Below are 144,179 nucleotides of genomic sequence, written 5' to 3' on the forward strand. Positions count from 1 at the left end.
GGTAGCACTGAGGGCAGCCATGGATGCACTGGGACATTCTGAATCACACGGTTCAGAATGTCCCAGGTTACTGGACAGTAACAACATTTATTTATATATATATATATATATATATATATATATATATATATATATATATATATATATATATATATATATACATATATATATATATATATATATATATAAATAAATGTTGTTACTGTCCAGTATGACCAACACTTTACGAGTTTAATCTTATTTTGGTTACCATTGTTGCAAAAGGTTTTCAAGTAATAAAATCTAGCCAGGAAAATGTAACTAAGTTAGTGTATTCACTGAATAAAAATGTAGAATTGCTAGGATTGTGATAGTAAATGTGTAAGGTACTGTATAAACCTTTTGAAAATGCTGAGGTTATTGAAAAAAAGGGGCACATGACCCCTTTTTTTTACTAAAACTGAGGATGCAAACATTGTGAGACAATTAAACAGTCCTTTATTTTCCACATTGCATAATAAACATACCCTTTGATAAACTCTTCATTTCCAATTCTTACCAATATTAATCAAAGTGAATACACCTTTTTCACAAGGATTGCTTTTATTGTTGAAATTAAGACTGAAAGAACTCCATTAATTCTCCAGGTTTTTCCCCGTAAACAATCCATATATTAACAATAAAACGGGCTGTATTAAAAAAACTGGCTGATGAAATGGATGAAGCCAAAAACAGGACTATGAAAAACAATTTCTGCATGTAAGACTGTCAGGAAATTTAGAACAATCTCAAACCTGGCCTTTTTTTTCCTAACTTTTTTTTTTTTTAGCCTAAAGGGCTCCACTAAGAGCTATGAAGGACATGCTGCAACAGTTACTGATCAAAGTAGTTAATACTGGGAACTAAAACGGTTACATATTAAGTTATTTTTTAACAAGCCCAACTCCTCATTCCATCAAATCCTGAATTGTTCAAGTCTTGGTAGTCTCGTGATGGAAGTCGACCTGGTAGACTACCAGAGTTTATGTAGGAGCCTTCCATCCAGCCCAGAACTTTGATGGCCTTCACCTCATCAGTGGGTGCTGGAAAACAGATATGTGTTATTGTTATGTAAAGGATAATGCTGTTAAAGAAAAAAATAAATCACCACTTCGATGAAAACAAACTTTTCAAGAAAATATCTGCTCATGTGGCTAATTCCAGCTGTGGTTTTTGCCATGGCCAAACCAATTTTATTAAGTGCACAACACATATTTGCAATTGGGCACAGATGACCTCATTTTTACTTTGAAGAAATTAAGGAGTTAGAAAGGTAGTGAGATATGATCTAGATCTGCTGCTATATGCTTTACTTGTAACATTCATATTTATGTTAGAAAACGCAATTTTTAATTAATTTCCTTACCAATTTTCATATAATCAATATCCACTCGTTGCAATTATTTTAAATTCATTAAGAATTCGTTTTGCACATAAGCATACATGCATTGGTTTGACAGTTTTAGGATAAATTACCAAATCCAAACACCAATTTAGATTTACACCAATAAGAACAATAGACAGTCATTTGAAAACAACACAAAAAACACATGATAATCTGTTAACAATGCATTTATCTGGGTATCCACTCAGGTACTATTTATTTGACACAGCACAGTAAAAGCAGAAGCCAACCACAGTAGCTGCATTACAAAGCAAAAGTTGTTTTAGCATGGCGTTCAACCTAAGGCAAGCTTTCATGTTATCTGCTCTAAAAAGTAACATGGTCCCTTACTGTAACATAGCAGGGCCTTTAACTGAAATCTTACATGATCTATCACCATAGTGAGCTATTACTTTTTCACCGGAAAAGCTTTGAAAGTTACCTGTGGGGTGCTAATGCTGTTAGCTGTGATATCACGTTTTTCTTCTTCAGCCAAACCGGCGCGTTTCAGTTTCTTTCGGGTGCGCCCCCTGCTGTCGGGAAGTCTGAACAACAACAACAACTGAATGCATCACGTGACTTTTGGCACAAATTTACCGCAGCGGTAGTGGGATTGTTTCGTACTCGAGCAGAGGGTGTTTTGTGCGAGCAGAGACCGTTTTGTGCTCGAGGAAAACTTATAAATGATATTTTGAGTGCAAGGTTGGCGAACAGTTTGCAAAACATTTTTTTGTGTGAAACAAATCTTTTTGTGTGCAAACAAGTTTTGTTTGTGTGCAAAACTTTTTTTTGTGTGCAACGTTTTGGCAGAAATTTGTCTCCATACTCCAGCTAACCATTGGATTAAAGGAAGGACCCCAAACCCAGGCCCAAACCAATAGTCAACTTTTACTTTGAGGGAGTTTCAGAGAAACTGAGATATTTATTTTTGAAACATGATGTCTCTGATGAAAACAGATGATTTGCTGAAAAGGAAAAGTCAAAAGAAGAAAAAGAAAATTAGGACATTTGCTATTTTTCCTCATCCTCACAATTATGCTATGCTTTATGTTGATATATCACATACAATCCCAATAGAATACAGTTACGTATGAGGTTGTAATTTGACAAAATGTTCAACCAATATAGATTTCACATAAACTTCAGTTGCACCTGTCATCTCTAAACAAGGCGCAAAAACAACCTGTATGTGCCAACATCAGCTGTGCTTGCACTGTGGAACTTAGTTTCCTGGATGCTGTCTGGAAATGTAACATGGTAGAGAACAGAGATGCAACAGATAGCAACACCAGATTGTCAAAACAAAAATCAAATGCCTGCACAGCAGAAGGTAGACAGCCCTTCCCTCAAATAGGCTCATCATTCAATGTTTGGGTTTCAGATTTTGGGGTAGTAACTTTGCCAAGAACACTATTGTGGATCTGAGTATGAGCAGTTACTTTACTAAGCTATGTGAAAACACTCCACAAACCCCCATATGACAGAGAAGCAAAGCATCAGTATATCTGTCCAGCTCACAAAGAAGCAGAGAAATCCCCACAGCGAATGCATTGCGCTAGTTGATCTGCCTCTAAATAATGGTGAATAATGACGCAGTAGGTAAATGTATATATATATATGTAAATATATATATATATATATATATATATATATATATATATATATATATATATGTATATATATATATATAGATAGATAGATAGATAGATAGATAGATAGATAGATAGATAGCTAGATAGATAGATAGATAGATAGATAGATAGATAGATAGATAGATAGATAGATAGATCGATAGCTAGATCGATCGCTAGATAGATCGATAGATAGATCGATCGCTCGCTAGATCGATCGATCGATAGATAGATCTAGATAGCTAGATAGATAGCTGTGTGTGTACTTAATATTGTCTGAAAAATTACAAATCTCAGCTGATTATAAGTTTAACAAGAATGTATGTGTTGGAGAGCTTTTTCCTCCGACTGTTCTTGTCTTACTCTTACTTATCAGAAGCAGGTGGTTGGAGCTACAGGAACAAACTACAGAGGTGTGAGTATCTCAGCTGATTACAGAGCAAAGCATGGTTAACAGCAAACTGGCTGGGGACAAAAGAAATGAAATGACTTAATCCTTTGTAGATGTGGAAAGCTGTAAAAAGAGTTGTGGAAGTAAGATGGCTTGTGGGATGACCCTCCCGGGAGCATACACCACCCTAGGCATACACATAAAATGTATGAAAAATGATTAGGCTGTGACTAATTGCCCGTTTAGTGTCGCTGAAAGTTGTTAAACAGACCATTGCCTTTTAATACCTAAAGTAAGGAAAGGAATTAATTAAGTAGAAATGTATTCTTCTATTCTGCCAAGCCTCTTTCTTACAGTCTCTAAAAACACTGTGTGATGGGGTTTGCACCTTTGGGAAATGGATGGTAATGGTCTGAGAAAAGGATCTCCTTTTCTCGATTCACACTCTTTTTGGGTGACTGAATGACTGAAGAACATGAGCAGCTGCTGCCGTAAAATGGAAGGCAGAAGTTAAATGAAAGTTTAGAAGGCAAAGGATTTATTACTGCACAACTGTTCTTCCAAATGCATGAACAGCAAATTGGAAATCTATATTTGATTTTTAGATGATTTGTACTTTTAAATAGAAATGCCACGGTTCCAACTTCTGCTGGGATAAGTTGATTTTCTTCGTCAGCTTAAACTTTTCCACTTGGGAAACTAAAGTCTATCAATTTTATAAGCAGTCAGTGACATTTGTAGTGCATACCAAGAGCAAAGACGTAAAATACATTCCCTCCATCATGCTTAAAGAAGGCAAATTATCTGGTGCCACGGCAACTTTTAAAATAAATGTACGTTGTTGAAGATCCAACTTTCTAGCAGGACATTATAGGTGCTCATGAAAAATTACACAATTCTGAACACTGCAAATCAAAAGGTTCATGGATATACTGTCAGAGCTGACCTAATTTAGCTAAAATCAGTACTGCCATGGGAAGAGTTACAGGGGGACATTTGCTGTAAATTGGACATTTCTAAGTTACTACTCTGTCCAGATGATCAGAATCAGCATTTTTTCTTTCCTGGACCAACTTTTACTGGGGACTGAATATGAGATGTCAGCTTCAGCCATATTATCGAACTCTGCTCTCTTCATTAATATTAAGGTCTGGACCTGAATCTGGATATACTGTTGCACTGAATCTCAGACAGTAATGCCTGATGGATCAAAATCTGACTGTACGTTGCAATATAGTGGAAGAATGTAATTAAATATTATTAGGACAATTGTAATTTCTACACACTTTAATCATTTTACTACCTGGTGACAAAATAGATAGTACCCTGCAAAAGTATAATAACATCCTCTGAACTTTTTCACCTTTAGTCACATTTGAAGGACAAACTTGGATGTGTATTTATTAGGATTGGATGTGATAGACCATCAGAAATAGCACACAAATGTGAAGTGGAACGGAAGACATTGATGATTTTCAGAATCTTTTACAACCACAAAATCCAAAAATGTGGCATGCATATGCAGTAAACTCACTTCACTCTAATAGCCCTAAATAAAATATGTTGCAGCCAATTGCCTTTAGACGTCACCTCATTAGTGATATAGAATCCACCAGTTGGATATTTAAACACAGTATCTAAACAGCTGGTTTGTGAAGGCCTCAGAACTTTATTGGAGTTTTAGTGGAAAACAAACTGCTTTATGATGAACAAAAAATGCAGTAGATGGGTCAAATGAGGAGACATTTAAAGCCAGGTTAAGTTATAAAACAATACCACACACATTGAACTTCTCACAGAGCTGTGATCCATCCATGATTCAAAATGGACAGAGTAAAACAAGAAACGAAACATCAAATCAACCAGGATGTTACGGCCCCTGGCCTATGGAGGCTGTGCTGGCTTGTTTGTTATGCAGATTCTGTTGTGACAGAACACCTACCTGATTGGCTGCTGGAGGGCTGCAGAGGAGCTGCGACCTCATTGGACCAGCAGAGGACTGCCATGCCAATCAGACACTGATAAGGCTCACCACACCACTATAAAAGACTCCTGAAGTCATTCCTTCTGTGGGGACAGCTAGTAGGAAGCAGTTTAGTGAAGCTGTTGTCACACCGTTGGTGGTTTCAATTGTTTTGGGCCATTCAAATTAGTTGTGTTTGCTGGTTTGGTTAAGTACTTTGAAACCGTGTTTAGATTGACTTTGTACAAGCTAGAAGCTTGTGTATGGGAAACTTGGTGCTCCCTTTTGTATGTGTGTTTCTTTCCCCTTTTGGGTTGGTTTGCGTTACTCTAAACTGACTTGTTTGAACACTTAGCAATTTAACTTGCACTTGGCATTCTTACAATTGTCAGTCACTTCTTTTGTTTTAAATTGGGTTATATTGTTTTGTGTTTGTAAAACCCTTTTTTGTTATAAATCACCTTTTCATTTCTCTGGACACATTTTTATGTTGCTGACCCTGAACCTCTAGACCTTGGGGGCGTAACACAGGACATGAAACATTAAACTGGCAGGCCTGCTGAGAGGGCATTATTAGAGAAACAGCCAAGAGGCCCGTGGTAACTCTGAAGAACCTGCGGTGTGCATCACTCCCTACTCTCTGTGCTGCACCTGCAATCAAGTCTGAATGGTTACACCTCCGGCAGCTCTAATTACTGGGAGCTGTAAAGCATGCAAGGACCACTATATATTCCTGGCTCTCCAAGTAGGTGACCACCAGATTCTTAAAAGCCATTGTATGGTTAGACCATCCGAAGTTTCTTGTATTGTCCCCCTCATCTTGACCTGTCTCATTCCTTTTTTCTTCTGCCTGCCTTGCCTCTCGACCAAGCCTGTCTGCCTCTGTCCCTTTCTGGATTCTCCAGCCTGCCGTGTATGACCCAAGCCTGGACCCAGGACCTGTCTCCTCTTTTTGTCCCCCTTGGAAACCTCTGATTGGTGTGTGCGCCTCCTGATACCGATTCTCTCGCCTGGATCCCGGATTCCCCTCTCGTCTAGCTCTTCTGGAAACCTCTTCCCTTTAGACTGTCTCCCTGTGCAAAACCTTCAACTGATGGCTTCCCCGGTAGCCTTTGCCCTGCCTAGTGCCAGCAAGATTCGGATCAGTCACCTAGTGTTCTGAATCATCCAGACGGAGCCGTTGGGATCAATCCCCAGAGCCAGTGCAACCTCCCGGCATCTGAGAAGGTTAGTGCCTTTCATTCAGTGCACTCACAATCACTGAGTTGTTCTTAGCCACTCATTTTGCTGTTCTCCCTGCAGTGATCCCATTATGTGCTCCAGTCAGTTCCAGTTCCAGCGACACCGGTTTATTGATGATAAACTATTAAATGTTCACTTCTGGAATCGGTTGAATTATCAAGTCTCCAGATTCTAATCAGGCATTACAATCTTAATGATCTTAAAGTGAATTACAGCACTTTTATTGTTTTTGAAATTGTCATAGCTTGGGTTTTTAGTTTTGGACTTTTCTGAACCAGTCAGTTCAGTTCACCTCTCAGCCACTAACCAATCAGTTCAGTCCACTTCTAGTCACCACCCTTCCTTAGATCAGTTCCACCTGTTACCAGTAATTAGTTTTAACTCCGGTCACCTGTTCACTTCCTTACATACTCACCTCAACCTACTTTTCTCTGCCAGATTATTTTGAGCCATTCGGGGAGTCTAGTCCAGCGTTTTCTGTTTGCCTGCCTACCTGTGATCTGACCCTATTTTGCCTCTGGATTATTTGAGCCAGCCTGATCCTTGTAGTACCTGATTACCTGCCTGTTACCTGACCTGTTTTCTGTCCCTGGATTCTCTGAGCCTGCTTTGTCCTTCTCGGTTCTGTTTTTGCCTGCCTGTTACCGGACCTGTATCTTTGCCCTGACTCTGCTCCAGGTTTCTGCTCTGGACGATTCCTGCAGTTCTGATCACCTGGTTTGACTTTGGACTGCTTTTTGAATATGTACTCTGATTATCCATTTTGCCATTCTGCCTGTTATCCCGGTTCTTGCGTCTGGCTGAATTCTGGGTCCTCTGCCTCTGTTCATGACAGAAATTTTCTATACAAATAAACTTGCCTTTGCAAAGAAAAACAGGCAGAAATTACAGGCACTAGATGTGCAAAGATAGTAAAGATGTACTACTAAAAAGATTTGGGATGACAGTGGAAGGTGTTTCTGAAAAAATATCAACTCACATCCACTGAATACAAATGTACATTTGACTTATATGCTAATTAATAAAATACTAACAAATCACATGTTCATTTCCATCCTCTTCACAACCATGTTTTTCTGTCTTAAAATCTCAATAAAATAGAGTGAAGTTTATTGTTGTCATGCAAAAAATTTTAATACTTTTGCTTGGCACTATATAATGTCTGATATTGCGAGCAATATATCATGATCAGCTCTGAACTCATACCAATATGGCTTACCCTGATAACTTCTATTTATCTGCCTATCAGACCAGTGCAATCTTCATTTTGGTTGTTTTCCTTCTTTCGTAACTGTTCCTGCATCAGATGAGAGCAGATAAATGTTACATATGGTGTTGTTTTTATTTTAAACAACTTCTTTGAAATTAACTACTGCATAAATTCTTTTCAGTATGCCAAGATATGCAATAGACAGCTATGGCAACACTGAGCCATGGCAGTCTGAACAGAGGATCAACATTAATGCATGTATCCCACTGAGTACGTGTCATCTGCCCCTCATTAAAAGTTAGTGAAACCTAAGCACCAGCTACACTCATTTTTTGCTGGTTTCTTCAACACCGCCTGGAGCATTGTATTTTAATTGCAGTACGAATAGACCAATAGCTGTGACAGACATGATGTGGCGTAACAATATCACCACACTAAATTGAGTGTCATGAAAATGCAGTAATTATAAGTCTGCTTTTAAAAACCATGAAAATAATAATAAAAAAAGCTTAAAACCATGTTCAGTCATCCATTTTCTCAAAATATCTACACTGCCCACATTGTAAGCTCAAGCTTTGTGGGATTACTTTTTCTAACACCACAAATAATGACCTCTCTACTACATTCTCTGCCTTGTAATGCTAACATTAAATTCATCTATTACACATGAAAAATTTTGGTACGCTGTGCTGGAGAAGGTTTTTCCACAAGGGGTATTTATTTGTGCAATTTTCAGTGGGTGTGAAATTATAGTGGAGCAAATTTTTGCACTGTGGGCCCATTTGTAGATAAACTGCCTGGTTGAGTTCAGGCTAACCTTTGTCCTTGTGATTCAAATGCTTAGGAAGCGGCCTCATATTTGATGGATTTGGCTGTCGAAGTGCAAGGTAAAAATAGTCTGAACTGTGCTCCGCTGCTGTTGTTTGTCAGTGCCTCCAGTCAATTGGGAAGACAAAGTGATCGCATGTTTATCAGAATACATCTGTACAAGAACCTCATTTTCATCCTGTCTCTACCCATTTGGTGTCATTGATAACAAGGAATTGATTAGAATGAAGAGCCATTACTGCTACTGGGAATGTCTTTAATCAGTCCTTTCCTAAGTTCTTTGTGATGTCAGAAAACATAATTATGCAGATAAGAAGCATTGAAGTCTAGAGTGACCTTCTGTCTGCAAGAGATATGTGACTTCCCATTTTGGTCCATGTAATTTATGTTTACACCCTCAAATTAATTTACATTCCCATTTTTTTTTCTATGGTTCATAAAGATATTCAAAACACTTAAACCTTAAGTACATATGTTTAATGTATAAAATGCATTGCTATAAAACTTTAAACTTATGTTTAATAAGTAAAAAAATAATTTCTGAATTCTGATGTTTATTTAACCAGCTAGTTTTGTTACAGAATAAAACAGCTTATCTGTTTCATGTAAGCATTGAAAAAGTATTTTTTAAAATAATGCATAAATCAAACAGGATGCTGCAACACCTAATGGGGTTTATCTGTCTCTGAATTTTGGCATAAAGGGTAAAAACACAGATTGGGTGTACAGCCTGGGCAAGTCACCATTCTATCACTATAATAGTTCAGAAGAAACTATTATAGTGAAGAAGAAACAGGAATGGTTTTAAAAGGTTTATTGAAATACTGGTGTTGCTGGAACAGGAACTGACTGGAGCGCACTCAGGAACCACTGCAGGGAGGACAACAAGGTTAGTGGCCAGGACCAACTCAGTGTGATGTACCGTGCACCGAATAAAAGCCAGTAACCTATTCAGAAGCTGGGAGGTTGCACTGGTTCTGACTGGTGGATCCAAGGGCTCTGCTTGAGTGATCTGAATTTCTGAATAAACAATCCGCTTCAGGCAGATTAAATGTGGAGCAGGTAGTGAGACTGTTCAGGTTTTCAGTGCCCAGAAACTGAAGCCAACAGGACACTTGGACAGGGGCAAGGTAAAAAAGGTAACAAGGCAAAAACTGGTCGATCACAGGCAGGCAACCAAAGAACACTGGATGGTCTACTCACACGGAGGTTTTCAAGGATATGGCACTTAAAACACTGGGAGAGTGGAGAATATATAGAGGTCTCCCCAGGTTCAGCAACTCCATTCAATTGGAGGTGTTGCAGCAGGTGTAGACGGGGTAAACATGAAAGCTCTGTGCAGAAAGTCCCCATGTCAGAAATTGAGCCCAAGGCTATTTTGCTGCCAGACAACTGTGCTAACAATTGTTCAACCATGCAGCCCATTTCCAAACCATGGTTCTCTAAAATATACTTAGATGTTTGGTGTTTGGCTGAGGTCAGTGTTTGACTGCAAACCAATGAAATAGTACTTGAGATGTTTCTGCTCTAGGATCTTTTCAGGAGCTATTAGCCCCTGTCTGACACCAGGGGAACCTGAAAGTCCTGCCAGAAGGCAAAGAATCCTTACAGTTTTACCGCATTTTGGTTTTCAGTGCATATGTTCAGTGAAATTACAGAAACATTGAATACACAGAAGACAAAAAATAAATAAAATCTAAACAAATGAGAACAATGGAAATTTGACAATTTGCAAATGAAAGTATGGACTATGTCATAAAAGGGATCTAAGTGTTCATTAAAGAAAAGTTTGAGGAAATCTATAAAAATGTTTATTCCATTCAAATTTAGCATATTCCTGTTACCTTTTGAAGCACAAACACAGATGGCTGTTTATTCAACTTTATAAATGGCTTCATTAAACAGCAGACGGTGTGGTGGTCATACTATGGAACAAAACCTCAGAGCACACTGCATGGATCAGTGGTACCAGCCACATTTTAGACAGGAATGTTGGAAGTTTTTTACTCATTTTCTTTGTTTATTACTATCATTTTATTTTATTTTATTTTTTTTACACAGCTCATTACGATTTTATGAGTCCTGTGAGTTGCACATTGAGTGCAACAATTTAATTAGCTTCTTTCAACCTATGAAACAAACTTTTTAAAGAAAAGTTTGAGCATTTATTTTTTTAAAAGCATGTTTTTACCTAACCTCATCACTTGGGCACAGAAAAAAATGGATGAAAGTCAATGGTGATTCGTGGTTTGAAAGGATTAAAATAACCACAATTAAATGTCAGCTTCTATTAACAAGATTAATAAATTTGGTAAAATAAATAATTCCTCCAATTTTCTTTATAAAATTTCTTCTAGAAAATGAGCAGAATAAAATCTGTAGCACGCTTTACACAGAATCAAACTCTTAGTCTAGCTGTACTCACAGGGCAATTACTTCCTGTCTGTTTTACAGGACCAGTGGATATTTGCCCTCACCTATTCTTGCCTTCTCTAAAGTTATTGAGTTGTTTAAATATTTTACACAACACAATGTTGGGCAAGCACACATTGCTTTTAGTTACCACCTAAAACAATTATTACCTAATTATTTAATGCAACTTGCCATTAAACAGATCTGGAAATATTTTATTGAACCTGACTGTATGGAGTATGGTATCACTTGCTGGTTTTGGTGACCAGATTGGGTCCAGATTCCTTATATGATGAAGACCGTGAACAAGATAATAAATACCCAAATCCTATTCATTTAACAACAGCTGTTTGAACAGGCCATTATTTAATGGGCTAACATAATTTGGTTGAATACAAAACATATGTAAATTGTCATCTGAGTAAGCATTTTATAAAGTAGGAGAGAAGGTAATGGATACCTTTTTGTAAGCAAAATTGTATTAGAAATATGTTTCTTTTTTTCTATTTCAATTAAACTGTTAAACAACAGTTTTGCAGATGAGCAAAGACGAAAATAAGTGATGGTTTAATAAGATTTTTAGCATGATATTTTTTATAATTACTCATTGTGGTAATTCATGTTGCTTGTTTTGTTATATTTATGTACTGCGTTCCTTTGGGAGACTAATAAGAAACATAGACCTGGACTCCCAAATACGTACCTGCTGTCTGCAATTCAGCATTGGTTTCCTCCTCATTCTGGTCGATGGTGCTGTAGGATTAATTATGTTAGCAAGGTCCAGTTTAATGGCACCAGCTGCAGCAAAGTGGTTCACTTTCATAATGAATAGTATGCAGTGAGTTGTATTTTTGAGCTAACTGTGTTGGTAGTAACGCCATCAGAAAATAACTCCATTGCCAACATTGCTATTTTTTCAGTAACTGATCACTCTCCTTATTTCGGCAACACTGTTATGTCACTTACTATACAATCTGGCACGTTACTACAACTCGTCAACCAAATACAACTTTTGTCATGTGAAGACCTGTGAATGGGATGGATAGGTGGGGATGGGGGGAATGAGATAGAGGCACATGTTGTAAAGCTTCTACAACCATGATCAATCTAGTTTTTTTTCACTGGCTGTGTTGCTCTCCTGTGCTCAGTTCCACTAATTGTTTAGGCAATTGTTTTGAAAACCATAGTGTGAGTAAACCACCCAGCGTTCTTTGATTGCGTACTTGATATCAACCAGCTCTTTTCTGTGGATTCCTGTTTGCCTTGCCCCTGTTGGATACTCCTGTTGGCCTCGGATTTCTGGACACTGAAAACCTGAACTGTCTCACGACCAAACCTGTCTTTCCTTTCCAGCTACTCCTTTTACCGGGTCTCCAGTTTCTTACCGGTTACATACGTAATGCTGATTGTCTGAGGAGGATTAAGGTGGGCTGATGTTCAGCCAGGCATTGTGCCAACAGACAGAGTAGACGAACACATTGCGATGCAGAAGGGCCTTGCAAATTCAAAGACACAATTGGAAGCTGGAAGTTAAGAAACTATTTTACGTTTGCTCAAGTCAAAGCCAAAAAGGATGGATAGGTAAATAAGTAAATGGAGAGTTAGTAATACACCTAAGTAATTTTGTTTGGGATTTTAAGAAAAGGTCAGAACTCAGCCGAAGATTATACTTTTAGGTTATTGCTTGTTTTCAATTGGGTTTCTTATAAATTTTTTTGGTTTTGCAAAAAATATTTAATATATACATATTATAGATAATAGTGCAGAAAGAGACAATAGCCATTGATTTTATATAGCGTCTTCAATATGTATATTGAATGTATATATATATATATATATATATATATATATATATATATATACATATATATATATCTATATATGTGCACGTGTGCAATACTTATGTTTTAAAATATCTAGTTTGTGCCTATCTACATAGCTATATTGCAATTGATGGTCATCTTGATGCTTGACTCGACTTGTCCCCACACACACACACACACTAAAATTGTATTGAGTGGTGTACAATGTTTTCAGATCATCTAAATTCCTTGGCAAAAAATAACTGCTTAGTTATTTTGCCTGGTAACAGTTACTTAACTGAATTATTATATCAGTTACTTTATGGGAGCAGTAACTATAACTAGTTACCTTTTTAAGTAACTTGCACAACATTGTTAACCATTTAGCAGTTTACCTGAAATGTGTTGTTTTTTCTGTTCTAATAATTACATACCTACAGATACATCCATAAAAAGCTTTGGGATGGCCTAAAATAATAACATTTGGCAATGTTCACTGCTGCAACTTTAATCACACGAAGCTTAACCTGATAGTGTGAGAGAAGGTCATACAATTTTAAAACAAGACAAAATGATTATGGACTGGACATTTGTAACGGGCCATATGTGTTGAATTTGCAATCATATCTTAATTCTGGAACAAAACAGAGATTAAAAACTAGGATTAAATAGAGCACCTGCTTTACAGTCCACTTAGTTCTTATCTGCTGAAGTCTCACTCTCTTCTGCTTTCTAGCAGCCTTAATGAACTGTAGACTTGAAATGCTTTTTTCTTTTCACTTCCTCTGGTTCAATTTTAAACAACTTACCGATACTGAGTAAAACTAACCTTCAGGTACGTTTTCAACACCAAAAGGTGTTGTTGTCACTTAGCAACACATGCATAAGGTGCTAAGAATGACTTTTAGTTTCTGACTAAATCTTCACTAATCAGAGCTGATCAAGCAGAAAATTAGCCAAATAACAGACAATGTGTATGACTATAATGTATTTTCAACTAAACCACCCGTATGTATCCTATAAATTCTACAATTTCAAGTAACCAGATAGTCCAAAGTTAGTGCTCTAAAGTACGATATGCCCCCTATTAGAAAACCCCACTGCAATTAATCTTTTGACATACCTCTAAGGTACGTTGTCAGCAAGCCACCATGAGTGCGCAAAGCCAAGCCTGACATTTGAATAATTGCAGCCATTTGAGACGGATCACTGCTATAATGTATTGGAAATGCACAGCGGCTTAAGCACCACATTGAGGCCCCCCACTATTTTGTACATCTGGTGACCCATTTTACAGCTGGAGCAAAGAGGTCCCTGTAAACACACTAGAAAGCTCAACTAATTGGAGCAAGGTAAGTACAGCGAAAAATAATTGTAATTAGAGCCTCAGTCAGACTTTTTTTTCTCTGATTTTTGCTAACAGAAAACTGGAAACCATCACTGGCACGATCCATCATTTCGAATTTTTAGCAAAGCTGGGCTCCAGTCATTCCTCTCTCTTCTGCTTCACAGAGCCCTGACAGAAGAATGACTCTTACCTGTCCTTGCCACCTTCCAAATGGCTGCATTTTTGATAAAGACCTCTGTCAAAAGGGGCCTGGGCTTAAAACAGAGCTATTTTCAGCAAGACGCATGCGTGGGCAGAAACAAGTAGAGGAACGGAAGGGGTGAGAAAGTGTGGGGCGTACAGTATGGTAAAAGCAGTAAATATGACCGATGGGGGAAACCCCTTTGTCGGGTGAAATAAGGGCCGCTTGGGGACGTATACATTGCACCTGTCTCATCGTCATTTAACTCTTAGTTGTTGGCTATACTAGACTGCCAGCAATTCCCTTCCTCCTTGGCCTTTACCTGTAAAGTAGCGGGGAAATGCTGACAGGCTGCCAGACCAGAACAGCCTAGGATTGACTGCTGATGTTTTTTCTTGGATTTTTTTTTCTCTCCTTTAAAATTGGACACACTCACGGAAAAGTGCACTTAGCAGCATTGGTATTCAGCTGACCATCTTTCACATGTAATTAATATGTTATTCCACTTACCAACTTCCTTAAATTATCTTTTCTTCTCAACACATTAGGAACTTTGCAATACTGTGTCGTTCGTCTGATAATTATGCCCTCCTATCCCTGAAGTCAGTTAGAGATGTTTCCTTGTAATTCCTGTCTTTCCCTGAACCAATTCAATTGTTTCGTGATGTATTCTTTGCTCAGCTGAGCATGTCATCAAACAGATTAGTTGTGCGCAATTTATTGGTTACATTTCTGCAGTAGTACAGTTTGAGGTCTTGTAGCACTTCTGCCATACTTATTTCTCCCCCTGGTTGATTTCTTTCTTTTTCTTTTTTTCTTTTACTGGCAATAAGAAATTGCTTCATCAGTGACTCCAGACTTCTCTCCCGTGCTCAGTCATGCCACATTTTGATTTCTCATTGCGAGTTGCTCCAGTTACTAATCACTTAATGTGATGAAAATGGTAACACTCTCCTTCTTTAACTCTGGTGAACCAATCAATGTTTCTAGAGCTCTGCATCATGAAATTATATAAATGTTACGTGATGGTGGTTTAACACATTTAGCAGCAAAGAAATATGCACATTTCCTAATTATTTTTTGGTGTTTGTACACTATAAAAAGGAATATTGGATGAATGAATACTATCCATTACAATCATTTAAAATCTACATTTATTTTGTTGGTAAATTTAGCATGGTTAAGTAACCATGAATAACATTTTAATTAAAATTTAAAGTGAACTGTTATCCCTCAATTATTGCGGGAAAGAACACAACATGTCATGCAGGACATGATTTTTACAGAAACCTTTCTTCATGGGGCTGGCATTATGATGAAATCCTGTTTAACCCAAAATCAATCATTGCCTATGCAGATTTAGCTAAAGTAAAGTTTTCAATTTTTCCAACACATTTCATGTCTCAGGTTTAGGAGCGGCAAGTCAAATTCCTGCCTTGAATCTGTGGAGGAAGCCAAAGATTAGGGTGAGGACAAGGAGACCTTTCACTCTCAAAGACTTAGAGCTCATTGATAAGATAAATTGTCAAAATACCAGGGCAACATGAAAACAGCTAGTCAGTACTCATTAGAAGGGTTTCTTGCTGTAATGCAAGACAATATTTTTGCATTGATTATTAAACGGGTATAAATCAATTACAACTGCCATTTTTACGGGGGTCAAACAAATATAGATCGGAATTAGCACTCATTTATGTTGTTTTATTGTAGTTAGACTGCTATTTACGAAAGGAGGCAGTTTCTTCCACCAAACTATCTTTCTGATGAACACTTAACAGGTCAGAGTGCCCATATTGATACCATGCATAGCTGAACCAATCCAGCCAAAATATCCTCCTTTGTACGAAAAAAATGCATGTGTAAATATTCACAAAAAAAACAACAGTTTTGCTTTTATATGAAAATATCGTCATTGAGAGCAAAGTGGAACCAAAGTCAAATTCCTTGTTTTTTTTGTGCAGAAACTGGGCGATTAAACCTGATTCATATTCTGAAATCTGCTAGAGGTATAAATAATTTAGGGATTAATTATAAAAACGTCTTTAGGCTTCTTCCAGCTTTAACTAAATTAGTGACAGTGCTAAAAGAGTGTCACCAACTTGCTGAGCTTCTTAACCCTGTGGCAGTTGTCGCCTGTGGTTGTCAGGGAAGCTTTTTATATGGCACCTTGGTAGAATACATTCGAAAGGTTTTACCAAACCTAATATTGCTAAATATCACTACCTTGACATTACAACCTAATCACAAACCGAGACTGTGACAGCCATGGTTTGTTCTGCATCAGTCAAGTTAATCTTGTATATCTTAACATGTGAAATTAAATACATGCTGCAATCCTGCTGTTTACAATCTTTTGAAAAAGAAAAAAAATTATCAATGAACATATTCTCTGTGTCCATAGCTTGAGCCAAAATAAAACAAATTAGAAATGTATTAATTTAGATTTTCTGATAAACACTTTGTTTTTAACTTTATTTTATATTTCACTTTATAATAAAAAAAGAAAGCATGGAATTTAGCTAAATTTATCTTGTAGCTGTCTGCAGACAGCTTCATGGGGGCACAACTGACCGCACAGCTTCCTTGCAGCAATGAGGTCCTAGGTTTGAATTTTGGCCCGGGGTCTTTCTGCATGGAGTTTGCATGTTCTCCCCGTGTATTAGTGGGTTCTCGCCGGGTATTCCAGCTTCCTCCCACGGTCCAAAAAAAATGACTATTAGGTGAATTGGTCTCTTTAAATTGCCCTCAGGTGTGAGTGTGTTTGTGAGCATGGATGTCTTTTCGGTGATGGACTGGTAACCTTTCCATGGTTTAACCTGCCTCTCGCTCAAAGACTGCTGGAGGAAAGTCCCCGCTCTCTCGTGACCCTGCACAGAAAAGCTAGTATAGACGATGAAGAGATGGATGGATAGCTGTGTACCTGATTAAAAAGATTCCTTAAAAATCCACTCAGATCAAATGACTGCAAATTATTGCACCAGTTTAATTGGTTCATTCTAACAGTTTCTCTGATCAGCACCCGGGAAGTTATTTATTTAAACAGAGCTTGAATAGACACTATATTAGCTTTTCTGACTCCATCAACCACTATCTGCCTTATCTAAGTTTGATGGCTTTATGCATCAAAACCTTAAAGAAACCTTTTGATTTGTCACTGAGTATTTATTTATTTATCTTCTGATGCATGTTTTAGTCAGAATATCATAAAAGTTTCCTTTACCTTACAGTGAAACAGGTCATCTGATGGCATTGTTTTTTTTTTCATGTCCCAAAAGCCACCACCTCCCACACATATCCACAGTCTATGCCCTTCATCACCTGTGAAGGTCTAATCTTATCTGCGGTGGTTGCATGGCTCGTCATTAATCACTCCACAAACCCAATCAAATGGTGACTGATGGTTAATCTGGCCTTGTCCGGCCATCCCTCAGTTCTGCGGGTGGCTATTTGCTCTGCTGGACCACTATATTGTACTGATCCTGTGGCTGATTATGACTGCTGATTGTGTGTGCATAAAAGTAGTTGTGTCTTTATCGGGCACGATGTGCTGGGTAACCCTGCACCAACTGTTTTGTAGACCTAAAACTCAGCACTTTGTTTGGCTGCTGCTGAAACTCACAGTTTGACTTTGTACTAGTTTAATTGGAAGCTAAACAGTACATTATTTTTCTGCTGGTCATAGGCAGTGCAGAATGCAGGTTGAACATAAAAGAGTGTGTGCATTTAGTGATAGGCGGGACATAAATGTCATATAGCTGTAACAACTAAAATTTAGGCACTCCAGCTGTTAGCCAATCCATACCAATCGATAAGACAGTGTTGACCTCCCCACTCCTTACTTCATGAACCTTTACCAGTAAGTACAGAACATAAAGATGTGTCATCTGTTCTACTCAACTCGAATTTCCAGATTGTAGACATGAGGAGCAGTAAATAACACATATGGGTGCAGATTTCTGTATTTTTCCATCACATCCGTCCACTTATGCTTGCCCGTGCAACGTCACGGTACTGTGGGTACACCCCAGACAAGCTATCTTGGTCATTGATTGAAGGACCTTTCGGTGATTAGAGAATTGATCAGTGATGAGCACCAATACATGCCCAGTGCTGATGTCAAAATACAGATGGCATTACTCATTTTGCAGCTTTCTGAAAGAGTTGTTTTGTTTAATCCCCTCCTATGGACTTGACCGGCCAAATGACTTCCAGAGGGATGTGCTGTGTCGGGTTGCATTGATCTCCATTAATTGCTGTGACAGGCACATATGAAATTAAATATGAGTCAGAAAACGCCACTTATCTCTATGCACAATGTGCAGGCACAATGGCAGTGATGGTATATTTGTAAAACACACACATCTGCAAATACAAACCACCTCTTTTTGTATTCAGTGTTATCAGAAAAAGGATCTTTCCGGTTGACGGATAATTCTGGCATCAGCCTGCTAAGGTTTTCATAACCTTTGGATGCCTCCTATCCCTGTCCTACAGAGAACTGAGAATACAGCTCTGCCCCGTTCAAGATGAATAATGAGCTGGTTGGCAAAAGAGACATTGTTAATATTTTGTCCAAATATCTCAAACATGTCCCCTACGGTAATATATTCTGTGTCATTGCCAAACAGCTCTATATTGAAGAGATTATTCCACTGCAGACTATGACTAATAAATTCTCTAGGTAGACAAGAAGACAATAACTATCTCTAATTGTGCACCTGCATGGCCAATGCAAGACGAGCTTTGTTTTACTGTAATTTATGTACCAGTGGTATTGAGGCATATCTTTGTTTGTTTATACTAATGTCTATGATGGCCCGTTGGTCTGTCAAGCAGGGAAATGGCAGCTGATGCTTCAGGGAGAGGGCCATCAATCTCTCCTCTGTGCTTTTCTTCACAGGTACCTGACATCGTCTGAGCCAGCTCAGGACTAAAGAAAACACATAAAAATCGGGGAAGAAAACACATGACAAACTCCCTCCTGCCAAATTCCTGCATAGTACATCAACCTCGAGTTAATTATTGCTTGTGTGGCGTCTACCAAGCTGCCTGCCTTAAATGTGCACTGTCCGCTGTCCTTATATTGGGGTCTTGAGGCTTAATGCTGCCTAAACAGCAAAGCTGTAATTCCCTCAAGCTGCGCACTATGCAATAACTGTTACACAAGAGTAAACAAAGAAAAACAGAAGTGGTCCATCTTGGATGAAATTCTCCACAGCCCCTAATAATCTTCAGTGTTGCAGTAGTCATTTGCACTTATTGAACACCTTACACATCACAAAGTAAGAACAAGAGCAGCTTACCTCAAACAAATCTAGCTTGAATGGTTGAGCCTTTTTCGAACAGGCATTACCTGGCAATTTTTGCAATTCAGAAAGTGTCTCTTGTGGTTTACCAAAGTGTTAATACCCCTTTATATTTTTCACATTTAGTCACAGTACCACAATAAACTTCAATGTATTTTTTGTTGTTGGAATAGGCCAAAAGAAAATAAAGCATTTTTTTTAAATGAAAGGGCAATTGTATATTATTTCTTTAAATACAAAAAATAATCTGAAAACCATGTCATGCATTTGTATTCAGGCACCAATTATTTTGGTGTATGTCTCTTCTAGCTTTATACAAACTAAAAACTGAAATGTATGCCCTTTCTTATTCAGACTGGCTGGAGAGGATATGTGAATGTCGGTGGTTATGTCTTGCTATATACTTAATTGAGCTAAGGTCTTGACTTTGACTGGGCCATTTTAAATTATTCTTTCTGGCTCTGGTTATATTTTTGGTATTGCTGTCCAGCTGAAAGGTCAAATGGATTGGTAGGATTGTCCTATATTTTGCACCATACTTTCCCATTAACTTCAACCATCTAGCTTGTATGATTAAATAAATTCCTCCCGACAGTATGACGCTGCCACTGTTTAACAGTATGGGCATGCAATGTTCATAAGGGTGTGCTTTTTCTTTCCCCACACAGATAGTGTTTTGCATGCTGGACAAAAAACTCAACTTTGGTCTCACCTGACCAGAACAACTTGTTACACGTTTGCTTAATGTCTCCCTAATTGCTTGTGTCATACGTCTCAAAGCTTTCCTTCAACAATAGCTTTCATCTTGGCAATGTCTCATATGGGCTAAATCTGTAGAATGCAAAAACAATAGCTGTCCCGTCAACAGATTCTTTCCCCTGAGCTAGCTGTAGGTCTCTGCAGCTCCTCCAGAGTTAACTTGGGTCTCTGGGCTGCTTCTGACATTAATTCTGTCTTTGCCCAACCTTGGCAAGAATAGCCATATCTGATAAATTTGCAGCTATCCCATACTCATATTTTACAGATGATAGTCTGAACAGCGATTTCCGAGATGTCCAATGTTGAGATATTGTTTCAGAACCTAACCCTGCTTTTAACTTAACTTTATTCAGGACTGGTGTGGAATGTTTTTGGACCCTATTATGCTGTCTGTTTTTTACTATTCTCTAAGAAACCTGAAGCCTTGACAATTACACAGGGATCAGATTACACACATGTGGACTCAGTTTCATAATCATGGGGCTTTTAAAGGCAAGCGACTGGGTTTCACATAGTGGTATCACAGTACAGGAGGCTGAATACAAATGCACTCCAAACTTTTCAGATTTCAATTTGTAAAAAAAAAAAAAAAAAAAACATTTCCATGCTGTACAATTAGGCACTACATTACATTGGCCAGTCAAATATAATCCCCAAAATTGCAGTGAATGTTGGTTGTAATATGAAAAAAAGAAAAAGCTTAAGTGGTATGAATTCTTGTGTAATGCACTTTATATAGCAAAAACGGAGCCTCCATAATCCCTGCCTCTTATAAAAGGCTAGGTACCCACTGGGTGATCCGAGGCAGAAAGGTCGGCATCACCGGAGTCAGCGAGGATTTCTCAGTTAGTAGATTTCAACATTTTACTTTTCTTTTCAACACTGAAAGCACAAGGGTGTGAGGACCACGCTCACAAAGCTGATTCCCAGGGTAGAATATTGGTGCGTGGGGAAAACAAATAAATAAGCAAAAAAATAAAGAGAAATCGTTGCGCAAGAACACTGTCTTCTGTCGCCACTGGCTTCCACTCCTGGCTCCACACTTTTTGAAATGTCACTTCTTTAGGGCTACAATTCTAATTTTTGTTCTGCTCAGTGTAAGTAAATATATCTGACTGTGAGTTTTTGTTCACAGATCCCAGGAGAGTGGCTTGCACGCTCAGCAAAGAGACCTCTCACTGCAACCTCCCTCTAACATATTGATCAGGAATGGCTATTGGCGCTGGCCCTGTGAATAAAATGCTGCTCTACCGAGTTCAATTCCCCGCTGGGCGACTGAATGAAGAGACAAAACCTTTAGCGCTTGTACCCCCGCACCACCACCCCTCCACCCAATTGCTATTTAGCTCCACTTCTCCATCGAGTGTCACCGCTAGCAGGCACATCGACGGACAAAAATTAAATGTCATTTTTGTGGAGCGCGACTTCCAAAATGCCCGTGTATCTGTTTTGCTGCCTGTCACTCATACATTTCAGGCTCTGCAGCAGACCAAGGAGCGATCGCATTGAGATGGTTTTTGAAACCAAAGGTAAATTGTGTTGTTTTCTGACTCTTTTCTCAGAGTCGTTTGTTGACATCAAAGGGAGGAGGAAGCGCCTTGACACATGCATCTAGAGACATTTCCTTCCTGGAAGCAATAATCCCCCTGACATTTGAAATTACCAGAACACAAAAAAAGCCAATGTTTATACAGATTTAGGCTGTAGAATGAGTGGCGTTTTGTATCCACATGATAGAGACAAACCTTCTCTTTTCTTTCCTTGTGTCTTTTATTGTGTGACAAAGGGAAAATGTGTTTTTACCCACTTCCATTTCAACATTTTTTAAGGTTCTGGTAATGATTGTTTGTGAAATCTCTCTCACACCTTATAATGTTTCAATTTAATACAGAGGGGGAAACAATTATTTGGTACTCTGCTATATTTGTCAGTTCGCCCCCTCACAAAGAAATGGTTGGTTTGGACTAGTGCTGTATTTAAAATACGGCAAATTCAAATCTGCTGAATCCTCACCACCACCATGGAAAAGACCAAAGAGCAGTCAAAAGATTTGCTTAGGATGTTTCAGGGAGTCAAAAGGTCTCCCTAGTCTAGAATGTCAAACAAGGCCATCAGCATGAAGCTTGGTGAAGAAGAGAACCACTGCTGACCAGAACATATGAAATTGGATTAAAAAGTTCAAAGTCAGTTGCCATCATTTCAGAGCTCCATTCTTCTCAAACATTGGAGTAAGGATATGAGCAAGGTGAGAAATCAGCCTAGAAATACATGGAAGAAGCTTGTTAATAATCTCAAGGGAGCTGAGAAAACAGAGCCTAAGATAACAGTAAAATACTTTGCAATGACGGGTTGAGATCCTGCAGTCCTGGTTCCCTTGTTCAAGAAGGCACATGCAGAGGCTCCTCTGAAGTTTGCCATTGCAAGCCTAACAAATTCTTAGAAAGTGTTGGAGAAAATAATGTAATCCGATGGGACAAAAATTAAGCATTTGGCAACAACTTGACTTGCCCTCTTTGGAGACTAAATAAATGCTAATTATGAACCCATGAATTGTCTGCAAATAATTGCCATTTAACAGCGACCCCTGTCAGATATTTGGAACAGACAGATGGCAAAAAAGGCCAAAACCATCCTAGACAGTAAAGATCACCCACTTTTAGGGGAGTTTGTTGTCCATCTTGCAAGTCAAAGGTACATGTTGCCAAATATAAGGTGTAATTGGTACAGCTATTCTTTTGTCCCAAGTGCAATTAAAACTCTTAGTCAACTTTGACCAAACCTAGCACGTTTTACAATGTTACCATTTATTTATTTTTTATTTTTTGAGGGGAAGCATCTTTCTTCATGTGTTTGAATGTTTGTAAGCGTGTAAATTGTGTTGATATGTGCCGATTATGCTTTGACTGCTACTACACACCAGATTTACCCTTGTGGGAAAATAACTAACTGGACTGAACATGAAGGGGGAAAAGTGTTTTTGGGCTGTTTCTCACCTAAAGATACAGAAAGACTTTCCTGCATTGAATGTATGATATGGGGCCAAGTACCATAGAAACTTTGATAAGAACCTTTTCATTCAGAACACTGAAGATCAGGCAGGTATGTTGCTTCCAGCATGACCATGACCCAAACCCTAAGGTGAAGGAAACAGGAGAGTGGCTCCAAAAGAAACACATGAATGTCCTGCAGAGGTCCAGTCAGTGCCTGGATCTTAATCCTATAATAAGTCTTGGGAAGGAGTGGACATATTGAGCTGTCAAACAACAGACTCAAAACCTTCAGGATTTGCAGAGTATTTTGGGAGGAGTGGACAGAAAACTCCCCTGGTGTATGTGCAAACCTGGTTACCAACCCTAAGGAATGTCTGAACTTTGCCTATGAATTAGAGCTTTACCACCAAGTTTTGCTTGGGAATCATATACATATTTTACTGACTTTAATACAAATGACTTTAAAATTCAGTAAACAATCAGATGGTCATTTCCCTCTCTTCAAGTTCCTTTATTATGTTTTAACCTGAGTACGAATAGATTTTTTTATTGACCTGCAACCTTTGCTTTATTGTTGGATTTTGTTCGATTGCTTTTGGATTTCCCTGAGCCACAGAATGAGTTTGGATAGTCAAGAGATTTTCCATATATCATTTATTTATTTAGTAATTTATTTATTTGTGTATTAATCTATGAGCTATGTATTTAATATTAAATAATGCACAGTTCTCTTCATGAGATTTGTCTGCTTCCTCAGTGGTCCTTTGCTTTCTGTTTGGTTGGAATATAGGGCAGTACAGTTTGAGTGCTCTTGTCAGAGACAGTTTGTGTGCTGCTATTTCGTAACAGTTTTTTGCGGCAGCCGGGGTTTAAGAGACCTTTCCTGGGTAGTGTGTGAGCTCCTGTCATCGCCTTTGCTGGCAAGGAGCTGTAGGAAGGTTCCAGACAGTTATGCAGGAGCGAGTGCTCGGAGGAAGAACGCTTAGGAGCGATCGAGCCTGGCTCTGTATCGCTGTCCGGCGTAGCGCAGCCACTCTTGTCCTCCCGTAGGTCCTCCTGCTCCTCCTCTTCGTCATCGTCGCAGCACAACGCATGGTAGAGAATTTTGTCACTGAAACGGACTCTTTCCCGTGTGCCAGACGTACGGGAGGTCTTTTGGCTGTACGTGGAGCTACTGGCCTCCTCGCTGGAGGAGTCTGGAGTAATAATGCGAGGCCCATTGGGGATAGGAAGCCCACCATTCATCTGAGAGTAGACCGAGGCAGTGGTGGGGGGTGGGGTGGGGGTCTGTGTCTGGGTTGGGATAGATCCCTGGCTCAGCTCCTGTTGTAGATCCCCCGGTTGTTCGCTAGATCTGCGGGCAGCTGCACCAGCAGCCTCTAGGTAACTGCAGAACTCCCAGCTGTCCGAAAGCACATCTGCATTGAGAAAGTCCAGCCTGAAGGCTTCTCCCAAACCCCGCTCACTGCTGGATGTGCTGCTCGCTGTGGCCACCGTCCAGTCATCTGGCTCCAGGTCGAAGTCAAAGTCAGAAGTTAATTTATCAATTTGACCCACCACCTAGAGATAGAAAAACACACAAGAGAATAACCAATGAGATATTTCAGAGAAGCCGATAAAGTAGAGAAGGACCTGTCTGATGTATTTACGTTGATCAAATCGAAGGCTGAAAGTAAATGTTTGGAAAAGGTGTGGTGTTTGAACGCACAACCGCTGTTCAAACGCTAACGTTTAAAGTCTCCTGCAAGGTCGGTCGAATTTAAAACAATGTTGTATTTCTTATCCACGAGCAGTCCGTCTATACAGCTGCTGTCAACGTGCGATTTTGCCGGATGAAGAGAAAGCTAACATTGTAAACTCCCAATGATAAGGTGAGTGCATTAACCTTGACACTTTTTATGTGCCGACTCTTATTTTGAAGTAATAAAGGAAATAGCGCTTTGTGTTGTGCTGATGGATTTAGCTGATAAAGATGCCATCGGGCTAGCTGGCAAAGTACCATTACAAAAGCCTCTGCTCCGTTTAAATCAGCTGTGTGGCAGCATTTAGGGTACCAGGTAGAAAAAAATAGATGGTGGTGGAGTGACAGATAACATGAATTATTTGTGAGCACTGTAAGGATCCTGTGTCCTGCTAACCATTAGTCACTAACGCTGTGTGTTGATGTGTGCTTCAGAGCATCCTATGGCACTGAAGTAAGAGGCTACCTAATTGGACTACGTTCAAATCTAAAAATTACTTAGATACAAGGTTTCCAACTTTGGTTTTCCAGAGCCAGTATCTTGCATATTTTAGATGTTCCCCTGGTTGAACACACCTGAATCCAATAAAGGCAGAACTTGAAGACACAATGATGCAATGCCTCCATTAATACAGATGTGCAGTAGAGTATAGAGACACCTCTACGTCCTCCAGGAAACCAACTCTTGAGGACTACAGTTGATCGTTCCTGACCAAGAGTGATCAAATTTGAACTGAATCATTTTACAGTGAAAGAAGATTGTTTAAAATGAATGAAAACCCTTTAAGAAACCATTCTATGCTTTTTGACACTAGGACCACCTTAGAATGAATTAGAAAACACAGTGTAGGCTACTGACTAATCAAACCTTGACTGGAATATTCTACACTATATGTACATTCCTTAAAATACAGTTCATGATTTGAGCAACAGTGACTATGTGAAAAAAGAAAGCTAGCAAACAAGGTTTTTCTTAGTTTTTCCAAAAAAATGCAGTCAAATTCCGATGCAGCTTGTTTATCAGATTAAAAGTATCTTTTGAAAGTAACAACCTTTAAACAGCTATTAAACTTTTTATTAAGCCCACATTTTTGTAAACATTTTATTTTGATCTGAGGTAATATGTTCATTTTAAATGTCATGTCTTCATAAGCTGTAAACACAAAATCATCAGTCTGTGTAATTAATCTATACAATGTGTTTCACTTAGTGAATTGATTTACACAAATACAGGACCATTACAATGATATTGTAGTTTATATGAATTGGGTTTGCTTTTTTAAAATCTGGACTTGTATTCTTAAACCTAATTTTACGTTTTTTCATACGCTAAATCAAGAAGACTCAAGAATCTTTATTGTCATTATGTAACCATAATGAAATATGGTACCAGTGTCCAACAAAACACAAGCCACAATTGTTATGGGATAATCTTTAGCCCACAGTGCTTTAGTCATGCTTGTTGATGTTAGCACCACCTGCTAAGCAGCATAGGTATTACAGGATTTTTCAGACTGGAATTCCACAGACTCTATCAACACAGATGTCTATGAATAGCTTGCAAAAACATCAGTTTTAAAAAAACATTGAAAAGTATGAGGCATCTTAACTACAGGTAGAGTGCAATACAAGTGTGAGTCCTATAATTTGTTAACTATGTGTCACTTTTTCCATGACCACACAAATACAGTAATGGTGCACTATTCTAGTTATATACATAGAAACAATTAACTGTGGAAACAATTCAAAAAGAAACGTCTGGCTCAACACTGCTTTGTGCCTTGCTGGATAGTATCAAAAAAACAATGCTGCTTTACATTTAAAAGTAAAATGTCAAAGAGCACGACTAGTATTATATCGAGTATTGCCTCTGTTTCTTTCATTTTCACTAGTAGGACTTTAACAGCAGAGGATATTTGTGTCCCTCTTTTGGATGAATTGTAACAACATAAGTGACGTTCCTCTACATTCCATCCATAACATCCATAAATGTAGCTCATTTTTTGTTCATCCACACCTTTCCAACAAATGACATACCTTTCAGCCTCTGCAGGAGTCTGGATATTTCGCAAATAAGAGCAAGCAAGCAAGCAGTATCAAAACTGTTTCAAACGCATCTGGAACCATGTGAATACCAAGCAAAGCTCATCAAAGTACTTTTGAAAATTTTAACACATGCTCCTTTAGTGTCATCTTTCATAGCTAAAATCAAAAGGGCTTTTGCACCAATTCCACACTGTACTCAGGTAGTTCATAATTATTCATATGCACTCAAAACTATGTTTTTTCATTAAGTCCAGACAGCCACTCAGCAAACAATAGAACAAGAAAATATTCAAAAAGAAAGCCTGTGAGCTCACTTTAAAGTAAGTCTCAGTGAGATTTTTTTTTTTTTTGCACAGCGTAACATGACATTTCCAGATGCTTTCTATGCTTGACATCCCACTGATGTACACTCCCCCACTGTCAAGTCGAACAAAAGCTAAGATGTATTCACAGCTGCTAATTGATTTGTGTTTGCGTTTCCAGGACTTTTTATCCGTAAAACCTAAATTGTTTGTTAATGCATTTGAAACGAGTTGTGTTTTCCAGCGCGGCCTCCTGTGGACAGGTGTTTTAAATTGCTTCACGTCGCTTCCACACAAAATTGAATATTCTCTGAAATGAGCTCGGAACACTAAAACCGTGTCACTACTCATTAAAAAAGAAGGCAGAAAAAGGCGGAAAAAAGCCTCTCGTCTGACTGGTTAAAGCTTTATCTTAAATATGCTGCCTGCTTTATGTTTTATTGGCGAACACACTGTTGTCTATGACTGCACCTTAAAATACATGTGTGTTTTGTTTTTTACCCCAAATTCTGCTGCAAAATAGGTAGAAATATTCCACTGATGCCGGAAAACATATCACTTAAAAACCTTTTATTTATTATTACCTCCAAATTGACCTGAATGCTTCCATGATCAGGGGCCGCGGTGTTGAGTGTTTGATGAATAGAATGCCCTTCAGTTGAAATTGCGCTGCTTTGCCTGAAAACACCTAAAATCCAAGCCCTCTGTACTTGACATTTTAGCTCCCTCAATCAGCACATTCGGCTTTCAACAATGGTTTGTGAAATGAAAACACTCCCAGCTTATGTACCCTGTAAATGATACATTACCCCCCAAACTGTTCAGCAATTAAACACTGTTTTGAACTTTTTGTTGAAAATGCAATTTCACCCTGAGAGTTATAATTATTTGCCGTGTTTGCTTCTTTCAGGTTATGAAGACTGCAAAACGAAAGTATGATTGCAGCACAAACCCAAATCCCATCTCTATATTTAGAACTAGAAAATATTCTCTCCACAACTTTTAATTAAATTGTAGGCATTACCACCCAGTTTTAGATACTTTGTATGTTTGTTTTTTTTATTTCTCAAGGCAATCTCCATAAACAGAACATCAATAAAAAAAAGGTTTGAACCTCGTTTATGGCATTTGACGGCAGAGAGATTTGGAACCATGTGCACATTATCATTACATTGTTGAACAAATTACTCGCTGTTCGTGAAGCGTGGATTATTTATGCACCGGGCCCAGTTTTGTAATGAGGGATTTATTAAACCTTTTAAATGTATTTATTACTGTTTTCATTCGGCGGCTGTGCAGAACATTTTTTTTTCTCAGAAGCAGATGACATGAAATTATGTTTAAATCTGAACATATCAGAAATCTGGAAAACCTGAAACGCTCCACAGCTTTCCAAGGACACCTTCTCTCAGAGACATTTCGCGTTAAGTCAAACCTTCGGTATTTGAATCCAACTGTATCACACTTCATGCACGGCCATGGCTCGTTTGTCGATGAGCTTTTCTGCAGATCCGCCAGCCGCATCATTGTACACCTCATGAGTACCTGGACGGTGCGCCTCTGCTGGCAGACTGTCTGAGGGAATTGGGCTGTATGAATCCTCTAATCCCTGAATTACTCAACCTGTTTGCTGTGTGATTTGCAGACTTTAACTCACGAAGCTGTTAATGTAAAATGCCTCTCCAGGCCGGGGAGGGAGACTAAAAAGCTTTGTTTACTTCATTACACAACTATTAATCGGCGGATTTAAAAATTATCAGCCGCATTTCAAAACATCATTATGTTACAGAGACAGAGGTTGCTGGGTAGTTACTGCAGCATGTTGTAGGTTCATTAAGTGTTGTAACTGTCTTCACCTAAAGGCTCTGCTGAGAATTTCTGTATGCTTTATGCAGCAGGAGCAACAGTAAGCTCTGCACCTTTTTCTGATTAAGAGATTGTGATGAAACTAGAGGGAAGTGAGCTGGAATGACTGGACAGCCTTTGCACATGAGGGACAGACTTGACAAAAAGTGTCTGTGAGAGAAGTAGAACAAACAGAAGTAAAGAAAAGTTAACTTTAAAACGCTGTTACTAGCACTACTCAAGCACACTGCTGACACCAATGATTATGTGATAGCGCTGGTACTAATTAAAATGTTATTTTATGACTAAATAAAACCAAAGATGTCCATGTGCACAGCCATAAATTTTAATATCATTGAACTATTTCAGCAATTCAACTTAAAAAGTCTAAAATTTGTATATCATATTAAATTCACTGCATGAATTGGTGGATATCAAGTCTTTATTTTAATAAATTTTGATGACTATGACTTTCAGCTGATGACAACACAGTTTCTTTGGAAATTAAAAAAATTAGTTAAGGCCAATAAAAATACAGAATATTAAGTATTTTCAGTGAAAGGACTCAATATCTAGCCGAGGATCCTTTTGCATGGATTACTACAAGGATGCAGGCTGGCATGAAGGTGATCAGTCTTTGGCTCTGCTAAGATTTCTAGGAAGCCCAGATGTCTTTGATAGCAGCATTCAGCTAGCCTGTATTGTTGACTGGTGTCTCTCATCTTTCTCTTGACAACACCCCATAGATTCTCATTGGGTTTAGGTCAGGCCAGTTAGCCAATCAAGTACAGCGATACCATGGTCATTGAACCAGACATGTAAAGTTTTATGGGCGACGTGTCGGTGTGCCCGTTACAGGCGCGGTGGTCTAGCTGTTGTTACCTAGTTGAGATTTTCAGAACCATAGCAACATGTTGGTCTCCAGAACTGTAGGAAACTTCAGTTTCCTACAGTCACATTTTAGAAAAGTTATTTTAAAAAATAAAAAAAAAGCTAAATTATAGTTTTTATTTATTTATTTAATGTCAATCCAATGTTTTTCTTTTACTTATGTTTTACCCTCCTAATCGTCACAAACATGCATACCAGTTGACCAGTTGAATGTGGTGAATGATAAGCACTAAGTTAAAGCTTGTTCTGATTTATGAAGTCTGCCCACTTTGGCAGTGTGGGCAGGTGTCCATTACTTCTGAAAAGTGAAATCAGCATCTCCATAAAACTTGTCAGCAGTAGGAAGCAGGAAGTGCTCTGATCTTTTCTGGTAGAGCGCTGCGTTGACTCTGGAAACTTCACACTGAACCTTAAACAACTTGGATTTCAATCTTCCTCCACACACTGGGACTTTGATTTCTAAATGAAACAACATTTTGCTTCATCTGGAAAAAAAGGACTTTGAACCCTTGAGCAACAGTCCAGCCTTTTTTCTCCTTAGTGAAGGAAGGTGATTTCTGTTCTCTCTGTCTTGAGAGTGGCTTGACAGAAGGAATGTCACAATCATAGTCTATGTCCTACATGTTTGTGTACGGTTCCCCGCTTGATTATTTTTATTTACTTTTCTTCAAAGTTATCTTAAGGCTTTGGTTACCATTATTGCATTTGCACCTTTTTTCTACCCCACTTTTTTCATCATGCTTAACCTTCGTTCAATACGCTTGGATAGAGTGCTTCTTCAGCAATGACCTTATGTGGTTTACCCTCCATGTGTCAGGGTGTCACTGACTCCTGGGCAGCTGTAAAGTCATCCATTTTCTATGCAATTGTGTATTTGGTGTAATTGTGTATGTATGTATATATATATATATATATATATATATATATATATATATATATATATAGATAGATAGATAGATAGATAGATAGATAGATAGATAGATAGATAGATATAGATATATAGATATAGATAAAGATTCTAATAATAACTAATAAAAACATCTGAAATGTATCACTCCGTGTGTGTGTGTGATGACATGATACAATGAATTTCAGTTTTGAATTGATTTACTGAAATAAATTAACTTTTGGATGCTTTTCTGATATAATGAGACACCCTTAATGAGTGAATAAGATCATGCTGACAACTGTTGCAATATTTTCTCACTTTTATTACTGGGCAGCTTCACTTCTCCCGTTAACCCATTAATCCCAAAGAAGTCAACATTTGGACTGGCAGATCAGAGTTAAGATAAACCAGGCCATGCGTTCATATTTCTTTTGATGACCCTCATAGTATTTGCAATTAATGATGCAGTGATGGCCTATCTTTGTCACTCAAAAGACTATTTCCGACACAGTTAAGCAGTAATGGATAGTATGAGAGTTTATGTTCAGTAAGTGCTGAGAATTTGACTGTAACTTCTGTATTTTATTTTCTCTCAGATGCTCTGCTGATAGCAGATTTCTTTACAATAAATGCGCTGATTTTTAAAGCATGATTATAACAATGCCAATCACTTTTGTGTGTAAATGCCGACCATATAACTTATCGAAGAAATTAAAACGTAGGTGTTTAATCAGTATAATTTTAGAGCATCTATCTGCGTAGGGGTGAGATCACACTAAATGCTTCTCTCATACAATCCATTCTATAAATTTCAACCAGAGGAGTAAGTGTTACAGCCATTTTAAGTGTTATTGTAATTTCTTTTTCTGTTTCACTGCACACCATCAACAAGCAGCGATGAGTCAACTGTGTTCACAGCACCTGATCAACTCAGAGCTTAGTCATTTTACAGCTCTCAGAGGTGCTTTAAAGGAGAGGTTGCCTCGGCAGCATCAGACGGGGGTTTATTACTGTACCTCAACACCTGTCGGAGATGATTGGGCTGGGTAATTGAGGGTCAGAGTGAAAGAGAGGTCTTTGAGCCTTGTCTATGACAGAAAGTTAGAGTGATGGCAATGACAGGCCACGATAATCTAACACGGGGCCATGGTCAGTAATGTAAAGCCTCTTGAAGAGCCTCCTCTTTGGCAGAGGTGTGATTTAGGAAATAGAATCACTTAAGCCGACTGTTATTTAGGCCTTGGCAGTATATCGACTTTGGAAAAAAAAAATTCACTTCATATTGAAAAGAAGAAATTTAAAACAGCCATTTTTGTGTGTAACTGTGCAGTCTCATGCTGTTTATTATTTATTTTTTGACGACTTCCTTGTGTGAGTAGTTCTTTCCTCGTGGCCAGCCCAATGATGAATGAGCCCCAAAGCAAAACTAGATCTCATAGCTACATAACAAATAAAACCACAACAGCGATGGCTTGTTAAACTGCTCAGTGTGCATTGGACACTATTTGTTTCAGGGTTCTGTTTTTACTGTAAAATTACATTATTTGGCATCCTCTCCTCTCAGCTAAAATGTTACCAGTTCATGTACATATTTTTTTTAGGCCCTTTTTGTGTCGGGTCTTGCATCTTCTCCATGTGGGTTTACTCTGTGGTCATCAGTTTCCACATACAGAACAAAAACATGTATTTTAGGTCAATCGTCTACTAGACATGGACTGGTTGGTAAACAGTTAGTATGCAATGACAATGGCAACTAGTGGTTACTGTTCTCACTGTATACCAAGGCTCTAGTAAGCTGCAGTTTTAGACTGCTAATATTTTCCACCTTAGATAAAGGTCATCCCAGACCTTTTATTTTTTCCAGCATGAGGAAGAAACTATTACAACGTTGCCATCCACAATACTCTACCAGTTTGACTCTATAAAAAAAGCAAACCTGTAAAAGATATGTAATTTGACACAATATGCACCTCAAGACTACTTCTTTGTTTGTCCAGTAGCAACTGGAAAAACACTTTTTCTATTTTAATCGAAATTAATTTGATTAGTCTGATACATTTTGGTTTCAAATAATTTAGTTATTAATGGGATAAATAGAAACTTGTGGTATTTTAACTGTATACAGCCATTGTGCATATGTTTCAGCAATAACCCTACAGTGTACTGCACCCTGCTTCTTGCTCAGTTACTGCTGGGACTCACTCTTACAACCCTGAATAAGATTAAACAGGAACAACAAGGCTTGATGGATAACTGTAACTCCCATTAAGAATAAACTATGCTGACCTTAAAGAACTAAGACAACAACTTTTTTCTCTTATAATAAGCTCTACAAGGAAACATGTAAATGGGTACTACTTCCATCGTCCCTATGCAAGTGTCTGCATCACTAACTAAAAAATGGACCGAAAAATTAACACAGGAATAAATGCAGAGGTCAAAATCATTAAATGTGACTATATATATATATATATATATATATATATATATATATATATATATATATATATATATATATATAAAACACACACTCTAATCACTGTGATCTTTAAAGAGATGTTTAAGGAGAATAACTTGTTTTGATGTGCATTAATGGCATTCTGTATGAGCAGATTTTTGTTTGCTGCCGAGTAAACAGATGGAGATTGCCATCCTTCGCAAGTCTTACATAAAAGTGCATATTTAACATGCTTCTAATGATGCCTGTGGAAAAGCTATCATGTTTCCACATTTATATTCTAGTATTTACCAGCGAATAAAAGCTGTTTTGAAATAGGACATCTGTAACGATGCGGTTTGTACATATGTAAAAAATAAATCAGGTGCGATTTACCAAGGGAGCTCAGACAGAACACCCTCAGTGGGGTCATTTGAAATGCACGACGTGTGAGGGGATTTTCGTTGGAGCGCTTCATTACTCTATATTCAAGCGGTTTCTCTCCATCTGTTACTTTGCCACCCATTCTTAGAGGAGTCATTTTTCAGAGGAGTTTGCAGTGCTTGTTTGGTTGTTATGCCCCATCCTGCACAGCTTTGCCTTTGTTTATGGGGAAAAATTGAAATGTTCATTTGCGCTCTTCAAATAAATCAAAACAAGCCTTGTTTCTTTCTCAACATGCTGCAGTAGATTTCCATCTTACCCCCGTGCCGCTTTTCCAGTGCCGGAAGCGCTTAATGCCAATTTGAAGGTCTCAGCAATTATCAAAATGGCCTTGCATGCTGGCTTCATGAGTAAATCAGTCACAAATGTTGTTTAAATGCAGTTAACCCCTGCAGTTTTGAACTTTTTTCTCTTATCCTTCTTTTCCCTCAATTTAATCTCCCCAAGACAATTATACGACTGGAGTCCAGCCACTTGCATTGTTTTGATATTGTTTATTTTCTCCTTCTATAGCTAATTTATCATCCCAGACTAACTCTAAAGGAACCATTTCACTGGATTCCCCAGGAAAATTGTCTAAGATTCCCACAAACATGTGCATTACCCCCCTAGATGTTGTATTTACCATTTCATGAAACAGTGTTTAGGGAGTTGTTTGAATTCAGTTACTCACTCAGCATCATACAGCTGGATGGTAAACAGAATACAACCAGTTCAGAAAGGATTTTAAAGCCGTAGGCAGATTTGTTAAGAAAAAAAGCAGAGGAATGCATGCGGGTGAGCTGAAGATAGGAGATTGAACGGCAGGATTCAGAAGGTGATCTTGTTTAATTGATAATGTATTTATTTATGCATTAGTATGTAAACCTACAAAGCCACATGAACATGTCACTCAAAGTCTTTTCTATGTGGAGTTTAAAGTGATAGTTCACACATTTTGACATGTCATAACCCCACAAGTTTGGAGGAAATTCTTAGAGTAGTGGAAGACTGGCACTTAGTCCCCACCATACTGGAATATAATAGCTAACAATGATAAATATTAATCATTACTACAGTTATGTTCTTCTACGTTGCCGGCTTGTCCTCACCAATACAATCATACAGCAAATAAGGGATTTCCTGTCTTTCTCTCTTTCTGCAGGTGTAGAAGCAGATTCAAAGGATGTTATCTTGTCCTCCCTTTTTCCTCTGCTCTATTTTGTCACCTTCTCTCCCATTTAACGTTCTCCTCACTTTTCTCTCTTCCCTTCTTTATCTTTTACCTTTCTGTGTCAGTTGAATTTGAAATAATCCCCAAATAATGTCCAATAACGTTTTGTGCGCCAGTATCAAGCAGAGCATTATAGCCACAGCAGTACTGCTCCACTTGTGAAAGTAAATCTTTGGCACTAAGAAAGCTTTTCTGAGTGCTACACTGCCAGACAAGACACAGGGGGGGAAAAAGACAACAGTGGACTGATAACAATGTCAAATTGCTGAATCAACCACAATTTGTCACATTGAGCAAGCATGCTGGGGACAGTGGAAAAAAACAACTCCTTTTTTAACAGGAATAAACCTGCAGCAGAACCAAGTTCAGCATGAGAAGCCATGCGCTGCGACCCACTGGCGTTTAGAGAAGGCTGAAAGGAAACATGGAAACACAAAGAACCCTTTTCCAAGAGCTTTTTACAGCAAATCACAAAGCATTGAGTAGGCAGCTTGTTTATTTTGTGACCAGAATTTAATTTTTTCCCCTTGTTTTTTTAATTTATTTTATTAATTAGGTGACATAAGTAACATCAATCTTATTTTAATAATGAGCCATGCTACAAACCCATCTCACTCCCAGCACCACCTCAAACATTGGCAACTCTGTTTTTTTGGCTGACAAATCTCGATAAAATTAGCAAAGACAGTTTATACAGTATGCGTTAGTATAGCATCATGTTTGAGTATAACCTGACAAGCTGTTAGCCTTTCGAAGCTCACGTGAGGAAACCTACTAATAACAACTCCACAGAACCTGGCTTTGAAAAAGAAAAACTAAACGATCTCTTTAATATATTTCAAAAGCCTCTTTATTTCTAACTCTTATCCTGGACCAAGGTGTTGCATAATCTTTGACCTTTATACGCATCACGTTAATAAAATAAAATAATACCTGAACAATGCAGCGGCATCACTTTCCACCTTCGTCATGCGTGACGTCAAATTGTTTCTGCCTTAATGTGAGCGAGGCTAATCTCTGTATGCTTGCTGTTAGAGTTTAAGCACATTTAGTGTGCTTGAGATTCCAGTGCGGTGTACTCTGCAGAGATGCAATAAGTATTTGAGTGGACGGCATTACAGGAAAACCAGAGGGGGCCTGATTTAGGTCAGGCAATCTTGATTGGTGAGATGCGTTCTGTGGTGTTGGCACACGGATGAAGTGTCCTTTGAAGTGTTCGCTGGAAGCATTTGGTGTAATTATCCTGTCATGAGAGTGGCTATAAGCTTGAGACTTCATTAGGCGCATGCCGCGTTCTTTTTCATCTTTTCTCACGAAAAAAAAAAAAAAAAAACCCACTCATCTTTCTGGAGACCTTAAAGTGCTAAACAACGGCGTGATGAGCAAAGAGCCAATACCTCCTGACACCTCACTAATCAAAAACATCATTACAAACTTCACCATATAACGGGCTTCGTTTATCCCTCAGGGGTTTTACAAGAGGTGGGCTTCTTCGCTCCTTGAGGCCTGGGAAATCAACCACTTCCTTCCCCAAATTTAGGTCATTAGACTGGACAGACTCATTTAACAGCTGCAGGGCATATTTGTGAGGTTTATACTATCAGCCTGGAGAGGTTATGGGTTGTACAATCAGGAAGGGAGCAAGATGGAAACAGCAAGAGGGAGGCAGCAAATGCAGCATGTGTTGTTGCTGGCAGAGCACACTGATCATTTATTGAGGTTCTCCTTCATTGCCTCTATCCGTGCTGAGAGGCCTAGTGCCGGTAATGACCAGAAAAAGATGGTAGGGCCACGCTACAGGGCTCCTCAGTCTGTCTGCTTCCCTGAGATAGCGACGGATTAGGCCAGAGTAATGTCGGGTCATGCTGCTCACATGCGAGAGGAAAAAAAAAAAAAGAAGAAGAAGAAGAAGAAACAAAACATGCATGCGTGTGCAGCCACATCACGCACAGCCATTTAGGGGTTTAGGAAGGTTTCCATAAATTGTCTTTTTGCAGTGTCTGTTTGAAGCGAGCGTCAGAAGTAGACGTCCACATATGGTTGACGTGACGTGTACACAGTAAATGCAGTCGACCTGTTCTGGTAAAGATTACCGCGTCTCTTGTGGAGACCTGGGGAAAGCAACGCTGTGGTAGCTGGCTCAGTCCAATCCTGCCGTAAATCCCTCATCCTAATACCTCAAACTCCCAGTTTGTCTACCAGCCAAACCAATAAGCAGACACACAGGAAGAATCTCCTTGAAGAGGGGGGGAAAAAAATTACAGAGAGCAGTTCCAAAGCTATGTGGTTATCCCAATTTTTGGCAAGACCTGCTGCTAGTTTTTTGTGCTTGAAGGAATATTTGGATTTACTTAAGCTAAAATTCATTTGATTTGTTGCAATAACAATGCACCACATATTTCTTATTAGGGCAGTAAATTAGTGTAAACATGTTATTATACAAAAATAAAACAGTACAATATAAACACATTTTCCACGCTGTCAGAGCCGGTTTGAATCACGGACTGTGAATACAGTCTCAGAAATGGTTAATGATGCCTGAAAAAAATAATTATATACACATCTCATTGCAGACTGATTATATTGCAGAAATTGATTTGTGTGCATCTTGGAGTTTGACTTGTTTATTTGCCATTTACAGTATGCAGTGGAGAGCCATTGACCTACACAAGCAGCAGTAGCTTAATAATTCTGGCTCAAAAATCAAGAGAATTTAGTCAGAGAAGCATCTTTGAGAGCAACACGGTGAAGATTTAGACCTGGATATTTTTCCTTCATATGTTGCTCTCTTTGAGATATTTTAGAGCTCAGTGCTGGTAAGGAGGCTGCAGTCTTACTGGGTTCGATTGGCTACCCTGAGTCACGTCACCCAGTTCTCTCTCTGTCCTTCTTCTTGCTACCGTTTGCCACTAAGTACACCACTTTTTAATCTGTAGAATTGAACATTGTCTTTAGGTCAAGCACCAAGTTAAAAAGCATTTCCTTTTTGATTGTTTCTAGAACTAACATATCTCCCTAAAGTTTTTTTTGATGAGGAAACGATCAACATATGGGGGGGGGGGTACTTTACATTTTTAACAAATCCCATTGGTTTTCCAGTTTCAACGCTACAAAACTCAGAGCTGCTATACTTCTGTGGTATTCTGTGTGTATGACAGAATCCTGCTCCCACTACCGCTCCACCATTTTCTGCAGGCGTCGAGTCAGCTGGGTGTCACGGCTAAAAAAGGGAGAGCTCCATTAACTTTTGTTTTCCTAAAATACACTATTTCGGTTCTTAAAATGATTACTGGTAACTGAAAACTCACACAGTGACTTAGATGCGGTATGTTTTTGTAAAGGTGTTAAGTTGACAATAATATTTGAGAACAATATACAAGAGTTAACGTTTCTCTCTCTATGATAGGGTGTCATGCACCCCCTTACCCCATATTTGTTCACATTACATCTTGAAACCCCATTGTACTTTACTGGGACTTTATTTTATAGATCAATGTAAAGTAAAGTTTGATCATGAAGTGAAGTGAAAATAATATATGGCTTTTAAAAATGTACATTTGTATTCAGCCCTCTTTATTCCAAGACTGCTAAATTAAATCCACATTAACAAAGTACCTTCAAAAATCCCCTAAATAGTGAATAGAGTCCATGTCTGGGTAAGTTAACATCAGCATAAATACAACTGTTCTGTAGTTGTGTATTAGTCTTGTAATTCACAATTGACACAATGACATCAGAGTGGCAAAAAAAAAAAAAAAAAAGAATTGTCATAAATGTTCCATAATAAATTTGCCACAAGTCATCTGAAGCCTAGCCCACACTGTCATTATCAGCTCTTTTAGCTGAAGTTCATCATTGTAGATGAAAATCTCTGGCTTTGATGATCTGTGGTAGTACCATGTGACAGATGCGCCGAACACCACTTCAGTGCTCTCACAGCCGAAGAGGACTTACAGCACATATAAAGCAGTGTGAGGATATTTGGGGCAAAATCAGTGGAGCTGCTGCTTCAACCAACATCTGATATTTGTCCTCTTTTGCCCAGCCATGAGGGCCTCTACCACTCTCTCCTTTCCCTTAGCATCTTCTTCTGCTTCTTGACATCCAACTCTAATAATAAAGATGCAAACACCCATAACATGGTGTTCATTTATTGTTGGACTGATATTATGTTGAACTTTTCTCACGTGATTCTGCAGCTGCAACAAATTCCTCACTCTGGTGTCTTTTCATTGTTCAGCTCGCAAAGTATTTGTTGAAGTTATGCAATATTTTGAATATCATCCTTTGGGTTTCAGGCCTTAGAGAAGCTGCAGAGATGTGGAAGAAAAAGGTCCTGATTAAATAAGATAAAAATGAAATGTGAAGCACTATGTTGAGGAAAACTAACGGTGCACATCACCCCAAACACACAATCCACATTTTAAAGCATGGTGGTGGTAGTATCATGATGAGGAAATGCTTCTTTTTAGTAGAGACAGTAAAGCGCTTCCTCAAAGTAGCTGGTGTTTCTCCGCTGTTTTATGAAGTTTTTAAGCCCATAGAAAATTTTACACCAACTTATCAATGTATTCATTTAAATGTGTTCATTCATAACTCTGACTGTATGCATGTTTATTTTGAATATGAACATAAACTTAACATTCAATAAAAAGTTCTGCCTCGAACTTCATATTGTAAGTTTAACATATTCATGTGCTTTAAAAGAGGTATTGTAAAATAGCCGACACTGATTTAAAACACAGTGGCGGTCTACACTCTGACCTTCACCGTCTTGCTTTGCGTTATGTAGATCCATGCATCTAAACTAAAGAGAACAGGGAACCGGGAATAAATGTGTGAAAAATACGACTGAAGTAATAGGCAACTTGAGGATACTGTCTTAAAGCAGCAGTAATGTAGCTGCGTAGCATTTGTCTTGCTTTGCTATCAAAGCAATTACATCATATATATATATATATATATATATATATATATATATATATATATATATATATATATATATATATATATATATATTAGCGAAGAAAATCATATTGTCCATATTCTCTTTCTTTTGCAACAGATGGCACTTTTCCGCAACCTTTTGTCAACCTTATTTTTCCGCTGTACAGTATCTCCGGGTAACACAGCTATGTCAAAGAAAAACTTGAATTAAAGTCTCTTCTCAGCTTTAGAGCTGATTAGTGCTTCACTTACAGTCAAATTATCTGTCATGTGGACTTCTTTAGTTCCTTAATTGTGTGCAAGGATGAAGGTGCGAGCAAACCAGCTTGGAAAATATTTAGCTTTAGCTGTTCTCTCAGAGAACAAAGCGTTCTATTTATAGTTGTCTGGGAAATGACTCATATCAAGAGTTACCATGCAAAAGCTATCACCTGCTCCCTTTTTGTAATTAAGAATCCTTCTTTCCAGGTTCATGTTATGGCTCCCATCACAGCCCGTCTCCCAGAGCTGGAGACAGACGATACCGCCTAATGACTGTCTGAGCAATGCGGCAGAGGAGGGTGTTATTGCAAAATTCCCGGGGTGTAAATGGATTTGCACACACCCAAAAGTGTGGAATAATAGACCAAGTTAGCTAAAACTACTCTGAGGGTTCTCATCTAAAGAGATCCTGCACCCCCCCCCTCCCAACAAGAAAATGCAGTCAGATCTATCACCTCAGTTGGTGTTGAGGTGGACAGCGGAGGTGAAGATCTCTTCCTACTGTCTGTCATGTCTGGTTGTGTGAAAGTGGACGACTCTGCCATGCAGCTTGCTGTTAATCATGCAGGTATCATCCATGACAGCTGCTGGACTGTTTTCAACTGTTGACATAACTGTCTCATATGTCAGTAAGTCACAGCAGCTGCGGCGTCTTTTACACACACACACAAACACACACACGTGTTGTTGGGAAGTAATTATTTTGTCTAGTTTGGCATAGACCCCTCACTGTCAGTTGTTAAAAACATCATTTACTGCTGCAGCCAGATGTGCTACTCAAAAATAAATTAAGCCTCAAGTTCCTGTAGGAATGTAAGCTTTGAGAAAGAATGATATACTTCAGACCAATATAATCTAATCAGCTATGTATGAGTAGGCGGGTCAGTGGCATTAAAATACGCCAAGGTTTTAAAAAGGTTGATTGTTGGTTGATTTTAATAGCATATAATTTGAATATCAGACGTTCTGTTCAAAGTCTTCCCAGATATTTTTGTAGTAGTTTGATAGCTTCAGACAGGAGGCATATTTGAAGACAACGAGGCAACTTATCAATACAACACCTTATAAGAGGTAGCTCTCTGGTAAGCAGTAATGTTGTTTTAGGTGTTAGAACTATCATTGTTGTCAGTGGCATGAGGACATTTGCATCACAGCGTTGAGGTAAACTAATAGGAGGAATTGCAGTGTCTCAAAATGAAAAACAGATTTTGAATATTCTGATTTTTCATATGAATATTTAAAGACATGGAAAAAGCTCTCTGCACAATTAAAAACATACAAATCATGTCATTCTTTTTAAGAGAAGCAAGAAGACCTTTAGTTTTACCTGTCAGCACAGAACAAATACAGTATAATCAATCCACAGATTTTAGGAATGCTCTGTGTATAACCTCTCTTGTATAGTACGTTACTCTCCTCAAAAATTTAAATGAACACTTTTTAATCAGAGTATAATATCAAGTCAGTTAAACTTCTGAAATATTGATCTGGTCAGGTTAGTAGTAGAGGAGGTTGTTAATCAGTGTCGGTTATTTTCAAGATTAACAACACAGGCACTAAAGGGTCAACAATGAGATGACCCCAAAAACATCAATGTTTCTGCAGGTGGAGACCACAGACATTTCTTCTCTGCTCTTTGTGCTTTTTAGCAGTTTAGCATTTGACCAGTGTCAGGGTCACTAAGATAAGATAAGATAGAACTCTATTGATCTCACAATGGAGAGATTTACTTGTGACTAGCCTGGGGCGATACCTGGACCCTACAGAGGTTGACCAGGCAGTCCACCTCCACCAGGATTGCTCTTCAATAAGTGCCATTGCCAGAAGGTTTGCTGTTTCTCAAGAGCATGGAGGAGATTCCAGGAGACAGGCAGGTCCTCTAGGAGAACTGGACAGGGCCATCAGAGGTCCTTAAAACTGCATACATTTCCGCTACTTCTCCTGGACAGCTGGAAGAGCTTACAAGTTGTTTTGCTCATCCAGCTTGCACACAACTTGGAAATGTGTGCACTTCTTGGACTGCTGTTCCACCAGGAGATCAGTGCGTTGCATACTCAATATGCAAGGACCCTGATCATGGCGATTTATCTAGTGGGACGGAAATTGTTGATAATTCATTTAAGCTGCTTGGTGTGATTCTTTCTGTTCCTGCCAAAGCGGTGGTGGGATGAAATGTGCATTGCAGCCGCGGTGCCATGAGCGTAACAATAGCTTACTTGGAGTGCTACCAGGTCAGTGTGGGTGGGATTGAGCTGTAGCTTTGGAGAGAGGCCAGTGTGGATACGCCTTGTTTAGATGATCTGATGAGAAAGCCATGCAGGCCTCCTTATACTTCATGGATAAGCTGTCACTGTTGTGACCAGGCTTCTCCATGCAGTCACCAAAATCCATGTATGCATCCATCATCCTAATGAGTTACAACAAATGCACCATTGGCTTTGTGCATGGTTAAAAGTAGCCCTAAGGGTCTAGAGCTCCAAATGCAGAGAATATATCTTTAGAAAGACCATCTCCATTCTGGTGTTTTTTAATGTCGTAATGCAGTCTTAGTCTGGTGTGAAGGGGGCCATACCACAGATGGAAAGAAAGGTAACATCCTTCTAAAGCTTGTTATTCAAGTTTTAGAGCAATATCAGATGGAGTCTCCTCAATACATTTTAAGATTGTTTTTATCAAAAGGAACACAGATATTTGACTGTCATCCTAAAAATAGGATCTTTAGACATTAAGACTTTTTCACTGTAAAAAAACGCTTCAGTGAAGTGGGCTTTTCTATCTTTTAATGCTGTATTTCACATAGACAAGGAAACTGGTAAGTAGAGCATCTGTGTTGATGTTGGAAAATCTTTTCATCCATTCTACATAAATTGCAACTGCTTACAATCAAGTAATGAACATCAGCTATATTAGGGATAAAAATGTCGTAGTGAGGAAATGACTTCCCCCTCAATAAGTGTAATGATCAAAACCATTTAGAGCAGGGAGTCAAAGGCAAGGCATGGGCTGATAGGTTGGTCAGGTTGATACTATCAAATTCTTAACCTAGTGTCAGTTTAGTGATCCCAAAAAGACAAACAATTTCTCAACATGACGACTTTAAAAAAGATCTTTAAAAAAGATATTGATCCTGAACCAACTCCGGGCTAATCAGTGGGAAAATTAAAACAAATTAACTTTTCAGTAGACTGAAAATGAATTTCCATCCATTTTCATTTGCTAAAATTTGTTGTTGGTTTTCATTGCAGCTCATACTCGGCGGTGCATGACTTCAGAGCAATAGTCCAGTACTGAGAGTTTCAGCAAACCCTAATAATAAAGGGCATGCAATCAATATGCCACTGGCATTTCTAGGTTTTCTTTGCCTGCAGTGCTTATCTTAATGGGAGTGTGCTCCATTTTCTTTTATAGTGTGTGAACTCGTATATCATTACCCAACAAATATAGCCCAATCTGCCACAGCGGAGTGAAAACACAGTGGGTCAGAGGAGGAGAAAAAAAAAAAATTCCTTCATGTAATTTGTTTTTATTTAAACCATCGCTGTGCAGCTTTACAGGGGCCATGGCAAACCTCAGGAATAATTTACTTCTTCTTAGCTTTGCAGTGCACTGTGACAATCAGCCAGCCAGTGTTTTTGACAGCATTATGTTTCATAAACTATACGTCTGAGGGTGACATGCTCAACAAAATTAGAGTCCCATGGGAGGTCGATTTGTTCTTCTTCATGCATCTTTGCCTGAGGTAATGCTAAACAAACACAGAGCTATCCAGGCTGAGATGCATCTAATCAGTAAACATTCATTTCATAAATAAAAAAAATAAAAATAACAATAAAAATTAAAGGTTTCATTTTATGGTAAAACTATACTCTTGATGAAACTAAACCCCAACATTGGTTATGCTAATAATTTGAGCACAAGAACTGGTCCATGACAGGATATCCTGACGCTGTAGAATATCAGCATTGCACAGTTTGATGAAATCAACTGTCAACATAGTTTCACAGTGTTAGCAGCACAAAACATATTTTTCAGGCTAATCGATCAAGCTAAACACACCAGTGAGCAATTTCTCACCAAGATAAATTTGCACTTTTCAACTTTTACCTAAGAAGCACTTTTGCCTTTTATTTATTTTTTTGTCTTTTTAAGTTTAACCCTTAGTTGTTTTCCCATAATAACTGACAGCCACATGCACTTATTTTGACCTTATTTTATTTATTTGTCTTTTTAGTATTTATTTCCTAGTTATCTACACTCCTTTAAGGGCATATTGGCTCTTTGAATCTGTGATCTTTCTAAAAGAGAAACTAAATATTTAATCAGCCACTTTCTCATGTAATGATATTGTCACATATGCAAGAGGATGGGTGCACTCTAAGTTGTTAAATTTTATATATATATTAAAAAAAACACATGGCTGCTCCATCAAAAAATAGTTGCGGGTTATATTTGTTCTTTGGTACGTTTGTTTGAGCTCTCACGGCAAAGTGAGTTTTATGTGGTGTGGTGCTGACACTTATGAACCAGAAAATGTGCCCATATCTGTGTGAAATCACCCTGGTTTCTGTTGTTGTGTTCACAACATTGTACTCCTTCTCATTCAGTGGAGCAGATCAAACTTTGCTGTCTTGGTGACAGAAGAAAGGCTGTTTTGCTGTGCAGGTAACTGTGACTTTTACATACTGTAAATTTTATTGAAAAGTTCAGAAAATATATATAACAGATAAAGGACGACAAGATTCTACTAACATGTTTAACGTGGCTTGCAAAATAGTCACCCGACTTGAAATTTGCTCATTGTGTCGTTGTAAACCTAGACTTCCATGTGTTTTATAATGGTGTTATGTAAAACACTATCAAAAAGAAGCACATAAGTGAGTAGGTGAAGGAGAATGATAAATGTTTTTTAAATATTTAGAAATAAAGATCTGAGCAGTGTGGAATACAATTTCACGTATGCCCAATTTACTTTGATACCCACCTGTGTTTAACTTAATACTGTATAAGTTGCAAACTCAACGGTTTGTTAGTGAATTTTACAAACCAGACAGCACCATGAAGACTAAGAAAAATATCAGATTGGTTAAGGATAACATTTTGAGGAAGTTCAAAATTGTGGGAGAATCTATTCAAAGGATAATTTTCACACAGCAAACCCCAAAATCACATACTTAAATACATATCTACCAATCAGCACTTTCAAGAGAAAGGACACATTTAAACATAGAAATAATTTAATATCAATCTAGGTTAGATGATTATAAGAATATATACATAAAAAATTTGATTAAATAAATAAAAATAGGCCTCTACCATTTATCCAGTCCATTCAATGTGCCACATGTCTCGACATCTTACTCAATTTAATAACAGTTGCAAGAACAAAGCTTTTTTTCTAACCGGGGTTCTGCTTTTTGAGACTGATATTTTCTGTCTAGAGGGAAGAAGCTGAAACTCACTGTGTAAATGATCCTTTTTTTTTAATGGAAGAACCTATCCGCTGTACCAGGCTAGTATACAGGGATAGAAGAGACTATTGTGGCTCACCAATCAGTCTAGATGTAACACATTGTACATCTTTAGAGCCAAGCAGCCTTTAAAGATAATTTTAGGATCATACAGTCAATTCCAAACACTGTGTGGAGTGATTTTCATGAAGCAGGTTTATTTTTATTGTCGCTGGCTAGTGTTTCCTTACCAGTCTTTAGTTATTTCTGCCTGCAGATAGAGCCCTGCATACAAAGGGTCGCAACACCCACACATATCGTGATGGGGAGGGAAAACTAAGCTCTTGGGTAATGGTGAGCTCCCCTTCTTCACCACCACTGTGCTAAAGTAGGCCAGAGATATTGGAATCACTGACTCCCTTACCTCTTTCTCTCAAAACAATTTGTCATTGCTTCTAGGGTTCTGCCATTTCTATCTGTGACAATCTGCAGGGCGGTCGCCTCAGAGAGTGACAAAACCTGTCACAGTGCGTCACTTTCACTCTCTCCCCGGCAAGCGGCGGGACATCTTTGAGTCGGCAGCACCTTTATCAGATATGGCAGTTCCTAAAGCTCTGCCTATAACAGCAGGAAAGTCTAAGGAGAGGAGCCGGTGACTTTACAGAGACCTATTTGCAAACAAAATCACCAGGAGACATTTCCCACAAGGCACCATCTGGCAGCCACATATACATTCCTTCCTCGCCACATCACCGGCTCAGCTATTTATAGATGCTCTCGCGTCCACCCCTCCATGCATTGCATCATGTACAACAGCAACCAAAACCTAGTGAACTGAAGAGCTACCTCCGGGCAGTCAATCATCTGGATGACACATGTCGACACATTTCCATTGTAATGTGTGAATCTTCCTAACTGTCTGGCTTCTTGGACGACAGCAATGAACAGTGATCGAGCTCTTTACAAGACCTTGCGGAGAAGGCGAACCCTGAGGTGACCTTCTTCATCCTTATCTGAGTTCCCCCGTTTTGACCCCGGCTCAAGGGCGCTGAGATGAGCTGTGGAGCAGAACCTTCTCTGCATTGACAACAGCAGAGTTTGCGATGATTACGGGAGTGAGCAGTTGACCATCAGCGAGAGTTATCAATGAAACAATCGGCGTCTCATCTCAGAGGGCAGGACGCTGCATTCTCGTCATCGGTATTACGTTATTGAACGTCCATTCTTCACGTTTTCAAATCATAGTGAGACCCTGAACGGAGCAAAATTGTGCATTTACAAGCCCCCTCGGTCATCTGCTGCTCATCGGTATGCATGTAAAACCCACACAACAATACATGTTTTTTTTGCAGTGCTAAAATATCCGCCTGACAAAAGCATTGAAGGACTTAAAAAAAAATAATGTCTGACAAAACCATGTTCTTTCTGCAGGCTTTCTTTGGATTTATTTGCACATAAATAACCTCATTTCCATTATTGCTTCAAACAAGGTTTCATTATCTCAGAGCAGGCGTGAACTTTAACACAATTCCTATGTCAAATGTAACCTTTCAGTGTGGAGATTAGTCATCAAAATCCAGATGTTTTGGCTCAGTTTTTTGCATTCAGGAGCTGAAGAAGCCTGTTTTTCCTCCCTCTTGTTATTTTGGATAGATTTCCTCAGCCATGTCGCTGGGAGAACAATTAGTCAAAGCTCCCGGATCAGCTCCTTTAATTACATATTGAAAGCCCCCTCATAAGTTCCAAAACATATTGATTACTTGCCTGGAACCTGCGAAGAATACATATGCCTTCCTCGCGGAGCAATATTGCTGCACACTTTGCTTCAGAAGAATTCTCCTGGTTTGTGCCATAATGTTTGTGCCTTGCTTGACAACTGTAGGCCGCAGAGTTGGCAGGGAAACGTGGTGGTGTGCGGACAAGTGTTATCTCAGTCACATAAGCGCTTGCGGCAAGAGGATCCTGATAAAGAAACTGGCCGAAAAAAATCGGGTTAACACTGACTGTGTTTTAGTGTACAAATAAAGCCCTGCTAGTTCTATTTTAGGTCTTCTTGGGCTAAGTGTAAAAGGGGAGGTGATGATTGTCCTTAACCAACAAACATACACTGCTCTGCAAAGGTAGTCACACTCCTACTGTTTCATATTTTGTCACATGACAATCACAAACTTAATTTTATTTTGTGGAGATTTTATGTAATAATGGATAGGGTAGATGATTTTCAAATTCTTTTTTGCAGATGAAATTCCAAAATATATGGTGTGGATTTATAGTCAGCCCCCTGAGTCAGTACTGTGCAGAACTGCCTTTTTGCTGCATTAACAAAAGTAACCCCCAGATTCCACAATCTTCTTGCTTGTTCCGTTCATGTAAGCGCACGTCCAACTGATGGAGCAACTACATTGTTGTATTAATTCATGAGAACTGGTCCACGATCTTGACTACTCCAAACATTACCGACGACGGATCTGCTCTCCGGTTTGTAAAAGTTTAATGGTGTAACTAGAGATTGTGAATCACAAATCAAATACTTTGAAATATTAATAATAAAATTAACAGTTTTATTCAAATATCGGTGCAAACCACTCCTTTTGCACCAAATAAGGAAGCAGATTTGTCATTTAATTACATTTAATTTAAACTGTGGTAATCCGCCAAATATATTCACATTCTGCTTGTAATGACGATGAACGCACATGCTCTCCTTGGGCTCCAAGAAACTTTGGAGAGGAGCTGGAGTAATTTTTAACATAACATTTACTGTATAACACACAAATATGGTTGGATCCAAACCAAGGCATTGCAGCTCTGGCTGTTTGTTTACTTTAGTTTACCTTTGCACGGTGAACCTCTTTCACAGTATCACGTCTTTTGGGGCTTTCAACAGGTTTTCCTGAAGTCTATTTAGCTTCAGCCGTCTTCCTATAAACTCTGACCATCTCTCTTGTACAAAATTTTTCCACAGCATAATGCTGCCAACTCTACATATTACGGCATAAATTGTGGTTTTCAGGGTGATGGGAGGTGATTTTTCTTCTACACGTATAATAGTGCTTTGTATACAAGCACAAATTTTGGTCTAATTTGAGCAGAGCACCTTCTTCCAGATGTTTGGTGTGTTCCCTATATGGCTTGTTGCAAACTGCAAAAGATACTTCTGACTTTCTTTTACCTATGGCTTACTGCTTGGCACTCGACCATAAAGCTCGGATTTATCCTTGTCCTGTCAACAGATTCTCCTCCCTGAGCTGTGGATATCTGCAGCTCCTCTATATTTTCAATAGACCTCTTGGCTGCTTCTTCTATCTTTTTTTTTTCCTAATTGCGTGATTGACTTCCTTAAATCAAGACTGGATCTAATGTTGAAGTAGGGTACATTGATGTAATGTTAACCTGTTTGTGTGACCCTCAACGATTTGGATTATTTATGTGAGTCTGAGTGAGTTTGTGTGTGTGTGTGTGTGTGTGTGTGCAGCACTCCATATTCAGCCACACCACCATCTTCACTTGTACAGGCCAAGCGAAGTCCCAACAGCGGCCCTGGGCCCAAAATTGCCCAGCTGCAAAGTAGGGGCTTTAGCTGAGAGGTGAAGAGGGAGTGATGCCCACAGGAGCCCAGCATAACCCCTGCCTCCCACAAATGGCCTTACACATCACCAGGAGCCATATCCACCAGATGAGAGCCCACCATCCTGGGACATGGACAAAGGGGGTGTCTCTAAAACAAGCTAAAACAAATCCTTACTGACTGGTTTAACTGCAAAGCAACCTAGCTGTAGACTGCCTTATAAATCAAACTTATAAACTACAGAAAGGATAGTGTTAACCCTTCTGATTGATTTAGATTTTTAATGCAGAGAGATAAAATATGTCTGCTGCACATAACTGAAAATAAAAAAAGCAATGTTTATGAAATAATTTTTTTAATTTAAATAAAAAAGTACAGTTTTATTTACATATTTATTTTAAATAGGCGCAGATTAATTTATTCAACACACGCATTTCAAGTTTTATTAAAACTTCCCAGTGTATAAATATACATTTTGAATGGCAGGCCATGTTTCTTTTTAAAAAAGCACTTTTCAGTAACAAGACGATTCAAAGTGCTCATCAATTTACATCATCATCAATTTATGAATTCCAAAAACACTTCTGCTCTAATGAATTGCAGCCAGCAGTGGTTCAATGAAGATAGCCAGCTGTGAAGGGGAGAGTGGACAACCCTGACTGGGGCCTTTTTCATGATGGACACTCTGAGAAATCAAATCATTTGTTTTCAGACAAGCATTGGGTGAGATATATAGTAATCTGGTCTTTGACAAAAAAGTGTGTCCAGTCCAAATTTATAAAAGTTACCACATAGAAATGCAATTAACCTGGTCAAAAGCCTTCTCTGCCTCTAACGAAAAAAACTAACAAAAATGTTGTATTATATGAGGGCTCATCTTTGCAAGCCCTGTGGCTAACATCTTGCAAATGATTTTAAGATCTGCATTTGTAAGCAATATTTGGCAGCAGCTAGATGGAAGTGTGGGATCTTTATCCGGCTTGAGGATAAGATTTATGCCAGCATAATTTGTGTTTGGAAAGACTATCAAGGGTTGCTGTATTTTTGTCACCATCTATTTAAGTCTACCCTAACATCTATTTCAGTATAGACTTTGATATTCTTTCTTTCTTTCTTTTTTTAAAAAAAAATAAAGAAATTGCATTCATTTCTTTAGGATCAATAGTTGGTATACCATTACTGTCAGTTATTGTGTAATTGTTTATTTTTCTTTATAGTTTTTGAATTGATTTGCAAGAAGTTTGTGAGAACTGTTACCCTGATCAAACTTCTCAAACTGCATTTTCTGTTTTTGTATTTGTATTCTTGCCTTTAGGATTCCATTAAGTTCTAGTTGTAGTTGTCTTATCTCATTTAACAGATTTTATTCCTGGATGCAGCATAAATTGTTTCTAAGTCTTTTATTTGCTGTTCTAGTACATTTGCAGCCTCCCAGGGGACAACAGAACAGACATTAAGCTGATCACTTATTTTCAGAAAGTCTGTCCACTCTCTCACAATGAACCTGGTAAAATCTTCATCAAAAAAAAAAAAAAAAACTGATGTATTAAGCCTCCAAAGTTTTACAGGTGATGATCAGGTTTTTTCCATCACCATCATAGTTATATGCATGGTTGCTTAAGGAAATAAGATACATTTGTGCCTCGCATACCTGCTTCATAACAGAGTTGCTGATTGGAAAACAGTCTATATAGGAGGAAGAGTGGTGGACAGGTGTGGAAAATAGATAAACTCCTCATAGATGACATGAGCGCCAGGCGTCACACTGACCAAAATCTCTGTATATGTTTTAGTGTATTAACTGACAGCAAGTTACATGGTACAGAGGATCTGCTGAGCCTGCCCAACTCTTTGTTGGGAGTGGAGTTAAGCTCTCCTGCCAAAACAAGTCCTGTACCAAAGAGACAGCGATAAAAGTAGAGCCATCCACATTAGGACTGTATACATTAGTGATGGAACAATCTATACTGTTTACGTTGATAATTACACATATACCTTCTGGATCAAATATGCTGTTTTGCATTTAAACTGTATACTTTTGTGAATTAAAGTACCTGCCCCTCTTTGTTTGTAATTATAGTTAGCTAAATCCGATGTACTTAGAACATTTGGTCCATAAATGGAAAGGCAAGTCTCCCGGAGAACGATATGGTCTGCCTTAAGTTTTTCATGTTGACCTATGATTTCATGTTTTTAATATTATTTCAAATTCTGTTCAATGTATATTCAATGTGATAAATTGTATTGAATTCATATTACCACCTAAGTATGATATCCAAACAAAGTTTATGTTCTAAGTCTCTTTCTGTGTGCTTGTGTGTATGACAGAGAGAGAGCGAGAAAGAGAAGGCATGTCTGTGTGGTAAAATAACAGAAAAAACAGGAGCCTGGAGGGAAGACCATATCAAAATCACAACCAAAATGAGTCGCGTGTTATCTTTAGAGTTAATAAATGCCAATAAACCTAACCTATCATCTAATCAGTTTTTACTGTTTATCCCTAACTACCATTGTATTCAGGAAAGCTATAGAGTAATCGTGCTATCCCAGAACAGTTTTTCATTTACATAAAGCCTGTCAACCATGGCCATAATGTGTGTTTCTTCTGCCATGAGCTTCTTCCTGTCTGGGAAAAGAGCGTGTCGACAGGCAAGGATCTCCTGTGGGAACGTTCACACAGTTGTTGCTGCCACCCAGTTCCTGACCACAGCTTTTGACCTGATGTTTTTGTCTAAAATGTTCTAATTTTGCTACAATGGGTCTCTACTGGCAGTTGTTGGGCTGCCTCACTCCTAGATAATGCACTCGGTGAAATGTGATGGTCTGCACAATGTTCCTCAGGATCTTCAAGTGCTGCCAAAGGAAATCTCTCATGGAGGCCTCTATGTGCTCTTGGTCTCCAGTGTGGTAGCATTCATTTTCCTGTTGTTGCTGGAGAGCTGCACCATCGCTTTGGTGATTTTTTTTCTACACTTTCCCTCAGCGTCTTCTTAGCCGCCAGTGTCGCCATCTGTTGTTGTCTGTACTCAAGCAATTCCCCCAGGGCCTGGAATTCCTTGTGCAGAACTTCTACCAGGGCCAATCTGGCACTGAGGCTGGTAAGCTTCTAGTCGATAGTCTAAAATATCTGTGTAGCTCTTCTCTGGTGAGTTGGTGATATATTCAGACCCTGATTGCTTCCATTTTAGATTGGCTGCTGGTTTCTTTGGTTTTCCCATTCCGAGTCTCTGGAAAGACTTGTCGATGTAGCTCTGCAGACTGTCAACAGTTTTCTTCTCCAGGTTGTTGTTTATGAGGAAATCAACAACACAAAGGTTAATATTCTGAATTGTATTCAATATTTGTCTAGGTTTTGTCTGCCTTGTTTTTACCTGAGCTAGATAGTTGTATGATTGTTAGAATACAAGAGTGATGCGCATACTGGCGCATCAGTCTTGTGAGAACTCACCACATCTCTCTCTTAGCTTCTTCTTTAATTAGCGGTCTGCTTGCCTGACCAGTTAGTTTAGGTGTGTGACCATGTGTCTGGAAGTTTTACATTGCTTTCCATTTTTAGATGGCTGATTGAAAAGTGTTTAATGAAACATTCAAGTATTGTAATATTGTTTGTGAACCTATCCATGTTTTAAACTTCTTCACAACTTTATTTACCTGGTGTTTCTCCGGTGTTCCTTGATTTTTATATTTGTTCTCTAATGTTCTCTAACACATCTTTGAGGGTTTCACAGGACAGATTGATTTATACTGAGGTTATATTACTCATAGTTGGACCCTCTTAACTAACCTGGGATTCTTTTTTTCCCTGAGAATCAAATTAAAGGGGCTGAATACAGACATTTAAGGATAAAAGCTATTCATGAAGCTGGCCGATTTAGGTTTAAAGTAATCTTTTTACCTGATCATCAAGTTTATTCTGACTGGATGTATTATTAATGCTTTGGAGTGGCCTATCCAGAGTCTTGACTCTTACCAAGGGTCAGGATATTGGCTTTACAGGGAGGCCTTTCAACCTCAAAATTGGAGCTCATCACAAAAAATGAATAAACAAACAATCTAAATCTGAGTGGAAACCTTCAAAAATCTGATCAACAATTATAAAAAGAGTTTGATTGCTGAAACAGCTATTTTGTTTATTTATCTCTTCAAATGTGATATTGCTTTTTACGTGCTATATATGTTTTGGGGAGATACCTGTCTCATTTTAAAGCAGAACAAATATTTTTCATTTAATGATAAATTATTTTACATCTCTATCTGATAGGGGTCTGAATAATTATGGGCATAATTGTATGCATACATCACTTTTTAGTTCTTAAACTGCAAACTGTCTAGTTTTCCTTCTGGTACACAATCATGTTCTGCATTATTGTGGCCAGACACCTAAAATGCTGATAAAATACACTAATGTTTTGGGCTACAACATGACAAAATGTGAAAAATTCAAGCAACATTTGCAAAGTGCTATATAATTCAATTACAAGGTGCTGTGTGATGTATACACATTTGTTTATTTGTGTTTGACCAAAGCAAAGGTCTGCCCAGTGACAGAGAAGGAAGTGCAATTTTAGAATGGATCGGTCTGATCTGTCAAGCTCGTACAGTTTAGAGGAAGTAAATGAGTAGCGAACCAGAAATGTTGCTGCATTGTAACAGTCACCACTCATCCATCAGATATTTTCCTGTCTGCTGCATTCTGCTTTGCTGTCTTGTTTAAAAAAAGCTCAACAAGGTTGCTTACTGGCATTCTCAAGCACCATTAAAAAAGGCCAATTACTACAGATAAAGAGGCAATGTATGGTGAAGGTAAAAAAAAAAAAACACCACGCAATTTTCTATCCTTTTCTCCTCTCATCATTTTTCGACTCACTCCTTAAAGTTGCTGTCTACAGACAGTAGGCTAAGTGTGCTGAGCTGTTGACATGAATCAGATAGGGTTGAACAACGATGTGTTATTCAATGTAAAGCACATTCATCAGTTAAGTATAGTTGGCTTGGGCAGGAAAGACTAATTTTGAGGTGAGAAACACCATGTAATTGGTTGGTCGAGGTACGCTGGCTAACTCCTGTCTGTGGGAACCCTTTGTGAGTATCTCTGACTCAGATGTCTTATTCTTTAGCTATATTTGCACCTGACGCCCTCCTCTATCTGCTCAGTCAGTCTGTTGGTAAATCACTAAGACCTAACGCTGTGCCTTTTTACAGAAGCGATGATGCAACGATCGGCTTCTGAAACAGAGCATCTTCCCAAGCAGGGTCCGCACTTCTGCTCACATGCTGCTCTACAAGGTTCCCGGGCACATTTAAGAGGGGCTACATTAATAATCCATGGATCCAGAATCTGTGCCAACCTGTGAGTGCATGTCCTTAGATGGCCAGTCGTTTGACACCTTTCAGAGACCCCCCCCCCCCTTCTCTCTCTCTTTGGTAGCTGAACTTTGATTGATGACATCAAAAAGAGTGGTGAAATGTGGAGGCTGGATGTAGAGATAACTGACTGCTGAGAATGACTCAGTCTGTAGTGGAGAGTCAGTCTTCTGCAGCCCGGAGGAAGAAAGCAAGAGGAAGAGGGCCGGAGAAGGTATCACGAGCTAAATGAAGCCTCGCAGCTTGCTTAGCGCGCACATAGCTTCATCATCCATATCTCATGTTCAGAGGCCAGCATGACTGTGCTAAATTCACTCTATCTTTTGCATCTCAGAGTCAATGTGATGTAAAGATAGAGCAGGAAACGGCATCACTGGCAGCTTCCTGTCCAATCAATCAGGTCTAGGAGGACAGAAAATAGAAACAGCAAAACACGCAAGCACACAGAGAACAACACCCGCGCAAAACTACAGCACTGTATATGAGACGTTCTCTTGTGCATACTGCGAATAGTCTTGATCCATAGAACACAAGCATCAATAACCAGTTTTTCAAATCAAAACACGTTGCCATGCAGACACAACAGACACATTTCCTGTACACAACACACCAAGTGAGATGGACTGGCCGACCGGTTTGCGTTGCTTCCATTCTGACAGCAAACAGCGAATATTAGAAAGGTTGCTTGAGCACCTAACCTCGAGGCTATAAAGTTTTATTTATAGAGCCAACAACAGCCCCGACAAAACGTGTGGCATCTTTGACTGGATCACTGCCATCATCACACAAACTACCTCTCCAGTGACTTTGGGTTGTATGTGATACGTTTTCACGTTTGCAGAGAGCATGCTTGGGGGGTGGGGTGGAGGGCAGTCACAGCAGAAGAAAAATGTTTTCTGTGTCTCCTTCGTAGCCGTAATTTATGCTTCATATTTATTTTTTCTTGTCACGAAGTGATGGCTGCCAATAATGCCGAAGTGGCGACTGAGGGTTTTGTCATGCTCTCCCTCTTTAAATAGCCACAGATCTAATCTGCAGACAGCAGCAGAGTTCTGACAGATCCTGCCTTGATGCCTCCTCCCGTTAAGTGACACATTCTTATTTTTCTTCTCCTCCATTCTGGTATTCACTCCATGGAGCACTGGCCCCTCAAGCTATTGTCAGTTCTGTTCTCCATCCATGTCTGAAAAACCAAATGGATTTACAGGGTTTACTGTCAACCGCTCCCTTTTTCCAGGCTTATGAATGTGGCACTCTCTTCCGTTTCTTCCATTTTATTTCCACACTGTTTGACCCTTCATGATGACTTGGCCGTTCTTCTCATTGGAGGAGTGCTGCTGTGGCATTGGCTTTTTATTAGGCTTATCTTTCACAGGCGACCTTATAATATACAGGTGACCTAAGCACAATATAGTGCAGTCAAAGTTCATTATATAAACTTTGTGAGGCATTCAGACAGTCCTGAATGTTTTGATCCTAAACACACAGGAGCGTTGTTTGTTTCCCATTTTTAAGCCCGGTCAGCTTGGGTCACCAAACCTGATTTTTATTAGTTTAACCCAAACTATTGCACATAAAAAGGAATGAAAAAAGCCATTTTAGATGTTTTTTTAGAAGTTCGTATAAGCTATTTTATAATTTTGTTTTGGAATGCAATGACAAGAAAAACATCATGTTGATATATTTATCATGTCAGAAAATAGTCCACAATGCAGCAATTTTATTTATTAGACTTAAACTGTCTGACGATTAAAGTCTGATAAATAAATGAATAAATAAATAAATAGCAAAAGAAAAAATTTAACTGCAAATGGGTGTTGCTCTTTCCTGTTTCTTATTGTGTTCAAGAAAACTCAAAATCTAACTCGCCAAATTTGATTAAACTCTTGGAACAGAAACAATGGGGTGGGGGGGGGGTAGTTTTATGAACAGTACATGGTACTGGGGATGTGCTGAATAAGAAGCTGATGTTTTACCAAATTCCGTTTAGGTCTTTTAGTCACACATGTTGTAACCACAATGATCAGGTGTAACATTATGACTACCTACCAACCCACATGACTTAAAGCATCTACTGCTCACATCTTGGTAAGTGATCCCAATTTGCATTTTCAGGGTTCTAGTGTAGTTCACACTTCAGTGTTAGATGAGGCCTCTTGTGATCAACTTGTTTGTCCAGCACATTCTACACATTCTTGATATTATTGAGTTCTTAGAAATCTAGAGGGAAGCCCTTTGAACGCATTGTTGTGGGCCTCAAACCATTTCAGGGTGGCTCTTTCTGTGCTAAAATCCTAAATGATTTTAAATTCATTTTAAAAAGTGCATCGTTTTAAAGGCCAATCCTTATTTCTTCCACATGCTTTGTTACTGATTTTGTTGATAATATTCTCAACTTCGTATTTTATTGGTTATCTTTTTTTTTTTATTTTTATGTTTTATTTTGTTGGGTTATTCACCTGAACACTAAAGTGCTTTATAAGCAAATAAAGGATGATAATGACATTGGTGTTGTTACAGGGTTTTGGAAATAAAGTATTATTATTATTATTATTATTATTATTATTATTATTATTATTATTATTATTATTATTATTATTATTATTATTATTAAACCTTTATGAGACCACATGCATAAAAGTATACATGTAGTCTCATTGAAAAATACGTTCTCATTTACAAAAGAGACCTGTTAAATATATAGTATGAGGAAGAGGACATGCTCTCTCAAGTCATGGTCTTTATTCACAGAGCAACTCAGCACTGTCATACCGTGGTGATATGTGCTGAGCCCTCTTTTGTATCCATGATTGTACCGATCAACATAAATTACACAATTGTATTACATTCACAGCCATAAGACGTAAGCGAGAGTAAAAATGCAGTTGGAGATAAACATATTTATCTTTCAATGTTGATATCTGACTTTAATGCAGCATGCTCAGTATTTTAGTTGAGTCTAAAACAAGTAGGTTCTTGTTTTTTTGGCTGTTCACAGATGTGGAATTTGGTCTATTTAAAACACAGTGACAACCCCATACCATAACTAGCCTAAGTTCATTGACATAATTCAGTTTAGGGAACTTGCTAAATATGTAACAATACTTTGGTATGTATTTGTAAAGCATTTGAAAAAAAAAATATTATGGGCTGGCATGTGATTGCAAATGGAAAGCTGTCCATGTATGCAATTTATAAATCATTTTTGCACTTTGTTAATTTCTGCTTTAAAAAAAAAACACTAATCCTTATTCATTTCAATAATTCCATGAAACTGTTTTGCTTCCTGGAATCCTTAAATGCAGTGGTATAGTTCTAAAAAATCAGTCTTATTATACAATTATTTCTTTAAGCCATCTCTATGTAAATTCTGTATACTACCCCTCTTTATTCCATTGTACCAACACCAGAAGTCAGCTATTATGAAACACTGTGCCCCATTTTGCACCCGAGTTAGTGTTCCAGAAGAGGATGCAGCTGTGTGTAATTTGGATTCATGAAGGGGTAGAAAACAAGGAATTCAGTTTTACTTGCTATTGTTTGATGACACGGGGAAATCCATTTCTATGAGATATTCTCTCGCCCCTACTCACTCCGTGCACAATTAATTTGATACAAGCTACAAGCATAAATCCAAGATGATTATGCTGCGTTCAGGACAACAGCAACGAACATTTCCATCTTCTCAGAACTGAAGAACAGAAGGAGACAAGGAAATTAGTTTCCGTGTATTATGTAGATGCCGCCTGGTTCTGCAGCATCGGCAGGATTCAGTGGCTGAGGTGTGTTTGTGGGCAGGAGCTTGTGATTGGATGAGAGGTGAATGGGATAAGCTTATTAAATTAAACTTGCTTTCTCTGTTTTACATTTTTAAAACCAGTCCATGTTTTCATTTCTCTTCAGAAAATATAGCACGTTATAACTACAGCTGGTGTGGCCGTTTATGGATTATTCTCAGAGTGAGCCTCTTGGGCCGTATGTAAGTGGAATACGAATTTGTTTGTAGCAAACGGGGCTCGCCTCCCCTCCCACAACAGAAACACAATGTGGGAGAAGCTATTCGAGCTGGAGAGTGGCCAGTTGTTGTTGGGTTAATAGATGGGTTTGGCCAGACGTCTGCGAGGTGACCGCTAGCTGGCAGTTTGCTGGATATGGTTGCAGATTATAAGTGGACATGTACTTAGCTTCTCTCGCTGTGCAGTTGTCACTGTGTTATGAAGCACTCTGAAACTCCCTTGTTCTCCTTCTGCTGTTCTCTTTTTTTCACCCCTATTGCACCCTCCCCAACCCTTATTTTTTGCTGCCAGTTTCTTGCGAGTGTGCTGACACGAGGGCGCCACTGTCTCTGACATCAGATCCTAGACCCAAAGGAGGGACGTCCTTATTTATTCAGGAGGGTTTCATGTCAAAAACAGCATGGCGCGGGGGAAAAGGACATGCAGAGAGAGAGGGAGCAAACAACAGACAATGTGTCTTAAAATTACCCGTCTATCTTTCAGAAAAATACTCCACATCTTCAACAGTGCAAACTTGGCACTGTCCTACTGTAGTTATTAATGACCTCAATGTCGATGCAAGCACATTCCACTTTGACCTGGAATTACACTAAATTCTATGCTAAAATATGTATATTGCTCTAAATATTCACTCTGTGTGTCCTGGTTCCAGCTACTTCTTATTTCAGCACTGCTCTGCTTCGTGGTTTAATTTGGCTTCTGCTCTCATTTCTAGTGCAAACAAAAAGAGAGAGAAAGCGAGAGAGAGAAAGAGAGAGAGAGAGAGTGTGAGAGAGAAAGACATGTGGGGTTGTTGTGAACTCATTTTTCTTGTAGTCTCTTGAGTAGTGCAGTGAAGAAATTGTTGAAGAGATAGTTTAAGCTTTTTGAAATGAGGTTCTGTTAAAAAGTAATAAGCACCCTGGGTTTCTTCATTTAGTATTAATCCAGATTATGGGGTTCCACACAGCTAGTCAGAGAAGGGCCGAGACCAAAGCAGCGTTTGGCTGTTTTGAAATAACTCCCGTTTTGAGAAGAATCTCGAAACATTTTACAAGAGCGATGTGAACATGCTAACAATTATGTTTGTCTTGTGTTTGTATTTACACAGAAGTCAGGGGATTTTCCTGCAGTACCTGTATTGCTTATGATCAGTTTGAAGTTACTTCAGGTGAGTAAATCAGCAGAACAAGCTACATGCAGTATTGCTGTTACTGAATATGTATGCTGGCGCAAGGTTTTGGTTTGATCCACCTTTTGTTTCTAAAACACTGCAAAAAGGGAACTTAAAGAAAGTAAGATTTCCTTGAAATTTGTGTATTTGTCCTTGATTTGAGCAAACAAATTTAAATGATCTGCCAATGGAATAAGATTTTTGCAATTAAAATAAGAACAACTCATCTACATCTCTTTATTTCAAGTGCAGTATGTGTAATTATCTTATTTTAGGGGTCAAAATACTCATTCCATTTGCAGATAATCTTTTTTATTTCAAAAAAATTACTGACTTTTAGTTCCCTTTTTGCAGCAAACATAACTGTATCTGTTTCGTACACGTGTGCACCGACGGTATTATCAATGCGAGTATGTCGACTGTTACACCCCTAGCGTTTACTCTGATCTGAAACACGTTGCCTGATCTGTTTTTTATAATGTTTTAAAATGTGTTTTACACAAGAAAAAACATTGGCGAGTGTGTGCAAATACAAGGTTAATGTGTCGTTCACAAAATAATGTTTGCTTAAATTGCTTTGACAGTTGACATATAGGAGTTATAATTAGTCTTTGGTGCTCCTGGTCTACTTGTTAACATTACTCTCCAAAAGCAACTAGTCTTGATTTATTTCTAAATAAAGATGCCAGGTGAGCTATCTCCCGGTGATCAAAATAATGGATTTCAGCGTTAACATAACACGTAAACTTAATTTAGAGATGAGTCAGTTTTCAGAAATATACCTCACCCAGGCTCAAACATAGTCTTAGTCTCAATTTAGACTACAAACAGAGCAAATGATTACTTTAAATTTATCTAAATATTGCAAACTATTAAATAAAAGTGCATAAGGAACTTAAGCAAAGTCTACAAAGCACACAGAATGCCCTAATGCAAAAATAATAATAATAAAAAAATTTAAATTAAATAATTAATCAATTTCCTGTTTTTGTGATATCCCTATTCTAATATAATTGTTTGGGAAAGCATTTTATGGCAAGAAATACAGAGAATAATTTGTAAATGTGAAACAACACACATTTAAGTGTTTGTGAACATCTGAGCTTTAAAGTGACAGCTTTCTGTATTTCATCCAAGAAAAAGCTCACTTTATTTTTACTGAAGAAAAATCTGAGTTGGTCGGCAGGAATCGTAATTTCCAACTGGAACTATTACCCTCTCATTCATTTTAAGCAACTCACAGAGTCACCCTTGTAACAAAGAAATGATTCAATACAGATCAGAAGCCTCTAAGGCAGAAGATAAACTAAGTCTAATTCGTATTAGTGAAAAAAAAAAGATAATTCAGCCAACTGTACAGGAAACCCACTGTAGCATACAGTGATGGAATGAGCTTGTTTGTTGGGGTTGATATACCTACTTGTGCGATATTGTAAAATCTCAAGTACATTTGAGGGGTATAATGGACTCTACTAAAATAAAATCCTTTTATCTGACAAATCCTACATTGGGCTCAACTTAGTTTTATTCCAAGATGTGGCTTCATTAGTGCTTTAGCTGTAATGTAAATTTGTGACATTCTGGATCGTATTTCCTTCATCTTCTTCTCTCCCTTTTTTATTTGGACCTGCATTGTTTTTTAAGTAAATTAACTACCTAAGTAAAAAAACAACAGCAACAACAACAACAAAAAAAAAAAGCCTGGATTTACTAATTTGCTGTGCATTATAATCATAGATAGTGCGGTTGTGGAGCTCAGCTGGAAAAGACAGCAGGCCTGTAATTGGGAGGTCTTGAGATTGAGTTTTCATCATGTCAGTCCTTTTCTTATAATGCTTATCAATCTAGGAGAACAGGTCTATATTTAAACTGAGAATATGCACGTTAAAGTCAAAATTAGACGTCACCTTTCATTGTTTTTCTTCTTGTTATAAGGAAAATAGATTCCAACTGTAGCCTAAATGTTTCATCATTGCCTCGATGTAATGCAGTAGTATATTATAAACGATTAGGACTTTTGAAACGAACCTTACCTCCTGAACTTTCCCCTTAAATCGAAATTAATTGTCAGATATCATATTGATATATTGCTGTCACCCAAATGGCATTGGATTGTTTCCATAGAAACACATCCATGTTTATCATGTATCGTAATAAAAAAAGAAATCATCAGAGAATAATATTGCTCATATTTGAATAGTCCTTATTAGTTGTGTTTATTAAGTTTAAAGTCAGTTGTAATACATTGCATTATTCAGCAGTTGCCAATGCTGAAACTACAGACCCTGAAATATGATTGATTGAAAGGTACAATAGACAGATTTTCAACGTACAGCTGATTCTCTTAGAGAATGCACAAGTATACTATATTTGCACAATAATTATTATGCCCAAACACTTTAATGATCAGACCTCAAAGGGGTTGACTGTCCCAGATTCAAAATCAAAGGAAATCATAATATGTAAGTTAGGTGATAAATAATAGGAAATGTTTGCGAAGTCTGTAAAAGATCCCATCAAAATGTAAATGAAATATTCATTTAATGGGTCACACTCTGTTTGGATAGTCTGTTGGTGACTAATGTGTCACTCAAACGCCTTGGCTATTTTAAAGCTGCTCATAATTGTGCAAAAAGTAGTCAATATATCTCTGGGACACAGTTAAACTTACGCCCGAGGTTACTTGAGTGGCACAGTGTCCTGCCAGCCTCAAAGCATTAATGCAGCAGAAAAGGAGGAGGAATGTATGAGTGGACCCTCGCGGCGCTGTGTTTGGCTTTGCACTGACCTGATTAGTATTCTGTATGCAGCGTAGGACACTGGTCTAAATTTAACCAGTAGCAAATACGATGGTGGCCTCACCATTGCTGACGGAACAGATCCGAGCCGACCTGAGCTGCTTCTACACCTGCTGGTGTTTGTGCGTTTTTAGTCTGTGGCCATGATTTAAAGCAACAGTTTTCTACGTGGAGTAGATTGGCTGCTTTTTAATGACATGCCTCAGTGCTGTTGGCAGGATGCTTCAGGCTTGCTCCTACTTCCAGTTCTGCTTCTGTGTAGCGAGAATTCAGCCCAGAGAAGGCTCATTAATAAATACCCACAGTCTCTGAAGCTGTATGTGGTGTTTATGAGACACTTTAATCAGTGCTTTGAGGAAAATGGAAAGATTTAAGTCATGCTTACATATGAAGAGTTAAACCAGAAATTTGTCTTGTTCAGTGTCTTGCAAAGGTTTTCCTACCCCTTGTGGGCTGTTCACATTTTGTCACATTTATCACTTCAAACTTAATGTCGGGTGACCATATTTTGGTTTGCAAAGAAGAGAACACCTAGCCCAGTTGGTGAAACATTTTAAGGACACTGTTTCTTAAAGCACCCGGCGAGCAAACTGGCCCCCCTCTGGAATCAACACTCCCCTGTGTAACTGGCTCCTGGATTTCCTCACAGACAGGCCTTGGTCTGTTCGGCTTGGCAAAAACACATCCAGCATCCTCTCCCTCAGCACCGGCTCCCCCTAAGGGTGCATACCGAGCCCACTGCTCTTCCCCCTGATGACCAAGGACTGCTGTGCCAGGTTCAGTACGAACCACATCATTAAGTATGCGGACAACCTGACAATAGTAAGTCTCATCAGGGACAACACGATGGCCAACGGAGAGGATGTGAAACACCTGGCGGACTGGTGTGGCAGAAACAATCTGATCTTGAATGATAACAAAAGATGTCAACAAAAGAGCTTGAGCAGCTTCAAATGCAGAGTTCCAAAAAAAGGTAAAAAAACAAACAAATGCAGAGCAACCAGATTCCACATTCCACACGTCATAAGACTGCTAAACTCCCAGTAATCCTACCTTCTGTACATAGGAAACAAGTTACTTTACATGGACAATCTGCATTATCATATGTCCTCTTCATCCAAGGTGGATGCTACATATACTTGCACTGTTCATCTTGTCTACACATAACTTTTCTTTACATTGAAATTGTCCTTTTTGATGTGCTGCTACATTCATGACAAATGTCACAGTATTTTTTTTATTTATTAGTTTCTTTTATATGTTTTTTGTACTTTTAATTATTTTTATTCTGCACTTATTATATTTCTATTGTTTCTCTTTTTTCTTCTGTTTTTACATGGAGACTTGCAACTAAATTTTGCTCGAATGTACATTATGAACGTTTAGTTGAATGACAATAGAGTCCGTCAAAGGCTACAAATTATCAATTTAATATATGTAAATTATGCCTTCTCCATGTGGTAAAAGAGAACAGTTAAATAAAAAAAAATCAGGCACAAGTTTAAAAATGACTTTAAAACCTTTGGATTTAAAAAAGGATAGCAATAACAACTTATGTATTAGATATTTAATCTGTAAGAATATTAGCTCACTTTTCAAATCATACTGGATAGATAAGCAAAAATCTGAAATCATATCCTGAACTAATAAGTATTCTTTTCTTTTCCATGTAATACTAAACATAAGAAAGCAACAGTTTAAAGATATTTATTAAAAGAACAAAAATGTCTATACTCCTGTGAAAGTGCTCGTTTGAGAATCTAGGACACATCAATGTGTGACTGAAAGAGCTCTCCAACTATGCAACAGCTACGTTATAATACATTTTATGCAAAAAACGTCTTTTAGGACACTGTACAGAGCAAGCAGAACAATAAAGATAAAACGGCAAAGAATAAAAGTAACAAGTAACTGGCAAACATAGAGAGTATGCACTTTTGAACCAATGTGTTTTAAATTTAGACATGAACTAGTAGAGGGTGTCGGTGTTTCGGATGTCAGGAGGGAGAACGTTCCAGAGTTTGGGTGCAAAGCGGGAGAACACTCTGCTCCCCATGGTGGTGAGGTGGGAAGGAGGAACAGTGAAGTGAATGGAGGAGGATGATCTAAGGGTTCTGGAAAGGGTAGTGATGTGAAGAAGATCAGAAAGGTAGGGGAGCAAGACGTTGTCCATCGGTGATTTTCTTACAGGCTGTCTCTCACCACCTGTACTGGGTCCAGGGGGCATCTCAGCTGGCCATCCAAATGAGTTTATCCAAGGGCCGGGTCCAAACACAGGAGTAATCAGGCTTTTTCAGTGGCAGCACTCAGGCTCTGGAACCAGTTCCTTCTTGATCTACGCTCCACGACTGATTTAGGTGTTTTTAAATCAAACCTCAAATGTAATTTATTTAGGCTGACTTTTAATACCAAGTAGGAGCCCGAGATTCTATTTCTGATTTTTCATCTTTATTTGCCGTTCTTCTGGTTCCATGCTTTGCTTTGTTTATTTCCGAAGGTTTTTTACAATCGTTTTTAATTGTAAAGCACTTCTGTTGCCTTTATTGGCTGTGTAAAGGGCTATATAAATAAACAATCGTTGGATGGTTTGATTGATTGGTTTAGTGATTGATTATCTTCCCATCCATCATTTGCTATAGAGCTGATCTTAACGCTGTCTGGTTTCTCACCAAATAAGCAAGTCTTTTCAAGAAGACAAACTACAAGGTCATGAGACAAAAAGCAATATAATATCCAAGACACTTTTCAAGTGTCTTGGATATTATATTGCACAAGCAAAATCCCCTTCAGTGACACAACAGGGTTGGTTCCATTCCTTGGTCCGTTGGGTCTGCATCAGTGAGAAAACCCTCTCAACATTTGCGTTGTATGATAGAAGTACAAAGAGGAACCGTGCAGTCTCCAGTAATTCTGAGTAACATGCTTGTAGCCTTGTCAAAATAGTTGGTCCACTTCTAGTGTACCCCAACACTTTTCCTGGATATAACAATAAACTTAGTCAACTCACACAGCCTTTTTATAATTTTCTGTGTCCATATGACCGATGAGATATATGGCATATTTGTCATGCACAAAAATATTGATGCCAGCTTTGCAGAGAGTGTGTTCTGACACACATTTGCCCCAACCAGTATGGTAGGAGGGAAATTGCCTTTGCGGTTTCTTTGTTGAAGGTAAACTTGCGCTTTGACATCATGGAAACAGCAGGCAGCAGTGCTACCAGCACTGCCCCACTGTTGCGTCTGTGAGCAAAGAGAAACCCACCATGCAACAGCTCAGGTAAGACGTCATACACAAAGAAGGCTGTCGTATTCTACGTATGACACCAATCAATTGAAATATATGCCTGTTGGTCTTGTAAAAAAAAAAAAAGATATTTTAATTAAATTAAAAATCCATCCCAGATGCCCTAGATAGAATGTGAAAAGTTTACATGTCCAGGCAAAAGAGCATGTTTGATCACCCTAGTTTTTACCGTACTTTATGTGATAGACCAAAAAACATTCGGTGCTCATCAAAAGCTTTGATAAGCAATAATCTGAATTTGTATTTAGCCCTTTGAACTTCGATACCCCTGAATAAAATGATGTGCACAGAAGAGTTACAAGAAGAAAGTTATGGTTTAAAAAAATAAGAAGTCTAATTTGCCCAAATCTACAGTATGTAGAGTACTCAGCAAAAAGGCAAGGTTCTGGTCAGATAAGACAAAAAGTGAAATTTTTGGCCTACATACAAAATGCCATGCTTGATGGAGAACTAACACAGAATATCACCCCGAACAAATGAGCACCACAGTAAATCACGGCGACAAATTGAGGCAAAAGAGTGGAGGCAAATTAGATAGAAATACAGGGCAGTCCAAGAAAATAAAACTAGTAGTGCCTGCAAGAGACTTAAAACTGGGATGGAAGTGCACCGTCCAGCAAACAACACCCCTAATTACACAGTCAGAGCTCTGATGAAACTGTTTAGATAAAATAATATTCCTGTTTTAGAATGGGCCTGCCAAAGTCCCAAAAAATTATAGTAACAAAAAACTATCGACAGGATGTGGCATAATTTGGAATCTGATGTTCAAAGATGCTTTCCATACAATCAGACAAAACTGGAGCTATTTTACCAAGACGATTGGGGAAAGAGACTGCAGTGTCTAGATGTGGACTAGAGGCAGGTAAAATAACTTGTAGCTGTAATTGCAGCGAAACATGGTTTTAAAAGTATTTATTCACGTGGTATGAATACACGAGTACAACACACTATTCAGATATTTATTTGCTTAAATAAACAAGTGTAACTTTCCTTCCACCCCACAGTTATGAAGAGTATGCTGATCCATAACATGAAATCCTAATTGGATACATTACTGGTGGTTGTGATGAAATAAAACATAGACGTAGTTCAAGGTGGATGAGTAATTTTAAGAAGTACTTTGTTCAACAGTTGTAAAAAAATGTATTTTCATATATAACACATGAATCAATATAAAGCTTTATCCCTTTATCTGTTTGTTTTCAATTCATGTACGTTACGTTAGTTACTAAGTGTCTTAAAGTAAAGCAGATTCCCCTAATGATGATCGTCCATCCAATGCATTTGCCACCAGATGTCCAACAACGATCAGTAATCCCCCCCCCCCCCCCCCCCCCCACACACACACACACACACACACACACACACATTCTGCTCCAAGCAATGAAAGTGGCAATAAATAGATAGCTGTGTGGGGAACCAAGGAAAGTGAAAACAGAAAGGGTGTCCATCTATCAATTAAATGACAAGGCCCAGTGTGTGTGCAGGGAATTAAGAGAATCCAATGGCCTATTTTTCCTTTCAATGGAAATCATCAACACTGAATACAGCTGTAATGGATAAAGAGAAGACCAATAAAGTATAAAATGGATGAAAGAAAGTGGCTCTCACAAAAGTTTACAACACTTCTGCCATCGGAAACATCCCTCACAGTTTTAGTTTGAGGTCTCAGTGTGTGTGGATGCCTACTTACTGTGGAGCATCTTTTGTTAGAAAAAAAGTACTTCTAAATTGAACTGCTGTGCTGGATTGGTTTATTGTGATATTCTAAGCATACAACACCACCCTTTAAAGGCTGCCATTTCCCCAAACGGTCCAGAAAAGCACGAAGCACGTCTGTCAGTTATTTTGACAATGCGGTGTGAAAGGAGGGTTAGAAGTGAGTGGGTCGGCTGAGTGACGATGTTGTTAGCTCTGCCAGCACTCCCTTTTTACACCATTTCTTGAAGCTTGTTTTTCCCCCCCCCTTTAATAGCTCAATACCCCTCAAAAAGATAATAGCAGTAGAAACCTCCAGTTCTCTTTGCCATTCTTTCTTTTAAGTTTTTAACCAAAACGTCTACCTTTAACTGATGTTGTTTTACTGCTCTGGCTGATAAATGATGTGCTGACATGCAGTCTGAAAGATATACATGAGGAGAAATAAAAGCCAATTCTCATATCTACATGGATCAGAATGTCTAGTTTCCAAAGCAATGGAAGTGTTATTTGGAGAAATTCTGATGACCTTGCCATACCGGGATATTATTTATTTATCAATTTGTTCAAGGACATAGCGTAAGATCCTGATTTGCAACAAATTCCTGTGTTCAAAAACCTTGGCTGCAACTGTTTTCACAAAATCTAAGCTCGGCTTTGCAACAAAGAACGCTTTTCCTCAAGGATATCCACTTGTGTTCAAGAGTAAAAGATCAATAATGTATCCTGTGCCTTTACTGAGCCCACTGATAAAAAATAAACAGCATATGTGTGAGGTGAAAGTAGCATTTATTGATCTTTGTTATCCCCTTTTCTGTGTTCAAGTCCAAGAAAACTGGTTCAAATTGCAAACATTGCTGTAAACAAGAGCCCCTGTCACATTGCACTTTCAAGATGGTGAATATTTATGTTTTAACACCTCTGACCCAATAGCGGCGGGAGAGGGGGTCATGGGGGCTCTTAAGACCTGGCTGAAAATGGCTGTCGTTCCCCCCCCCCCCCCCCCCCCAAGCTCAGCATCATTGATGATTATAGATTCATATTTTGTGGTTGGTTGTTAATCTGATCCGAAGATCAGATCAAATCCCGGCTTTCATAACTGCTTTGTGTGCTTTCACGTCTATCAAACTGGCCCTGAGTCTTCGCTACACTTTGGTAGAAAAAAGCATTCCCATGAACCTTCAGCTCCTTTATCGTAGAATTTGATTGGTCGGATTACAAACTTTACGTTACTCCAGCCGCTGACCAGGCACTAGCTACAAACCACTGGGAAGAGTGAACAAAATTATTATACCTACCAGCTCCACCATAATCTTACAATGTGTGTCAAAAGAAAAAGAAGGCTAATTTTTTTTTATGTCACATTATATAAACTAAACAAAGATAGGTTTATTCAAAATAAAACACAGATACTATTTTATGTATACAGTATTAGTAACTGGAATATTAATACTGATAATGAGACAAAAGATGAGAGTCCAAGGAAGGTCCAGGATGATGTTATATTTTCCACTAGGTAAATAGGTTTTATGTAATTTGTTTCGACTTCGTTTGAGCTTCTTGTTTGATATTTGTTGAATCATTAAAAGCAGTTAGTTAGCAGTCAGTAGTATGTATTTCACAATTTTACCCATTATGTGCTGGGATCAGTAAATCCTTTATATCTTACTCTTATCTGCTGCGTCAAATTTCATTGAACCCTCCTAAAAAAAACTCTGGACCCCCCTTTGCCCCCCAACTCCTAGTTCTCTGGTACCGCCACTGCTCTGACCACACTAAAGGACGTACCGTACTAATTAAGTTTTGATGGTGAGTTGGTATGAAGTAGATGTCAATGGAAGCAGCAACTTTATAACCAATGCTTCTGCTTCCCCTTGATGATTCCACAACACTAGCTTTCCTGAGTAACATTGTTAAGACTGTTACCAGCATGCAAGAAACATGTTGGATGGTCTTTGATAAAAGACGCTCTATTAAATTCTGTACAAAATAAAATAATTACAAGACCATGCCCCCCCACCCCTCCAAAACACACACACACACACACACACACACACACACACACACACACACACACACACACACACACACACACACACACACACACACCCCTCACCCCACCCAAAATACTAAGTCTGTGTGTCTTTGTGTTATGTTATCCGTGTACATCCTAAGCTGGTGTCTGTCTCAAAAGAAATGTCACCATGGTAACACATGGTTGCAATACTGATTCTTTATTTTTCTACTCTGAAATAAATGCATAGAAGTATATGCTTTTGGTTAATATGTATACGGACAGCAAATAGTGGCATTTCTTAGTTTTGATGCATTAGATAAATAGGACAAAAAAAAATCAGCTTTTTCAGGATTAGATGGCTGAGATCCAAACAAGAAAAGGTTTATCATTTCTGGTCTCCAGCCGATGGATTGGCACAGGTCTAAATGCCACTGTATCCCTTTTCGCACACCTGTTGGAACTCATTATCGCAACATGAAAGCTCAAGTTATTCTACAGTACCTTGCAAAACTCTTCAAACCCCTTGACATTTTCACTTGTTTTGTTACATACCAACCCCAAATGCAATTTTGGAGTATTTAATGTGACAAACAGCATAAATTTTGGAGGTGGATGGAAAAGGACACATTGGTTATAATTTATTTTATAAATATTATTATTATTTTTTACAAAAAACAAAAATCTTAAAAGTTTGGTTTTGATTTGTCTTCTGCTGCCTTGACTAAACACTTCATACAACCATATTTTGCTGTAGTTATAACTGTAAGTCTTTGAAGGTGTGTCTCTACTTGCGTTGCTTAGGTAAAAAAAAAAAAAAAAAAAATTCCCATTAACATTCACAAAATGTGAAGAGCATCTTCAAAAGTAGATTTTAAAATACTGAAAAAGAATTTCATTTGAATTTAGGTCAAGACTTTGACTTGGCCACTCTAACATGTTAACATGCTCTGATCTGAACCATTTAATTGCAGTTCTGGTTGCATTTTTAATGTTGTTGGACGGAAGGTGAACCGTCCGCTACAAGTCTTTGACACCCTCTAACAGATTTGTTGCCAGGGCTCTCCTGTATTTAGCTCTGTCTATCGTCCCATCAACTCTAACCAGACCGCAGCATGACACTGTGACCACCATGTTTCACCATGGGGATTGTGTGTTGTTTTCTTTCCTGTTCACAACTATTGCTTGAAACGTCCAAGGTGGTCTGTAAATGTTGCACGGAACTGTAGCTATGCTCTCATTTGGCAATTAACACATATCAAACAAAAACAGGTCTGTACGTCACCAGTCTGTGCTTAGACACAAAAAGGAAGTAATGCTTTACTAAAAAACTATTAAAAAATGTTTAAAAAAAAACATTATTCATGATAATTCCTCTACAGAAACAGTAATTTTAAAGGAGAAATATGTATAGTTTAAAGATTGCTTTTTTTCTACTTTTTTTCCTTTCCATAGTCTGGAATCATACATATGTATAGTGCTGAGGCATGCAAGCAAGAGTGGGGTGAAGAACAGCATGAGGCAACGTTGTGCACTGTGTATACCTAATTGCCCGAACACCAACAGCTATAGCCAATTTCAAATCCAAAACTAAATGTTTTCTGAACACCCCCCCTCCAGAGCCCAGTAGAGGAGGGGCTAACAGCCATCTATCCGCAGTTAGCACAAATCACAGTCAACATTTAGAAATCTGCCAATCAAGTGGGAACTGTCAGAAAGAATTTCAGAGCTTTAAACCCCTGCTACATCTCCTGCAGTATTTGGCTTTGGAGCTGTTTCCCAACTGCCAATGTTATGTCCGTGCAATTACACTGAGGGGGAGGTGATGGTTTCACCCTCCTCCAGGTGTCTGAATGGGCTGCATTTGGTCAAGAAGAGGAGAAGGCATTTGACAGGGTGCAAATTTACGAGGGGCTTTAAGTCTTCACTTGGATTTATTTCTCCAAGGTGTGTTTTTCTTTTTTTCTTTTTAGTTTTTAATGTCAAAGCAGAGTTACAACTAAATCTTTTGAGACTGGTTTTTGATCCAACATATTCTTTCTCTTTCTGCTTGTTGTTTCTCATTTTGATGTTAATTCTAAATCAAAGAGAGATTCAATATTGTGTTTAAAACATTTGTTGGCCTTTAAAGTTCTCCATCTTGTTTGCAAAAAAGTAACAAAATTCATGATTACAAGAAAGTGATTCGCTTTTTATGGGATTAATATTTAAAATTGGTTCCTGATACCAAGCAGCTGTGTCATTGGACCCCAAGCAAAAAGTCAAGGAGTCTGGATATTTGTAAGGGGCATGAAAAATATGTAATCCTTTTCAGAAATGTAAGGGAACTTTGCATCAGATTCACAGTGACTTTCCTCGGGTAATTTAAAATGTTATCGTCTGTCACAGCACACACAATCTTTATATTTTCGCTATAATACATTGTCATGTTGAAAGTTTTTTTTTTTTTTTAAATGCTGTGCAGATTTAAAATTAGATAAAAAGTTATGAAGAAAACTATGAATTTTATTTTTCTTTTGTTAGATTTTTCTGTTTTTAATTTGAAAAAGATTGCTCCACTTGTACTGACTTTAATTTTGTGCTAAAAATGATATAACAACAAATATACAGTATACATTTTTAAGTTACTGATGTAGCTTTATAAACCTGTGTAGTGCCAGGTCAGGACTGTTTTGGGGTGTATTCTGACAAAGCCTTTAACTCAGACAAGTTTCTCTTTATTGTTGGTTATGTTTCAGATAATTGAACCACAGTCAGGTAAAAAAGATAGCTGTATGCCCTATTAAACATTCAGTTGTTTACTAAGAAATGTTCACAAACTGATGTATAATTTTATTGTTCATCTATTGAAAAGAAAGTGACTCAATCACACTTAAACTACAAAAAAATAACCTTTCTTTATCCATGACCCAAACAGTTATTACTTTTTGGGTTGATTATTACTTTCCATTTAGCCAGTCATTGGGGGCGGTACTGAGTTAACTCCCATAAATTTTAAGTTTCTTGCTTATAACTATCACTGCTCTCAACAAACTCAGTAAGACATTTCATTCTTTTTGCACAGTTTTTTTTATTCTTGTAAAAATAATTGTTGGTGTTTCTTATGCATAAATATACATAAATGTTTTGCATATCTTTTTTAAAATCACCCTACTCACTTGCACACTTCTTTAATTTTTTGAGTATGTTATTTCTAAAAACTAATAACTGTAAAGTATTTGTTCCTTTATTGTGATTTTGCTCATACAGTCTCACCCTCGCGTGTGGCTGTATGCTTCCATGTGCGTTTCACTTTGCTGCTGGTACACTGGAATTTCCCCACTGTGGGACAAAAAGGATAATTCTATTCTATTCCATTCCTATGTTAAAGGTTAAACCTGTAGTCTCTTTCTGATTATATAGGCATGCAATTTCATTTCAACAGTGGCAAGAGCCTTCTGAAGCTCCAGTCATGACATTTAGGGGATTTTGGTGACTTGTTTTAGCATTCTGAAATCTGCTTTCAGGGTTGGACAGCCAGACCTAGTCATGTTGGCTGCTACATATTGTCGTACAGTTGTAAGTTGTAACATAAATCTTCAACAGGCCATTGGAAACGTGCTGGTCAGCAATTATAAGCAGGGGTGATTGAAGTAATGCCCAAACAGATTTTTGTATCGATTATTGATTATAGATAACAATACCCAAAGATACAACATGATGAAACTGATAAATTATTTCCCCAAACTGGCATTGATATATTCCTTTTAAATTGGTTTATTAGGTATAGAGTCACAAATTTCTCCGGCTTTATATTTTGGGGTCACCGACATAAAGGTCGCACCAGATTTTGCCAAAAATTCAAGGAATCCACAAAACGTAATAGAAAAAATATCAAAGCAAATATGTCCACAAATTAAATTATGGGTAGTTTGAATGGCACAGGGAATGATTATCAAACATGAAGAAAAGGATTTTCAAAAAGCATAGAAACCAAGAAACGAGCTGAAACCTGTGGCCATTTAGAGAGCATCCTTGCAGCCATGTGCGTATATATATATATATATATATATATATATATATATATATATATATATATATATATATATATTATATCTCCTTAGTTCTTTAACGATTTTGTGCCACTACAAATTTAGCTACTGGCAGCCCATTTAATATTTTTTTCTTCATTTAGGTCGCAGCAGATGTCATTGCCTAAATGTAGACCAAAGCTATTTTTGGTTGTTACAAATGACTCTGCGAAGCAATGGTGACGCAAGACAGATGGATCCGATGCCTCTGCAGGGCAGGGGACTTAAATCTGTGAAGCCTTGGATAAAAATAAAGGAAGGCAAACAAGAAAGGAAAGAAAAACCTTTTATAGTCATGTCTGAACTTTTAAAATATGTTTAGAGTAACAGCTATTTTTACCAGATTTTTTTTTTCTTCTGCACTAGTGGAAGAGCTCCTGCCCCTCTGCCTTACGCACCCTGAGGATGAACATACTTAGCCCCCAACCCTGTTTACATGGCTCCAGCTTAGAAAAGGAACTGTTGTCTGTAGGCCAAGAGATAAGCCCTCTCAGTGTCTCCCCCTTCTTTTTGTTTCTCTCGCTGGTTTCTCCTTTTACACTGTCTTTGCTGTTGCCTCCTGTTCTGTTGATTTCTTCTCTCTAAATGCTTTCAACACACAAACACACACTCACACACACACACAGATGCATATACAGACAGTAATACACCCTGCTGTGTTATTTTTTTTAATGCTGACTAAAGCGTCCCCACTTAAACCCGACAATGGATGGGCTTTGCACCTTCACCCTCACCTGACTCGGAAAGTACTGACTGCGGGCAAACCACTCCATCAAGCTGCCCTCTTTGCCATCGTGAACAGCTGATTTTAGAAGTTATCATTTCAGCTACGACCTTGACAGGCACTAGGGACGTTACCATTGCAGCATCCTCTCATCATTCCTCTCTACCTTCTTCTAATCCCTGTTGATGGCCGCAGAGCCAAACAAGAACAAGTCATACGCATTAGGTCAATTAGTCACGTAGTTTGCCTTTTGGCTCACCACAAATGCACACGGAATAATAAAGCTCAAACTGCAGTCTGGAGTCTATGATTTATGCTGCTCGTCCCAGAAAATGTAGCTTTGTGAGGGTCAATGGACTCATGATTAAACGTTAGTCCTTGATCTCACAAAAATGACCACACATAATTTCTCACATTGGTCAAAGCATTTTTTGTTACTTTAACCTCAACTTCTTTGTTATAATTTCCTCTGAATACAAGTACAGTTGAAGGTTAAAAAATAGAGTATTCAAATTTTGGTTATTTTCATTTTGCAGCTCAGCTTCTAATAATGTAATGGCAGCGAATAGCCAAAATAATCTGTGTATGTCTGGCCCAGGCAAAGAAGTAATTCTTAGTATCTCTGGCAACCATCTTCTTTCTTGTGTATAACCTCTACTCCTCCCAGGGAGCCTCAAAACTGTGAGTCATAGTTGAATTGAGGACACCGGAGAGGTTTGACTTGTCAGACTCTTCTGCTGTTTTGTACTTTGCCTCACAGATATGGATTTTGCTGCATCAAGGTGAACCTAATATTTTTGCTTATTCATTTCGTGCAACTCAATACATGTGTCATTGTGGGCAAAGCAGTCTTTTACACTAGCATGAGCACATATTGAAATATTCTAACCTTGCACTTTGTTTAATATTTAGTCCTTATAGATTGAAGGTAAGGTCAGTATTTTTGTTCAACTGCAATAATTTCAATTAGCCTTTAGATGGATGTAAAAAGTCGACACACATCATTAAAATATTTAATTAAAGTGACAATTGTAACCTGATTACCAGCTTTTCCATTTAGTCAATTTATGGATATTCTAAAATGTCTGTATATATTTTTGTGGCTCTGTGTGATATACAATTTAAATCAATGATCATTGCATCTTGCAAACTGTGCCACCTGTACAGAACACCAAAGGAATTTTAAAATGATCTTGAAATGCAAATTTACGGATATATACCAATCAGAGTTTTCTGGCCAATTTCCGACCTGCCACTAGTGCCACACCAATTTTTACTGATTCCAATTTCTCTTAAAAAAACAAAACAGAATTAACATTGTTCAAAAATACATTGGTAGGAAAAAACAAAGGAAAAATTAAAGGAACAAACCAAACCTCAATTGAAAACCTTATCATGCCGGACATCCATACTGACATAAAATGGCTAATGTGTTAGGAACAAAAGGATGGCACGTCTTTTGATGAACAGAAGAAATCCCACAGCAGGCTCAATCCACAGTCAAAGAGCTAGTGAAACTGAAAAACTGAATCGACAGTCTAATTTGCTGAAATATCATTGCAGCAACTCAAAATTATACTCATTAGATAGTTTGGCCCCCCATGCTCATATGGATGCCTGACAACGTTGGGGCATGCTCCCTATGAGATGACAGATGGTGTCCTTGGGTGTCTCCTCCCAGATCCAGCGCATCACTGATGTCTGGATAGTCTGAGCTGCAACCTTGTGGTATCAGATGAACCTAAATTTGATGTCCTAGTGATGTTCAATTGGATTTAGACCAGGTGAGTATGGAGGCAAGTCAATGGTGTTAACTATTTCATCCTCCAGGAGCTGCCTGCATACTCACATCACATGAGGCCAAACATGGTCATGCACCAGAAGGCTCTCAGGCAACCCTCGTGAAGTTTGTTGGGTTTGCATAGAGACATCCATGCAAGTGACCTGCTGGAGGTCACTTTGCTCACTCTGGTAATACTCATCATGATTCTTCTTGCACAAAAGGAGCAGATACTGGCCCTGCTGATTGGTTCAGGCCCTCTAAAGGTCCTGTGCAGCTCTCCTACAGCAACTCCCCGTTTCCTAAAATCTCCTGCTTGTTTTTGAAACTGTGCTTGAAGACACAGCAAACCTTCTGGCAATGGCACACATTGATGTACCATCCTGGTGGACTGCCTGTGCAACCTCTTGCAATCGCCTCCTGCGAGACAAACAAACAAGGAGGGGCAAAATGTCTGGGCCTCCACCTGCAGAACCTTTCCTCTGTTTGGAGTCAACTCATTGTTCCTCCTTTAGTGCCCCTGTTGTTGATCTCATTAGCACCAGAACAGCTGACACAGATCAACAACCCCCTCCAGTACTGAACTGACCAGATCAATATTTCTGAAGTTTATCAAACTTGATATTATACTCTGATTAAAAAGAGTTTCTTTCATTTTTTGAGCAGTGTATATCTTTGTAGTTGTTCTACCGTGAACTGTCATTGATGAATTTTATTAGGATTAAAGGTGTGTTTAGTTCAGATAGCAGTCACATTAAAATGTTTAACTCGCTTTATCAGTTAAGCAAGATTAGACAAGCAAGATGAGCAAGATCAGTGTGGTTAGCATCAGCAATACCTATGAATAAAACAGGCTTTCGCTTTTAATTGACCTTTAGTAGTTGACTGCAGCATTAAAAGCGCCTTGAACCTTTTGTTAAAAATGTTTTTGTTAGTGTATCGCAACTGAGATTTGATTGACTCACACCATGATAGAGTTCAAAAGAAAAATACAGAGATGGTCTGATTATGTCAGATCTGTTTTCACATGACCTCCTCTTCAAGTCAATACTGGTACTCTCTGTGATCACTGCATTCACACTGATCTTATTAGACAATTCCAGCATTTTCTCTGATTTATCTTCACATCTTTATTGTCAAACTGATAAGATTGATGATAAGATGACCCTATTAAAGCTATCTGAAGAGACTAATAGTAATTCCAACACTCTTAGCATTTGATGACCCTTGATCAGATTATTCCTCTCATATTCATATTCTATTTGACGAAATAGCTGCTTCCCACAGGCCTCCCACTTGTGATCACTGTCAATTGTGTTCACTAGAGCAAAACGATAAGCAAGTGGCCATGAGTCAGCATTAAGCATCACATGCAATCATCCACAACAACTATAAGATGTGTCACAATAAAATGTAATCGGATAATTTGAGAATTATGGCATCAGTGGATAAAGAAACTGTATTCTATATAAACTACAGGTAAAATATAGATAGCTGCGTTTAATAAATGGTCTAGAAAATACCAGATACTGAATTTTTGAATCTCTGTGAGTAAAAAAGCTCATCCTTCATCATCAACCTGATTATTGGAATGATTTGTCCAGCCCAGCCTCCAAAAAAAGTGATGAAATAACAGAATAAAGTGAATGTTTATCAGTTAATTTTTCCAATCGGCTGTAATTTTCTCTCTTATCAGAACCCATTTTAGCACACAGTTGACTGAAGCCCACATCAGCCTACAGGCCTTCTCTAGTTAATATAAAAGCCGATCAGAAAGTCTAATTATATTTTTCACCCTCAGAGGCCTCGCTGCTTTGCATAAAAGTCAAAAGTCTTCATCATCTTGGCCATAGACTGCCAACTGCACAGGTGACTGCTCAGATGACAAAAAAATGTTAATCACCCAAATAGTCTGTTGACATGTTCTGTCCCCTTCTGCTCTTAGCTGTGTGTCTGAATAATTAGGCTGTCCTCAGCTGTGCCTCTTTCATTTCGCTCTGCCCCGCATTAGGTGCTGTGTTGTCACGCTGTCGACAATGACAGCGGTGGCAGCCATCCATGCTGTGCCATTGGCAGAGTTTGAGCTGCCAGGGATGAAACAATGACAGAAAGAGAGACAAGGGGGATTCCAGAAAAAAAAAAACACACAGAAATGCTTTTGAAGACATTCAGTTTGGCTTCATTTTCCTGAGTTTATTTATTTGTTTATTTATTTAATGTGTTTTTATAGGTGCTTCTTTCCCATGTGAGCCAAAAAAAAAAAGTATGAGCATGTTACCTTGCCAGCGCCTGTTCGATATTAGCAACATGTACTTCCATCATAGATGAGCCGGTTTCACATTGGAAAGATATCTGAAGATCAGGGCCAGCTTTTTCACCTGCAGCCACAGCACCTGTTCACCCTACCCTTCCTGGCACAGACTTCCCTTTATGCTCGATAGATAGTGTTGCTTTGGATTGCCTACCCGAAAACAACCTTAACTGTGCATTGTACAAGCCAACTACTAGTAACAAATCCAAAACAACTAGAGAGTTTCTGTGGGAGCCAAAGCACACAGGCAGCCTAGAAATCACTGACCACAATTTTCTCTGCCCTGTTTAAGCATCCAACTCCCAGCATGCAAAGACCCGAGTGAACAGGTGTTACGGGTTGATGCAGCTCTATGCGCCGTGCTGTTTTATTTGGCTCATTTTCCATGTGAATGCGTAAATTTTGTGATTCATGGGTTTGTTGCAGCTGTCTGTGAGCCATCTTTGCAGGATACACTGTTTTTATTATGTTCAAAGTCTTTTTGCCCAGCTTTCACTCCGCAGTTGGTCAAGCTACTTAAGGTAACAAAATCCATCGCTGAAACACTTAGAATTACTTACTTACTATTTTTGGCTTTACCAGTGTGACATATTTGTTTAATTCATTTCAAATCTAATTTGTTTTAATCTACACAATAAGTTCAAGCAGAACAACTCAATCAGTTGATCTGAAAAGTGCCACTACAGTTCACTCAGATCAGCTTTGAATCAAATAAGACAAACTGATTAGATATTCAGCAAGAAAGGCTATTAACAACTAAAGAGAAACTGATATTTAATTCTGTGGATCTTGCCCTGGTTGGCTTTCAGAAAGTGGATTAGAAACAAATACTATTTAGAAACAAGTTTTATCACTTAAAGGGGTCTGGTGTGTATCTACCATGGTGTGTTACCTATGTTATACAACTCCACCTATGTCCTCCTTCCAGAGAATATGATCTGTCTGTTAGAGAAATAAACACAAACTCTTCTGAATACTGCTCTTGCCTAGAATATGTCCAATTCCAAAATATTATCATGCAATCAATTTAGAGAGGATTTTTGGGGTGTTTGTTTTACTAGTCCTAATTCCAATTTCTTAGTTGCAATCTATGAATAATTGACACATTGGATTGACACATTAGATTAGTTATTTTATTTTAAAGCATTCTGACAGCTTATATTTCATTAACATTAAGCATTAGACTACTCCTTAAGTAGGGCCAGACAATAATTCAATAACAATATAAATACTGATTGATAGACGTGTTGTGCGATAAAAAAAGGGTCAGTAAAAAGTTCAATACAAGAAAACTGTTTTCCTTCCTTTTGCATTTTAGCCTGTCATGTAGATTAATACTAGTCATTACATCCTCCCAACCAGTCACAAACGACCCAGGAACGCTCCGTCACAAAGCTGTTTGATAGTTATCGATATCGATCAATATGATTTCTGTTTCATCGATATACTTTTTTTTACTATATCGTCCAGCCCTAACCCTAAGAACTATATGATTTTGGAAGTTTTGTATTACAACATGGCTCTTTACTAGCATTATAGATATCCCCTTTTTATTGTGCTAAATAGTTTCTCTAAAATTGTGATGTTTTAGAGAAACTAGCTGAGTATGACTCCTTCTACTTCCTTTCTATAAAAAAGGTATCTATGTTGGTTTCAAAAGTATTCACACCTCAAAGCATTTTGTAATTTTTCAGCAACAAACTACAATGTGATTCACTGAGGTTTTTTTGTTATAGACAAAGTAGCATATAATGATGTTTAAGGAAAAGGGAAAATATTTATTATTCTTTTTTTACAAATAAAGTCTGAAAAGTGTGGCACACATTTGCATTTAGCCCCTTTCACTTTAAATTTCTGAAATTAAATACTACACAACCTTCAAAAGTCACCTTATTGGTAAAGAGTGTAAATCCAGACATTCTGTGAATGCTACAGATGCTTGTTAAAGAACATAAATGAACAGACAGCGCCCTAAAGACCCAGGCGTGTTAGTAGATACAAGTTTAAAGCAGCATTAGGTGAGAAAACAATGCTCAATGCTTTGAGCATCTCACAAAGCTCTGTTCACTCTACAGTCAAAAATAGAGAAGAGTGTGGCACAACTGCAAACCTACTAAAATATGGTGGGAAAAGCATTCATTAAAGAAGCAGCCAAGATGCCAATGGTAGCTCTAAAGGAGGTGCAGACAGAGATCTACAGCTCGGTGATGAAATCTGTTGACAAGACAAAAAATCAGTGCCCGTATTCACAAGAATTCTCAGAGTCCTTTCAAAGAGCTCCTATCTTAGCGTAAGAATTCCTACCTAGGAGTCTTAACTTGAGAGTGATTGAGATTACTGCTGAGAATGACTCTGAGTCAGGAAATGACAGAGATATTTATCTTAGTGTAGTTGACCCCGTTGCTAGGTGTGATGCTGTCTTTTAAGAGTTGTGATTGGATGATAGTACAAGAAAAAAAAAAGCGCTCCTAGTGATCAAAGTAGAGAAATTAACTGATTAGCCTGGATTAAGAAATGTCTCATGAGGATGAAATTTAGAAAAATGTATTGTCACACAGCATCCAAATGTTTGGTCGCACCTTAGTTACATCCTCATCATTATTTTGATTTGCTTGTTATATTTACTCATCATAAAGGTCATTTTACTACTATTTGAAATTAATGTACACCCACCTGTCAGAATTTTACTGGGATTGGCTGCTTGAAGAAAGAGGTCATATTTGGCAAAAGGACCGACATTAAATGGAGACAAAAAAGTGGAGGAAACTAAGAGGAGTAAAGCCTCTGTCTGTACGACTGAGGGAGGAGAATAGAGGAGTTTTGGAAGGTAAACTGAAGCATTGCTTCTAATCAATGTATCATTTTCTTTGTGCATCTTGATGCTTTTACACACCAGTCTGGAAAGAGTTCGCTGCAGCAATCAAAAGCCAGAGAGGAGATGGCATTACACCATTGAATTTCTAGATGACCATTTAGACTACTGACATCATTATGTACAACACAGAAAATACTTTCCTACCTCTCTTATCTACAGTGGAGTGTGTATTTATGTATATATATTTCTGCAACATTTCAATTTTTTCTAAAGTTTATTATTGAGAGCATTTCTGTAAATAATGTAAACATTCTCCAATTTTACTCATGATTATTTATTTATCCTCAATAAAATTACATTACTTAGAGTCAGACCTTTAACCTGTCTGGCAGATTAAATTAATACATTTCCCCTATGGGGATAATAAAGTTTATCTTATCTACATATTGACAATTGTATGATTGTTAAAGAAGTTTATGTGCTTATTTCCTCCACTGTTTAGGTGGTGGATCAGCCAATCAGCTCTCTCTGTTTCCTCCATCTTCCTGCTTCAGACACTTTTAAGTTCACTTAAAACCCTGCACACTACTCCTAAACTTGTTTTCACTTCAGGAGATCTCTTAAGGCCTAAGATGCTTTGTGAATAACGTTTATCTTACAGAGGTAGATTTCTAAGAAAAAACATTTCCTGAAATTATGTCACTAAGAGCTACATTAAGTTTTAGGATTCTTTGTAAACACGGGGAGTGGAAAAAAACACCTTTATTGAGGAAAAGTTGTAAGACCCTTTTTGCAGTTCAACAGAAGCCAATGCAATGAGGCAAATATTTGAAAGAAAGATAAAGATTTTTTTTTTCCTGACGAACATGCAAAGCCCTGTGTGGTGGACAACTGGCACAGCAGATCAACGTAAGCACACTGTCTCCATGATAAAACATGGTAGTAGCAGCACTATGCTGTGAGGATGCTTTTCTTCAGCAGGGATAGGGAAGTATTGAACTATATCCATTGCAGGGCAGTCCTGTTAGAGGCTGCAAAAGATATGAGCCCAATGCAGTGGTTCCTCTTCCAGCAGCAATGACCTAAACATACAGCCAGAGCAGCAATGCAATGGAGCTTATCAAAGCATATTTATGTATTAGAATAGCTCAGTAAAAGTCAAGACATGAATTCAACTCAGAATCTGTGTCTTGACTCAATAATTTCTTTTCACAGATGCTCTCTATCCAGACTCACTGAGCTTGAGATATTTTGAAAAGAAGAATGGGGAAAAACAATCAGTCCTCAGCTATGAAAAACTGGTAGAAACATGCCCCAGCTGTAACATCAGCAAAAGATGGTTCTATAAAGAATTGATTTAGTGTAGCTTACTACAAATCCAAGCTCTACTTTTTAGATTTTATTTGTAAAAAAAAAAAGCATGCATCATCAATTTGTTTCTATGTCAGAATAATGCACTACTTGTTGGTGCATCGATAAAATCTCAATAAGATACATTGAGGTTTGTGGCTGTGACTAAAACAAACTTTTGAGATAATACTTTTGCAAGTCCTAAATGTAATGTTAAGTTTCAAAGTTTCAGAACGTTAATACTAGATTTCACTATCGCCTTTACACCGTATGCAGCTTAAGTTATTTACCAGCATAATATGATTTTCAGTTGACTCTGGGACAGTACAAAAAAGCAGATGTTGGTAAAAGATAGTGCCAAATGTAAGAAATGAGTCTAATGCAGTGACATGTCCTTATTCTGTCCTCTGTGTGCATTGTTTTTTCTGACAGCATGAATTTGTGCTTGAGGAATGTGACTTGTAATAAATGGATTAAGTCAACACAAATGCACAACCCTGACAACTTTCATATAGAAACCTTGGTGATTTGTCTTGTGTGATAATATGATCAGAACGCAGAACAAATGTACTTTAAGACAAGGTAAACAGGAGGACACGCCTCATTCTTCAACATCCCATTAGGGGTTTTCTAAAACGTTTTACTGAAATAAAGTATTCAGGCCAAGTTTCCTTTTTACCAAGTATACTTGAATCTAAACCAAAAGACAAAAACATTTGTCATGCTACAAAAAAATCTGTTTTATTCCATTTTTATCTATCATCATATCTGCAGACACATCAAGGTTTGGAAGGAAATTGTCCTCTGGGCTGCAGCCGGTTTTGCTGCCTACACACTCAAGTTTATTTTACACATTCAAATTACAACTGAAAGTTAGGTATACAACAACTTTCCTAAATAACCCTTGCATTTGTCTCTTCTAAATAATTACTCATGAATGCAGCTTAACTTCCAGAAATGCCTTCTTCGACAAAAAACAAAGATAAATAAATACATTTTAAAAAATTACCCAACATGCAGGGTGAGGTTAGAGGTGGGGCTATTACATTATAGTCTCAAATGATTTATGAAATTTTGGTTTTGTCTTTATAAACCAAACAGTTACATACTGTAGGCTTTAGTTTGTTAAGAAATGTAAATACAGTGTTTGAAAAAAGAAGAAAAGAAAATCAAAGAAATACCTTGTGACCAAGTCTACTGCCCTGAAAAGCTCTTGCTAAATTCTAGTACTGTGGGTGAATATGAATACTTATTTTGTCTACTAAAAAGGACTTTCAGTGAAAACATGATGGTGAGATGGTATTTAAGATTCAAGTTAACAATGAATGAATACAATAGTATTCTACAATATTCTACAACTATTCTACAATAGTATTAAAATTATTATATCAATGGGTAGCAACTCATGTACCAACAAGAAACATATACCGTAACCCCAATGTTTGTTGGGATACGGTATGGGATGCAGTATAAGTAATAGCTGTGTAAAACTGTACAATTTCTCTTTAAAAAGGAATGATTAATGGGGTATCACATATTATGGTCACAAAATAAAATGGTGGACCAAATAGACTCCAGATCACTCAGTATAACACTTTTCCAAAAAGTAAAGAGCTAGCCTAAACCGATAATGCCTCCTGCATGTTTTGTGGGCAAAACAAAAAAATCCAACCATCAAGAAAATTCCTTCTTTTTTATGGCCTTCTAATTAGCAACCACACCAGCATAAAACCAAAGCAACTTTTTAAGGCTTAATTGAGATGAAATAGCCCTCCACCCCCTTCACACCACTATTTGTCACCGATAAATTATGTTGCTTTTCTCGGAGGCTGCTTCTCCACTTTGATAGTTGCCATTTTTCACACCATTACCTACAGCCTACTGGTTTTATTCACAGCCCAAAGATAGTCCAAAACAATCCTGAACACACCCACGCACGAGCACAATTTTAACCATTGTTCAAAGCTGTTCCCCCCAGTCTGTCACAATTTGGTGAAGCTGGAGAAACCATTATCTCCATCTACCCATCATGTTCCCCTCTTTTTCTTTTTTCTCCTGCACAAATTCCCCGTCTCTCTGAAACACTCCCTCCCCCATCCCCGTTCGGCTTGCACCCACAAACTGTTTAGCTCTATCCCTGCCTTGGAACAAGCAAACATGTTAGCATCTGAACCACAGATTACAAGCGTACATAGTAAAAAGAAAATCACAGCTTTATCTGTAGCTACCCTTTCAGAAGGTGTGTAAGGTGATAAAAATCAATGAGCACAAAGAGCGCAATTTTTGGAGTGTTTACCTCAGCAGAGGTCTAACCTAAAGCCCTCATTACAGTGTGTGCTGAGTGTAGGGTTCGCAGAACGAGGCAGAGCTCAAAGGGCCAGCTAATCCGGTGGGTTTTGCAAGCATGATGGGCTAGTCAATATGCTGGGCCTGCATCCTAAAGAAGCTGGATCTACACAGCAGAGCCAGGTAAAAGGGGCTCAGGGGAATGCTTTGCATGGTACTTTTTTTTTTATTCTCTCAACAGCTTTCAAGGTTAGATGCTAACACAGTCTTAACTTGCTCCTTTCATCTCCTCCTCTCCCTTCTATGGCGACTTAAGTGCTCGATTTTATCATATATAGAAATATATTATCAACACTGCATTACATTATATAGTAGCAATTGGTCACAACTGTGGCCAAGTAAAATTCAATATGAAATCAACTCCAAAAAGTAAAAAGAAAAAATAAGACAAACTGGCATTTTACTCAAACTCCCCGGGCAATACTTTATCAGCGCTGGGAATAATTGAGCCTCTGATTCATTCCAGGAATGGAGAAGGAAAAAAAAAAAAAGCAAGCAACCATTGAGCTGAGCTTAAGGCAGCAACACAGGTGTGGAGATGCCACGGTGTTTTGTATTCAGGAAAGAATAGATAAGGCTTGAGGTGCCTTTTTCTTGTTGTCTTTCTAAGCAAAGAGAGATCTACTGGAGGCATGTCACCAAGTTTAATTTAGGAATTTAATTTCCACACACAAAAGAGGTCTGACAAGGAAGAACAAATTGACAGACACAGCGGGCGGGTACTTCATTTCCTCCAAATAGCTTTTAATGAGAATAAACCCTTTGGTCAAGGTACGTCGGGTTGAAGGGCACTTTCTTCTTGTGTGGTTAAGCTCTTAGCCTTTCCCAGTGAGTAACGTTGGCCCTGCTGAGCTGCTCGGTGTGTTCCTGCGTTGGGGAATGGGTCAACCCCTGCCTTAATCTAAAATAAATTGATTCTGTGGTGGAAAAAAAAAAGGCTGGAATTTGCCTCGGTGGAGACCACTGGGCTATGGTCAACAGGGCTGTAAACCCCACAACACGGGCAGCCATATCAAAATGGTTGTTTTTTGGAACATTATCCATAAGAAGGCAGCTTGGGGACTGATTGTAATTTCTGATTATAGGAATTCATTTGGAGGAGCAGGAAGACCGAGGTCACCTGCCAAGTTTTCTATTTAGACTTTTCAAATCAGATTAATTTATAGATTGAAAATGGAGTTTTTGTTTTCTATATCTTATTCCAAATAATCTGCTTTGTTATAGTTTCTTATTGAGTTTAGAAGAATTTCCTTTTTAATGCAGTTGCAATTGCATTAAACAGCCAACAACATATTACTGGCATAGTGCCTGAATGGTATCCACTTATACAGTTTTACCCACGGGGGCAGTTTTTTCAATTTATTGAAGTCCATGCACTTTTTTGTGATATTGAGATTTCATTCAGCAATTTAGCAAAGACAAATTTTGGGATATCTAGTACAATATGCTGATTGTGTAACATGACTTTAATGTTAAGAGCTTTTGTGAAAAAAAAAAAAAAAAGGAATATGACCTGACCCTTCCCCCAGTGTTATCCCCCATGTCCCTTAAACATTCCAGGTTATCCCGGAAAAAAAAAAAAAAAAAAAAGAAAGAAAATAAAAGGACAAAAACAGCTAATGGAAGCAGTGTGTCTTACAGGAATCCTTTATATTGTTCCTCCATGAGTGAAAGAGCAGTTTATAGCCACACTCATGGTTTAATGTCAAACTGCTTCTACTAAGCAATTTTCTTCTCACTGCCCTCCTCAGCAGCAGCATCAGCATCAGCAGGGAAAACAGAGCGAGAAGAGGACATGGCCCTTCAGAGAGAAATAGCTCTTTGATTTTGGTTTAAGTCTCCCCTTGGCTCCCTCTGAGTTTGGATCCGTTTTAGTTCAGTTTTATCAGAGAAGGACCCCACCCAATGTGAATCTATTTGTGTTTTTTAACTGGCTTAAGGCCTTATCAGGAGATACTGATGGTTGTTGATTTCTGGGATGACACTGGTGATGTGTTCCTACCATGCTTTCGCAGCACATCAGTTTAGTGGATGTTGGCCTTACGAGGTCACTACATGGTAGCCTATCTGCACATCTCTTATATTGCTCTTTTTCTTGGACACACATTATTTTATTTTTTTGATCAAATGCTTTGATTTATTTTCTCAATATAGAGAAACACCACAGCTGAGCTTAGTAAATCCGTATAATTTGATTAGATCAATAATCACACATAGCAGTCATTTATTTATGTTTATAGCGTTGCAGATCTTAATATTAAAGCTACTTGGTGGTCGATTGTTTTATTAGTCTTGTTACTGAGTACGTCCTTCCTGAAAGAAACAGGCTGACATTTTGAAGTACACAGATTTCACCTGACAGTCGTCATTGCTGTCGGCTACATCCTCCCTCTCCGAGCTTTAGTTGGCCAGCCTCCTGCATTACATAAGCATATGCACACAAATAGCAAAAGGCTAATCATAATTGCTCTTTGTTGAGCTTTTATTCATCCTTCCCTCTTGGAGCTTTAATTTTACGAATCCTGATTGCCTTCCTGTGTTCATTTGTCTTGGGATGAGCACCAACATGAAGCATCGGCAGCTCATGCTATCATTCTGCATAATAACTACATCCGCATAATAACACTCCATCATTCCTCTTTGGTGGTTCCATACAGAAATGTGCAGTTTTCCCCAAACCTTTTTTCTTTTTTTCCCTTTCAGTCCACGCCTTTACCGCTTTTATCCTTTACTGCTTCATTAATCTGTTTAATTTACCATGCTGAATGTCTGTAGTTAACACCATGGGTTAACGCCGACATCTGTGTTTTCACAGTTACCCTTTCGTGCTGAAATTCTGTTTTTTGCAGGTTTTACTGGGTACTTTGTATTTGGTTTGATGGCATTTTCTTTCCAGTTTATCCTTACACTTCTTGAAAGTCCAAGGTTGACACGATAACTCAATGAATTATTTCCTCTGCAGACGCCATTCATGGCAGTACATTATTACAAATGGTGTAGTTTATCAGTATATTACTTTCAGTGTCCTTCCTTTAGGTCCATCTCATTTTACCTGTCATGAAGCCTGTAATGGGATTCAAAAGGAAGATAGGCTTCAGTTGACAGTAATGGGCTCTTGAAGGAAGGAAACTAGCCGTGCGCTGTAACATTTTTCTTTTACATGTTAAGGAGTGTTGTTGTTTGATGCCATCCAGAAAGGTACAAAACAGTGATAAGCGTGATGTCTCTGTTTAAATTATATCCACAATATACCTATACAACTAGTAGGTGGAAGTGTCATTGTATTTCTGTGTACTTGAAGAAAGAGAGCACATTTGCAACATGTGTCGAATTCTGCTCAAAAATTACCTAATTGGCTTCCCAATAAATCCTGAATAGAATTTAAAATTCTCCTTGTCACGTAAAAAGCCCTTAATAATCAAGCTCCATCATATATCAGAGCTCTGATTACCCCGTATGTTCCTAACAGAGCCCTTCGCTCTCAGACTGCAGGTCTGCTGGTGGTTCCTAGAGTCTCTAAAAGTAGAATGGGAGGCAGATCCTTTAGCTATCAGGCTCCTCTCCTGTGGAACCAACTCCCAGTTTTGGTCCGTGAGCCAGACACCCTATCTATTTTTAAGACTAGGCTTAAAACTTTCCTTTTTGATAAAGCTTATAGTTAGAGTGGCTTAGGTTACCCTGAGCTATCTCTGTAATTATGCTGCTATAGGCTTAGGCTGCTTTAGGACATCGGGGTCTATTTCTTCACTCTGCTACGTTCTCCTACTGCTCTCCAATTTACATTGTTTGTTATTATTTCAACTTTAAATTCTTTCTTCTCTGTCATTTTTTCTCATAGTAGGTACACCTGGTCTGGCGTTCTGTTTGCTGTGAGGTCATCCAGGGAGGAAGATCATTCACTATTACCATATAACATAGAAAGGATTCCTGGACCAATGTGTGCTTCTGTGCTTTTTGTCTCTGCTCTGTCTTCTGTAACCCCCAGTCGGTCGAGTCAGATAACCGTTCATAATAAGCCTAGTTCTGCTGGAGGTTTTCCTCCCTGTTAAAGGGGAGTTTTCCTCTCCACTGTAGCTTCATGTTAGTTGTGCTCAGTATTAGGGATTGCTGCAAAGCCATTAACAATGAAGATGACTGTCCACTGTGACTCTCCGCTCTTTGAAGAGGAGTAAATGCTGCTTGTCAAGACTTGATACAATCTACTATGTTTCTTTAGATAGGAAACTTTGTGACTAATCTGTATGATTTGATTGAATTTGACTTTGAAAAGTGCCTTGAGATGACATGTGTTGTGAATTGGCGCTATATAAATAAAATTGAATACCCAAAGCAGTGGAAGGCTGGAAATTCTCAAATTAATTGTAACTAGTTTTTTTCCACTGACACTGTTTTGTTGGTTTGGAGCAATACATCCAGCTTGTTAGACAACTTAATACACAACATTTGGTTCAAGTGATGAAACAAGACTTATGCACGAGCTTTAGGAACTCTAAGGATCCCGATTTTTTCACACATTAAGTACATTTTTCAAAAGTCCCAAACTTTTTTGTTTTAAAGAATCAAGTCAATTGTTCGACCTGTCCAGGGTGTACCCCGCCTCTCGCCCAGTGAACGCTGGAGATAGGCACCAGCAACCCCCGCGACCCCATGAGGGATAAAGCGGTTCGGAAAATGGATGGATGGATGGAAGTCAATTGTTCAAAGCTATGAAATAGCTTTACAACTTTAATACCCTTAACAGTTATTCTTTAGCCTACTGCAATATCCTCAAAGTGCTTTTTTCTACAGAGTACCCAAAATGTTCCCAGAAAAAACAATTTAAAAGCGAAGAGGGTTAATTTATGTAACAATGTTGTCAACCTGTCCCGCAATGTCTTAAGCTCTATTTACTCAAAAGGGCAACAACCCCAAAACTGGTTCCTTTTATGCTTAAATATAAAAGCCTCAGACCTTGCTGCAGGGTGTCAAGCTTAAAGCACTCACCTTCACATTTGGAGCTTATAGTGATTTTACTTTGTCAAATCAAAACCCATAATGACAGCAACTCAACTAAAACTATCAGAACGACTTATGTTAGAGACCTGCTGTTTACTCTTTCCTGTCATTTACTAATACCCACAACTTAAATGCAGGGTTAATGGAAACGGTCAAGAGAAAGTAAGACAGGCTGGAATAACCTATAAAAAATGTCACCCTTTTTGCGATTTCTGCCTAAGAAAACAATATTGGGAAATGTGCAAAATGGGCCTCTAAATCATTGTTTATAATATTGTATGCATATTCAGTTCCCATATATATAACAAGAAGAGAGTTTTTAACAGTATCAACCTTTGCAAGGATTTTATGAAAATCAGTATTCCCTTACAAAAATTGCATTTAGATATTCGCCCTGTTTACACGACAACATTTTCTGATGAAGATGGAAAAGTTTGGTTGTGTTTGTACTGGTCATTTACATGACAACGGTGGATGTTTTCTCTGACAATGGCACAATTTGAGAAGGGGTCCAGAGTGTAATTAATAGAAATTATCCCAGTCTCTGTTGTCATGTAAACTGGAACAATTAATTTTTTCTCACAGGGAATCTCTGGCTCATGCACAGTATGACAAAAATCAGTAGAAATTATTGCAACTTTGAAAAATCACATAAAAAGTAAATATACATTTTTTGTTGAAATTTGATGGTTTTATAATTCAAAGTCACCTCAAGCAATAGTTGAGCCTTATCATCTGTCCATGGGAAAACCTTAGTCTCTTTCATCTCGAACATTTATTAGTTGTGCTTATAGGTAGAAAGCGTACATGGGTGGTTCTAGACAGGGGCCAACAGGTGCCCCTTGCCCCTGTGGAACTGGTCCTTGTTATGACCCCCTTTAGTAAAGACATAATACTAAATCAGTTACTTATGACGATATACACTGGCACATAAACCATGACTGATTGGTCTCCTGGACCGATTTGATTTTTTACCTTTACAGTTTTACTTTTACAAAGATTTAGAAATGAAGGTGTTGTGTTTTTAGCTTCAAATGTATAGAACAGCCACTGTACATATGCAAACCTTGAGTTTCAGAGAACATAGTACCAATTAGTGGCATGGTGAGCAAATTACACCATTTTCACATCTCTACTGTTGCAGTGTAAATGGAGATTGTAAATAGAACATTGTCATGGAAATGGATTAACAGATACAGGCAACAAATCCAGTTTTTAATCATCAATGCCTGTAGATGTGAATTGCTAACCTAGCAGAAAATTTTAACCCAACACATTTAGCTAAAATAAATAAATAAATACATAAATAAATAAGTAAATATTCTGTGCTGCATTGGACATACAGTATGCTAAGTTTACCATTTCTTTTTTACTTAACTATTAATTCTGCAAAGAAAAGTGGTGTTTAAATTTTGGTACAATTGACTGGGTTTGGAGAAAAACAACTATGAACTCTGAAGGATTTAAAAGATCATAAGATTGCAACACCATATACAATTTTGTTCCCTAATAAAAACAAGTATTATTTGTTCTTTCTCAAGGTGCATCAAACTACCCACGATTTGCAGCATTACTGCTAAAATGATTTGTTGAAGAAAAGGATCAGTTCTTAATGCCTAGCATGAGCCTCACAGTCCATTGCCTACCATTTACATACTGTGATGGTGATTAAAGTTAAATAGTAAGTTCACCACAGGGTTCGCTCAGACCTCACTGGGTGCTGTCATAGCGACTCACACACTATGTTAAAAATGATCATACTTGTTTTTGTAAAGAATTTAAGGTGTGAGTTGGGAACATGCTCCAGGGAAGGGGATGCTATGCAATGAGGATGATAATGTCTGGCATACAAGAAAGTAAGACCCCTAAGTAGTGACCTCTTTTGAAACATAGCAGCTTTCCTGCAGAGCTTCTAGCTGAAATGGTGAATATGGTTTGACTTAATTTTACCTTGTTTTTCCTTACGGTAATTTTTTTCAAACAGAATACTTTAGGCTTGTGTATTTAATTTAGATGGTGGTAGTCCCATGTTTTGATCACTTCTGAGTTCTTTACAGTTAGAAAGGTGTTGCCATATTAGTTAATTCCTTTGAATTTAGTTTCTTAATACATTTTTTTGTATAGTTGGATTGTTTTCTCCACTTAGACCTTTTCCTCTGTGATTTGTAGTTTCTTAGTTCAGCATCCTTTGAGATAATGACCCTTCAGTCACACAGGCTGTGTCTCAACTCAGGGGCTGCATCCTTCGAAGGACCTGGTCTACATAGGTCAGGTCCTTCGTCAGCCACGAAAGAGAGAAGAATGAAAGAGAACGGCTTGTGAATTGAGACGTTCTAGACTTCTCCGGCTGTCCCCACCCTTACCTTAGTGCAATTCCTGTTGCATAGCAACCAAGACAGCGTGAAGCAGCTGTGAAGCCAAACAAATGGAACCCAAAAGTTAATCCTGCTGGGAGACAGGAGACAGGTGTTCTCTCTTGGCATAGAGCGCCTTGGGCGCCTGGTCAGCTCAAAGCCGTCAAGTCGAGCTGGCAGTGGTGCAGTTGTGGTGCAAAAGCAGCGGACATGTCCAAGCACATCCAAACATTTTTAAAATTAAGCAATATGTCAATACACCAAGCAGATATTTAAGGTTTACATGACAAAATTCTAGCCTAAAAACAGTTACTTTTATGTAATTTATCTAACGTTATTCACAGCTTTTCACTCCTTTCTGCCATTGCTGTTTCCGTTTGAGCTTCTCTGCTTCTCTGGATGCATTTGCGGAGCATTGCGTAGTGCACCTTGAAGGGGGCTGTTCATTAAACTAATAACAGCTAGCATTATCTTAAGTTATCCATGAGGTTTATAACTTTGCTGATGCACATTTGAAAGCTTACGTTACGTTAAAAATTAGCATAAGGATCACATTTCAGCTTAATTTTTACATATTTCAGAGTAATGGGCCCTTATGCTAAATGTAACGGCCCATCAAAATTACAGTGTTCTACACTGGAGAGAACCCTGCTGTGACGTAATACCTTCAAAAGATGCAGCTCCTGAATTGAGACACACCCATAGACTCCATTTCATCACACATAAAGTAATTTTAGTCAGTGCGGTAACTCCCACCCAATCAAACACAAACGCTCATCTCAAGTTCCTGTCTGTATTTTGGTCCTACTCACAACCTACAAAACATGACTCCCCAATCCATATCGGTGCTAGTATTTTTATTTATCCTATCCAAGTTAAACTGCTAGCCTGGCATGGGAAATCTTATCAGATTGGGTTTTTTTTTTAACTCTACTTAACATTGAATATACTGAACATCTCAACGATTTACCTGAAAATTAGTCAACATTTTCAGCAGGTTAATGATTAAAAAGATAGGGGTGAATTATAACAGAAGTGGTTTAGCAAACAAAAAATGTAGGATGAGTTGAACAGAAGAGGGCATAAAAGAGGACTTGGAAACCGATGATCTAGAGATTGCAAAAACTAGAGCAGGGGTCACCAACCTTGTTGAAACTGAGAGCTACTTCATTGGTAATGTGTCATATGAAGGGCTACCAGTACTGACCTTTGAACTAGAAGAGTCAGCGTATAGTCACTGTATATAAAATAAACATATTTTTAATGCTTTGTTATAGATATTGTTGTTTTTATATCCACATCTATATAAATGCAAGTGTCAATAAACAGGAACCGTATCAAAATAAAATAAAGATTTAGATGCAGCTTCCTGGTGGATTGTGCTTTTTTTAAAACAGGGTCATGGGCACTACCTGTGGTCCTGGGGGGCTATTTGATGCCCGCAGGCACCATGTTGGTGAACCCTGGACTAGTGGAATAATTAGGAAATGACTGAATAGGAAAGACTAACATCTTTCCAATAGACATATGAGATCCTCGTATGGCCTTGGTATTTATTTCGTTTCTTGGTAATTAATTGTTTATGGAGAAAATCTTACAAATTTGTTTAGATCTTCCTCCTGTTTAGATTAGATGTATAAATTGCCTTGTAATATTAATGGTAATTATTTTTCTTTGTCATGTCCTATACCCAGAGGTGGGTAGAGTAGCCACAATTTGTACTCAAGTAAAAGTAGCACAATTTCAACATATTTTTACTCAAATAGTAGTAAAAAGTAGCAACCCAAAAGATTACTCTAGTAACTGTAAAAAAAGTATTCGGTAAAAAGGCTTCTCAATTACTAAGTAGCTAATCATAACAACTGACGATTTAAGATCATGCAAATTCTAGTATTTTACAGATAAAAGTAAAAAGATATACAAGAAAAACATAATTACAAAACAACAAATTCAGGCAGAAGAAACACTTCTCAATCATTGCTTATATTATTTACCAGTTAATGTCTATACACTATGTCAGAACAGTGCAAAGTACTTTCATTCAAAATATCCACTGTTTACCGTACGTTTATTCGAGTTTCAGATACGTCAATGAGCTCCATAGATAGAAAATAACTTTAAAATAACAAAGCTTGTGTACAAATAAGAAGTCTCACTTTAATATGAACTCTGGGTATTTGTCTCTCAGGTGCATTTTTGGTTAAGACATGTATGCTCTTAATTCATGAATTAACTCGCAGTTGGTAGAGTAGCCAGAAATTTTACTCAAGTAAAAGTAGCGATACTTGAGTGATAATATGACTCAAGTAAAAGTAAAAAGTACAGTGCAGTAAAGCTGCTCAAGTAAATGTAACTAGTTACTGTAGTAATTGTATCTCAGCTGAACTGTTCGGTGAAGGCCTCACAGGATTATTAGAGAACGGAAGGAGTACAAACAATATCATGAAGAAGAAGGAACATAGATGACAGGTCAGGGATTATGTTGTGGAGATGTGTTAAGCAGGGTTAGGTTATAAAACAATATCCAAAGCTTTGGAATTTTTTTTTATAAATGACTGTTTAGACCATCACCCAAAAATGGGAAGTGTAGTCACAACCACAAACCTCCACAGAAATGGCTGGGTAAGGAGAATATTAAATGAAGAAGCCACTCAAGCGGAACTGGCAGAAGAAGTGGTTGACAGGGCAACTACTAGTTGTGCACACCACGATTCTGTTCTCTATGGAACACTGCCAAGTAGGAAGCCATTGCTGTATGAAAGCCATAACAAGTCATATTTACAGTTAGGGATTGGTCAAGTAGGCGAACAAGGCCAAAGCCTTTTGACCTACATGCAAAATGCTATGTGTGGCAGGAAACCAACCCTGTAACTCTGAACACATCAGTGAAACATGGTGGTGGCGGCATCATGCTGTGTAATTCATTTTCTTCAACAGGAAGATGTTAAGATGGATGACGAAAACATGTCAGGGGCTGCAGGATTTAAGATTGAGGCAGAGGCTCACCTTGCAACAGGACAAGACTCTCCAGCTTGTCCGACTGTGATTACGCTATATTCCAATAAAGAATGTGTGCCTTTTAGCCTTGAGCTGTTTAAAGCTGGAGAAACCCCACAATGCGAATAGTACTGACTTTGCATGCTAAACCTTTCATGTTTTTATTTTAAGAAATGTATAATTTTTATAAAAAAGTTGATTCAAATCAATGCACTGCTTTTTCTGTATCGCAACAAAATCTGAAATACATGATAGCGATTATAATGTGGAAAAATGTTAAAGAGCTCAAGAGGAGCGAATACCTTTCCAAGGCACTTTTCCTAATGTTATCCTATGGCTCAAAACCAGAAAGGTAATGCTTTGTTAAGATACTCTAAGCTATCCAACTTTTAAAAGGATAGACTAAAGAGAAACTTCAATTGGCTTTATTCCTTTGAGGAAATAGATAAGACGAGAACATTGAATACAGCCAGATTGTTTTGAGGTGTTGCATATAAAGGGTAAAACTTAGTACTTTGAAAACTTTTTAGTTTCAGCTTTTGTCACAGTAGCAATATGTAGCGATGAACACTGCTGCATGAAGCAAATTAAAGCACCTTTCTTTCCATCTACACAGCTTGTGTTTTGGAGTCTAGGAATCAACTCCTTGGAGCACTGCAGAGTCTCCAGAGACCCTGTGGGGGATAATCAGCCAATACTGTTCCTTCACTAAGTTATCTTTTTCACAGAATTGACATGGTGGTTTATCATTTATTTATGCGACAGTTGTTATATATTATTGTGTTCCTTTCATGTGGCCAGTACCGAGACATTTTATGGAACATTAACTTCCACGTATCTGACGGTGCAACACTAATCCAGTTTCTTCTTTTTCTCCCAGGTCAGTTAATTGCGCGATATTGATATGGGTATTATGACTGCCGCTGCAGCTAAAGTGATTTCGTAGCCATTTCAATATGTGGGATTGTGCTCTCCCAATAAAAAATGACATTTGAGCCACTTTGTGCAGTCCTCTCAAATGGGGTCTGGAATAAGAATGGTGATATGCGTTGGAGCTGGCAGAGGCACAGGCTGTGTTTTTGTTTATAAATAGCCCCGGCCAGCATTATTTCACTTGCAGTTGTCCCATAATCATCAATCACTCCCGCACGTGGGCCGGCTTCTCTCGCGCGCCAAAGAGGGTACACACTGCGAGCGGTGCCCTTGCACCTCCGACTGCTCAAGCAGAGCGCGGTGAGTGGGACAGAGCCGGGAGTCGGAGAGAAGGTGTGGCAAGGGCTGGTTCTGGTGTAGTGATGGAGTGAGTTATGACAGCTTTTACACCCCCTGCGTCCTTTCCTTCAGGTCATTACGTGCTCCAACATCCTCCATTTGGCTTCTTCAACGTATTTGCACACACACACACACACACACGCAAACAGAATTTCCCCCTCTGTTGATGCCAGATTAGAAGGCAGATGAGAGGCTAATGGTGTGATGTCCAGGTAGGATGTGGGCAAGGTGTAACTGTTTGCTCAGACTTCATTTGTCTTTGTCTTTCTATCTGCCTCGATCTCTTTCTGGGGAGGAGCTTTGCAAGAAGAGCCCACAGCTTTGAGGACACTGCAGGGGGAGGATCGTGAAGAGATTTTGTAGTCCCCCATATATGGATAGATTCTGATTATCAGCGCACTTACACGTCTTAAGCCCAAGTACACTAGTTCCACATGTAAGACCTCCATAAATGCATGTCTTTGCTGATCATTTCTCAGACTTTTTGGTTGTGCACAGGCACACACACACACAAACACAGACACACACACACTAGCGTTACCATGGCAAAAATACTGTAAGAATCTGGAAGATCCTTAACAAAATGGTTATATAACTATTGCGGCGGCAAGTCCTGTAGCCTATCTAAGCCTGCGTCTTTATTTCTTTTCAGCCTGGGCTTCATTACTTTCCAGCTGCACCTTACGCAAGATGCCACTGAACACGAGACATTTGTAAGTAGCAGATAAGCAACTGTTTGTTGACTGTGAAAGCATGTCAGCTTTGTGGTAATCAACAACATCATCTGAATGTAAACCAAAAGAGTGATAGCTCATCCCTTTCAAATCTTACTCAACATCTCCACGCTGCGAAATCATTTTACACCTAATTAAATGCAGCCCACCCAGAACTCATTTTTCTTCTCTCCCCTGCCAGCGTCTTTTCTTTCCCCTGTTACCCTCTAAATCCTTTCCAAAAAGCTTGATACTTGTAAGCTGATTTCGAGCCTCACCTCCCGGAGTTCCTTGGCCACATCCTTGAGCTCCTTGAGAATGCCTTCCAGCTGGTCAATCACCATCTTCATGTGGCTGCGGATGCGTTCTCTCGGGCTGGGGGTCTCAGAGGTGTCCCGGGCCGGAGCTCTGCTGAGGGACATCCTTTACAAAGCAATGTGGGGCCAGTGGCCAACAGGCTGAGGGCGTGGGGGAGCCGAGTCGGGGTCCATGTCTTTGGCTACAAGGAGCCTCAGTGCTACTGATCCGAACAGGGGCCCCGGCCACGCAGGGAGACCTCAACATCTTAAAAGCACCTGGGCAGCCGAAACGCCTTGCCTCGCCCGCACACTTGGCATAGGGTCACGCTCTGACATCCATGCCTTCTGGCAGACCCTCCCCCAGACGAAGAGAAAGTCGGCATGGGAAAAGTTGAAAGGAGTAAATCCATTGAAAAAGGCGAAAGAAAAACACATGTGCTGAGGCTTGTATGGAACTATTACATAACCAAGTTGAGCCAACTCATCTCATGTGTCAGTGTGTATATTTGAAATTGTTCCCAGGGAGGAGCTATTTTAAAAACACCCGTCTATACAGGGAGTAGACTTTTCCATTCCTGTACAATCCTTTTCACCTGCAAAACCTGGTGACATCAGCTCAGACTGACATAGAAAAGTAAGAGCAGCGAAGAGGTTCACTTCTACCCTTTTCTACAGTAAGTTTCATAGGCTGTAACCTCAATAGAAAAATATAAAATCCCAACTGTGGGTCAGTTTTCACAATAAACTTTTTCTATTCTCTTGCGAGCCAGAGGGGCCAGGATTTGCCGTCTAAATATAGTCCCCCAGTGAGGGATGCTGTCTATAAAAAGATAAATGATGGATTCTGTTTGGAAAAAAGGGAATATTCCTCTTTCCCTCAGGAAAAAAAAAATACAATTCTCCTCAGAAATCAAAATGAACTTTGCCTCAAATCCATTCTCTTCACAGGCGATGGTCTAACCTCTCATTTTTTGTCCATGAAAGATCTGAGGTGAAGGAGCGGGTTGTTTTCTTTTCACGCAGCGTCCAATCTCTCTACCCCCCTTTCCTAAATGCAGAGCTCATTCCAGGTGATATGGGATCAGGATGAATTGATTTCTAAGCCAGCAGAACGTGACTTGTGATGACAATTTGTGGAAGGATTAGAAAATGATCATGGTGCCAGTGAGACATACGAACAGGGGAGGGCGGAAAGCAAATGAACGCCATCCCCTGGAATCCGGGTGGGAGATCGTCTTATGCAACATCCCTCTCCAACTCCTCTTCCAAAACACTGACCCAAGGCGGTCCACAGGGGTGTGCCCAAAAAACCAAGGGAATAGAAAGAGAAAAAAAAGGATTCTCTTGTCTCCTTCAGTTGTTGCTAAGGGAACCCAGTCTGCCTGCTTGTGCTGTGATTGGATAATTATTTTACTTCCTATCCATGTAGTTAGTTTTCTCCAAAGAGTCTCTTCAGAGAGGTAGGGATCTCTGTGCCATCCGGCAGCACAGGATAAATCCCCTGAAAGCTTCCCGATGAAGCCCCGGCGAAGGAACTGGGGGGAGAGATTCTCGCCTAATCCAGGGCGATGCCACTGCCACGGGCTGCGCTGGCCAACTGCACATGGCACCTGGACAGACAGAAAGGAAAGCCATCACTTATTCTGATACCCCTCACCTGTCTCTTTTCAGGTCCCTTCCCTGGAAAATTTTAAGCAGCATGAAAGCAATGGTAAAAAAAAAAAATGATGAGGGAGATCTGAAGATGGACACAACTGCTTGAAGGATTTTGAGCAGTTTTCAGAAATACATCTCTTGCATCCCCTCTACACACACACACACCCAGGAAGCACACCTACTCACCTTCGCTGCACATCACTATGTTGTTGCTATGCCTAGACTTCACTGTCCAGGCACAGCACGAATACTTAAGCTGTGGATAAAGCAGGCGGTTCTTCTGAGGTCCTTCTGTCGCACACAGTCACACTTCTCACCATCTTGCTGTTCTCTCTTCCTCTCACTGTCTCTCATACAAAACCCACACATTCTCACTGACTCTCTCTCTCTCTCTGTCTCACACACACACACACACACACACACACACACACACACACACACACACACACACACACACACACACACACACACAGTTCCAACCCCCCCCCCCCCTTCCTCCCACTACTTACTGTCTTGACAAAGAGAGAAGCTCCAGCAGGGTTATTTCACTCTGAGGTTGTGGCTCATCAGAGGAGGAGTACAAGTGGAGGATGGAGCTATGGTGGAGGAGGAGGAGGAGGAGGCAGGGGGCATGAGATGGGAGCGATGAATGGCCCTGATAGCACTCTGGAAAAGGAGAGAGAGGAGGCAGAAGATGACTAAGAGCCAGGGAGGCGAGGAGAACTCCTACTTCGGATTGTGATGTGGCCGCTGCCGTCACTCAGACAATCCCGCTGCCGTAAACGCGCTGCCACCCGTCATTCCAGTCAGCGTTCACCCGCATCTGTAGGCTGCACACTGAGGAAAAAGCAGCATGTTATTCTTGTGACCTCTTCTCCCTCTCAGTGTTTTGGCCTGTTATTATCTGTCTGTCTCTGGTTTCTCTCTCTCCTGCTCCCTCCGTCCCTGTCACTCTTCCTCCGTCTCCGTCTCTCTCTTTGCCCCTGCACCCCTCACTGTGTCCTCGCTGACTGCCGGATGAAGAGGAGCTGATGCCAGAGTTTATCGTGGAGCTCAGGCTCCTGCCAGCATCACTCGGCTCCTCTGCTCAGCTTTGCGGAGGAGGGGCTTGCTGCTTTAAAGGCGCAGGATATCACCCAGCACCTCCTCTGCCTTCACTCCTCTCGTCTCCTCTCCTCTCTGCCGCTGTCGACACTTCCTTGCTATCTCCTCTCGCTCTTTCTTTCCAGCCTTTGTCACTGTTGTGTTGAGGATGTTATCTCCCTTAAATCAACTTGAAGTCTTCCTCTGCTGCCTGCCAAGCAGCCTCTAGGGACCTAGTGTCCAAAGAACTCTGGCTGTTACATCATTAATATACAAAGCAGGTTGGTGTTTTGATGACCTCATCTGACTGAACGAAGTAGATGGGGAGGGAGGACCAGGATGACTTTTTCTCTCCCTTACTTTTTCTGTCCCTTATCTTCTCCATTTGGCCTTTTGTCAACAAAAAAAATAACCTTGTGCAAGTTCAAAACACAAATTCAAAACTGTGGAGTTTTCAGTTACAGGATTTTGTTGCAACATAGCTGCTGTAAACAGCCGGAGGGGCTCGTGCATTCTTTTGCATAACTGTGATGAGAAATGAGAATCAGACATAAGTTAGGTGGGTCTTTCATGCAAATATATTTGTTCTGGTGTCCTCTGGTGATTTCTACCACTTGGATCAGAGACATTATGCTGATGCTGTAAGGCTAATTGGAGGAATATTCTGGGCTATAATAAATTCTCTTTTGCATGCTTTCTTTGATTAATAAATTATAGTGTTTTGCTTATAAATACAGTTCACATTCTGCGTGATTCTTTCATAAGTATGTTGCAACACTGTGTTATTTTAGGTCCTCATCAAAGTTTTAGCGTCTCGTCACATTTTAAAGTGCACCATGGCGCCCGGTGGGGTTAGGGGACTGTGTCACTGATTACATTTATCCATGGTCTGTGCTTTGTTTCACAAGATGCTTCTCACAAACTGTTCGTGTCAAGAAACATTTGTCCTTCAGCATGTTTTCTTTGAGACTTCACTCCTTATTCTCACTCACTTCACATATGGGAGGCTCAGTCTTTCCAACATAGCAACATGTGGCTGTTAGTTTGTGACACAGTACCTTTAGCGGTGAGATTGTTCTTGATATGTAGCACGTTGCTACATGGAGTCGAATCCCTTGAAGTCTTTCACATTTTGTTACATTATAACAACACATTTAAATGTATTTTATTTGACATATCATATATGATAAATCCACTCAAAACAGGGCACCATTTGAATGGGGAAGAAAGAAATATATGATTGTAAAAACATAAATCTGAAAAGTGCCTTTATATTCAACCCCCCTCCCACTACACACACACACACACACACACACACACACACACACACACACACACACACACACACACACACACACACACACACACACACACACACACACACACTTTACTGTCACACACACACACACACACTTTACTGTCATACTGTAAATGAAATCAAATGCCACCACTTGTAAAAACATAAATGACTTAAAACTGTTAGAGGTCAAAAACTACCATGGAAGAGCAGACAAAAAAAATCTGCATCTAAAAATGCAAGCCGGTGGAGGTGTAAAAGAATAGATTTGCAGCAAGAACTGATTTTACCACAAACATACAACCCTTTTTTATTCCACTCCACAATTTAATGGTCACATAAAATTTCAATAAAACCTCTTGCAAATGGTAACACGATAAAAGATGAAAAAGTTCAAAATGTATGAATACTTCTGCAAGGCACCGCATACATATTTCCTATAAATGCAGTTGGTGGCAAATCTTTCTGTGAAAAGTATGTGTTGTTGGACACCATTAGCTCCAGTGTAGTGATGCCTTTACAACAGCCGAGTGGGATTATTTCCTCCTTGTAAAATACATGTTTTAATGCTAAAGTCATCGTGACTTGTGAGTTTTACTAGAAAGCTGTAGTGACTCCGACAAATCGTTGGTTCCATCTAATATTTCTGCCAGGGATTGATTGTGTTATTTTTTATAGAGAGACGTTATAGAGTATTTGTATTGTGTTTTTTTTTTCTTTTCTTCCCTTGCTGGGTACAGGCTGGTGCATAAACATGGTAATAAACGGATGCTCATGCAGGTACAGGGCCACAAACCCACATTGGACACAAATGCTTAAAGACCAAGGTGGATAATCTTATACTGACTGATAATTTGGTTTAATAAAAAATCAAACACAAAGAAATCTGTAATTGACTGTTAACCCCTGAATTTAGATTTTATGATAGAAGTATAGAAAGATTGATTATAGTCCCAAAGTGGGGAAATGCAGGTGAATTTGGAGCGAAATCTTTTGATCAGGAGACGTTTCTGATGTTTTCCTGTGTCAGCAGTCTGTACTCTGCATTGTCCGGACCGGTAATGAGGTCGACAATGGCAGTCATCTGAGAACTTCTAAAGATTGTATCCCGGAGTTGATGGAGAAGCCTTCGGGGTAAAGGGTGAGCAGCGATAGACCAACAGAAAGTAGTGTAAAACTGGAAAGGGAAAATAAAATGTTGACGTTTAGGGTTGTTGTTTGCATCTTCTATTAAGTCCAGATTTGTGGAGTGCACAACTAATATTTGTCTTGTCAACAGAATGTTCCACCTGAGTCGTGGATGTCTGCAACCCTTCAAAGGGTTACCAGAGTTGATATCTTGCAATTTTTCCTAAACTACTGTTCTCCTTGCCAAACCTTTCAGTTTAGGTGGACAGCCATATCTTTGCGAGGTTTGCCTCGCTTATTCTATATTGCCATGAGATGTTTTTTTTTTCTTTTTTTTTTTTATGATCTAACCCTGGTTTAAATACCTTGAACATTCTTGTCTGTAAGAAAATTCCACCCATCAGGTGGGTGATTGTTACTTAGAATTAGGATCTTAACCTGAATTATACTATGGTCTGGGTGAATACGCAATTCTGATTGGCTGCAGGGTGTCTGTTAAAGAGTGTTATAGGACACCAAAAAAAAATAAAAAAATTCCGGTCAAATAGCCTGATTGATCTAAATTATTGTGCTGGCTCAAACGTTAGCTGGTAACAGCAAGACAGTTGATGCTGGGTACCATGGCTACGTGTCACACAAAGAGATATTAAATACTTCTTTCGGCCACTTCTTGTGAAAGACGTACGATTTTAACGGTGAATAAACTTTAAAGTATTAATAATTGATTTAGCACCTATTTGTTTTGTGACCAAGTGACCATGGTATAAATGGGATAATGCCCTTTGAGGTGTCCATTACCCTAAATGAATGGACTTTGAGGAAGCAACCATCCTCTGTTTCGCGTTGGACGGTTCAAGCCTCGGCGTCGTCCATTAATTTCTGCACACCTCAAAGGGCATTATCGCTCACTTTCTTCACAGATTACAAAAATCCACCCACCAGGACGATTTATATTTTAGTAAAGACATGAGATGCTTAAAACATTATAACTTTGGGTGCAAATACAAATATTTTACAAAGAGTATTAAAATGCATAAAATGATCTGATTGCGTTTAATTAAAACAGAAGAGCAACTGTAATAATACTGCATTTGAATTGATACAATTAAAATAATGTGAGCTAGAACTTTTTAAAATTATTTTATACAGTAATAGTTTTCCTCCATCATCTGTGATGAATATTATGCATATTTTATTGTTCTGCTCTTTAAAGGGAAAAGTAAGTATAACATTGTGCATTCAGCTGCTTACTAGACATGTTTCTCTTTAAGGATGTTGTGCAGAAAAGGTTAGAGAAGTCAGTTTAGAAAGGTTATATTGTTTTTCAAGTATATATATTTTATTCTCCTTAGGGACTCTAATTAAGCATTCACAATATGACAATGACATGGACACAAAAAATATTTAGCAAGGAAAATCTAACTGTGTTTCCTTTGACCATGCAGTCAGATAGAGCTAATCCCATTGTGCATGCAGCACATCTTTAGCACCCATATACATCACTTTATTCCATACACTGGACTAACACAACAAAGCACTCACTAAAAACATTTAATAATCCCACATCCTGAAATAATAGAAAGTAAATATGGTTTTCATGACTCCAGGTTTCTACTAAATGGGTTTTAAGCGAGAATAAAAAGTAATTGAATTAGTATTTTCCCTTTCATTAATGTGTCCAATATGCTTTTCCTTCCCTGGCCATTGTGTGGCACTGTTGTGTAGTTGTGCCTTGCTGCATTTTCTTTCCACAAATTTCTGTCTAAAATGGTAGATTAAGCAGAGAAAAAAAATCAAATGTTATTGGTATAACCTTGAAGATAGCTGAATTTCTGTACTACATTCAACACACAGTATGAATAGTTGGACATAGGTTGGGAGCAAAATTTGTTGTCTTTTTTCCCCCCGCATAATTTATTTAAAATCATGTATTTTAATAATTTGGAGTAGTAAAATGTGCTCTCCCTAAGAGGCTTAAGGATTTTCCCATTTAATCTCTGCAAATCATAATTTTGGAGCAAAGGAATTGCGAGACACATCTGGCAAATAAAATATGCATGATCAAACACAAACACTGATGCTTGTTTATGGTTTGCAGTGCTGTCCTTAATTTTACACAGACAAACACTGTGGGACAGAGAGCTCAGCCCCGGCCTGTTTTACAGTGACACCAGCCTGTCTGCTGACCTTTTGGTATTTCCCTCTTCGCCCCTGTGTGACTTGTGTTTGTCTCTATCCGTGTGTGTTCTTAAAAAAGAATCATGCAGCATGCAGTGGAGTCGAGCTTGTATCAGACTATAACACTTTGTGATGGATCAGTGCTCTTGCACAGTAAAAAATAAGCTTAAGTGATTGATGTCTCATTTCCTTTACCCTACGCCGGTGTGAATCTGAACAAGGCATGAGGCTGTGTTTGTAATAAAAAATATGTGCATTTTAGGGAAACAGGGATGACGCTTGAGATTTTCCACAGAGTGGATGTCATCTAAAAATGTGACTGAATAAAAGATATATACATTCTTACCTGAGGTACTTCACATTGTTCCTTCAATGTTTGTTTGTGTCGTCAAACATCAGTTTGGAGCTGGATGTTTTTGCTCAGAACAAAGAAGGCTTTCTGCTCTAGGGGCTGATGAATGTTCCATTTTGCTAACATTCATTTATTTTCAGTCTGAGGGTTGATTGATCGACTCATTTACTTGACCAGACACTGTGATAATTTGTCTTAATTTTATTCAGAAAGAAACAAAATATCACGGTTACAAATGCTGGTCCTAATCAATGCTGTAGTCATACCAACAAAAAGAAATCCTAAAAAAAAGGGAGAAATTTTTCCTTTGAACATGATTGTTTCCCATGTATTCCAGGTTATCAAATTTGGAGAAACATAAAATACTGACTTTAATGATTTTAATTATAGTTTGACAGTAACGGCCTAATGACATCCTGACCTTTAGATCTATAAGGCTTTAAGAAAAGAAGGTTTATAGAATGTAGGTCAAAATTATACTGTAATTATACTGTACAAGTTTTTTTTCTATTAATGTATTATTGAATCACAAACAAACATTAACAGTTTAGAAATTCTCTTTAGATCATACATTATTTATGAAACCTAATTTATGGCTTATGCAAAATATTTTTTTTTTATTCTGGATTTGCAGGCTAGATGGTTTAGATTCTGTGGGGTAAATAACACCAATATTTTTTCTCGAGCATTGCTGATGAAATATGTTCTGCAAAAAAAAAATAACTTACAGTGTGCTTTCTCTTATCAATATCAATACATAAAAAAATACCATACTCTTGATTAAGGCATTAAGTCTCAGCATTCATGACAAGGTTATATCCACATTTGGCTCAATCCTTGGTATTTCTCACATCATGTAAAGTCACCAACCAAAGTATTATTACCCCTTTTTTGTGTTTTGTCATCTTACAACTGCAAACTTTATTTGTGCAATAGCCCTACAATACATAGTGTGCATTTGTGAAGGGCAAAGAAAAGGATGGATTGTTTTTTGTGCACAGCCAACTAAAGCATTTGCAGCCCATACTTGGAATGTATACATCATCCATTGCCTTTTTTCATGTTTCTTGAATTATCACATAAATGACTTACGGTATGTTTACACCTTAATGCAAACGTGGCAAATTTTTCACGTTGATTTTCTGCCATTGGTTGCTTTACATTTTGCCTTTCTCTTGAAAAGAATTTGCGCTGGCAACGCGCTAACAATGCAGTCAGTTATCCCCCAGCTTGCTTCACCACGTCAACAAATTGCTTTATCACGCTTTTTGTGGTGTTGCCTAACTCAAAATGCCTCGATTGCATTGTGGATGGTTAATGGATGCCGTTACATGGGGATAACGTAAATCACTCCATATTTCTTGTTTGCGTTCGGTGTGGACGTACCTTTAAACAGAATTGCTTTTGATATCCCTTTTGTTTAGCATCTTGTCAATCACTTCTTTAGTTCACCATCACCTTTGAACAATGTTCAAAGGTGATGGTGAACTTTTGTTTCTTCAGCTCTGGCAGAGAAGTGTCAACTATGTGAAAAGAAGGCACCATTACTCCAGCACCAACAATAGGTAAACAAAACCATATTTTTCACCACAACAGTGATAGGTTGGTCATTCAGAATTGTCAAATACTCCTGGATAGGTGTCAAAGCATATTCATCAAACCTACTCGTCTGGGTGACTTCAATTTAAGTCAATTGCAGTTGGATTTAAATTAAACTTCAAAGTAATTTCCTTCCTCAGTTTTTCCTCAGTTTGCAACTGCTTTTTGAGGGTCACTGTGGTTATCTCCTGCTGTGAGGATGCACTGAAAATAGAAAAGAGCCCAGCATGCTGAGACATACTGTGGCTTGTGTTATAGAGACTTTCCCGGCAGGAACCATAGAAAACCATATGCTCCCAGTAGGATCACAACATTGTCCTTTTGGTTACCATCACTTGTATATGTATTTCTTGGAAGTTAGTTCTTTCCTTCCTTCTCAGTTTTAATTACTTAGTCAAATGAAAAAAGACCTGTTTGTTGAGGGGGTTTCTTCCCCCTAGAGGAAAGGGGTAAGAATAACTGCTGACTGGTAAAGATTTTACTTTCTCTGTTATTTACTGTGAACAATTGTTGGACTTGTGTCATTTGTTCTTATTTGTTCTACTTCTGCATTAGCTTTTAAAAACTTGATATATCACACTTGGTGTACCTTCAGAAAGTAACAGAAGAATGTTTTTTGTTTAAATTACATCAAGGTAAATCATAATAGATCCAGCAGTCACAAAAGATTAAAGGGCAGCATTAGAGAGGATGTAAATTTATGCAGCCTCATGTATCTAAAACCGATTCAGCAGGTAAATCCAAAGGGACGTTGTACAAGTTATAGAAATGATCACAATTTTTGCTTTGGAACATGACAGCTAATAAATGTGCCTCTTCAGTCATGAGCATATCATAATTTGATATTTCTGCTGTCTGAAAACTTAGAATTCACCAAAATCGTTCAAAATTTACAATTGAAAATAATTTGTTTTTAAACTGATTAAACCAGACCAATGACTAGCGATTGGAAAACTCAGAATTCCAATTTTTCTCCAATCAGTGAATCCAACATACATAAACTACAAGGTTGCACTAACTAAAACACTCTTTAGTGCGGAGGCTGTTACTGAGCAACCAAGCCAGCCAGATTGATAATGTGTAGCACTCTAGTTCTGTACATTATCAATCTGGGACTGCTCCATTTGAATCTGTTTGGGGAAATGAGGGAATTTCAGCAGAACTTTCCATACTAATTGGGGGAAGCAACACCTAGTGGCCACCTACCAAACGTTGGTTTTAGCCAATCACGATATTAAATTAAAATGTAACCAGAAGGCATTATGAGAAACCACAAGAAGGTAAGCTCGTCAAGAGACTTCTTGCTGTTCTACTATCAAAGAAGAAATTGTGGATTCTTACAAAATAGATGTAATAGCAGCAGCTACGTGTGTCCTCCTGCGCTGCCATGTTTGTGTTGGTTCAGCTGTGGGCTCAGCCGCTCCTGCTTTCGTCACACCAGTATGTCCGGGCTTAAACCTCAATACTGCGACGTGATTGGCCCGATCCGTTTTTGGCTCAGACACAGAAACGGTTGATTCCGAAGCGGTATAAGTTAGACTCTCATGTGTTTGTGAATGCACACATATCATAAGAATTCTTCTTGCTGACAAAGTTAGTTACTGAGTGAGGATGTCTCAAAGTTAGCTATTTATTCAGTCTCAGTAGGGGTATTTAAAAGGGAATTCATATTTTACATCAACCTTTGTCTTGGAACATGCTGGAATTGTAAATGCTGGCTACCTTTCAAAGATATTCAAGTTAAGGGACGATTTATGTTCTTTAGGGAATCCATACAGAAACTGCAGTTTTATCAATAGTAACTGTACTAACAGTGCTAATCACTAATAAAGTTCAAATGCCAACACCATATTTATTTTATCTCTGTTTTGAAATATTAGTAAGAGCGTTTACTACTACTTCATAGACTCTGTGGGATATCACCTCTGGTCCTAACATAAATAGTTTTTGGCTCATCATGGCAGAAAAGTTAGAAAAATACATTTAAAACATAATCTTAAATATAGTATTACAATAATTTCAGCTTTGAGGCTTTTCAATTTTGTCAGAACTGGAAAGACCTGATGTCTTAAGGTCAGAAAAAAAAAAAAACCCAGCAAGGATGTGTTTGCACATGGAAAACAGACATGCACAGACATTGTGGGGAGAATTGTGTTGTCAGACAAACAGACATGTGCTGTTAGCATGTGATCATGGAACCGAACTGGACCAGTCAGGATGGATGAAACAGTCTGGACAGTGGTAATGTGCAGACACTGTATTCTCTAAAGAAAAAATTAAAAACTTTTTTTCCCATGAATATGCAGGCTTTTCCTGAGGTCGGGTGGAGAATTTCCCTCATTCATTTAATATTATCCTAGAACAGCTTATTAATAAATTGAGTTTGTTCAGCATTCTAACCTGTCCTCTTTTCTTTCACTCAGCAGCAGTATGTTTGTCACACAATTATGTCGGATTTGTTTTTATCTGAGTTTTTTTTTTGTTTTTTTGTTTCATCTGTTGACTTTCTTTTTTGTCTGAACTGAATCAAACTGTGAAGACGTAAAGACTTGCCTGAGTTTGACAGCCCTCTTTTTCCTACTGATGTTCAGATGTTAATTTTTATGTCATGAGGAGTATTTGCAATACAGTTGAGAATTTCTCCTCTCATAAAGCTGGTCTGTAATGGGCACCACGGATCCAGCAGAGATTCCCCAGCCCTATAGGTGGTCAGGAGCCACAACAGGTAAATGTGGATGAAGACGTGGTTTGCGGCAGCACCTCGGGTATTGGAGGATCCCCCTCCCAACTGTCATGCTAGCTAATGTCCAGTCCCTTTGCAGCAAAGTGGATGAACTTCAGGCAAACAAGAAGTTCCTGGGGGAACATAAAATCACCTGTCTTCTGGCATTCACTGAAACATGGCTGAGGCGACACAACTTGGACTCTGATAGGGAAATTGACAGATTTGGAATCCCATACCACCTGGAGAGAGACCAGGCAGTGACTAGAACTGCTCATTTATTGCAAAACCTATAATCACGATTATTTTGATTGGAATTGAGATCTCGATTATTTAACAAGATTATTCATCAACTTTGAGAACATGAGTATATTGAACATAAACAATAGTGGTTAAACAACATTTTAATTAGAATTTGAAACATTTAAAAAAAAAACATTAGACAATTAGAGTGAAACTTTGTCTTGACCAGCTGTCATGTTTGAGTTTTGGTTTGGCTTTGTTTTTCTGTTATTTTCATCTCTTTTGGGTTAGGTTTGACTTCATTTATTGTTAGTTTTCAGTAATCAGTTATTTTCTGTCAATTTTCACTTCACCTCCTCAGCAGGCAGTCACACCTGATAATCATTCACCAGTTAATTAGCCAGACCCTTGTTTCACCTGTTAGTGCTCTACTTAAACCTCCCTCTGTCTTCAGTTCAGCACTGGGCCGTCTTCTGTTATCTACCTCTCCATGCCAGTCCTCGGTTTTTGCCTTGGAAGATTTGTTTTTGTTTTCTCGTTTAAGGTTAGTCCTGCCAATCTCTCTGAAAGACTCTGTACTCTGCTGTTTGTTCCTGGAGAAGTTCTGCTCTGTGTCCTGGTGTCACCAGAGAACTGCTAACCTGACTAGCCGCCCTGGAGAAGTTCTACTCTGTGCCCTGGTGTCTCCGAAGGATTGCTACCTGACCAGCCGCCCTGGAGATACTCTGATCTGTGCCCTGGTGTTGGTACGGGGCCTGCTAGCCGAGCAGCACTGAGCTTTCCCGGCCACCCGGTTATTATGGACTTTTGCTCCGGGCCGTCAGCCCCTGCCATCACCCACACCTCCAATTCTCACCCACCATCCAGCAACCTTTCTTTATAAAACTCTTAAAACTTTTAGTCCCGTGTGGTCGTCCTGAGTACATCGGTAAACAAACATGACACCAGCAAATACAGTGCAAATTCTGCACTGTAAAGAGGAATATAAAGTGCAATAATTTACCAAATAAAAGTGAATAGAAAAATATAGATCAACTATGTGGTGTTGAACTTCTACAAGCAACTCCAATTATTATTCTACATTTGTAGTTAAATAATCAAACATGAAGTAATTATTTTTAGCTAGACCACACAGTTGTCCAATCTGAACATAATTTAAACATTTTTGCAACTCTCAAAGGTATTTAACTTGGCTGCCATAAAAGACATCTAACAAGACACTGAAAGGAATGTTTTTCAAATAAATAAATCAATAGTAGCAGGCTTCAGTCCCAAAACTCAACACTATATGGCTACTGTAATCTCTTAAAGGTTTTTAGCCAGAAAAAACAACCTATTTATATTCTCTGGCTTCAGAGATGCACGCAGCATTAACGCCTGTGCTGAAGACCCTTTTCTAATGAGGCACGTCCGGCTGGAATGGAAAGGTATTTCTTTGCTAGGATGGAGAGTCGTGGGAAGAGTTTCTGTGATACCTTCCACCACCCCCATTGGGTTTTGCTCAATGTCCTGAGTCCCTGCCTGGAGATAGGCTTGAAGCTCAAGAGCTATGGCCTGGTTCAGTTGCAGATAATTTCCTTCATCTGGAACTGTGGTGTCTGGGACCTTGAAGAAACTGCTTAGGCCTTTCTTTCTCTTCTTTTGGTTTGATGCACCATCAGCAGCAATGTCAGTGTCACCAGGCGGAATCTATGTCACTACTGTCTCCTTTAAGGGGGCAAACACTGTTTTTGGTTTAATCTTTAAACCTAAAATTACATTATGACAGTTTACTATATAATAATCTGTTCAACTGTATACTGTCAAATGTGTTTGTTGAATTTTGTATTTTACCATAGTGGTCTTCATTTCTGTTGTCAGTCTGGCTTTAATTGACTCGGCTTGCCTCACTGACATATCTCAGTTTGAACCTTGGGTCCAGGGCAGTGGTCATGCTGAGCAGCTCTTGTCTTGGTGGATTAGCATATTTTTCATTCAGGTACTCCAGTATCTTATTCATGCATTTTGAGAGGTCTGTGTCATTCTCTTGTTCTGTCAAGATTGAGTTGTTAAAGAGGTGGAGCATTGATTTTACAAAAGATACACTCACATACTTCTCTCCTGAAAGTGCGTCAGTGAATTCAGATAGAAGGCCCAGAGTCTTAATGATGGCCTCGACCACATCAATGTCCTGCCAAGAGGGGATGAGGTGCCTAGTCTGTTGGTCTTGGGAGAGGACCTGGGTGATGGCCTTCTGTAGCTCGAGAACTCTGGAAACCATTGTCTGCCTAGAGTCCCATCTGGTCGGATATTCATTTTTCAAAGAGTTCAGGCAGCTTCAGGGTCTTTTGTGCCTCTTTCAGCTCCTCCCTATTTCTCCAACTATAGGAAAATGTGCTGACCACATTTTTGCAGACCCCCATAGCAAGAACGATCCTGTGATCTTTCATGGCCCTTTCCCTCTCTCTCTCTCTCTCTCTCTCTCTCTCTCTCTCTCTCTCTCTCTCTCTATCTATCTATCTATCTATCTATCTATCTATCTATCTATCTATCTATCTATCTATCTATCTATCTATCTATCTATCTATCTATCTATCTATCTATCTATCTATCTATCTATCTATCTATCTATCTATCTATCTATCTAAGACTGGCGACCTGTCCATGGTGTACCCCGTCTCTTGCACATTGACAGCTGGAGATAAGCGCCATCACCCCTTGAGACCCCAGCAGGGATAAGCGTGTCGGAAAATAGGTATATATATATAAGTGAATATTTCAGAGTAAATATATAGTTATTAATGCAATACATGATATTGTATTGATAATAATATAATATTGTAATATTAGGGCTGGGCAACGATTAAAATATTTAATCGCGATTAATCGCCCTGATTAATCGCGATTAATCGCATTGTATTTACAAACTCCAAGAATGAATTCAAAAGTAGTGTAAAGAGCACTTTTATTTTAATGTTCTGCTGCCATATGAACAAAAGTGTTGTAACATTTGTAGCACTTATCAGTAACACATATTTAGTGTAAAGCTCAACTTAAACATGTAAAACAAAAAATAGCAATAATAATAAATTAAAGCTTATTGCCACTGACAGGGAATTCTCTTTATTGGGAAAAAATCTACCAAAAACAGGCAATTTCTGAGGTAACAGCAGGGAGCAGCATTACCATTTTATGTTCAATACCAAAGTTTAACTTGGCAGTGGTTACAACTAACTTGTTTCTGTCATATTCGATGCTGGAAGAACTTTAAACTGAAATGCTTGCTAACTCGATATGCTTGCGTTGCTTGCGTTTATTTGACGTTGACACGCGGTTTTTTGTTGTTGCTTTCTCGCGTGCATATAGTGAATGGCAGGGGAAAAACAGGCAAAAACACATGGATACTTTGAAACGAGAAGCGACTTCACCGACGGCGTCTAAGCAGACACACCCCCCCCCCCCCCCGCACAAAACTTGTTCCGGCCGCCAACTCACCGCCTCGCCTAAGCAAATTCCTGCGGGAAACACCGCCTTCCGCATGTCGGCTTAGTTTTTTTCCAGCCAGCATCTTTCTTCCTCTGAATCCGAGGTTTGGATGACAGCGAGGTTATTGGCGCATTATCGCCACCTACTGTTCTGATTCAAACCCCTACACCGCAGCAACAGACCTTCACAAAATAAAAGCATGTGAGCAACATGCGTTAATGCGCGTTAAAGAAAATATTGCCGTTAATAGTCTAATGAGTTAACGCGAAATTAACGCGTTAACTTGCCCAGCCCTATGTAATATATATATATATATATATATATATATTACAATATATATATATATAACAGAGAGAGAAAGAGAGAGAGAGAGATAGATAGATAGATAGATAGATTGTATGATATATATGTATTATAATATATCAATATATTATAGATTATTATAATAAAAAAATATTGATTACCACTTAATTGCTGCAGTGACAGCAACTTTGGTCAAAATTACTTAATATATACAGATTTCAAGTGGCTCTTATTTTGAAATTACACATCACATTTGGGTGAAAATTATTGAGCAACATCGGGAGGTTTTCTACTGTCCTGCTGACGTGACAGGATGGATTCATTATCTACGGTTTAGTTGCTGCAGTGACAGCAACTTTGGTCAAAATTACTTAATATATACAGATTTCAAGTGGCTCTTATTTCGAAATTCCACATCACATTTGGATGAAAGTTGTTGAGCGACATCGGGAGGTTTTCTATTGTCATGCTGATGTTGCCAATTCTATAGCAACATTTATAACAACACAGGTCAAATTGAGTCAATGTAGAGATTTTTAAATGCCTTTATTTTTGAATCCCAAATCATGTAGATGGACTTTGATGAATAACTTCTGGAGATCATCATCTGTCATCTCTAAGTGAAAGTAGTCAGCTGTAAAAGAAATAAGTTGTTTAAGTATTTTTTGAGGCTAAAGAGTGTGACCAAAACATTTATTTCCATTTTCACCAGCGAACCAGAATACTAGAAAAAATTACACATAAAGCATGAGAAAAATATGTCATTTAACTGATGTAAATATGTGTAAAAACACTTGGTCGATACACCGCGAAGGTGTTGCTTTTATTTTGAAAAGTAGTCTCAGTTGTCACTGCCATAATCCTTAGTGTTTGCGTGGCCAACAAAAACAAGTGAGGGCTCACTTGACCGCAGTGCTGCTCCCCCAATGGTTTCCCTTTATGTCTGAATATGCGCTAAAACTGCATCTTTAAAATGAACCGCACCTGTTTTAATCACAATGAAAAGTATTACAGCTCTGTGCGTGGACATAGTCAAGAAATCGCGCCTATCACCAATTTCCCCCCAGCGATGTGGCCAAGACATGCGCATCAGTGCTTGTAGCGGTTCAGAGTCACAGCAGCATGAGCAGCGCTGTTTGTAGGTGCGCCGCAATCGATAGAGACCGGTCACTCAATTTCATCTTGTAAATAAGATTTTCGGCCCGAATTCAATTGTCCCCCTACTGACTTCTAAATAAATAAATGTTTGTGTGAATACTGTAATGTTCCGTTATGACACCCAAGCACCAGACCCAGGTTTTGCTGCTAACACTTTATTTTAGGACGAACAGATCAGGGCAGCTTTCACCCCACCAGTCCCCGAACCACCATTCCTCCCCAGGAAGCCGCACATTTCTTCCAGTATAAACCCAAAACAACCTGACTTAAAGTGTGCTACAGCACTTAGCAATAAAATCTAATACGGATCATAACATCCATCCATCCATCCATCCATTTTCTAACTCGCATGTTCCTCATGGGGTCGCGAGGGGTGCTGGTGCCTATCTTCAGTGTTCAATGGGCGAGAGGCGGTGTACACCCTGGACACGTCCTCAGTCTGTCCCAGGGCAACACAGGGACAAACAGGACAAACAGCCATTCTCAGATCATTACAATACATTTTTATTTATTGCTTAAATTTACAGTTTTTGATTTTAATTTTTACAGAGGAAATGTTTATTGGCACGTCTCTATGGTGTGGGAAAAAAAAAAACTGTCAGACCGCCATTACAGGTTTCATCTCGCGCACCCACTAGTGGCTCGAGCTGCCACTAGTGGGTGCATGTTGTGTGCCAAGAACAAAACAACTAAAGTTATTACAGTAAAATATTACTGCACAATTAATTAGAAGAATAAATAAATACCACAGAGCATAATTAATGCATCTGCGCAAAGAGGAGTGGGAAGAAGTAAAACCTCTTATTTTTTAGCAAAGGGAAAATCCAAATTTTAATCGACTATCGAATACATTTACTAGTGATGAATATTGAGTGTTAAAACTCTTTTGTGGGGTCAAAGGGGGGAGGGAACTGTCCTGCTCAGCTTCCAGATATTTTCTGTTTCCTTTTCAAGATGTCCCTAAAATTGCACATGGTCATCGTTTATAGTAGGATTCCATAATTGTCCCTGTTCCAAGGTTCAAAACACCAAACTCACTTAACATGTACATTATTAAATGTGGTACAACTGGACCTGCTACAGTATATTATTAATCCTTCCCAGTTTGCATATAGGTCAAACAGAGGGGTAGATAATGCAATAGGGGCTTTTTTAAACATGTTTTTTAAAGCCAAATCCCTGGTTACTTTTTATTGACTTTTGTTACACTTTTAAGGGCATTCAACCCCACATTTTAGCACACAAACCTAATAATTCCTTTAACGTTTATATCACTTATATTTCCTGTTGATGGAATTTTTTTTTTTACTTTGAGGACACAACAGGTCTAAGTGATGTTTGTCTGAACCCTCCCTTTCTTCAACTGGTATTCCTCAGGGATGTGTCCTTTCCCCTCATTTGTTTTATATTCAGGGATTCCTATCGTCATACCAGCTAACATTTGCATGTTTGTGGTACGAAATTTGGACTCAGGTCCCAGTTCAGGATGTTTAATATTGAAAAGAAAAGCTAAAGAGATGAAGCTAAATTAAATGCAGCCCGAGTTTTGCAGTCTAACAGCTGCAGGGTGGAAACTGCTTCTGTGCCTGGTGGTCTTGTTCTCGATGCTCCTCAGCCGCCTGTCTGAGGGGAGAGGCTGGAACAGTCTGTGTGCAGGATGGTGATCCTTCATGATGCAGAGTGCCCTACCCTGCATTGTGGTGTGTAGATCCGAAGTGGAGGGAAGTCTGCTCCCTATAGTCCTCTCTGCAGCCTTCTGCAGAGCCAAATGACTGTCAGAACCATCACACACGACAACATATTATTATATTTGTAGACGGCACAGATATTGTGTCACTCCTAAGCAGTGAAAACCTCTGAACATGGCCTGCTGGTGAGTAACTTTTTCACCTGTCTAGACCGTCAATAAAGCCCTGGTATGAACAAGAGCCACACCCAATTTATCACTCTTTAAAAGTAAGTCAGAAACGGTCACTTTTTTTTCTAAATCCGTCTGTGGAGGAGTCTTTAAATTGATGCAATGCTTCTATAAAAAAATCAATGTCAGGAAAAACAAAAGAAATGTGCATAAACTTTGGAAAAATGTCTACAAGGATTTCCTTGAATACAATCAGTAATCAAACTTTTGAGCTGATGCCACAGTATAAATACCTCAGGGTGGTTATGGATGACAAATGAAGTTTAGACGAAAGTTCAAGCTTGAAGACTCTCCCCTGGCACACCTGTTTCCACTTATCACCTTGCTATGCGTCAATCTCCTCCACTGCACTCTCAAGCTTCACTGGACTCCTTCTCTCCTTTGGCCTCCATCACCGGTGTCCGGAGGGGGGAGGGACAGAAGACTTCACTAATCTTAATCCTAAAATGAACAGCCAAACTTATAGACAGCTTTCACGTCTTCTGCCGGGGTTTGAGCGCCAGAGTACTTCTTTAATTTATGTCAATAAATCTCTCTAATTGCCTCTTTTTGTCTGTGTGTCTCTCCAGATTGAAATTGAGTTTTGAGTCACAAGTGGAGCCAGTGGCAAAAATGTCATGCCAGTATATGCACTTTTATCGAAAGCTTTGCACTTTTAATGTCAGTTCTCTTTTATGAGGATGTTTTATCCTTGTTTTATTGAGTCTGTTCTTACCTATTCTTTTATCTTCTGGCACAGGTCACTTTCAGTTAAAAACAATCGTCTTCAGTGTATTGTAAACATATGCAGTAAAATTCCCAGCATACCCCTGAATAAACGGTGTGACATCTACAACACCAGAAACCAAAAGAAGGCTAAAATCACCCTGGGTGACCGCAGCCATCTTTTATAGGGAGATAACCCTGATACGTTCAGGTAAGATGTACAGGATTGTAGAACAAACAAACAAAAAAAAAATTTTCTTTGTTTTGCTGTTAGCTTGGTGAACTCAACAATGTGAGGACAAACTCAGACCTTTTTTAAATTTTTGGATGTTGTTGCTGTGTGCTTGGTCTTATGTGACTGCTTTCTACACAACAAATTGCCCCTTGGGGATAATAACTTTTACCTTGACCACATTCTTTATTTCTTCTCATAATGTAGTTCTTGATGATAATTCAGAATATGCCAAAGTCAGTGACAGCAAGCCAAAATTCTGCTCAGTGCATCAATGTTTTAAACAAATAAGCCAGTAATGTTAAGGCTTTTTTGGTTTTAGGTTAAAAAGAGGAAGGATTTCTTTCTTCTGTCACAGTTCCCTACAGATGTAGGAGAAAAAGCATGTGTACAAGTGTGTCATGAGTTGCTGATTTGCAGGTGCAGCAATCATCCTTACTCTCCTGGCAGTAAGCCATCAACTGAACAACTGTGCATTCCTTTAGCTGTGACTGTACTCAAATCTGCATGAGCAAATTAAACTCGGTCTTGCAGTATTCATGCAGAATCTTGAGATTTTCTGCAGATCTTCAAGCCCATGCCAAGGAATTAGCACAAAGGTTTAAATTCCCAGAAAGATTACAAAAAACATGATGTATAATAGCTTTTAATCCCATAGTGATATTTCAGTTGTTTACTCCTATTACCATGCATCAGTGCTTTAACAGTCAGCACACTTTTAATTTTTTATTTCATCTGTTCTTTCTTTACTTTTTCAACATCTTCTGTCTCCTTGTGAAATCCAAAGCAGTCATCCCTATTTAACCCCGTCTTTCTCTCAAAAGGTAAAGTATCTTTGGTGTGCTCTTTGCCAAAAGCTATAAGGAAAAGCAGTGGAATTGCAGAAGGGTTAGCTTAGATAGTGGACTGTGCATCTCTCATCACCCCTGCCTCCCCAGCCATGTGCTAACAAGCCCAGCAGCCTCATTGTGAATTCATAACAAGTCGTACCAATGTGGGTCATCCTTGCTGGCTCTACATCTTACGATGTTTCTCTCCTTTCCCTTTTTTTCCTGTTTTACCACACCTGTTTACTTATTAGAAGTAGTAGATTTGTTTGGGTATCGCTTAATATGGAGTCAACAAAATGCATTTTCTGACAGGGCAATTTCTCAGAGAAAATTATGGTTACAAATGCTTTATCTGTACAGTCAAGATCTTAATTAGAGTTCTTTGAAAGAAGATAGCTTGGATAAATGGAGAATGATTTAGAAGCTTTATCAAATTGCTCCCATTTCTTTTCTGTGATAGTTGTTGATCTGTTGTGTAACAGACTGAATTGGGTCCTCTGGGGTTTCAGACATTACTTCTAAAATACCGGTGCCCTGCTCTCGTGATAAACACATTATTTCCTTTGTGAAAACAAGAAAAAGCTAAAATGGAATGGACTAGAAAAGGCATCTCTATAATATGTTATTCTGTTGTTCATTTTGCTTATTTACATTGAATCAATATATATATATATATATATATAAAAATTCTGGCTGTTCAATTTACCGCTACCAAATCAGTATGCACTAATCAATGAACCATAGATTGATAAGTGAAAATCTAGTAATTTTCTATTGATCTGCACTGATCAGTGATTTGGTTTAAAAAGAAATCTTAATATTTTTATGTTCATTAAAAGCATAAAACTAAGATTTACCACTATTTTTTCGTTTATAAAATGCATCAGCCAACACATGCACTTTGATGACCATTTTTGGTTTAGGAGCATATGCTTTGATGCATAAATGAGGATCATTGTGCAATTCCTTTATTTTTGTCCAGTTCAATACTACTACCTATCAAATAACCTCCAACACATATTCCTTTCTTTTGTACATGCTATAGTCAAAATCTGAATGATGCAAAATAAGATTCAGCAAGTAAACCTAATAATCTGTATCAGCTGTCACAGATTATTCATGCCTTTTTAAACAAAAATCAAAGCAACATTTTGTTGACTTTCTGTTTATTAATGTAATTTTTCTTGGCTGGAGCTTAGCATTTAGCACAATGAATCATTGTATAATGTTGTCATGGTTCTCAGAATGTGTTCAGATAATACTTAAAAAAACACTTTTAAGTCAAATTTGAGTATTAAATATTAATGGTAATAAATATTAACAAACTGAAAAAAGAGGAAAAACTGATATATTTAAAATTCTACTGATGATTTATTAATTCTTTTTCCAGTTTTGTATGCCTGGTAGTGTAGATTTCCTTTATCAACAGTAAGTTAACTTTGCAATTAAAACCTGTCTACCCACTCAGTTGTTGTGTTAAAGGTGCATAGCCACGTTATTTTCATAGCTCACCCAGGTTGCATACAAAGTGTTTATGAAAGATTATCATGTGCCTATTAGTTGTTATTTTGGTGTTTTACGCTTTGTTTTTGCTCAATTTGTTAATAAATAAAGCCTTTAATGTTTATTTACGGTATTAACAGAAGTACATGCACAGCAGGGGTTAAAACAAGGAAGCAGCTAATGGCTATGGACATCTCCTAGCCAAACAATGACGGTCCAATATCCAATTGGAAAAAAAGTGCAAAAAAATATGATTCCAAGAGGGAAAAGACTGGAATGTCACTGGGAACACAATATGGTCGTTGGTGTTCACTGAAGCAGACGCCAAACCTACCGAGGCTCAGATGTGACCGCAGAGTTGATTGACGTGAGTAAATGTTCTGATATGAGGCTCTTAAAGTTGCTGTTAGATCTGTGTATTTAATTAATAACGGTTGGTCTCTGATCACACAAACTGTCTCTAGATGTCGCCATGTCTGTTTATATCTGGTCATCGTGTCCGAGAGCAAGTTATCTTTCGGCTCAAAAAGGACTATCAAAACGTTATCAAGATGCAGCCTTGGTGTCTATAACCTTATTTTATCAGGATCAAATGGTTTTTGGTCTTTTTTATAAGCATGTTACGTGGCTAAATACCTTTAAATAAAAGTCGAGTGACTGGCGATGTATACACTGATCTTTGTAAAGTTTTAATGTAGTTTCGTCCTTCTACGAAAATGTGCTTCTTTTCAACTTTGATCTTCTGTCTGGCTTGAATCTATTAATAGTCAATTACATGCAGAGCTTCAGAATTTACATTGCTGTTTGAAATATTATTATTTAATGATTAATGTTAACATTAAGGACAGTATTAGTGCTTGTTGGGCAATAACTGGCAGGCAGTCAGAGCCACACAATTACCTTAAAAAGACTGCAAGGAGCTGTAAATAGTCTTTTATCATCACTTTCATCGTTATCGCAATATCGCCACACTTTATAAAGATAAAATTTAAAGTCCATATTGCCCAGCCCTATTTTGAAAATGGTTATAATTCTCAGCACAAATTAAATCACCCCTTGCTACAAAGCCATCTGATAAATTCATTTCAGTTTCATCAATGTAGTACTGAATTGTCTAACATCTCAGGGCACTATTCATACAGAATTAATATTCACTTAATGAGCAATCCTACCTGCCCACTCAGGACTTGTGGGCTCATGGCTGGTGTTTGGTAGTGTATCTTGCTGCTCACTGAGCTACAAGACAAAAATCCCAGTTATGTGGCATTGCATCAGACTATTATTTAAACTATATTGTGTGCCACAACATCACAAAATTTAATGACTTGGCAATTAACTTGTACGGTAGTTTGCAGGCAAAGTTGAACATCTTGCCTTACTCATTTCATCGTCCTCATTTGACATCTCAAAGCACAAGCTCATTCCATTAAAAAAGCACAATTAGCAGCATCTGTTTTCAGAGCTTTCCTCTTTAATCCTAGCTTTCTCAACTGCGCCACCTCTTGCTCTGTCTACACCTCTCAAACATCATTTGCGCAAAAGAAAAGACAGAAAAAAAAGCTGCTAGTGCAAGCAGAGGCAACCCAGGATAGCAGTAATAACCAAGTGTACCTGATCCACTCTACAGGGTCATGACTGAACAGCGTCCCTACACCCCCCCCCCCCTCCCCACAATAACAAAAAAAGAGAACAGCGGCCCTTGCAGCCCAAATATCAGACTGGCCTACCAGGAATTGTTCCTGTTCTCACAATTAGTCACTCCAGGCCTACCTCAGTAGAAAGAAATTAGACCAGAGTAGATTCGGGAGATTTTTCCACAGATTCCCCTGAGGAACAGAAGCGCCGATGAGACAGTCATGCACATGCGCAGTTACTCTGGGCCATTTTTACTTATATTTCTGAAAAAATCGTCAGCTGTACTTTTAATGATTAATGCCACTATTAAAATCTTTTATGTGATGAACGTGGCTTTGCAAAGGTTGACTACTAAAAAGGTTTCATCCCTCTACTGTTTTTTTTTCAGGAATTATGGAAGGGTTACATACTATGATAGGAGCATCAGCTGTCACGACTGGTGATCTCAGAGCCAATGTCCTTCTCACCTTTCCACTCAAAAACTGTTCATATTAAGACTTGTTTAAGCCCACACTTTCTCTTAAAAAGTTTCACCCTCAGCGGTTTTCTTTCAGGAGTTTTGGAGGGCTCAGTGAAACAGCACCCTGTAGAGTCATTGATTCAGATAGATCATGAAGATTAGTGTCACTGTCTGCCATGTAAGTTGCTCCAAACACATGTGGCTTCCTTTATAATTGTGGGAGTGTTACTTTTGTTGAGTATGATGTGTTTCAATTCCTCATAAAGAATCCAAAGATGTCGCTTGTTTAGTTTGAAATTTGGCACACGCAATTTATCCATTTTAGCATCAGTGAATCTGTGATCGACCTCATGGTCTCTTGAAGAAATCTGCGGAGGTGCAGATTTACCACTTAAACCTGGCTTGACATAGTCGCACCTCCTGAGCCTGTTTGGCTTTTGTGAAACAGATAAAGCTAGTATGCACTAATCACACAAGGTCAATACCTGCCTTTATCTTTTATCCTGTATTTCTCAATTCTACTTTTGTTAAACAGCCTGAAGAACAGTGTTAAAAACACTGCAAAAACAGCACCATACAAGAGTCAAGAGTGTTTATTTTTTATTTTTCATGGCCTCAAGACACAAGTGCATTTTCCTTACAAATGTGTCACTATTTAAAGGGAGATAAAACAAGTTTCCAAAGACATGAGATTGATTGCCAGGAAATAGTCCTTTGATAAAGAAAGAAAATTGACTTTACTCTTCGTACCAAGTATTAGTGTATTTTTTTTTGTTTTTCTTTATCCTGTTACAGAAATATTTTGAACAAAATAAATTAGCCTCCCTTTTATTTAACCAGAAATAAATGACATTAAACCTTGTTGATTGAAGTGAAAAGGGAATTGTACATAAAATATGTGCATAGTATCCTCATTACACATGACTGTTACAGATATACCCAGAGAATGTTTTCCTAATCAGCATCGACAGAGTCCTCACAGTGCAACAGACCCAACCTTCAGGTGCTGTCTAATGATCCCTTTTTAATTCCTCACGAGTAGTCATTAGCTTGTTCAGATATTTATGGGGTCTGAAAAGAAAAATGCTGTCAGGGAGAGGAGGGGAGAGTGTAGCTCAAGTAAACATGCCAGCGAAAATATGCATATGAAAATGTACTCTGATCCAGTGATTGAATTATTCAGCTCGACCCTCATGCCTACTGCCACTCTTGTTGCATTGCCTAAGGCAGCTCAAGTTCCTTTCTCATTGCTATGGTGTTGGAATGTATCAGGAGACAGCAAAAGTTGCATTTTGTCAACTTAGCATTAGTACACTGGAAGCCAAGATCGGGCAAGGACACAACTAATTATTCAGAGTATTTGTGGAATCAGTCATTATGTCGACTTCACTTAAAATGAAGTCTCTGCCTCGCTGAGATGCACACTTAAAAGCTGTTTACACAGAATAAGTGCACAGTCAACAATATGTCTGTAAAATTCTTACACAACATCTAGTATGTCGGGATGAACATGATGTGAACATTAACATGATATTATATGTGTCAGTTATAAGGTATTCTATGTCCAAGGGACTTTGCTGAGCTTTGTAGGTTTGATATTGTTGCAACCACCATAATGAGCTGCCATAACCTGGACAGAGCCTCAGAGGAATATTCCTGCAAATTAACTGAATAGGAATTTCTTATGATAGTCAAAGTAGCAGAGTGTGAAAGTGCAAAGAAAAGTGCATAATTCTTTTTGATTAATTATACAACTAAAAAAGACTGGTGCACATATGTCCAGACAAAGTAGAACCAGCTATGGCTGCAGCAAGACCTTTGGGGTATGTCTCTACCTCCATTGCATATCTACAGCCTGGATAGTTTGTCCATTTGTCTTTGAAAAATAGTTTTAGATTTAATAGATTTAATCAGATAGCTTGGAGAACATCAATTAATATAAGTTTTCAAGTCTTGCCTCTGAGTCTTAGGTCTGGACTTTGACTGGGTCATTAAAACCCATGCCTTGGTCTCAGCCATCAATTGTTACTCTGGTTGAGGGTCATTGTCCTGCTGAAATAAACCTCTAGGCCTGCCCTTTGTAGCCTCTAGTAGGTTTTCTTCCAGTATTACACTGCTCCTTCATCCTCATCTCAACTCTAATCAGCTTCTCTGCCTCCACAACATGATGCCACCACTGTATTGTTGTGCTATATTACCGCCATGAAAAATAATTTAGGTCAGATTTAATTCTGACCACAGAGCCACAAAGGAGAGAGAGGCACAATGGACAAATCTCTCTCTCTCAGCAGGGTGTTTCTGTAAACACCCCACAGATAAAAAGGGTCAGAGTGCTTCTGACCACTCTCTCTTCAGACTCATTCTCCTGACTCCAAGCTGCTCAGACCACCTCTCCCTGGAGCAGACCAGGAAAGAGCTACTTCGGACCATGGGCCCTTCACGGGCCTGACCGATACACAAGCCAGCATCTGGGAGATGCTGGCTTGCATGAGGCAAAAGACAGGTTTGGCAGAGGGACCCAAAAGGGAAAGTTTAAATGGTTAATTTGGGAAGTGTTTGTGAACCGTTTGCACACGGTGTCTTTGAACAAAGGGGCTAACGATATAGCTCATTGCTAGCATTCGGTTCCATGTCATTGTCGAGTGTGTTTTTATGGTTATAACAAAGGTTTTCTAAGGGTGTATGAATGAACCCTAAGGGTTTCATACATTGATGGGACATTAATGTTTACTCATTATTACTAAAAATAAAGCTAAAGCTTTTATTTGTTAGTGCTGAATGCCCGCTAGCCAAAATGCTATCAGCTCCTGTTAACATCCTGTTCCGGTAATTTAAAAGGAGCTTGTTTTAAAGCATAAAGATTAACCGTTCTGCTCGGCCATCCTCCAATGGTGCTATGAGCCTTATTCCCGCATTAGTATTGAATATTAATGTCAGTTTAAAGGCAATTTTGATAACTTTAGACTTTAACCGATTTAGCGACCCATCGCTACAGAGACCCCAGGCGCCTGGAGGGAGAATCAAATTAATAAGTTCGGCCATAAGGGTTAAATGATTTTACTGAGCAAATCAGTCTTTAGAATAATATTTACTCAAAATAATATTCTGGTTAACTTGGGGCTCTGCATTGTGAATGGATTGAAACACATGCCGAATGTTTTTAACTCCATTCCAGGCTTTTTGGAATCAGATCTGCAGTGAACAAGGATTCACTGAATTATTCTGATTATGATAAACCACTTTTGTTTTGTCTTTTGTTTGTTTTTTCATGTAAATAGTTCCTTAGTTTAGCTTCAGAGCTGTGGAACTCTGTAGCTTCTCCAGGTTTGTGATGGACTTCTTGGTTTCTTTCCTGATTAATGCTCCAGTTTTATGATCATATGACATATGATTATTTTAAATAATCTAACCAAGAGTTAAACTTCTCCACAAAAGTATCTCTGACATGTCTGGTGTTTTCCTTTGTCTTCCTACACATAATTTAGATGAAACACAAGAGGTCTCGATTTAAAAGCAGTGGGATGCACTGGATTTTTATTTTTTTTTAAACCACAAATCTTTTTCTTTATACTTCACAATTATACATAATTTTGTGTTTGTCTCCTACTTAAATTTCAATAAAAAATATTTAGATTCGTTGTTGAAGTGTGATAGAATATTTTATGTAAAAATTCAAAATGTATAAAAGCTGTTAAGAGACACTGTAAGCCTTACATCCTTTATAATTCCCTGTTGTGGATCACAAAGCTCCTATGTGTTTTGGTTTTTGGCTAATAGGGTACCGCTGGAGCTTACGTTGGAGATTAATGTCAAAAGAAAAACGTATTTAGGAACCTCAGAGCTGTCTTGAACTTTAGACAATATATCCTGATCTTCATTTGATTAGTGGTGTTTTGTCAGGCATATGATCGTACAGGGATAGTACAGATATTATATCCTCTTAAGCATCAGCAAATATTTGTCAATTTGTTATGGAAATCCTTAATTATGTTCAAGATGTTTTGGTAGGTGGCAAAAGTGAAATGTAAGTCCATGTCAATGTTGATGCTGTTATAAAATGTGTTATAGTAAGATGAGCTGTCAGTGAATTTGTCACTGGTCTTTATGTTGTGACCTATTTGGTGTATATGTAGAATATAATTGAAATATCCTTTATTTTTCCACAGTCGGAAAATTCAGTTATCCAAATAGCATTCACACTAGGTTCATAAAACATACATAAGAGTATTTGCAAAGCAGATTTCAAGCCAAGTAGGACCTCTGTTTCTCACTCGCATCAATATATCACATAGACAGAGCACGTAGCCCCCCCTTTTTTCCCCACCCCTCTTCACTGACTCATCAACAGCCGCTCAACATGTGTCAGGCTAGCCAGCAGCCTCCATCTGTCTCCCCGAGCGCCAGCCAGCCATGTCCATCCCAGAGAGCCACACAGACTGAGAAAAAGTAATTCCCAAGACAAAGTGCATTATGCCATGCAGCCATTCCCCTTGAAAATGAGAACTCCATTTGGGGAGCTAGGGTAGTTTAGAAGGGGGTGGCCTGCCTGTGTGTCAGAGAGCCAGGGAAACATGGCCCCAGCCATGCAATGGAGAGCTGCATGACTCTAGATAGTGAGAGGAGATTTGTCATCCTCAACCACAAGCTGACACGATGCCGAGCTGATTTAATACAGAAGAACAAAAACACACAAGCTCAGAGATAGGTATATCATTGTACACAGGGAGACATACACTGGGTTGGTGTATATATAGCATACATGTACATAAAAACAAGACAAAGAATTATTAATTTTCAATTGCTGTGCCTAGTGAAAACAAGCCTGCTTCAAACATGTTGACTAAGATCAATTTAGCCTTGCAAAAAATTAACTTCAATTCATCAAATGCATTTTATCAATTTATTTGTTTAAATTTTTCTCAACAACCTCTTGTGCATCCTTCTGTACATGCAATGACAATACAAAGTTACAAAACCTTAACTTGAGGTCTTTTTTTAGAGTGTTTTACTAATAAACATTAACAAGGGACCTAAGGCTTTTTAGGCAATGGCCAAAGGGTCCCAGTGCCTCCACTAGCTTGCTTTCTTCCCATAGTTTATCCTGATGCTGGTTGCTCTCTAGGTAGATGCTGCTCACAACCCTATGACATAAGATACCAGGCAACCTTTTTCCATTATTCTGGGGTTCAGTTTTGATGCTCAAGTGCCTCTGTTTGTGCTTTCAGCTGTGGACACGGATCAGAATGGGTACCTTGATTGACTTTGCAGCATACTGGAATGTATTGTGTATCTCAACGATTTTCTTTCGGAACCAGTGTAACAGTGTTTAGGTTTAAGTTGTAGAATTCCACTTGCTTTCTATGTATCAGTGCAATGGGGAAATAGCCCCCTCCCCTTTCTCTGTGTGGTTGGTTATATGTTGCTGGTCCCTGTAGTCAGTGCCAGTCTGTGAAAGCTGCACGAGAGGTGATTTGCGTTCTTCAGCACACAGTAGAAAAGTGTTAGCAACATAATAAAACATAATTTTTTACTAACTTAGACAAGTACTTTGTAATGATTAGTTAATAGATGTGTGCTTGGCACCAATATCTGTACTTTTAGTTTTCTTAATATTGTAAAACACTTCGTGTGCTAAGTTAAAAGCTAACATAATGCTCTGTTGTATCGTGCTGAGTGAAGCTGAGCCGTTGCACTGATTCAAACCCCGATATGTTCCCATTCAGGTACATCATTTATTATTGTATTCGTCATTGTACATTGAAAATATGAATGTTTTGCTGTAATTACGGCCAATCTGTGAAAGCTGCACGAGAGCGTGCTGAGTGAAGCTGAGCCGTTACACTGATTCAAACCCCGATATGTTCCCATTCAGGAAATAAACTGCCTGACAACCCAGAAACTCGTCTTCATTTAAAAAAAAACTACACAACGCAGAGTCGAGGGGTTACTTGGGCCAGCCTGGTACAGTGGACTGAAGCAGAATCCGGTTACACCAGCGTTAACTTTCTCAACTATTTGAGTGACAGTAGCTCGTCTTTTGGATCCTTTACTTTTGAAGTGTGTCACTGAGACTTGGCTGCACATAGAACTGTCACTGGTTTACTACCATTCCTCCCTCTATACTTCCACATTTATCCTGCTTTTACCACATCAACTACGGCGATAGATTGTTCACATGCTCCCTAAGATAATGGCACCTAATACCAGCTGTTATGCTTTAAGGGTAATTTGTGTAATTCAATTCAGCAGTCATAAAATGTTGTTTTATCAGTCCATTTCCTAATCTAACGGTGGCCCTGAGGTGCAAAGCACTACAACATTAACGACAGCACTACAACATTAACAAAAACATTACAACATTAACGAAAGCACTACAACATTAACAAAAACATTATAACTTTAAGGAAAGCGCTACGACATTAACAAAAGCACTACAACATCAACAAAACGGAAGAGGTACGTCCCAGTGGGAGACCTAAGAAATCGCTGATTGGACTACAGCTCGTTTTACTTTTGAACCGGAAGTTACTCTGGTATGCTTCGTTTTAATAAGAAGCAAAGCAAGCGGGACTACCATAGACCAGGGATTCCCAAAGCGCAAGATTAAAAATGTAATGGTGGTTTGACAGTGTTTTTCCCCACACCATAAAGACGTGTAAATAAACATTTCCTTTGTAAAAACTTAAAATCAAAAACTGCTAATTTAATTAATAAATAAAATGTATTCACATCAAAAATCATTTTTTTAAAAGTCTTCTACACTTCATTTTAAGATGAAGTTATCTTCTTCTATGCATTGTGCTTCATATGCGCACCTAGCTTGTGCCCTCTACTTCATTCATTCTCGCAAATATGCTCAACTGTCTGTAACCAGGACTCGTCTGTTGCCTCAGGAAACTGAGGCAACAGACGAGAGAATGGCGTACCGCGCACGTGAGGTCACCGTCTCAAGAGCAACGCCCCTTTTGCCGCTTTGGTAGGGCATACAGGTAGAGAACGCTCGTAGCAACCAGCAGAAACAGCGATATGACCGACTTTACAGCCATTAAACTTTCGCAAGACGATGTCCCAGGCGCACGGTTTACTGGTCGAACTGTGGAAGATCACACCAACCTTCAGCACAAACGATGGCTTGAGTGTCGAGGGCTTAAAAAGACCGGAAAACGGGCCAAGTTGATCGAACGGTAAGCTTTGTTTGTTTTTTTTTTCTGCGCGGCGGTCATGGCGTTGTCTGCGTTTTTTTTTTGTTTGTAATCACCGTCCAGGGATCGGTATATGTTTAATGTTTGTCTTATTTGAAATGTTTTTGGGTAAGCTATCCTGGTAGCAGGGTATCATGTTAGCGCCTGCTACCATGATAGCCTATATGCTGTCATGGTAGCAGGCGCTTCATTATTAACATGTCGGCCACCAAAAAACTCTTACCTGTTCACTACTTGATGTCGCTGGAATTGGGTCAGGATGTTCTTCGGTTGGGCCCTTTCCTCCAACAAAATGCTTGCTACATATGTACGTGAATTTGGTAACTTTTTCCGGGTTGAACTGTTGTGTAGGCTGACCGCACCGGTGTACCCAGCGCACGCATTTCTCCTTGGCAGTCTTGAAGAAAACATCCTTCATATGCGGCCGATCAGCGTACCTCGAGTCGCTGTTGCACGTTCCATTGCAACAATGTTTAAAAACCATGGTCTTAGACTTGGAAAAAGCAGTCGTTTTATGAGTAAAACCAAGGGTAACGCACAGCTCTTTTACAGCAAAACAGCGGCGGACTATGCAAGTTTGCCCTACTGCGTACCACGTGATGTGACGTCATCGTGACGTTACGTTTCTAAAAATAGCTCGCTCGCGGTACGCTATTGCAATGGATCTGGGAGAAGTTAACGAGCGGGAGTCAGACATTTTCTGTCTCTCTCCTCACTTCAAGTCGTTTACGTCTGTAGAAGGAAAATTGAATTTGGGCTGAAAGTGTTATTTACAAGATTAAATTGAGTGACACAGTCTCTCTTTCGATCGCACAGTGCCTACAAACAGCGCTGCTCATGGTGCCAACTCTGAACCTCTATCAGCACTGACATGCATGATGCACACACACCCCGCTGCAGCCTCCGCTGCTGCTTGGGGGTGGGGGGAGGGAGAGATATGAGAGGCAGACGCGATAATTTTATTTCCACTACCTTTGTTATGATGGTCGTGTTGTTGTAACTGCAACCGATTTTTTTTTTCTTTTTTTATGTTATTGTAGTTGATAATGAAAGGCAGAATATGAATGATCTGATTTACATCCAGGCAATTAAAACACTACAGATTATTATTATTCTATCCATGTTGGTCTTATTTGTGAATGAGGCAGAGTCTCATCAAGCCTATATGGTCCAACATTTTCCCCTCAGCTGCAAGCATACAGGGGTTCACGCTGCGTCTTTACGCATGAGCAGCTGCTGGATTTTACCCTCGTGCGCTGCGCGCGAGTGATAAACAGTGGAGAAAATGCATAAAATAAAGAATGTAAAGGGCTCCTTTAGAGGGAAGAGAAGGAATAATGGGTCTGAGCTGAAGCCCCGATGTTACAAGTTTCTTGAAATGACCCTTAAAAGTGCGCACCTAAATTACATGTAATGTAATTTTGCGCACCTGAATTCAAGCCAAGGCACCACGCCCACTGAAGCACCACTGGTTCTGTGTCGTTAAAAAGAAAAGAGCATGAAACACAGCTACTGACTCTACTATTGATTTTAATTGGGACATTTTGGTATGAGTGGAAAGACATTCAACGTAGTGATAAGGCTGGCCACTGATAAAAGCCCCTGGGTCCGAGGGAAGGGAGGGGAGAGGAGCAGTTAGAGGCACAGAAACACAGCACACGTAGTTAAAAAAGCAGAATTAATAAAAACAAAACTTATAAACAGACTAAGTGGCATTTCAGACTGCATCTGGTTAGGAGATAAGTTTTCTGATCCAGCATGCAGCCATGACTGGTTCTGAATGAAGGCTTCATCTGGGAGCCGCTCTCCCCCCTTGCCTCCTGCTTCGCACTTTCACTGCTGGGTAAGACCAAAAACTCATGACTCTGATCACTCTTCTTGCTGCTCTGTTAACATGTACTGCAGCAGAAATAAGATGTGAAAGAAGCTGAACCAACTCTGCAGAAGGCGGGTTTAGACTGAGCTCTGGATGGACAGAGCTGTGAACGGATCATCCGTTATTGTTATTTTTATGCGTGAGAAATGCCATGTGTGTGTGAGCGTGTGAAGTTACTGAAATGCGTGTGTCACACGGTCAATGTAATCTCGAAGAGTTGTAGTACGGTTTGGATCACCGAGAACATTCATGTTTTTAAAAAAAAAACACATTAAAGCCAGAATAACATCCGGTTCAAAAGTAAAAACCAGCTGTAGTCCAATCAGCGATTTCTTAGGTCTCCAACTGGGACGTACCCCTTCCGTTTAGTTAATGTTGTGTAATATTCGGTCCTGATTCCTGTTTACGATTTGGTTAAGTTAGCCTTTTCCTGCCTTACGGTTTATTTGTGTTTTAGGTTCTGAAGTCCGGTTTAGCCTGTTCATTATTTTTGTTATCTAGTTCGGATTTTGTTCTGTGCTTTGTTTTCATTCTTATCCTTGGTCTTTTGTTTATTCCCCAGCTCCTGTCAGTTCTGTAATTGCTTCCACCTTTGGATAATTAGTTTTCACTCGACTCACCTGTTTGTCCGTTTATTTAAGCCCCACTTCCTCTTCAGCTAGTTGGCGGTTTGTCTCACATTCACACGTCCATGCCTATGCTCCCGTTCCACTACGTTTGCACTCTCTGTTTTTGGTAAGAGCTCCCAGCACCTTGTTTCTGTTTTGGATAACCTGTTCTGTTTTTTCTGCCCAGTCTGTTCGCCTGCTCCCGTCAAGTGTGTCTGAATGTCTGCCTTACCCTTGTTTTTGGATCCTGTTTTGTTCGCCTCCCCTTCAATAAACCCAGTTAAAGAAACCACCATGTTTTGGCTGAATACCGGGTTTTGTTCCACACCAATCATTACATGTTGTAGTGTTTTCGTTAATGTTGTAGTGCTTTCCTTAATGTTGTAGTGCTTTTGTTAATGCTGTAGTGCTTTTGTTAATGTTGTAATGTTTTTGTTAATGTTGTAGTGCTTTTGTTAATGTTGTAGTGCTTTGCACCTCAGGGCCACCGTATAATCTCCATGTATCTTAAAACCTCTGTTCAACCAATGAGTATTTAAACGGTGTATGGAAATAAATAAAGTGAGGAAATAAATGGCTTGACCTCTAGAAAGATATGCAGTCCAGGCAAAGATGACTGCATCTGGAAATAACTAAAATGTATACTTGTCATACTGACAACATGTAGTGCTACTTAAAGCCACTTCCTTACTCATGCATAACAATAGAAAAGATCAGATTATGTCGGACAATCACATTAGCATTTATGTGTAAGAATCAGACATGAACAATGGTTTTGCACCTAAAAAGCACTTTCATATACTCTTCACACCTACTTCTGTTATGACATCTATGTTGTCTACTGGGAAATAAGAATGCCAAAGTACTAGAAGATTACACTATTCAAATATGCCTCTTCTCAATGAACAAATATCTGCATGTTATGCCAGAAAACAGTTTGAATATGATTATTATTACTACTTATAATTTGTTATTATATTTTTAATAATAGGTCATTCAAACTCAAATGGTAGCTATAACAAATATGGTTCAAATGGTGGTGATCCCGGGGCTATGAGCTTGTGATGATTAATACCAATAATGCATTTATTAATTAGCTGTTATGAACTCATTTATGCTGGAACAAGGTGATCTGATCGGTTTCTGACCGATGAGATTTATCCAGCAAGCGTTGAGAACTCAAATTATAACTGCAATTAGAGTTTAATCCTTACTTCTTTATCACCAATCCAATGAAAATGTCTCTGTATTAATCTCAGATGTTAACTCAAAAAGAGGTAATTCTGTATCCTAAAAGACCATGCAAACTCTGGATCGAAACAAACACAATTACTATTCCACACGTTATTATTTATTGAACCAAAACAACTTCCTGTCATAGTAATTATTCTAATTCAATAACCTAGGAACTCTACTCACTACTAAACTAGACATGAAAAAGAAAAATAAGTGAAAATAAAACAAGTAAAAAATGGAGTAAAATGAGAGGTAGTGAATCTTACTTCAACTCAGAGTTGTTTGAACATCACATTCAAGACGTCAGTACTTTACGTAGCAGCATTGAAAGACACGCTTTGAGAGACTGGATGGGCGCTTCAATGTTTTTCAACAAGCTAGCTAACAGCTTAGCAACGCTGCACCTTCCCAAGATGGCGACAATGACGACACATAACCTACAACCTTGCGTAATGTGTAAGGGGGAGGTCCTAATGACGTATTTAGCGCCTACGCTAGTGTGGGGTGTGCCTTGACCAGGGAGGCAGTCTACACCTGAATGAGGAATTCAAAGAAAGGAGTGCGAATTGGAAAGTTACGGACACAAAGAGATTGAACTGAGATAAGGAAAGAAAAAGGGGGTAAAGAGTGGGGATCGGTTCTCGGCGGAGCCAGCTTATAAAAACCACAAACCAAACACAGCCAAAATCACTTACCAAATACATGCACATACATCAGAAATATCCAGCAGCTAAAACAAACTCCATCTTGGAGTAATTAAGCATTAAAATAAATCCTAATAGGTTCTGCCCAGGCACAAAATATATCACCTTATGGGTGAAAAAGAGAAATAAAAAGGGGAATCTTTTCTTTACTCTGACGTTGCCTCGGCGGGTGTCCTGGTCTCGGGTCCGCGAATCTGGTCTCAGACTCTGTCTCTGTTTCTGCTGAGGCAGCGCTGCAGCCCGCAGGTGAGGGGGCGGCGGCCCAGTCTGCAGCTGATGCTGCACAGGTAGATGATATGGAGTATGATAGTGATTCAGATACTGTTTTAATCGCAGATTCCCAAACATCCAGTGGCAATTTGTATACTTTAGAATAAATCAATGTTTTCCTTGATGAAACATTTGGAAAACATGTTAAAGTTACTGATTATTTTCCTGATGTGGAAAAATAAAGAGTGCACAAATGGTGCAGAAAATAGTTGGTTTTGAAATGCTTGATGAAAAGAAGCGATTCCGTTTAAAAAAAGCATATGACAAATGTCCGGAGGCAATCATTGGTAAAAAAAGGAAAAGGTTCAAAACGGTTAAAAATTCAGAAATAAGGTTATGATTATAGAACACTGGGTGGTCTTTTCTTTACTGTCTTTGTCTATCCTTCCTTTCCGTTTCACCTGTATGCGTAATATCAGAGTGGGATCTTTAAACATCAATGGTGGGAGGGATCCACATAAAGTTTGGAGATGATCATTCAAAAGAAGTTAGATGTTATGTTCTTACAGGAGACACATACAGATCATGAAAATGAGATAGAATGGGGTATCAGTTGGAAAGGGAATAATTTTTTGTCTCATGGGACCAGGTCATCTGCTGGTGTAGCGATTTTATTTTCACCAGAATTGGTTGCTAATATATAATATCACACACTGAGTTAGTCCCTGGCAGGGTCCTGGTGATTAGAGCAGAAATGGAAAGATTTTCGTTTTGTTTTATTAATGTTTATGCACAAAATCAAGGGGAGGGCAGGATTAGGACATTTGAGAAAATACACATTTTTTTGCGGCAGTTTAACCAAAATGAGTGTGTTGTGATGGGTGGGGATTGGAACTGCACTACTAATTTCACTACAGATAGAACAGAGGAAGAACCTCATTTTACATCATCTTTTAAGTTGGCTCAGTTGATATCAGAGCTGAATTTGGTTGATGCTTGGAAGAATCAGCACCCTCAAGATAAACAGTACACATGGGTAAAAGTAAAAGATGGAACAGTTAGTGGGGCTAGATTGGATAGATTTTATATTTCTGATATTCATAGAAATAGACTACCCAACTGCCAAATTTCTCCTGTTGGATTTTCTGACCATCATTTAGTTCATATGGATTTGTGTCTCTCATCCACTACTAGATGTAAATCGTATTGGCATTTCAATATAAACTGCTTCAAGACATGTTTTTTTGTCAAAGTTTTAGTAATTTTTGGCAGTTATGGAAAGTAAGAAAGTCAGATTTTACATCTTTAACTGGCTGGTGGGAGGTAGGAAAGGCTCAGATAAGAGCATTCTGTCAACAATACACTAGTCATTCTACAATTAAAATTAAGAAGGTGATTCAGAATTTAGAAAATGAAATAACACAATTGGAAAATGATTTGCTCACAGATGTTACAAATAATGAACAGCTTAAACAAAAGAAAGATCAGTTAAGTCGATTTTTGCATGAGAGGGCTAAAGGGGCTTTGGTTCGGTCGAGGTTTGTCAATAATAAAGATATGGATGCTCCTACATCTTTCTTTTTCAACCTAGAGAAGAATATTAGTCAAACAAAACAGTTGATTGACCTTCGGCTTCCAGATAGAACTGGGAGTGCTCCTCGTCAGGCATCTTGCCATCATCCTGCCGAAAAGCTGTTTTCTCTTTGCTTCCAAAAAAAGGAGACCTGACTTTGTTAAAAAACTGGTGACCTGTTTCCCTCCTTTGCATAGATTATAAATTATTTTCTAAAGTACTTTCGAATAGACTGAAGAACATTCTTGAATCCATTATACATAAAGATCAATCATACTGTGTACCTGACAGATATATTATGGATAATCTTTTTCTTTTAAGAGACTTGATAAATATCTCAAAACTATATGAAATTGATCTTGGCATTATCTCCTTGGATCAGGAAAAAGCTTTTGACAGGGTTGATTATTGTTTGCTGTTTTGTACATTAAGGGCTTTTGGTTTTGGTGATGGCTTTATTTCTTTAGTGGGTTTATTGTATTAAGAAGTAGTTTGTGTTGTTAAAATTGGAGGAGGATTAAGTTGTCCTCTTAAGGTTCAGAGGGGTATTAGACAAGGATGTCGTCTTTCCGGACAATTGTATTCTATTGCAATTGAACCCCTTTTACATAAACTGCTCTGTTTTAACTGGTGTTATTCTTCCAGTTATCCCTAATCATTCAGGTTTAGTGGTCTCTGCTTATGCTGATGACATAAACATTTTTATTAGAAACTCCATTGATAATACAAAACAATATAATTTTAATTTTATTAATTTGGGCATTAGTATGCAACTTTTAACGGATTTGTATGAAACTACCGATTTGCTGTTTGAATGATTCCATGAATAATTTTCTGTCCACTTGGGAGCATATACAGAACAATCAAATGTTATTCCCAGATAATCAGTTGAACCTTTACAGTGGGATAAAAAAGATGAGACTGTGACATTATGGAAAGGTAATATACCCGGTCATGATAAAGCAAAACACTAAAATTACAATTTGCAAATGCACTCAGTGACAAAGACCTTATTTTGTTGCAGTTGTCCTGGAGACTGATACGATTGAAATTTAAAGTACTTCTTGATTCTGAGTTCATACAAGTTGCTAAATGTTAGAAAGTTCACATATTATTATGACCTGAGGATTTTTTTAAAAAAATTTGATGAAAAAGTGGATTTTTAAGGCTTTTTTAGCTCAAGGCTCATAAAAAAATGTTGCGTGACCGATGACGTAATATGTGGGTAGGCGTTGATCTGTTGACATGGTAACAAGATACTTCCTGGTTGCAAACTTGCTTTCTCAAAGACAAATAGACGGATTAAACATGGCTTAAAAGTGTGTGGCTTATGGTTGGTAAAATACCAACAAGGATAATGTCTCTTTACACACATTTCCGAACCCAAAAAGTCCCGGTGTGCGAAATTCAGTTCCCCTGTGAAAATCTGTTCCCCTCTGTGTTTGGAGCGCTGCAGCCAGAGAGGCGGGGTTTCACGGAGCTTCTGATCGGTTTCTTGGTAAAACAACTCATATAATCATGTCAAGATTGTAACATTCAGTTTAATCAGCAGCTGTTGTTTACAAAATTGTAAAATAAAAATAAATAAACGCAGCTGAAATGTCCATTCTCTCCTCTCCTCCACACTCATCGCGCAGTGAAGCGGAGAAATCTCGCCGTCATCACAGCAGCTTGCTGAGAAGCGACATGCTCTCTACACTACCTCTCTGCACGGCGCTGCTGTGCTGAGAGGTAGTGAGCGGCATGGGGGTTCCGAACCGAAAGGGCTATGGGTCTATCCCCACAGCCCTTTCGGTTCAGAACCCCCACCCCTGGAGAATATCAGCGCCACGGCGCAACAGATAAATGCGCGTCCGCTCTCAGAGCGCTCACGTCTAGATTATTTAGTAAAATTCCGGGAACACATAATGCTGAAATGAATGTTATGGTTTGTGCTAAATGTACATCTTTTATATGTGCTGTTTTGGCGGATTTCAGCCGTCATAAACGATGCCAGACAATCGAGTTTCAACGAGTTGTTTCTGTGTTTACATCCGAATGGTCAGCCATGACCGCGATTATGAGCACCAATTCCAATTATACATTAGCAAACCATTCCGTTTATTCTCCTAAAATGTTTTTCTCAGACTTACCCGAGTCGTAACAGACGCTTGCGTTGTCTTTCGTGTTAAAATCATCACTTTGTGAATCGCCATCTGAACTTCTCGTGGTGTTCTCCATTGAACTCTCTGTAGCGTAGCCTGGGCAACGCCCACAAACTACGTCATCGACCCAAAGTGTGGATTTTCAGCCTAGCGGTCGCCGAGGGGCTATTTTAAGTCCTTAAAAAAAACTTTTAACGGCGCAATCACGATCTTAAAGCTAAATTTTTTGAAAATATTGTCTCTAATGCATGTATTTCCGAGTTGGTCGATCTCAGAATCAAGAAGTACTTTAAGTGTTTTGCCATTACAACCATTAATACATTTCTATGCTTGGGAATAAATCCCAACTTGGAAGTATGGAGGCAGCATTATCATGTTGTTTGGGTATTTTGCTGTAGATGCAACATTATGTGAGAAACATTAGAGAGAAACATTATGTGGATAATGTTGAAGTAACATCTCAAAACAGGAAGTTTATGTTTGGGTGAAAACAGGTCTTCCAATGGACAGTGACGGCAAGCATACTACCAGATTTGTCACGGAGTGGCTTGAGGACAACAAAATCAATTCTTTAGAGTGCCCATCACAAAACCCTGATCTGAATCCCAATGAAATATTTGCGGGCAATTCTCAAAAGGCGTGTGAGCAAGGACGCCAACAGTCTGGACTCAGTTACACTGGTCCCGTCGGGAGGAATAGACCAAAACTCCAGAAAAGTATTATAAGAATCTTAGAGAAGAACACTTAAAATGTCTGAATAAAACTGCACACACACACACACACACACACACACACACACACACACGCACACACACACACGCACACACACACACACACACAAAGTAATGTTCTCAAATTCCAATGCAAACTTTGAGGAACGTAAACAAATACTCCTATCGTTCTGGCATTTAGTAAACAGAAATAATTTTGCTAGGCCTAACTTAGTCTGAATTATTGTCAGAAAGTCAGCGTAAAAAAATGTGATGTGCATTTTACACAGTGTAAGTAAATTATTGATTTCAACTGTACAACTCATCTAAATATTTTGCCAGCTCAGCAAGAAGTAATATCCCCTATCTTGAGTTTTTCTCCTACTATCTGACACATATTTAGGAACATCACAGCGGTATGTTGTAGAAAACAAGCTCGACTCCACATGCTGCCTTGTTTGTCTGTTCCAATGTCTCTCTCTTTGTCACTCACAGCAGGTGACTGGAGAATAACACAAAAAGAAGATTAGTACTCACTGCATGTTGTCTTTATGAATTTCATATGAAAATTATCCAAAGATTATTTAGCAGACATCGATTCTTCCTTGCATGGTATTAATGAAAGCGTGAATTAAACGGACAACGATTAATAGGACATTTAAACAAGAGGCCCATCGAATGTTTGACTAGTCACTAAATATTTATGCTAAAGCTAACTTTGGGTCAGGACTTAAAAAAGAAAAGTATCTTTTAAATCATTATCTCATCTGCTCTGCTCTCATCAAAATCATAGTTATTATCAAGCACCATACAGTATTTGAACCACAGCAAGAATGCTCTGAGTTGAAGATATTTTGGAGCATGTACAATGTGTGGCTGTGATGATAGGAAAAGAGGATCCAAATCCGATTTTTTTCACAACTTCTGCTGCATTGTGATTGAAGTGAAAAAAGGACGCATTTTTTTCTTCTTGGGTGAAATGTAATTGATGAATATCAGCCTCCAGTATAGACTGTCAAAGAAGATATAGTGATAGGGTTTGGAGGAATGAAGGTAAGTAAAATAATTTTTCAGGCAAAGAAATACTACTTCCACCTGCTCAATGACAGGCTTATAAAACATTTACCTTATCAGTGTTCTGCAAAATAAATATCTTGGAGTTTTGATATATTAAATGCAGTTTTTAAGATTACCTTGGAAACCAAGATTACATTAAAGATGCCAGCTTAGTAGATGCATGTTTTTTTACTTGTAAATCGCATTTTATGACATGCAGCAAAATTAAACAACCTCAAGATGGTTTTTCAGAGCTCACACGACATTTCCTACAAATTCGACTTTGGGTGGAAAGGGATGTCTTCATTATAAAAAAAATGACAGAAGAAGAAGTCAATATTTTAATTCAAAGAAAGTTGGTGGGAGACCGTGTCTTGGCAGGTTTACAATTGTGACAAACGCTTTCCATTTTTTTGGATTATATATTTAGCTACCCAGCCTACATTAAACATTTTAAGCAAAACAACTGTGTTTTGTTACCTCCTCCCGGTTTTCTCAGACAGAACACATTAAAATATTTGGCTAAACTAATAAATAAAAGATTTTCTACCCTGCCCTGAACGAAATTATGAAATGTCTTTAAAATGCATGTAAACATAGTTGTTTTGCTTAAATATTTAATGTAGGCTGGGCTGTTATAATATTCTATGAGGGCACCCTGCATGTCAAATAGTGACAAGAAGAGGACACCCTGTGCATCAACTTGTGACTCTGAAGGAACCTGACCAAGCATCAATATATGATGAATAGGGAGTGAGAATGTGTTGACTGCACAGGTGAATTTGGAACGCAATTAAGCCTGGTACAGGTGGACTAGATAAGACTCATTAGTTGAAGCAGAAGACAGGAGAGATGTGGTGGCCCCAAAGCACAAACATGGCATGAGAAAAAGTCATTACACGACTATAACAAAATACAGAACATGTTTACAATCGCTAGGCGTTTTGTTTTAGTTTTGTTTTTCAGCCTTTTCTTGTTGTTTATTATGTTCTCAAGCTCTTGCCATAATCTATTATTAATTTCTTAGTTCAGTTTTGTGTTGCATGCTATGTACATTTTTTTATCTTATTCTTTTTAGATCTCTGGTTATCTTATGCTCTTGGTTAATAGCAATGGCAGCTCCAGAGATTTTTTTCTGCAGGTGCTAAAGGGGGGGGGGGGGGGGGACTAATAATTTTGGTTCCTACATTTCTCAACACACAGACACAAGCACAAACAGAGGTTCACCCAGAACTATGACATCTACAACAGTCACAAATAAAGTGGATAGTGAATATGTGGCATTCTGCTATTCAATTAAGGCATATACAAAAATACCATATGCCTCAATAGTGTACTATGTAAACTGTTATAATAAATTCACTGTATTATGTTTCCCCAGATGTATCTGTATATGTGGAAAATGTTGATCAAGTCAGCTTTTCGGTCAAACTTTGCTGTAGCACTCCCTAACGCCCCATGGTGCTGCCACTGGTTGATAGATTATTTGTGTCTCAGCTTTATAAGTCTACGTTCCTCAGCGTCCTATACGACCTTCTGCCTCAGCTGCTCCTCGTTGTCCTCTAATCGTCACACTGGATTATAATGTCATTCTCCTCACTTCTTTCAGTATTTCAGTTCACTGTTGACCATTGTTTTCTGTTTAAAAAAACAGAAAACTCCATTAGAGTGCTCGTTACTTTCCTGTTTCTATTCGTTTCCGTTCTCATTGATTTGCCTGTGCTCCAAGTTTTCTTTGTGCACTGAGTCCTTTGCTTGTTGTGCTCCCCTGTGAGCTTATATTTTTTTCTTATTTAATAAATCTCCATGTTTATTCCTGTTTGCATGGGGTTTAACTCCTAAACCGCCAAATATGACCGCATATCTCCATCAAAAACATACAAGAAAATTGTAATTTCTTTAAGGTAAAATTAGTGATATTTGTGTGTAGTTACTTCTGCCTGACACCCAAGACCTTTGTCTCTATGTGTTAAAAGATTAGATTATTTTTTAATTCATACCTTATAATAAAGACAACCCTCTTGACCCAAAATGGAATCTGTGTGAAATGTTCAGTGAGCAATGCAAACAACATCTTGATAAGTTATTTAATTTCCAGCATGCCTGGAAGTATGATTTATTAGTAAATATTCATGCATCTACTAAGTGGTGGTAAATCCACGCTGTGGGAAAGCTTTTCTTAGCAGGGACAGGGGAGCCGGTCCGAGCTGGTGGGGAAATGCCTGGAGCTAAATACCAGGCATACCTGGAGGAAAACCTGTTCAAAAAACTTGAGACTGTGGCGAAGGTTCATCTTCCAGAAGGACAGCAACCCTATAAATATTCAGAGTGAAAATGGAATATGTAAAATCAAAGTATATGTATGTGTTATGCCCAATTTAACTTAAAACTGAGTATCCTTTTTCTTCTATGTCACAGTGATGCACTAAGTTATGGTAATGCATCACATAATATCCCATTAAAATAAATTGAAGTGTGGTTATAACATAGAAAAGTGTGAAGAAGTTCAAAGTGTATGAGTACTTTTGCATTGTGCACACAAACCATAATCAGACTTGTGCTAATATTCATCCTTTTTCTTGTCTTCATGTATTTAACATTAATATCAAAATGTTGTGTCTTGCAATGTCCAGTGACCCTTTGTCCCATAGAACTAATTAAACATCCACTACCTTGTGTTATTGTGTACATTTGCCATCTTACTGTTGTTTAATTTTATGGAGAGCATGACAATGTTATCTGAGGCTAAGTTTTGTCCTGGATGTAAGAGCTTGCCATTGTTTTGTTGTGAAATCTCTAAACGAATAGCAAAAATCTCCAGCAGGTATGACTGCCTTTCCTGTTTCAAGTCTTCTGTGTATTAGTAGCAAGCTCAGTAATGATGTTGCTGGGGAAAGATCAGGCCATAAAACGATTTTTGCTGACAGCAATGGTAAAACCATTTTTTTCCTTATTTCTAGTAATCTTGGGGAAAAACCATTTGTTATAGCACCCTATGAATTTTGCATAAGGTTTGCATTAATCACAGACCTCTTTGGCTGTAGGTCCTCTCAGTTTAAAGATGGTTTATTGTGCAGCTGAAGTGCAGACTGTTTCGGGGGAATGCATTTTCTAGCTTTGCTAATGTGACCTGGTTTGCATATTTAAGGGAACCACTACTTTCAAATGTACATTTGTGTTGGGATTACAATGCAAGGGATTGAAGTGCTGCATAGTTCAACTATTTGAGGTGGCTAAATAAATCTGTGATCATTTTAAGCCCAGGAAGGCCACAGATGTGATTAATATCTAAAGCAAAGGAACAACAATGTGTTTGTTGGTGCATATCCTTACACTGATGTTATTAAAATCAATGTATTCACATTTTTTCTTGCTGGAATGCATGTGTAAATCTCTTAGCGAATACGTCTGTGTACATCTCCCTGCGTCACAAAGGTTGTGTGGAGCAGATTAACAGCGTTATGCTTTATCCTTTTGTGAACCACTTGAGGGTGCTATGCCATAAGCTGGTTGAATATGCTTATTATTATTATTAATTATAATTTGGTATTATAATTTAAATAATAAATCATTCAACTCAAAATTTCGCTATAACAAATATAGTTCAAATGGTGGTGATGTTAGCTATAAGCTTATAAGTATTTATACCACTAATGCATTAGTTAACTTTCTGTTATGAACTCATTTATGCTGGAATAAATGATCAGGTCGGACTGTTAACCGACCAGGTTTATCCAGCAGGCTGTGAGAACCCCAATGTAACTGCAATTAGAGTTTAAATCCTTATTCCTTATCACCATCCAATGATATTGTCTCTGTATTAATGTCAGATGTTAACTCCAAAGGAGGTTAGCTCTGATTTCTGAATACCCAGGCAACTGTGAATTGGACTGAACACAAAACAATGTCTATTCCGCAGTGGTTGGTTTTATTGAACCAAAAGCAATTCCCTGTTACAGTAATTCTCTGATTCAAACAACTTTGGAATTCTTACTCATTACTAAACTAAAACATGCAAAATATATATGTGGAAATAAAAAAACAAAACAAAAATAAACAATGGATTAAAATGAGCGGTTAGCAGATCTTAACTTAACTCAAAGTTGTTTAACACCGCCCTCGAAACATCGGCATTTCACGTATCAGCATTGACAGACAGAACAGCTTCGGGAATCTCACTGGACGCTTTGATGTCTTACACAAAGCTAGTTCAGCTAAGCTACCTACAGTCCAGATACACGTGACCGTCCCAAGATGGCTGCTACGATGACGTATGAGGGGAGGTCCTAATAACGTAACCACGCTTACGCTGATGGGACAATGCCTCGTTTCGAGAGGGGGGGGCTAACTAGGAGTTTAAAGCAAAGCCCGCGACTTGAGCTCGGACAAAGAAATTAAACTGATAAGGAGCGAAAAGAGAGAGAGGGGGGGAAGCAGGGAAGAAGATGAAAAGAGATAAATCGGTAACCCACGGCGGGGTTCTTGATGGATCACAAATCAACACAGCAAATCAATTGTA

At 38.6% G+C, this 144,179-nt stretch overlaps 1 protein-coding gene across 3 annotated transcripts; it reads right to left on the bottom strand.

The window, feature by feature from the left end:
- Positions 1–23,875: 23,875 nt before the first annotated feature.
- On the bottom strand, positions 23,876–100,651 carry insyn1 (inhibitory synaptic factor 1). 3 transcript variants are annotated; one of them, XM_012850897.3, is made up of 3 exons: positions 100,040–100,650; positions 97,854–99,484; positions 23,876–25,025 (listed from the first exon to the last, which is right to left on the bottom strand). In XM_012850897.3, the coding sequence occupies exons 2-3, from the start codon at positions 97,995–97,997 to the stop codon at positions 24,219–24,221; spliced, it is 951 nt and encodes a 316-aa protein (XP_012706351.2). In that variant the 5' UTR covers positions 97,998–99,484; positions 100,040–100,650; the 3' UTR covers positions 23,876–24,218. The 3 variants fall into 3 exon arrangements, with proteins under 3 accessions (XP_012706351.2, XP_035984606.1, XP_012706352.2); XM_036128713.1 differs by having other exon boundaries at positions 24,219–25,025; positions 100,261–100,651; XM_012850898.3 differs by lacking the exon at positions 100,040–100,650 and adding an exon at positions 99,717–99,900 and having other exon boundaries at positions 24,219–25,025.
- Positions 100,652–144,179: the final 43,528 nt, after the last annotated feature.

This window comes from Fundulus heteroclitus, unplaced genomic scaffold (genome assembly GCF_011125445.2).
Source record: "Fundulus heteroclitus isolate FHET01 unplaced genomic scaffold, MU-UCD_Fhet_4.1 scaffold_112, whole genome shotgun sequence".
Lineage (NCBI taxonomy): Eukaryota > Metazoa > Chordata > Actinopteri > Cyprinodontiformes > Fundulidae > Fundulus > Fundulus heteroclitus.

Bases quoted from the DNA above. Each gene is read 5' to 3' on its own strand.
- insyn1 (XM_012850897.3), bottom strand. From the start codon at position 97,997: ATGTCCCTCAGCAGAGCTCCGGCCCGGGACACCTCTGAGACCCCCAGC. The intron at 25,026-97,853 runs GTGAGGCTCGAA...TTCTATCTCTAG, and splicing joins TGGCCAAGGAACTCCGGGAG to GTGGTGGGTCAAATTGATAA.